Source organism: Anopheles moucheti, chromosome 3, assembly GCF_943734755.1.
Source record: "Anopheles moucheti chromosome 3, idAnoMoucSN_F20_07, whole genome shotgun sequence".
Taxonomy (NCBI): Eukaryota; Metazoa; Arthropoda; class Insecta; order Diptera; family Culicidae; genus Anopheles; species Anopheles moucheti.
Window position 1 is genome coordinate 58,185,461 of NC_069141.1, and position 110,941 is coordinate 58,296,401.

General features: G+C 42.4%; 2 protein-coding genes and 1 non-coding gene across 4 annotated transcripts; 1 reads left to right on the forward strand and 2 right to left on the reverse strand.

Moving 5' to 3' along the window:
• Positions 1-3,181: 3,181 nt before the first annotated feature.
• LOC128305447 (synaptic vesicle membrane protein VAT-1 homolog-like) lies at positions 3,182-71,919 on the reverse strand. Its single transcript, XM_053042897.1, has 9 exons — positions 71,718-71,919; positions 71,282-71,556; positions 49,266-49,642; positions 12,414-12,543; positions 10,378-10,593; positions 6,033-6,178; positions 5,709-5,868; positions 5,093-5,633; positions 3,182-4,987 (listed from the first exon to the last, which is right to left on the reverse strand). Exons 3-9 carry the CDS (start codon positions 49,595-49,597, stop codon positions 4,968-4,970), a joined length of 1,545 nt encoding a protein of 514 aa, XP_052898857.1. The 5' UTR covers positions 49,598-49,642; positions 71,282-71,556; positions 71,718-71,919; the 3' UTR covers positions 3,182-4,967.
• Positions 71,920-79,799: 7,880 nt separating this feature from the next.
• LOC128305446 (retinoblastoma family protein-like) lies at positions 79,800-98,751 on the reverse strand. Of its 2 annotated transcripts, XM_053042895.1 has the most exons (9): positions 97,576-98,751; positions 85,690-85,826; positions 84,188-85,601; positions 83,931-84,108; positions 83,482-83,736; positions 82,786-82,910; positions 82,209-82,709; positions 81,928-82,113; positions 79,800-81,840 (listed from the first exon to the last, which is right to left on the reverse strand). In XM_053042895.1, the coding sequence occupies exons 1-9, from the start codon at positions 97,738-97,740 to the stop codon at positions 81,667-81,669; spliced, it is 3,135 nt and encodes a 1,044-aa protein (XP_052898855.1). In that variant the 5' UTR covers positions 97,741-98,751; the 3' UTR covers positions 79,800-81,666. The 2 variants fall into 2 exon arrangements, with proteins under 2 accessions (XP_052898855.1, XP_052898856.1); XM_053042896.1 differs by lacking the exon at positions 83,482-83,736 and having other exon boundaries at positions 79,801-81,840.
• Positions 98,752-108,118: 9,367 nt separating this feature from the next.
• On the forward strand, positions 108,119-108,191 carry Trnat-ugu (transfer RNA threonine (anticodon UGU)). Its single transcript has one exon. It is a non-coding gene; the product is annotated as a tRNA-Thr (tRNA).
• Positions 108,192-110,941: the final 2,750 nt, after the last annotated feature.

The following is a 110,941-nucleotide window of genomic DNA, read 5'->3' on the forward strand; positions in this document are numbered from 1 at the left end:
TTCAGAGCGTCCATCATCATCACATCGACATCCCTTAGAGTCCCTCCCTGCCACAGAACACCCTCCTCAATGCAGAATAATGATGCTTTCGCGTTATAATGCTCAATCCCAGTCCTACCTTTCAATGGGTATTTTTTTGTTTGTTACGTTTATAACCGGTAGACAACACTTCTATGAAGAACATTTCGATCCATTGGGGTTCCTCTCCACAGGAAAGAGGGATCATCTTGGGTGTTGGATGTTTCGGGGTTTTTTTTGTATGGGAAGCTAATAAGGGGATTGTGGGAATATCATCATCATCTGCTTTTCCCCCCTCTAGACACGCAGCACGAGCTCCCCCATCGGGAAAATATATATTGTGGTTTGTGTATATAAATATGTGTGTATAGATTGTTCTTTCAAATACAATATTGAGGATATTATACCGAATCTGCTGTTGTCCGTTCTTTTGTTTTTTTTTTCTTATCGGGGATCTCTCCATTCGCCCAATCTTCTAAACGCCACGTGTGCTTGACTTTCGATAAAAATCTGCCCACTGCTGCCTCCCTTTTGGGGTTTACTCTTCCTTTTCGGTTTTCCCAAAGAACAAAAAAAACATTCTGTCCCCCGAGAATGCCAGCGCGCCCTGCTGCTACACGCTTCAAACCACCCTCGTGTGTACACACAATACTATACGAATATACATATTTATACTTTGATCATTAGTTGATAGTTCTTCTTTTGTGGATTTTTGTTCGTTAGTTCGTTATTTTGATTCTTTTGTAGGCTCTGTTTGGGTGCGCTTTTTGTTTTTTTTTGTTTTTACTGCTCTCTGCTCACGATCCGTTACACAACTTTACATTTACTCTTTCTGCCTTAAATATCTACTACCTCCGTGGTGCACGATTTTGCGATACAATCCTTGATCCCTTCGCGTTCCCTCTATTTGCGTGCGTTTTGTGTGTTTGATTTTTCCATTTCTTCTGAAGTTTTTGATGATAAAGGGGAGAGAGAGAGAGCAACACACAAGAAGTAATATTTTTGCAGGTTGTTCGTTTACAGTTTCCGGTAACATAGCCAAGTAGTGTTGTGCACATCTTTCCATAACGATCTACTTTCATCCATGGTATATCTAAGAGTAAAGTTCATTTATAATGTTTTTTTTTTGTTTTGCAAAAAGCAGAAAAAAGCTGTTGAAGAAAAATCAAAACGAGCTACTATCCGCCTCCACCGTAGTTGGGGGTCACGACGTGTCACTTCCTCCACGTAAAACTCGCCGGTACAAGTTGTAAAAAGGGGCAAAAGGTTTAGTTCTTATATAAAAAGTGTTCCAAAAACGAATAGCTCCCGGGGTTTCCCGGCAATTCCGGAACTTCCGCTAGGGTCTCTAAAAGACGCCCTCGAAGCAATAATAGAGTCCATTTATCAAAGCTGCCTTTTACGCAAATATTATTCCCTAAACACTTGCCTGTCGTTGTTGCATGTTGATGCTATAGCTACTGTCTCTTCTCTTCTTGGGTCAAAACGCTCGGATATGTGTGTATATTGTGGGAAAGTGAATTCAAACGCTACCTAAGCTATTACCTCTGGCGTGCCAAAACGGGGCCACCACATGTATGCTTTCGTCAAAAAGGTTTGCAGTTAAGAAATGCATTTTTGGTTGCCATTTAAAATATGTTGCAGTCTCTCACAAGCAGTTCAAAATGCAGGCGTGCGCGCCATTGAATTTAATTCGAAAACTACGAGGAGCTGTAACTTTATCTAAAACCATCTAAGTGAAACCCAATCAGCTCATCGGAGGATCGGTTGGTTGAGGATCGTACGATCGTACGCTATTCTTTAAACGCATCCCGCAAAACACGAAGGATTCTCTGAACGTGCCGCTATTTTCCCACCCATCCCTCTGCACAGGAAGGATGTATGGCAGTGTGAGGAAAAAGAGTTCACAACAGTGGAACTGACCACGCGCGTGTCGGGTGGTGAAAGTGATCTTTGTTTCAACGTAGTTTCGCGTTTTTAAAAATCCTTTCCTAATAAAATCACATGAGGTCCTGATGGCGTCTTTCATTGTCCTTTCCATTGTCGGTGGATGTTGTGGGGGGGTTGGTAATGTGTGTGGTTTACAAAAGTTTCTTGAAGTAGAGATCGTTTCGTTCTTCTAAAAGGCGTTTCCGTCCAAAGTTTTCCCAATTTTGGGATGCCACGCTAGGCAACTGTGAGACAAACAGGTGCAAGTACAGCTAGATGCTCTACGCATCGTTTCTATGAAGCCTTCCTCTCTCTCGTTAAAGTCTATTCCGCCCCCGTCAAGATATGACTTTTCTCTCCAAGAAGCTATTCTTCTATTGATGAACATGATTAAAAGCCATTCGTTAGCTCCTTCGGGGCATAAATTCAGCGCGTTTCAAGCGTAGAGTGAAGTAGAATGTGTGCAAAAGATGAGCCCGTTTTCTCTAGTTGAGCCGTAATATTCATTCCTACCTACAATGCCTTTTTTCAGCAGCCTTTAAATGATGGTGCTAAAAAAGCACAATATCACACACCCGCCCCCTCCTCGCTCAATTCCAAATAAGAAGGTTCGAGAAAACGATCATTACCTGAATGGAAAAACTCGAATCATTTACCACAATGATATTGAGGACACTGTAAACAGCGTGATTTAGGCTCAAAAAGCTACAAAATTATTCCGTAAAGACTACCGTTCATCATTGCCCTGCTCTTCCCTCTATGCTATGGCCAATCTTTTTTTGTATGTTCACTTACTTATATTACAGACAGTTGCTATAGCAAAGAATGAATTTAACGGTCTTCTGCACTTTGATCTACATAATACATGCACGCTTTTTGCAGGATAATGTTTTTTTTTTCACTGGCCCTAACGATTCTGCTGAAGCTCAAAGAAACAACAGTGCCAACAGAGTGCATTATGCGCAAGCCAACAAAATAGAGAACCTCCTACAAAACAAGCCCACACAATTAGCGTACGGAGGCGCGTTACATAGTTTTTTATAAGAATCACGTTCAGCACGGTTCCTCATAGTACCGCCCCGATATATGTTCAGTTAGTTCAATTACAGTTTAGTATTAGTAGTAGCATGATGCAACGCAGCTTCGAATGGTGTTAAATACAGTGAAACAAAAACATTAACGCTAGTTCGGAAACATTAAAAGAATAAAATAAAACAGAAACGAAACACAAAAGTGATAAATCTCAGCTTTACAATTATTATCCATTCATAATCCCGTTGTTGTGTTTACGCAAAACAATGACGATTTATAAATGTAAAAATGATATTTATATTCAGTTTTTTTTTGTTTCTTTAATTTATACAAATCAATCAAGGAGCGGGCCTCCCCCCATTACTATACTTGAGACACAATCTTCCTCTCATCGCGCGTTCGTTTGTGTGTATTAGCTTCATCAACGCGTGTCAGTTGCCAAAAACACAAACCCTACCATACATTTACCAAGAATAATTTGGAGATAATTTTTTTTTTAATAAAGAAACAAACATTTGCAAAGAATCTAACGTGCAATGGCTAACAATGTTTGTTTTATCGCTTTTATGTAGACAGTTCCGAAATTTGCTTTCCTACCAATTTACCCGCGCTTGCTGGTTCATCTCGCGCTTCCCTCGCATCTTCTACACGCTTCTCTGCGCCCTGTGTGCTACGGTAAAGTAACTCCACATCTACTTTAATTAATTACATAAAAAAAATATGAAACCGAAACCGGTACCGTGTAAAACGTAAAAATTAATTTTCGATTATTACGCTGCACCGGGTACAGACACACAGAATGGAAGCTTTTGTTTCCGAGACGCAAAACGTATAATATGAAATATTACAATTAGTATTTAAATATTACATAAAAAATGACACATATTAAAAAAGGAAGAAATATCCAATTGATCCACTATCGTATCTCTCTCTCTCTATCTTTCTCGCGCTGTAACTGCATGTATTATATTGTTGTGTATTTTGTGTTGTGGTGAGTGCTTTTGTTTGTGTAATGTGTTGCAATCGCATTCGCATCGTATGTTGTGCAGCAAAAAACTCCGTATGGTTTCCTATTCTTGATTGTTCCCTTGTTTTTGCTGCGCTTTTTCTCTCTTGTTGTCTACTGTTCAATTCATTCTCAAGCTACTATTACTTAGGCCATACCTTCAAAATGTTGCACAAAATCATTCGGTTTTCGTTTCTAAGAATCGTACTACAGTAGTGTGAAATCTTAATTTTGTTGTTCAGTAAGCATTCGGCGGAGACAAAAAAGATTGTTTAATTACGAAACAAAACAAAAAACAGAACGAAACGCATGAGATCAACTTTCACACAAAACCAATTGCATAGCTTTTTTTTTTTGGATGAACACTTTTTGTATCGTGAAGAAAGCAATAACTTCCACTACCGCGATTTACATTTTTGTTCGAAACCTAAACAATGACTTTGAATGGTCTTTCGTTCGTCCGTTCATTTACTGTCGTACAGATTTTGCTCACGTCCACCGCATGATACTGATTTGCTTTATGCAATAGGTCGAATGATCATTACTTATTACTTCCTGCGGACATTTATTGTAGTCGCGCAGCTGTGTTAGCTATAGATTGATGCAGTTTGGTAGTTAATAGATGTTTGCTGTTTGACTTTTCGTATGCTTGCTTGCCATTAGATATATTTATAATATATTTAGTTTGCTGTTTGCTGCTCATATCTCGTTGCAATTCCTGGTGACGACGCTAGTGGGAGAAAGGATAGTGATGATAACACGCGTGGCATACGAGACACCGAATACCACTCGCCCGGCGCACCTATATTATCACCACTTCGGCAGCAAACCACCATTTGCTGGGCAATGTTAGGTGGCGTAAAGGTGTATCAGTGGAAGTAAAAACGGGTAAAATATATTTCAATGATGGGTTGCGGGATAGTTGTGCTTGTTGTTGTTTGCAATGCTTCTAGGTTGTGGCGGATGTACTGCTGCTAACCGTTCAACTCGATTCCTTTTTTTCTGAAAAAGTACACGCGCGGCACCGAGAATATGGATGTTAGTTTACTCAATGATTATTTATCGCTTTTTTTTTGTTGCCACTCCCCGCGCACCACACACACTTACCACTCTCCGTTGCATCCCCATTGGTGGCGGCAACTGCTGCTGGTTCTTCCTTCTTCTCTGCAGCGCCATCTCCGTTCACCTGGGCCGCACCACCTTCCTCCGCATCACCGTTCGTCTTAGCTTCTTCGGCTACATCACCGCCTTCCTTCTTCTCATCACCGCTACCATTCTCGCCCGTCTTCTTATCATCATCCTTGTCCTTCTTGCCACCCTTGTCCTCGCTTGCCTGTTTCTTCGATTTGCTCTTGGCCGGAGTGGCTGGCTTCGGTTTCGGTTCCATCGACGGATCCAGCACCAGTTTACCGATGTTTTTGCGATCGTGCATCTTCTGCATTGCCTCTGCCACGTCCTCAAGCGCCCAGGCCGAATCAACGACCGGCCTTACCTTGCCCTCCTTCCAGAGACCGAAGATCTTGTCCACCGTCGAGCGAACGTACTCGGAACCGTCCTGCTGGTACAGCAGATGGCGCAGATTGAAACCGCCCAAGCTCTTGTTTTCGTCGAACAGCTTGATCGGCGATACCTTATCCACTTGCCACCACTGAAAGGAAGAATTATAAAAATGTTATTGCGGTCCACTTCCTGCACAGTGATATGCGATGGTAGCCACACTTACCGAACGAGCAACGCTGAAGAAGCTCTTGGTCTCACCGGTGACAACGTTCGAGGAACCGTACAGGATGTATTTGCCCATCGGCTTCAGCAGCCCATAACCACGGTTGCATTCCTCACCGCACAGGCAATCCATCACGATGTCCACACCTTCGGTCGTAATCCTACGTTCGGGAGGAAAAAGCGTTCAACCATTAAAAAGGGGTTTTTCTTCTGCTTCCGAACGATACACATTGCACAATTCGAATAAACTACACCGATGGGGATACGCTATCCCCAATCGATCATCACATGACAGAACTGCAAACGAGAGCAACCGTTTACTTACTTCCGGACCTCGTTGACATAGTCGGAACGATCGATCAGATGATCAATCAGACCGGTCGCGGCCAAGGCTTCGTGCTTGGATTTCGAGCAAACACCGAAAATGGTTACATTCGGCACGGTGCGTACCAGCTGTACGATGGCTTGACCCTGAGAAGAAAAGAAGCGTAAAAGATGTTTATTATAAGCTCATTCGATGGTATTCCCATGTATGCATAACCAAAAAATTAAATAGCTAAATTGCAAATAGTAGAATCATATCTTCCCCAACAGCTTCATCCATAGCGCTCTCTAATGCTTCATCGTGCAACATTATTAATGCTTTTTATTGCTACATAAACTTACTCAGCGGGAAAACCAGCACGAATCGTATGAATGTTCGCAACACATTCTTCATCAGTGCGCGTCAATGTTTGCGCCTCCTCCTTCAGGAGGCGGCACATAATTTGATTGTCGTGCTCGTTATACAAATGATAACGACGTGCCACTAGTCGCATCTAGTCAATTTAGAGACCACGGAGGGACACAGATGGAAGACCACCCCGTGTCTTTTTATTGGCATGCTAGACGCTGACGTCTTCCGCAAACTCACAAGGTGTTGCTCAGAAATAGCTCCGAAGACTCGACTGCTCTCGTCAATATCGTTAAGCACTGCATGATGAATCAAATGCTGGACATTGTACTCGCCCCTAACGATGTCCACAGCATTTCCATAAAGCGCATTCAAAGCTGTCTTCCTAAACATTCTCACATTGAAATAAAGATAAACTCAAGACAATCACACGACATGTACCGGGCATCCCGAACAGATCATGTGGTCATTATACCGTCCCGGGACATCATTATAATGTGTTCTCTGATGGGAAGTTTATCTGCGACGGAAACAAGAGTAAACGTTTTATAGCCATGCCAAGGATGATTACATGCTCCATGCCTGTTGCAACAAGTAAACGAGTCCTAACCAACGTAAGGAGAAAAATGCAATATTCGCATACCATAGTGTATCCTCCTATCATCCCACACGATTCAAAGTGCATTGTTTTACTACATTCTACAATTAATATCCTCTAACAAGTTGATTTTTTTTATTTGGAAAACATACACGCACATGAACAATAGTTTCCAAACAGTGTATTACGGAAAAAGTCTATTGACCGCGAATCTACGAAAAATGTTTTCATTATCAAACGTCAGTTGCTTTGCATAAAATCGGGTCCTATTTCTCATTCCCCGACGTTAGGGTCAGTAAACTGATAGTCGTAGAACGAATTCAGCTGAAATTCTTAATCCTGCTCTTTAATAAATTGTAAATACTACATTTCTGACTAAGAGGTAAAGTTTAATCAAGAAAATCAGTAAATCGAAAATAAACATTATTTAGTCATTAACAAGAATAAAAAATAAATAAAGATACTTTAGTTATTAACAAATATGGCAATACATGATTCATAGGTAAAACATATTACTATTCAAAAAATCGGCTAAAAACATTTGTGCTGTTCTACACATCACTCTCTCGTCCACTACCAGCAGTAAACGATTATTTGAGTCAAAAATAGCTTTAAGTCATACCTAAACTGCACACCCTTGCGAATTCGTGTTTGCATCATAAAACTAATCAAACATCAACATTGTACGTGGTATTTGATTTTTTTCGGCGATAAGACTATTGTTGACTAATGATAACATTTCAGCACCCGGTCCCCTTCGTAGGGTGTACCCCCAAACACGCTTGCCGGAAAGCTAATGTACATTTCGAAATCAATCAATCGCATGTTTGCGACCCATTTGTTAAGCTTATGTGTAGCTGACATCATCTACTAGTGCAGCCCGTTCATCAGATGCACATCCGTATGTCCGCACCATTAGTCAGACGCAAAATAGCAAAAACAAAAATGCTATCGAACGGTAGCAGAAAATTAATTGTACAAATTCTCACACAGTCCCAGTCGTACTTTATAAAAGCCTAGTAATTTCTATTAGCCACTGCAAGACACTGTTGTGACAGCAATACTGGTAACTTGCCGATTTTTCCTAGCGATACTCCGTATTCCACTATTACGAATGCTTACAGGGCGCCCGACTGTCTGTCTCGGTCAATTACCGGTTGTCTGCGTACACAAATGTGTCCGTACCGTCCACAGCTGGTTGGAATGTACCTGAAATACGCGTCCCAACCAAAACGGTAACAGCAGGCTGTGTATTCGCCAAACTTTACCGATCATTTATATTGGAACAAGCCAGAAACATCACATCCACTGAGCTCTTGGATGTTCGAGAAAATTTGTAAAGGAATAAAAAAACACGTTACACCTGACCACGTTAAAGGGACCCGTCAGTTAAGGCCCGCTTTACATCTACGGTGTAGGAGGAAATACTGAAAGACACAGTCCCGCCAGAATGCGATCGATATTGCTTGCTCAATAATACATTTATGCTTCTATGCCGGAACACTTAGGGAATAGTGGCGTGTACGCCCCCCCACGGGCAATACGAAGTCCCTTTTACACAGTTTGATGGAGGGCAATTATCCTGCTCTTCGTCCTAACCGTTCCCCAGTACAACAGACACATGTGTGGTAAGAATATCGGCTACCCAAACGAACCCGAACCTTCCGCAACGGCTGGCTTCGAAACCGAGGTTTTCCCTTTGTTTTTATTAGTGCTTTACAAATAACGAATGGAGCCACATGTACAGCTGAACTATGAAACTATTCGGTCATTGTGTTCGTTGTTTTTTTTTCTATTACAAAGTAAATCCAAATAAAAAATGCATATATCATTAAACAATGAGGGAAAACTCATTAAACATAATTTGCTGGTTATTCCCTTAAGGCTAGGCATTTCGCATTCGGTTTTACATTGTTACATTGTTCTTCATCATACCCTCTGTCTCTCTCCATGAGGCCATAAAGGCCTAATTCAATTCAATTGTTATGTTCCAAAGCAAATGCATTCTTTTATCTAATATCCCTTTTCTCGGAGCACTAAGAGACATTCAAACCCGGCAGACAGTGGCGGCTATCGTCGTCGAGGTTCCCGTGGGAACTACCTCTCCATTTCATAACATTAGCGGCGCCAGGACTACTGCCAGCCACAGTGGTCGGTCCCTTATGCACCATGCCGTCGTTCTTGACACAATTCTGGCGGGCTCTACCACTACTACTACTGCTCTAGTACTCGCCATATTGGCACCACGATTCGAACAGTGCAATTTACACCCGGATCGACATATAATTAAAGGAAAGGAAAGGTATCATGAGGGCGTGCAGCACGACGCTTTGGCGCCAACTTTCATGTTCAACCCTTGGCGGTTGGAAAGTGAAACACATCAGGCGTGTCCCCCGCTGATAGTTCATCGTGCAAACACAGTTTGGTGGGTTCCTTTTTCTACCTCTTCAAAATGAATGCACGCAAAATGGCCTGTTGCTCCAATTTTCCAGCATAATCCTTGATCTAATTTTGAGCCTTTATGCGTGATTCATCGCCTGGATCGTATTACAAACGAACACGTCAATGAAGGTAGTAAATGGGTTGTGTTATTTTAGGCACAAGGTAAAGTAAATTACAATACCGGACCCGGTTCCGGTCTTCCGTATGGTTTCGATGCAACCACAGCTAAATAATAAACAAGGCTATGGGCGGGCGAGCCACTACCTGGGCACGTTTGCAAATCCACGAACGATCGTAAAAATAAATAAGGATCGAATCCATCCCTAAATAAAGTGCCATTTACAGCACCAAACGTAAAAAGGACCACTTCTCACCCACTTATTTATCAACCAAAATCGGTTAGTGTACGTTAGTGTGTGTGTAAGCTAACCGGACGGCACGGTCAGATCCTGCATCCGATCGGGATGAAATGCGAATTTAGAAACCGGGTTCGACGGTTTATGTTCTTCCATCCATTTCCACTGCATTAAGCAGCACCGAAAACATATTACAGACGAGAGTGCTGATCCAAATCGTTGCGGGTCCGGGCACGTTTCGTTTGTTTATTATGCGTGTTCCAAACCCACTCACACACACACACTGTTCCGAGAGCGCTCCTGGAGTGATATTGTCCGCTAGCGTTCCTGGACCATTCCCACTGCGCGCATCGTGCTATCTATAGTTCAGCTGACCGACCGGTCCCAGGCAGTTCTGTCAGCAGCTCAATAATCAGAAACGTTCCTAAAATACACGATAAGAAACCATCCGAGCAATAGAAAGGCAACACACCCCAATGCTAACGAACCTCCCCTCTCTCTCCAGATAAAACAGTTTTGCTTAAGGAAACACGAAGATATTCTTCATCTTTCACTCATCCAACCACCTCCGCGCGTCCGCGTGTGTTTTGGCGTCACTTACCACACCGCCACCGACGGAATGCAGCAGCATCGACTTGCCCTCGCGCAACGACACCAGATCGAAGATGAGAATGTAGGCGACCAGATAGTTCATCACGATGGCAGCAGCGTCCTGGAATGTCATCTCCTCCGGAATGTGATAGACGTATTTGGTCGGGACGGCCACCAGCTCGGACCAGGCCCGGAATTCCGGCAGGGCCACGACACGATCGCCAACCTGGAAGTAACGAGAAGAAAAGAGACCGAAAAGGGTTTAAGAATATGCAAGCATAAGAAGGCGAACAGTAAGCGAATAAATGCTCATTGAAGCACGGCAATTGCAATTATTATACAAATTTCAAACGATCCATCTCTCTCTCTTCTCTATCCACTTTGTGGAGGTGAAGTATCCTTAAGAAAACTTTGTCCCCGAGGGATTATTTGAACCGACTTGAAGAAATTTCAAACATCTGCAACTTTTTCTCATCATCTACTTATTGGGACCGGGAGCAATAACTGCACACTAATGCTAAGTACATGTATTATTGATTGGTTGAGGCAACTTAGACCAGAAACGGTCGGCCAACTTTGCCGCCATCGATCAGGAACCCAAAAATAAAGCAAGATGGCGCTTTCGTCTTCGCCATTTTGCCTTTTTTGCGAATAACTTTTCCTTACAACGAGAGATTTTTTATATTTATAGGCGTCGTCCTTAATATTCCAAAGCAAGATCCAAAAATAGCAAACCACCAAAACATAATCAAATGATCAACAAAAAAAACTTCCAAATACTTAGCGACAAAGCTCGAATGTCTGTGGAGGTCAAAAGTATCCCAAACATGTCGGTAAGAATTTCTCGGTTGATGACCATACGGTATATACATGCTAAAGTTGTTTTCCCGGTAGAACTTCAGAAAAAGAAAAACAATGGGAATCTACAATCATGTCCAATGATCGATCGTAATTCATCTGCCAGCAAGTCACTGGAAGAAACAATAGAAATTCAATTCCATCAACTATTCCCACACTGTGGAGCACCAACACCACCAAGCACAAACAAAGCTTTCCGGAAAATCTAAGATACGCTTCGGGACATATGTGTGAGGGCGATGGCACGAAATGTTTGACCAAAGTTACGAGAACCACCCTTGTCCAAAAAAAAAGGTAGAAAATAAAAATCCGTATCTGAACTTTCCGAACATGCGTCTCAGGGGTTGTTGATCTGAAGTTTTCCACTTTCATCGTCCGGAAAGTTGGTACACACCACCGGTTTGGGAAGCACATTCCGAGCGTTCAGGTACCCAGAGAGCCAGGATGTTGATTATAATGATACTTTGGCCAACCGAACCCGGTTCCATTGCTCTTGAAGCCCCAACGACCATGCTGAAGCTGATGATGATGATGATGACGGAAATTCGAACTGATGGGGATGTGAACGTATTCTTTCTCCTGCTTCTCTGCTGAATGTGGAGACGTACGTGATCACAATTCGTAATCAAGTGATTCACTTTCTCTACCCATTCGTGCTTCGTCCTTGTTGGCGCGGTTGAATAATGTGCATGTACTACCGTACTTCCCCTTGGGCTTGGTCTATTTTTCACGTCTCGAAGCTCAACGGCAACGGTAGTTGATTTAACGACCGGCACACGACACGTCCAACAAACCGACCCACCGGATAAACCGAAGAAGTGCATTGGGGAAGAAGGATAATGATAGGTTTGGATTGCCGCACTATCCACCGGGTGTCTAGGAAAGTGAGTTTTATTTTCAAACCTTGATCGATAATACGAGGCGGAACTTTGTATGAAAAATTATTTTAAACAACTAAAAACTTCACCAAAAGAATGCATGATTTTAGTTTTTATAAAAAATGTTTTAACCATTTAAAACTCTTGCCGAACACAAGTGCAAAGACATCTTTTTATGTCACGCACAACGTCTCGAACAAGGAATATGAATCGTCGTAATCGATGTAAACTATAATCCGGTTTTGCCATCAATCAAAATCTACAAAAAAAAAGCGGAGCACAAATTAGAGCATCAAATCACGAAGCTTACCTTGAAACCTTCGACCTCCTCGCCGACAGCTTCAATTTCACCGGCACATTCGAAACCAAGAATGGTTGGAGTTTTCGGTGGCGAATCAATTGCACCGAGTCGGACCATCAAATCCTGGAAGTTCAGTCCACTGGAAGAGAAGAAAACAATGCAAAAATGTACATTAGTAAAGTATTAAATTGATAAATATTAGTATTAGTATAAGAATCATGAACTATTCAACTTAGAAAAACAGAGGATAGAAAAGCTTATTTTAACATTTTGTTTAACACTCAATCAACACGTGTTGTTTTCAACAGTTCAGTTTTCCTGAGTGTCTGATTAAGTTGTTACAAACTCTGCCGAAGTTATTGTAAACATTGTGATAAACTAATAAAATACGATAGAATTCTAGAATTCACAACGTCCACGTCAAGTTCAAATCCTTTACGAGAATTCACAACTTCGGGGAAACCACTTCAGTAAACAGAATTTCCAGCCGGAGCGAAAAGCATGTAGCCCCCTTAGAGAGAAGACTGAAAACTTCTTTATTTTCCTTTTTCCAAGCTTCCCAGCCACATGAAATGTGAAAAACGGCTCCCAAGTTCCTGACAGGGTAAAGAGTTTGTATTTTCCAGCAAGTGTTCCAGCACAATTGGAAACGTACGTTATAGGCACGTACTCCCTCCGCAGACACGACCGTGCGGCAGCGGGCAGAATCACCAATGATTTTCTATTTGTTTCCCAGCATTCATCAACGCTTGTGAACTTGTGGAGGAAAATACACTTGAACGTATTGCTGGCGAAGGAAAGCAATCGGTGCTTCTTTGTAGTGCTAAGGAAAGCATTTGAATGTTCGAACTGTTCGAGACAGCGAGTCTGACCGTGTGACGATGAAGCTAGATAGAGCGAGCGTAAGCAAAGAGGACACTTCACATCGAAAACCGCCCTCCAAAAACCACATGTCAGTCAGCTTCAGGATTGGTGTTGTCGAGATCGCTGGAAAGATGGAAAATGCATCATGGGAGAGAAGAGCAAGGGACAATTACTTCCTAATGAGAAAATCTCTAAATTAAGAAACGATTTTCCATGGTACACCACCAGGGGGAAGGCTGAACGTGAATGTTTTTAGATAAATGCATGCTGCTGTTGCTGCCCCCATGACTGTTTGTTTGGGTCCATTATTCCCCCATTTAAAACAGTGTTTCCTATGTTACGGCACTTGAAGAATTAAGCTACGGACGCGACAAACAAGGCGACCGTGGTGCGTATTTCATTCATTATCGGGGGGGAGAGAGAGAAAAAAAAAATCCCAAAAATTGGAATGACAAGTGTTGCCTGTTCCCCATACTTTATTCTATCCCATATCTAAATTTACAGCCGAACCCTCGCCACACCCTTGCCTTAAAGCTTTGCCGAAACAGTCTCATCAATCGAGCGCTGTCACCGAACGGGTCGTCGTCGTGCTGACACGTACCAGACCCACACCAACCGAGGCTGTTGCTGCCGTGGTTCGAGCGGAGGAAAAGTCTTTTCCTAAACCCGACGGACCGAACCACTTCACATAATCTTTTGAGGTTTATATCTCGTCGGTGCTATATTTTCCTAACAACGATGAAAAGTTTTCGAACCGAAAGGGCCAAAAAGGGTTCAAACTATCTGAGGGCGAGGAGGAAAGAGCTGTACACACCACCCCAACCAGCCAGCTGATAAAGTTGTTCGGTTAAGACGCTAAATTATAGGCAAGTAATTATTCGTGCGATTAGTGTCGGTTAGCGTGCATATCTCACCACATGTTGATCGTGCCGACCCCGCCGAATTTACCGAGTTCTATCTAAATTACCACACATTCTGGTGTCAACAGCATGCTTGAAGCACGTTTGAGATTAAGATTGTAGCGCGAGCGAAGTGTTTTTTCCTTGTTTCGCGGCAATGCATGACTTCTATTTCACAACTTTGACATCTATTATTTGCTTGGCATAATTCAACAGAAAATGTAAACAAATAAATAATGGAAGATAGGATAAATCTTATGAGCGATTTTTCGAAGATCGTAATTTTGATCGTCGATCGAAGATCGTACAACTCAATTGGAAGAGATATGGATTAAAATAAAACAATCATAAGATCATCATTTGCCCTTATTTGGATCACTAATTTAATATTATAAATGTGGGAAAATCAGCACATACTCAGAAAAGGCTTGTAATACGTCTAAGATCTTGGACACTAACGAGTGATATATTCAACTCTTTTGCGACTCTAGAACTCCAAAAAAGCCAATAATACTGATAATGGCGTCTGAAGACCAGCAACTCCGCTACAAATAATCTTAATCACAACTGTTATTGATAGTTGTATTGGGAGGCAAGTCAAACAAGCCCTTTAGTATTCGCCTTCATGAAATACAACCACTTAAAGTCCACTAACCAGTTTGCTTAATCTTCGCGCACAGAGCCAAGCTTTCATTCTGCAGTAACACACTCATTAATTTTCCGTTTCATTTCCATTAGGAACTAAGTAAGACCGGCTACTACACGTGAGAAATGACACAATTATAAAAAAAAACTCGTTCGTTATTTGCCGGTAGACAAGAATTCAACGACAAGGTGCACTGGGTAAGATAAACGATATCGATGAGGCAACTTAACTCCAGAGGGAACACAGAAACACAATTCAACCCTCTACTTTTCTCGCTCCCCCTTTTCGGAGACTCGAACCCCGGTGCGATTCGGAATGAAAAATGTCGCTCAATTATCGCTTTCCCCAAAACACTTGGCTCCTCGGCAGGAGCATGCGGCTGTACCAGAAATACCAGGACGGTGCGTTTTGTGTAATGTACAGCCAGCGCACTTCCGTCGCCTTCAATTTCAATAGTCGTCGCCGGGCAAGGGGCGAAACATGGACCAATTAATAAAATTTCGCTCTTCATTACGTCCTAATAATAGTCGAGTAGAACATGGAAATTACAGCCGGCGGGTGTAACGACACTTAGAGCGGCGTAACTTAGCTTGGCTGGCAATGGAGCGGTATGTTCGTAACATAATTTATTTCATCATCCGGAAGGATGATGTAATTTCTTGTGTTGTATAGCGATGAATAGGTGTTGGCAAAGGGAAAACAATCAATTTATAAAAAAATACTGAAAAACATCATTTGAGCTGTAATGGTAAATGCAAAAACAAACTATTTTCATAAAACAAATATATTATTTTTTTACATTGCTTCACTAGTTGCATGCTTATGGTTGAATTGTCAGATAAAAGTATCGTTATCTTAGATTAGGAGATTAAGAGTAATTTAAAAAAACACGAGTCGATTCGTAAAAGATGTGTGCTGGATGGAATGTGTGTAGATTGATGAAGCTCTAAAGAGCAAGATCCTTTTTTATATTCGTTGGAACGGCCTGGCCGTATTTTACCACATATTCACATTTACCGGATAGTCAGTCCTTGCTACGGGCGATTGGTCTGGATGGGATTTTGGTCCAGTCCGTTCGTGTGAAGATCGCCTCCGCTACCATCATGCCACCGGGCCGCCCCATCCTTTGAAGATTCATAAATGAATGAATGAATCTCCAAAGATTCAGGATGTTACGAATTTTAAGTTTAGAAATTCTGCCATCCAGTCGTTTATTCATATGAAATAACCCAATGACAGCTAGATGTCGATTGTGCAAATAATTCTCTGAACATTTACAAATTATAAGGTTCGTGAATCATAAAGATTCATCAACCATCATTCGTTCGATTCAAAGCTTCATGAATCTGAATCAACACTACTAGAAATGGATTCCTCAAACAAATTTGTCATTAATTTGAGAAAAAGTAATTTCTATTTCCATCTCTAGTGCCTGATTCTCCACACATAGTTCAATTTTTCCAAAAGCCATTAGGTAAAAGGTAAAAAGCTTACTTAAGCTTTAAGCTTAAAAAGACTTCCCCATTACCATCCCATTTTGGACTGGTTTTTTTCCCGAACTTTAGGATGTTAAGGATGAACATCAGGAATTTCGTCCAATAGAATGTTAATCAACGTTTCACACTTCCAGACGATAAGAATGATCTTCAACCTAACCCCTGAGAACAATCTGACCTCAACAAACGCCCGGGAGGATTTCCTTCACCTACTTTTCCCACTCCCCCGCCCGGCACATAGGATCAATCTGCTTGAACCCCCCCCCAACCAGAACCAGGAACCAGGACACTCAAATGTCAGTCACTGGGAAGTTGTTTTCTATCCCAGCACTCGGGGTGTGTGAATGTTTGTGACACAGTTTGGGGACTACTTCGCAGCACAAAAGAACGTTCATTTTGTGATCGAAGCTGTCCACCCCTGAGTACAACATCCGCATCCTAGACACAATCGGCAAATAGAAAAGGTACACATTCCCTCCTGCCACCAACAGGCGCCTCCTCTCGCATTGAAAAGCAGAAAAATGGACCCGAGAAATAAACTTGAACAATAGAGAATTGATAGTCCATCCTTTTCCCCCCATCGCCTCTATGATGTTCCTCCAAAACCAGGAAAATGCCACTGCTGGTGGCATACCGGAGGTGAAAATTTCTTTCACAAACGAAACTACGGAACGGAAATTTGCTAGCGTGACAGGAGGGGGGGCTCTCTCGCTTTTCTCATTAATTGTCCCCTCGCCGGTCGGAAACATTACTTCGAGATACGACCACAACACGCCCCCCCCCCCCCACCATTTTCTGCGCCTCCACCTCCGGAAGGAAACCACCTCCCCCAGAGAGTGGTGACATACCCTCAAACTCTCAACCGTGGAGTAGTAGAATGCTCGCCAAACGGGGAGCGCTACTCCGTTGTTAAGCAATAAGACGTTTACATATTTTGCGGAATTTCTAGAAAACCGGAAATGGATTGCACGGCGGGTGGTGTGGCAGGAATTATATTTACTTTGGGGATTAGGGTCCACACTGCTCGAGATGTGGGAAGGAAAATTCTTCAAGACTCGTTTGCTTCCCTGCAAGACATGAAGGAAAATTGTTGCTTTATTTTTCCGCTGGAGCCTCGGCGACAAAGGAGGAGGGCAACCAATGTAAACAAAACAATAGAGAACGCAGACGAAAATGATGGAATTATGTATTCATCAGTTCCGTAGTGTGTTAATGAAACGACATTGCGACGATGCATACTATTAAAGTAAATCGTAGCCGTAGCGCGATCCCTAAAATTTCCTCCCCCGAAACAAAGTAATGCGCAATTCAACGTTTATGTCGACGGCTAAGTCGACTAAGTCGTTGGAGGAAGAAGGAATAGAAACACAGCAGAACAGGGAGATTATTTCCATAAAGGAATTAAGAATGGCGCCCAGGTGTTTCCGGTTTAGGTAAATGACGAATACACATTCCATTTGATAATGAAAATACTGCGATCGTCGCTACACCTGCGATGGGAATAAGATAACAATTTAGCAATTAAGACAAGTCATTCTTCAAGAAATGCGAAAAGGATATCAATTTTTGTTTATTTTATTTTAGTAAAAGTAGTCGCAGATTTCCTTTATTCATATCAAATCATAAATATCTGGAAGAAACAATATTCTAACTACAACGCGTTACTGAATGATCGATTCACAACCTTCAGCGTATCCTTTTTCCCAATCTTAAACGTGAAACTGCCTTATGTATTCTTGTGCGCTCGATCGTCATCAATTCCCTGCTTACGCACCAAAAAAACGCGATACTATCTCCACAGACAGAGATCAAGCGCATCAATAGTTACGACATTGCTTTATAACGCCTCAAAATTTAAATCCTTCTTGATATTACGTGTGCCAAATTGAGCCCAAAGAGTCCATTACTTCCCTTCATACCCGGGTAGTCCGTAAAGGAAAGGAATGGCTGACAGACAGTGCGCCTCCCTACTGGCAGGCGAAGAAAGAAACACACAGTGCCACCGATTTTTACGACACAATTGGGAAAGCTATAAAAATAAACACTACACATAGAAACCCCCACAATCCGAAGGCAGCCGGGGATTAATCCAGCCGGAAGTTACAGGTGGTCGTAGTCGTTGTTGCGTCTTCGGGGCCGTAGTCGCTTATAAGGTAGCCGGAAACGGGTACCGCCGTCATGAACGAATTTCGAATGATGATAGGCGCGCCACGAACCAAAAAAAAAATGGGACAGTTATGGGCACAAGGAGCTCGTAAAATATCCTAGCAGACAATTCCCATCAACTCCTGGGGGGGTGCTGCATGCGTGTATGTGTGCGTGCAGATCAGTTCACCGATTGGTGTATGCGTCATAAAAAGTGTAATAAAATCGCGTCTCTAGGACTTGTTCGCTCTCCCGGAGATATGCAGAGTACGCGTACGCGGTGGCATAAGAACAGGGAGGACGACACAAACCCATCATTTGAAGGTTAGGTCGTTACGGTTGGGAAGGAACAATTTGATCCGTTTGCAACCGGAGGCTTGCAACCGTGGAGACAACAGCGAGGGCGTTAGAGAAAAGCAGCATTACCAACGTACACAATTTGTCACAGTGAAAGCTCACTAGAGGTTCACAATGTCCTTGGGGGAAGCAGCTGCTAGGCAGATCGTTTTTAAATAAAGGGAGTTTTAATTAATTTTCGCACACCGATAAGAGCCACCCACCACAGCCAATGCTGTTAATTAGCGCGAGGAAAATTTCCTGACGGGAGAACATTGGCAAACAATTTCTCTCAAGCCCGAAGTGCCCGAAAGTATCATTTTGGGGGAGGGCGGATATGGGAAACGGAAATTGCTGGCTGCTGGAAAGAACAAACGGTTTAACTAGAGGCAAGTGGGCAAAACGACCTTACCGCGAGCTAAGAAAATGGAAAAAAACAAGCAACGAAAATGCAGGAAAAACTGACGACAATTTTCTCACTTCTCGGAAGTATCTTGTTCAAAAAAAAAGAAAAAGTGCAACAAACTTCTCTGGCCGTGGGGAAATGATGGGATGCTCAATTTTTGTACCATTCTTTTCCTTTTTACCTTCACCTTGCTGAATGACGTTCACGGCAAAGGCGAAGAAACCCGGAAACGAACTGGAATCGTATTAATGGTACGGTGCAATTAGCGAAAAAGCACGTACCTGTGTTAAAGGCAAGGCCATACCGAAAAAAAACAGCCCATTAAACATGCATCGCCCACACAGAAAATGGATCTCAAAATAGATACATTAGAATCCTTAACAGAAAGAACAGGATGACAAACTAAAATGGACAATTTTTGGGTATTTTTTTCTGAAAATGTCCCTTCTTAAAGCGTAAACTTTTTTGGTTGAATTAATAAGGCAGGAAGCATTCAGGATTCTGAATGTCCTTCTCTTGAAACCGTCGGGGTGACTTTATTTATAAAGTGTCCCCAGTTTGTGCACTGTGCATACAGCCATACATTAAAGAAACATAACTAAACTTCACAAAATATTTTCAAAGATTGCAAGGTCGTTTTGCATTAAATTTGTCCACACTCAACACAATTTTTGTGTATATTTATCAAATACACCACACATTTCAGCTTCTAGTCCTTTTTTTCCTAGACACTCTTAACCCTCTGTTTGATTGATTTCAAAACAAGTTGAATCCCTCGGGGAAATGGTGCCCGGTAATATCGTCGACTCGAGTCAAACCAACACCTCACACACCCAACCCGATCGTTATCCCTAACAACCAGTCAATAATGTCGGTGAACAAGTCATAAGACGGGGGGATAACTTCCACCATATACCCGGGCGTCCGTTGAAAAGAAGGGCGTTTCTCCACAGGAAGGAAGGAACTCGAAGCGGAAGTCTACATTGCACCGCAATATTTGACGACCCTTCAATCAGTTACGGGGGTGCGATACTACTAAACCACTCGTCCTCCCTAGCCCGAGTGCTTCGTGGTTGAGAATGAGAGGGATTCCTCCTTCGTAGATAAACAGGATATCTACTTTGCCTAGGGCATTTCAATTGTGTCGAAGGAGTGAACAAACAACGTAGTACCAATTTTATTCCATCAAATGATGTAAAGCTACCGAAAAGCGGGTAGGATATAGCTTTTATTTATGATAAGAAAAAGAGGCACAAAATTGCCTTTTTGTGGGAGGGAAAAAGAAAGAAATTAAACTTTATTGGAAGAAATAATTTACGGAGGATTTAAGAAAACAATTTTGAAGTCTTTTCTTGTCAACAAGACATTGGTGGTTTGAAATTGGATATATGTTTATAACGAATTTATTAGCTTTGTTTATTCCACGACTGATACAATTCTTTCTTCTTGGCTGTCATTCAATTAGGGGAACTCTCCACATACTTCTTAAAAATTACTTTCCCTTTGCAGACAGCTGGTAACACTGTTTGGCATAAATTTTGCATCACTCCATCAACGTCAACATATTTGCCTATCTCGTACATCATTGGCCAGTTATGTTTGTGCGCTATATGCACAACATTCCTTTCGGAACCAGCCCGCCCGCAACCATTTGAAAAGGAAGGAAGCTGTCAATACTTCCTTTTGCTCAACAACAAACCCGCTGCAGAATGATGCAACAATGTTGCGCGTCCTCATCAGCGTTTCAATCGAATAATCGGTAGATAAACTATTGACCATCACAGAAATCACAATAATAAACGATTTACTATCCTCAACTCCATCAATTATGCGCCTTCTTTTTGTCAACTTGGGTGGTTCATACATTCATAAACAAGACGTTACTTTCTTCGGCAGCGCTCAGTAGATGCTCTCTTTATCATGGAGCCGGCAAGCGGGGGAAAAAAAGATTGAGCATGATTAATTAACTAATTGGTACTTGAACAGCGCAAAACAACAAGATCCCCCCCTCATCTCCTTGATAGATTTAATTCCAAGAGTTTGCAAAGCTAGTTTGATTCGGTCAACCTAATAGGAGTTGATTAAATGCATCAATAAACTAGCGCTCAACAAGCAGCAGCGCACTTCCATCATGTTTCAGAATTAATTTTTAAAAACAATCTACAGTTCCGATGAATAAAACTGACGATGGTGATGACTAAGATGTGAGACGTTAGTGGCTTTGATCTTATCAAACAGTTTCATTCTCTCCGCGCACCCACACAACCGGTGATACAAACGATTACTCGAGGAGACTGAAACATTTTTCTTCATCTTTGACGAGCAGTTCTGCCTTCATCGAATAGTCATCCTGCTTCCAATTCAAGTACAAAATTCCTGCACTGTGGCGCTTAATATCTACAGCAAATGAAAAAAGATGATACAAGAACGAAAAGGTGAAACGAAACAGTGAAGTTATCAGCCATGATTCCCATTCCGTACACTTAATCTTATTGCTGCATTCTACTAATATCACGCGAAGCAATACAGGGTGTATCGTTCTAAAACGGCAAGAATTCTATAGGTACCGATTTTATGCTAACGATATCTTCGTGAACCTCCAACATACTCACAATAGGGAAGGAAGTGCACTTGTCAACGGCATTCACAACCCACACACACCTCGAGATGCACGAGATCTGCCAGTTCGCCATCGTAGTACGTACACAAGCGGTCCACCCAAACGGGCTAGACTCCATTATTTTCCAGACCAATCAGACGACCTTTGCGCCGGGTTGCAGAGTACCCGGAGGATCGGACGAAAAGGGTGTGCACAGTATTTCGCTGTCGATTTCTCGCTTCCGACGAGTTGCTCGAGAGACGGCGCATCCTTCACTAAAAGGCGAACCACCGATTGCACAGAGCAAGTGCACCACCATTTAACGGCATGGCAGCGGGATGATGCAATCCCCTTGGGAGAAACGGTCCTCCTGATTGCTAGATGCCATCATCGTGGGGAGTTTTGTTTGTGTGTGCTATTCGGGTACGTTTTTATTTGTATGAAGCTATCTAATGAACAATATTTTTCATCAGCCACTGTTTGCAGAGAAATGAAAAATGAATTATAAATATTGCACAGAGTTTTGGGACGCCTTTTTTGCGATTTAAATTTGCTTCGTATTGTGCGCATTTTGTTTGAGGAGCACATGGCAGTAACCCCAAATTATTTCAATTTCAAATTAAATATTTATATTAAGTAATTGTTAGTCCAGTTTTCAAAACGAAATTACATTATTATAATTTTTTTATGTATTGATAATCAATACAAATTATCATATTTAGCCGGTTTAGGATCTATCGATCATAGAATTACTAGCACCAGTGTAGCTTTCCGGACGATTAATAGGAAAGGCAGTTTCGCAACATAAAATTAAATTGCTTCCCGGCGACGTGGTAATCCATACTTTTGAAAAAAATAACCCTCGATAGGCATCCAATCTTTGCCATTACGCACCCAACGGTTAGTTGAATATCTAACAAACCTGGCGAGGCTTAAACTTCATCATCCCGACAGCCAACTACCGGAATTGTCTTAACCGCTCGATTCATGTTCCAACAGTTGCCGTGTTTTATGTTCCAGCTGCCTACCGTGGATGAGTTTGGGCGCTTGGGTTTTTATGTGCTCTTTCTCATTTTATACTCTCGCATTACAATTCGACCCCGAACCTCCCCGGAATGGTCTCATTAATTTTTCCTTAACACTTCACCACCCACGTGAGACACAACCCGCCCCCGCGAGCATCTTCCTACTACGCAACGAGCATACTACCTCGGTTTTAACTTTATTGTTTTTTGTTTTATCTTTTTCACGCTATCTGTCCAAACGCTTAAAGACATAAAATTCTATCTCAGTCCATTGCTCATTGCTGGCACTAAAGCGCCGCTGCTAACAAATTCATTGCCAGCAGCTTTTTTCGTCAAGGATGCCAAGGATTGCAAGGACGAATCGGGATACATGGCGTGAAGTGATCGGCAAAAAAAAAATGTACGCTACCACAATCATACAGTGTGCGGAGACATATCGGTCGTTCGTACTCAAACCAACATGGGGAGACGCCTTCAGCACAACACAACAAAACCACAGTTCGTTAAGTTAGTTTTTCTATTACCACCTTTGCCATTTGATGCTAAAACCATGTAGAATGTTTGTACAACTCCCCCCGAACGATTACTATCCATCACCCAGCACACCCTCTGAAACAGAGCAACTCTATTCCTTACACAATAAACTAGACACAGTCGTATCCGTCGTCCCGTTGTTACTTTATCGACCTTGGTGGTTTTTTTTCCTCGCTATTCCATATTTACTACCAGACGAGTCGGATTTTCTTTGCGGTACTTTAACGATTGTTACCGAGACTCCGGTGGATCGCCATTAAAAGGCTACCTACCTTCCAAGACCCTACTAAACCTAACCATTTTTCCACAAACAAGTATACGCGCATGACTTAGTGGTACGGTGGTTGTAAATTAAAAATACAACAGGCACCTGTTTGGTCTATCGATTCTTCCCTTTTTTATCCAATGTACCTCTTTTAACTTCTGAATTATTCGAATTGAATTCGAAGGAAAAAAAAGGGATTTTGATTGAAGAAAATTGTTGAGTTAAAATTCAATTTCATGACGCCTGTTTCCCAGTCTGAGCGAAATATTTAACAGAACATTGCAGCAACATGTAACACTGTTTTCGTTATTCAGAAACATTATGTTTTTAAAAAAAAACTGCTACCATCTAAATTATGTTACATATCGAAACTACGTCGCTTCGCATAAATGTGATGCGCGAAGCAAACATTGTTGGGCACACACGGCGTAACACTGCGTAACATGGTGTGTGTGTTTGCAGCCAACATATTTATTGACGTTGATCGCATTTTAGTTTTCATCAAACAACACTATCCCCTTGCGCGATGCGGCTATAAACAGAATACATTAAACGCACTTTCAATCTTGGCGGCCCCGGGACGCGAAAACCTTTACCGCGCCTCACCACATCGGCCATTATAGTAACGATACCAAAGGCATCATCCATATTACACCGCGATTCTCGCTTTGTGTACCGGACGTCTCGGATGGGGATTTGGAAAAGTCAACATCATAATCACGTCCCTTGAGCGATGTTGCCCTCTCGGGTATTCTGCCGACATTCTGGTCCTCAAACCCTGACCATAAACCCTGACCATCCCTACGCATCTTCTTACACGCCCAAATGATCCATCCCGTCTACACATGTAGAGAGAAAGAGAAAGAGAGCGGAGTGGATGGCAAAAATACGACATGTTCCGTCTACAACTATGCACAGGAGGGCACAGCATTTCGCCCGACTAATAAAAAGCGCTTTAAAATTACCAAGTAAACACCATTAATGCGCGTTCGGTACCGGGAACGCATTGTCCCGGAAATCCTGCTGCTGTGGCGGCTACTTATACGACACCATGAATGACTGGGCTTCCGATGATGTCCGGGTCTCACCGTTCCCGGGGGTTAAATCGGGAAGTGAACACAGCATGCGGGCTGCACACACTGCGGGCCAACAACAAACTAGCAACTACTACAACAGGTCCGCGGCGGCATCGCCAAACCATTTCTTCCTTTGAACTAGTATGTCTCGTGTACGTACGACAGCGTGTGCTCGCGCAATCGTTTTGCAGCGACGTTAAATTGCATTTGTACAACAATGTTGCTAAAGTTGCACTAGATCGTTTTGCCCCCGGGATGGGGTGCAGCTGTTGGAAAAGTACCGTGAGTGTTGTGTGTTTAAGCTGGCCTTAAATCAAGCCCCGAAGCAACGCTCAGAGTAACTAAACCCCACACAGGCAATCTGGAAAGTTTAATTGTTGCAATGATGCAAAGATAATATAACATCATTCCCTACGGGTTATTTTGCTAAACAATAGTTATTTTCTTACACAATTTACACAAACTTTTCACGCAATTCACGATGGTTTCATTGATGCCGTTTAAAACACTTTGCCGTATACGGCCACAGTCTAGCGCGATCGATAACGAACGAACACAGCAGACGAAAGAAATTGACTTCGCTTTTCCAGACTGCTTTTCACCATCAGCCCAAGATGGTTTCATTGCTTTAGACACGCAGGACAACGCTCCACCTACCAAAAAAAAAACCCCTACTCTACCACAGCAGCAGTGGCGGAACATTTTGGCCAAGATTTTCCAGACAACTGCGTCTGCACTCACTACCAGCACTTTTCGCTTTCCTTCCTTACAATATCCTTTCGTTTTCCAATCCCTCTCGAGAGAACAAGCGAAAAACAAGCGCAGCAAAAATCATTTCCTCCCATAGCTTTTACAACGGCGTACATTCCTGCAGACAAACTCACCGCAAATGGAGTTTATAGCTTTTGCCGGCTTTTTCCCGATCTCTCCTACGTCACGGACATTGCTCGTTTGACAACAACCCTTTCACGGCCCGGTGTTCCACACCACAGTGACAGTGAAAACAGCAAAAATTCTCGACCAGTGAAGCACACAGTAACAAAAACGACTCGCACAGAATATCTGCGGAGATGTTTTCTCTTTCGATTTAAGCCTTTCACGGTTGTCTGCTTTGTGGGAATATTTATAGCATATGACAGGGATGCGGCCAAAATAAGGAAGACAGCCATTCAACCGTTAGACCAAAAACTGCTAAGTAACGTCGAAACTAAAATCGATCAGCCAAGGACAAAACCGTCAACTTGTGTATTTTCTATTAACTGACAATAGGAAAAAAAATCGATATTCAGCCAAAAATCGAAAGAATTCATGCTTTACAGTAATTATTTACTTTCCCCGATTGGTAAACCGTTACGAATTGCTATTTCCTTTATCGTAATAAAATAAAAATTACATTCACAACTCAACCCATAACTTAATGCCTTGCTCCCCATGCACCGAAAATCCTTTGCCGCTTTTTCGTGAGCCGGCGTATAGTCGCTGACGAAAAAATGGCCGCACCAGCTAGCAGCCTGGGACGCGTTGAAAAAAACAGGCAAGCCCACCTGGCCGACGAGAATGTCCTTTCCATTTAAATTCCTATTTGAAACGCAAACATCCTATTACCGGTGTGTGCGCGGTACTCGGGCAAACAAAGAAACACCATGCCGGTTCGTTGCGTTCGGGGCTAGGTCCCGCGTATCCAAACAGAAGAAAAAACGTAAGGGCAGTGACCTTTTGACAGCTGAAAAGGGCCCACACGGTACTGATGCGGGAGGGGTTCTCAAACTAGAGCTCGACATTTCACACCGGGACTATCGGCCACATGGGTGCCGCGTGCTGGGTATGACGTCGTTGCTGAAGAGGACCTTTGTTGTTTTTGCCGATTGCTTTGAGTCCTTTTTGTTTTTTGCTCCTACTTGTATTAATTTCAACCGTGTCCTTGATGTTTGTTCATGTCGAAATTTGGTGTAGAAAACTTACCTAAAATAGAAAAAAGAAAAAGCAAAGCATTAGTTGGTATAAATGGGTAATATTATTCAAAAATAAAAGGGCATTACGAAAATTGCTTGCTCCCAAAAAACTCGGTCCTGTGTGGCCTTCTTTATTATTCAATTATAATTCCCTCTATCTCTCAGTCCCTTTTTCCAACATTGTGCCTCAACGATTTCAAATCATTTGTGTATTATTTTCAATTTAGAAACTTGCACGGGTCGCTCTTTTGGTAGCAATAAAACGACGATGCCACCACATGTCACACCGAATGATGATGAATAATCAAATATTGAGCATAAAAACCCCATATGTAACGCGGCTTGTAAACAGAGAAAAAGGGGAACCAATAGATAAGAGAGCAGTTCGTGTTCCCGAGGTGGAACACGTTTTATCTAAATGAATCAAAAACTTCACCTCTTGCTGCTGCGCCCTCGTGCACAACCGACCTCGTAACGTATTTTAAAAGGATTGCCACGCACATGGAAAGAAAACCTCGGAATCTGCTGGAAATTGTCTACGGAAGAGGAAAAATCGATTACGTGCGTCAAATATTCACAGACAGATGACTTCACGCCGATAAGAGCGGCACCACCACCAAGTTCTCGCTCTGTCTGTCCTTCTCCCGTTTCCACATAGGCGCACATTATTGAAGTTGGAAAAATTGCGTGCAAAAAGTATTGGCATTTGAGTTTTCCTTCCATCCTTTGCATCTCGAGGACGGTGTTCACCCACGCAGCAGTCCCACGGTACACTCGATTTGTCACGTTTGCTTCGAACGTGTTCGATCTTTAAAGTTAGTATCCGAGGCGACGGTAGAGGTCCCTTGATAACCTCGCTGCAGCAGAACCCTGGTGACTCGATGTTCTACGACGTATGTGCGTAGTACCAGGGTGGTGCCTCGTCATAAACGTCGGCATCATCAACATCATCATTATGATTTATGGCACCACACTACCGCCGAACGCCACCACACGCTCCAGACACTCATCAGCACGCACAATGTTAAGAGTAAAGCTGCCGTGCGGCAAAATCTTTCAATAGGGCAGAATCGGGGCGCTACGTGTGCCATATCCAAGCCTTGCGACTTATGTGAGCACCATTTTCAGAATGAATTTTCATATAGAAATTCCAAACATTCCTTCTATGAAGAATCTTTGAAGATAACGTGCTTCCCAGGTTAGAGCGGCTTTCCTCCATAGAGCTAAGAAAATTCAGCAAAATGACACAATGTTGTCACAGTGTCAAATCGAGGCAGTGCGCATTCTTCACAATAAAAGGGAAGAATTTAATTTGAAGCTTGGCGAAGCAAACACGAACCTCATCAACAAAGCGTGATGTAATATTTACAAACCAATTCTAAAGCAATTTTTCAAACATCAGGAAGAACAGGCGATTTTCCGAGAAGGAAAATGAACAAATGTGCTTGGAGCTTTTTCACACCTGCATTAATATGTTTATGGTTGGTTGCTCGACGCAAAGATAGCGACAAATATACGCATACCAGGAATTATATTCGCAAACGTAGCATTCCATCAGTATGTCAGTAGGAATGATCGTAGACGAATAACATTGAAGTGTGGTTTATCTTTGAATTATGATAACCGCATGATTTTACATCGATTTAACGTGTAATGAACGTATCTTTGATACGATCGTGTAAAAATATCAATGCGGTTTTGCGGCATAAATCCATCAATCTATCAAATTCGCAAAAAAAAAATAATCACAAGCCCGGCCGGCCATCATAATCATTCTTTTCCAAGAAGCTACCCATTCATGCACACGGTACACACAACAAGGCGCGCTTTAATCCTCTTTAACGGGTCCTAAACAAACATCAGCCACGAAAACGTTACCGCCGCAAGCTGTAACTGTTGGATGCTATTTATCTTCCTTATCGTGTTCCCATTCAGAAATAGCAACATGTTCAAACACACCTGGCTGGAGAATAATCACATTTTTTCACGATATCATCACGAGACACAACCAACTACGGACACCACCGTCGAACACTGTTCATGAGATAACGGCTCGGATAACCGTTTCGCGGAAAGGCAAATCGAAAAATAAACAATTTTCCCAAAAATTCGGTCTATTCCTTTTGGGGAGATATATCGCACAACGATAGAAAAAAATCAGGCCAGACCAATGCATAAAATGCCTATAAAATACAGCCAGATAAATCGGATATACGAAGCATCGACGCCACATCAAGCGTAACCACCATCGTGAATAATACCAAAGCCCATTTTCCAAATCCTTTGCTCTGCTTTTCACGCGTCCTTTCGTCCACCATTCGTCCTTTGCCACGTTCCCCGGGGGTTTGACATTGGCAGAAAATGGAGAACGCAAAGGGCACACACACGTATTTTCCACCGCCGTGCGAGGAATATGTGAACATATCTTATTCACAAAGCCCTCGTCGTCCTTGCCACACACAACACACACACCAGCCGTGGATGAAATGAAGGAAAAAATAATCCTCCGTACGATGGACAGACACATTCTTCTCCCCGCGCACTGTTGAGCGCTTGTGTCGCTGGGTGGACATTAATTCTACTTGTTGCTAGGCGAGGCACACTGGATTGCATATATTTCGTCGTGTTGCTTTGTAGCAGAGAGCAACAACCAACAAAAGAATAATTACCGGCGTGGCAGATCCACACACACACAACCCTCAAAATGGTAACCCCCACGCGCATTTCGGCTAATGCCGATCGTAAGGACGAGGAAGAACCACGCCACAACATGAAGACACCCAATTCAACAGCATTCGTCCGAAAAAACTTAAACCTCTGGGGCAGATTTCGTGTGAAGCCCATGAGAAGGATTAGAAGTTGAGGATTAGGTTTATTTGTCCTTTTCTTTCACGTGTCCTTTACCGATGGCGCGAAAGAAAAGAAATCTAGATCGCGCCCCGACACACAAAAAAACCCCAGAGGGCTAATGCTTATTTTCTCGGTCGGCATTTCATTCGATCACGATCGTCCGATTACACCCCGTGTGATGCGCTATCTCGTGCATCACCGTGCCCCCACCAACCAACCCGCGTCCGTCCGTCCCCGTACGAGTGTCGTCGACCAGTTTAGGGTATAAACAAACGGATTTGGCCTTCACCCCTCACTCAACAACCAGAAACAGTATAGAAGTAAAAAAAAAAACTAGCACATACAAGGATACGACACGCAAAGGCCACAGAAATTCTTAACTCTACATTATTCGGGGCTCGTTCGTAGGTGGAATATTTTTTTGTCCGTCTCTCCTTTTTGGGATCAAGTTTTTTTTCTAAACTTACAGTTTAGCGTTGATTTTAAGGGAGCGCTGAGAGCGGATGTAAAAGCTGTCCTTTATCGGATTTTTTGTTGATCGGACTCTTCTTTGCAGCTAAAGGTCGGCGGTGGTGGTGGTGGTGCCTGTTGAACGCTATCAATCTAAATTAAGCGCATATGTATCGTTTGCCCGCAAGCCGTTTATATTGATCGGTTGGGTCGTGATCCTGCGAACCGGATTTGGGTTAAAGTATTCGTGGAATTGCTGCTTGCTATTGGGCGAATATGATGCATCAGGTATTAAAAAGCATTTTTATTATATTTTTAATTCAATATCAACGAAATTTGATAGTTAGATTGCCAGAAAAAAAAAGACTTTCACGAGATTCGAACATACAACGACGGTGGTGATGATCTTACAATTTGTTGTGTTTTGTATGATATCATACATCGTCGTGTAAAACATCGGTATAGCGCAACACGATAAGAAAAGAAAACTCAATTCCCACGTCAATTCCCTGGGGCACCATCTACGAACTCCAACGGACACAATGTCAACCGGCATCTGGGGTTGGACTGGCCGCCTCCTCCAGACGGTAATTGAATAAAGGTCGAAAATTATATTTCCGGCAGCATACAACGAAATCCGCGCGCACGGCTAACGATAAAAACGTTGCAAAAAGGGAATTAGCCAGCCAGTCAATAGCGCGCGCGAGAAGTTCAAGTGCGAGACTTGCTGCAAAAGCGTACATTGCTCTGCTCTACCCAGCGTCTTCTAGAGAGACGGGTTATATGAGTGACATTCAGCAGTGAAACGTGCACTTGGCACTCCGCGGGTATGGAGCTGTGAATGTGAACCATTTCTTTAATTCTCCCAAGATGCCACAGAGCAAACGGTTCATCTTTTTCATCCACATTGGTTAAAGCTTTCCGCCACCAGCATCATGTGTGTGCGCATGCGCGCCCGGAGACCGCACAACACACACCAGCGGATGTATAATCTTGAGATTTATTAGCTCAAGGGAGCTCAACGAACACAGCGGGAGTTTCCTTTCCCATTGCATCACATACACCCCCACACACACACACTGCAACTCCCAGTACAGAAGCGCAACAGGGGAAAACACAGCGTTAACCTCCGACATGTTCCGGTGACCAAACGCGGGTCATACGTCAAAAGGGGCTACGGAAGCCAAGGCAGCGCGAAAGAATGTGATGCACCGCAACAATGTTCCGACACTGTTGCCTGACATCGGGGCGGTGGTGTGTCATTATTGCCACCCGGATCTCTTTCGAATCCGGACGGTCGGAACAAGCGGACATGGAAGAAATCAATTTAATTCAATTATTTCCATTTTTCTATCGGTTGGCGCGCGTACGTTGCGCTCTACTCGAAACACTCGGCACAATATTGAACCAGAAGGTTCTCCTCAGATTTACAGCAAGTTCCGGCGGAAGCGGGAAACGTCTTGGGCACCTTCTTACACAAAGATCTCCCACATTATGAGAACTACGTCTTTTGTCCTTTCTTTTCCGACAGGAAATAAAAACGTTTGTGCTCTGGGCGATCTCTGTGCTGTATTTTTTTCATCGTGTGTTCAATTTCAAAGAAAGCGGAGTTTGGGAAGAATGGACAGTCTTATCAAAATGTCCGCACCACACGCGCGGGGATTTTTCCCCAGACCGGGGTTTGACACAGCTTCCGTCCCGTTGGGAGCCCAATCTGGACGATGACAGATTTCCGCTCGTACTAAACAATTCGTGTCCCGTCCTGCCCAGTCCTCAAGGGTATCGCTTCCCCTGAAGTGTGCGAGCTGCACATGACACCAATACGGATGGAACTCCAACTCCAAAGGCAGAAGAAAATTCCTTAGCAAAAATAAAAATTGCATTCTCCAACGTATTGCATAGTGGAGTATCAAGTGGACATTCAATAAGCGTGCCAGCATGACAACTTAAGCCAACCAGTTTAGTCTTGTTTTAAGGAAGATAATCGACGACCCGTAGTATCACAGAGAGAACTAACAGGTGGGCTGATAATTGTTTGGCCTATGACAGTAAAACACGTTTTTTTGGCCAAATTATTTTTTTGTATTCAACATACGTCCCTTCAAGGGCGATACACCGATTCTAGCGGTCTTTCAATTTTTCGATACCCTTTTTGTAGTAGTATTTGTCCTTTGCCTCAAAAAAGGCCTCAGTTTCGGCGAACACCTCTTTATCCGACGAAAATTTCTTCTCAGAGGACATCCCTTTGGGATCTGAGAGAAGGAATTAGTCACTGGGAGCCAGATCTGTGGCTGTGGTGGGTGGCGAAGCATTTCGTTGCCTAATTCATGAAGTTTTGCCATTGTTTTCACTGATTTGCGGCCGTTTTTTGGCGATTTCGTCCTTCAAACGCTCCAATTACTTGATTTAGTAGTTGCTGTTAATGGTCTTTGCTCTCTCGAGATAGTCGATGAAGATAATTTCTTGCGAATCCCAAAAACCTAACGCCATAACTTTGCCAGCTGATTGTTGTGTTTTCCCTCGCTTTGGAGCAGGTTCATCGCGTCTAGTCCACCCGGATGACTGTCTATTGGACTTTGGAGTGAAGTGGAGAAGCCAAGACTCATCCATGGTAACATACTGACGCAAAAATTTGGTTTTATTTCGCTTAAACAGCTCCAAATACTGCTCCGAATCATCAAATCGTTGTTGGTTTTGGTCAAACGTGTGCTCGCGCGGCAGCCATTTTGCACAGACCTATCGCATATCCAAATACTCGTAAACGATATGTCCAACACGATCCTTAGACATCTTTAGGGTGTCAGCTATCTCGATCAACTTCACATTATAGGTGCTCTTAATAATTTTGTGATTTTTTTTAATGTTTTCTTCTGTTTCCCACCTCTTTTGGGGCTTCCACTGTGTTCACCGTCCTCAGAGCTAATTTCACCACTTTTAAATTTAGCATATCAATATTTTATGGTAGATTTTGGTAGAGCAGTGTCCAAAGACTCTTCATCAAGCCAATTTTTGACTTCAACTGTATTTTTCCCCGTCAAAATGCAATACTTTATCATCATGCGAAATTCCTTCTTTTCCATGATTATTAAAAACACAAAAGTAGCGTCACACAAAAAGCTCTAGCTCATTAGGTTATGGCCCGAATACTGTCAAATTTGGTCAGAATTCGTTTGAAGGTTGGTACAAACGAAATATGATATGGATAAAAATCTTCTATCGCGATAAATGTGTTAGGCCAAACAATTATCAGCCCACCTGTTATGTGTGGGATTGCTCACAATATTTTCATTTTACTGTTATACTTCCAATATTGAAAGCACTGAAGTCAATTGTAACACGAGATGGAGCGGTTGAATTTTCCCAATTTCCACGGAAACCGTAAAAGTGATAATACTCCGAGTACAATTTGAAAATGTTTTTGAAAATGAATGTCAAGATCTAACAACTTTTGATCATGTTAACGAGCGCTATGCCTACTGATATAAGACTGCTGTTGTTGAAGCAAGACCCAAAAGAAGACATTGCTAAATGAATAAGTGTAAACAGTTGTAATAATATACCGTGAATTACAAGGAATAAAATGACTGGGCGAAAAAAAAAGCTAAGGCCACCAATTATCTTTACAATTATCAGCTAAGGGGGAAAATTATCTTTATCCTATCTTTATAAAAAATATATTAAAGTACACCCGCAAATCTAGCTGCACAACTTATCTGCAGTAATATTTTAAGACATGCAACATCCGGAAATGAATTCCACACCTCAGACGTTGAAGTTTTGCCATCCAAGAACCAGAGACAGTGTAAAAAAAACATTGTGTTGCCTTCCTACATGATAGACCACAGCAAGCAACAAGGTAGCAAAATGAAAATTTAATAAAAACAAATACAATTTTCATCTTCACAATAAAACACAGTAAAGAAGAAAAGAAATATTACGTGTGAAGAGAAAAAAAAACCACGTATAGATCATATTTTCATGCCACCACCGCCAAATGCTTTGAACCATATGAAACGAAAAAAGTCTACTAACGCTGTCGGAAAGTTAAATACCAAAAAGGTTATGTTTTTATCCGCACCCCCCCTTCCCTCCTTACACAAAGACACCTTCAGCGATGTCTTATCCTTTCCGGTAACACCATTGCGTTCTTGCATCGCATTAGCTTTATTACCGTGGCGAACCAATTACGGCAAACTGGCGTGGAAAAAGCCCGACATGCTACTACTCTCGGTTCGTCTACATCGCATCCACACGCACGCACATCGCATTTTCTTTCGTCGCGCAAAGATGGGCGAAAACTTTTCTCCTACAGTGTCGTGTGTGTTGTGTGTGTGTGTGTCGTCTGCCATTTCTTTGGCGTTTGTAGAACTTTCCACAAGCTATTCCGCACGAAAGCACGTCTCGTCTCTCTCACGGCGACCAAGTTGACACATTGGGTAAGAAGTTTGTTGCCTCTTGGACTATCACTGCCAATTTGGTGGTAGAATACAGTACAGTCAGATGACCGCGGCTTGACGACCGACGAGCACCGCGCGTTCTGGTGTCCAGAGACGCAACTGGTCTTAATCTGTCAAGGAATAATAGAAGCAGGGCAGGCCGGCGTGATATCACTCTGGAATGAGGAGGTAAGGCCAACCATAAACCAAAATCATCGCTCACAAAAAGTCGTTATTCTTCGCCAATTCAACTCTTCCAGCGAAAGATAAGCGCGTCATTAACTGACAAAGGGACCTAAGCTATATTCTAGAATACCACCCCATTCCATTGAAATTCGTGACAGGCAGGCTTTAAGGATTTCTGGAGAACACAAAAGATTGGTGTCTTGGTCAAAAAGTCATTAATTCGGACGCATGCAGACGGTGAAGTCATACGGAGGCCACAGTATAATCCATTTTATCACCCCCAAGTGCGCTGATAAGATTGATTGTGGCCAGGCACCGTAATTCTTGGAATTGTTTAAGCTTTTAACTCAACCGATGACAAAGTCTTCACATTCTACGAAAATGCTTATGACCAATATCCTCAAGAAGGTTTAGACCTCCTGGCTTATCTCACTTTCTGTGACGTTAGTTACCCTTAAGCTGGATAGTCAATTCTGCGTACGGAAGATTAGTCCTGATGGGATTTTGGACCGTGCCTGCCGTGTGAAGAACGGCGCCGCTACTAAATCCCGCCCCAATTAATAATTTATATCAACCATGCTGCTGCTAATTATATCAATATGCTAACGATATGAATCATCTCTCCCGTTGAGGTGGCAGTGCAATATTCGTTTAAACGTCGAACTATTTATGACATTCGGAAGCTTTCCGTCATTCTTCACCCTTTTTGAATCATCTTCAATTACAGCGAAAATGATAAACGTGATTCACGGCGGCGCGGTCTCTAATAGCGAACTAGTTTCCCTGAGTGCCCGCGATTTGTTTTACAACGTTGCGCGCCGGCCTAATGATGTTCATTTTACGGTGCACTGCTTGCTGAGAGGGCGTAGCGACACCCGAAAAGCTAGATACTACTACTACTACTACTACTACTACTACTACTACTACTACTTCGACTTACAAATTTCGGCACCCTGATTGAATGCATAATTTAGTTAAGGCCCCATTTTAACACCATCCGCCCGCGCGTAGAGCCCATCCATCCACAAATTACCATCATCCTCGATCTTTACGGCACTAATGATGATCTAATTTTGTTATCATCGTAAAGAGAGCATGGTTTTACGCCACTCACTTACCGGGTGAGGGGGGTGAAAATGGTTAAAGTGGGACTTTAAAAAAATAGTAAACTAAATAGGAATTTAAATTATGAGAGCAATTTTGAAATTGGAACGTTTTAATAAAACAGATAAAAACAAAATAAAAAATAAGAAACTAAAACGCTTTCTCTAATGAAATAGTGCAACTATTCATTAGACAACAAGCGAAAAAAGAACTAGCTAACGATAGTCTCTAGGCTCGAGCAGAATAAATGCTAATTTACGAAACGTCCGCAAACATTCATTAAGCGATGCCCATTCTCATGTTCCTTCTAAAACCTGATAGAGATAAACCATTGCCGACAACTCCGTTCTTCTGCGCCAAAAAACGTTCTTGATAGGAAAAATATCCTGCGGCATCCGCCGTCATAGCCGACTCTACCATTTATTAGCTTCATTCTACGCTCAACTCGCGCAAAGCACCCGAAATGATAAATTTCCATGAATGCGCTATAGTGGCCAAAAATATGTTCGGCAGTGAAAACGTTCCAGAATGCTCCACGTGAAGCGAGTGCTTGCCGTTGTTTTAAATGATGCAATTTTGTGCACGCTTACAAATACTTTAGTCTTTCTCTTATTTCCCTGCCGACTTTGTACAAAATTGAAAAATACACACTGTTCAAAAACAAACAAAAAATAACCTCCCAAATCCTAAAAACAACGGAAACTCATCGCAATTTTCCCCCCTTTTCCTCCGGGGGCATCTCTCGCGGCCCGTACCGTTTGTGGAGCAGAAAAACGAAAAACTTGTTGTATGACGAAGCGTGAAAAATGTTATGCTGCTCTTCATTTTTTTGTGTTTTCTGTTTGGGCATCAGGAGAGACTCTTGTGTCCGGGGTGACGGGGTTTGAAAAGCTTGGGCTAGGCGGCGGCTCTGGGCTATTCGCGCATGGGAGAGAGATGCAGTGAAACGCAACCGACAATCAGCCCCAACTACAACCGCGCGGTCTTTTCTTCCATTGCGCCTCTTTTTTCCACGTGCCAACAAGCAACAAAGACAGACAGACAGAAAATGAAGGATGATTTCACAACATTTCTCTCAAGACGTCCACGACAGACCCGCGTCCCGCGTCAATACACGCGCGGGCAAGTTCGGCAATATTTTTTCCACAACCCCATCAACCCCGGTGGTTTGGTGGCGGCGTGTCCTCTTCTTCCCCCAACTGGTGGTCTGCCACACGGAAAGTGAAAACTAACCTCAAACGATATACAACCCGGGTAAAGCGAGACAGGGGTGTTGGGGGCTGTGGTTATTAGTTATCAAAAATTTCTCTACGAAGCGCTTTTCCAACAGGTGGGCGCGCGCGCTCGGGATTTTCCTTTTTAACCGTGGTTCGTTGCTTTTCGTGCGTAACAACGCATTCGCTAACGAGGAAAAATTCGCTACCACAGGCAAAGGGAACAGTGAAACGTGCACCCGATGTACTCACTCGTCATAGGCAATGAGTGACGGGAAAGTGCAGCGGGCATTATTTTTTTTGTTTTTTCAATCACGTTCAGTTTGTTGCGTGTTTTTTTATTTTACTACGATCGATGAAATATTGAATATACATCAATAGTTCGACAAATCATTCCCATGTTTCCCATTTCGTTGTTTTATACATTACTTGATGCCCGACTGTGTATGTATGACGTGCTGTAATTGATTGAAACCATCGATAATAAAATCCATCCAAAAACTAACTGGCTGGCGTTTTAACAAAATCATTCTCATGTTTTGACAGGTGTCACTTTTGAATTAGTTTTTACGAGATCTTGGCGATCGCCTAACCAACCGCTAATGTCCTCAATAACATTATTATTATAGCTTGGATTTTCATTTTGAGGTTTGACTACGAAAGTTCGAATGACCTCGACTGAGCCCATCACTTCCAATGCACTTCTTTGCATGAAGAGTACGACCAGGTCAGTCTAAAAGTAACAGATATTTGGCGTGGAACTGATGAATTCGAATGCAATAAAACTTTAGGAAAACTTTGTTGTGGCCACATCGCCAATCACTGCAAGTCTTCAAAAGAAATTTATATTTCCCTTTCCACCACGCAAGGAATCTTTTGGTCCGCCACATGGTCGTCAATGCTCAGCATCTTGATGGAAAACTTGAACAACGCAAACCCGCACACCTTCATGTCGTCATTCAGAGTCAAGTGGTTATCAACATCCATCAAGATGTTGCCGGCCACGTCACGCTTTTGTAGGAAATATCTTTTCATCCAACAACTTTAGCATCTCCGTCTAAGGGTTTGCTAAACTGATGCGAATTACCTTGTAGCGGTGTTCACGTGTTCTTTTATTTAATGCGCAAGAAATCAGAGAGTATCGCATTATTGGTGACCCCGACGTAATTTGAACACGCAACGTTCTGATGATACGGCGACGTCGGAGGCATGGATCGACTAAAGCCAACTTATAAAATGGAGGTGATAACATCAAATCCTTCGAAGAAAGTAAAATTCAATCTCCGATCCCCCAGGAGGGGGAGTAGATGTAGCGGTTAAACTCCATCAACCAAACATAGCATATAAACGTAAACGTAACATAACTGTCAGTCAAGCTAAAATTTGACAGTTCAGTGACAGACGGAAATAAATCAGAGTGGACGCACAGCGACATCAACCACAGGCAAAATCACGTGTTCTTTTATTTAATGCGCAAGAAATCAGAGAGTATCACATGAACCTCGACTAACACCTTAACATACACCTGAGTCGAATGCTACTGGTGAATGAAGTGGTCACTTTTTAATCGATCTTCATCTTTAGTCTCAGCAGGTACTTTATAAATAACCTCACAAAATAGGCAGTTACGAAATAGTTGAATTTACTAACGCTATCAAATTTTGTCTGTGGACAATAGAATAACTAGAAAAGATGAAGAACAGCTAGATACGTCACAAAACATCAGAGAACTCGCATAGAAAATTTATAAAATTAGTGCACTGTTTTAATGCAAACTTTAGACCCGTACGTACGTACACACATACGTGAAGCAATTTTCAACCCCGCTATTTCATAAATTCTTAATTTCATCACACATTATCCCCTGAGAACCGGCTGAAAAGCTAGACGTACTTTGCAACTACACCTATTCACCCTCTCATCTCTTCGATTTTCTAAAAGCAATTGAGTTTTGCCTTTCACGCCCTCCTTAAGGACCACAGCAACACGATCGGTCCTCCCCATCGGTCGAAACATAGGAAAATTATTCCTTCATCGGAAGGATCAAGATTCATACAATCGGAACTGCACGCACATCATCAAATAAATTGCTTTTGGATACGGTTACGATACGATTCGAAGCAACCCCCACCAGCAACACATTAAAGGGATACTGGAAAACATTCCAGCACACAGCCAAAGGATTGGCACAAAAACAAAGGTTGGCGCAATTGGGTGAAAATTGGCTGGATGGGGCTGACACCACACCACACCATACATCCTAGGATCAAAAACAACATTTGGGTTTGGGCAGAAGAAATATATTCTCTTTGAATTGTATCCTTTCTGGGGTTGATCTGCTGAACCGAAAACGATATGTTTGCTACAACGTGCGTCCTTTGCGTCAGCTCTGGTCCACAGAAAAAGGTTAACCTCCACAAAAGGGACTGTTGTGTGTGGTTGTCGGTATCCAAATCCCGAGACAAATAAATTGTTCTACATCATTGCCGGTGACGTTTTGTAGCGCTGTAATTCGTTTTTTACGTTGTAAATCCAATTCGAACGGTGTCGGAAATGTGTTGTTGTATAACGCAATCATCACCTCTAAACCTTTAAATTTGAAAATATAGCACATTTGTATCTTACGTACGCTGTACATTCTCTCTCAATGCATATTTTGCCCGAATATTCCAATTTCAAAATTGTTCCGAAAACCCCGCAGTGTTCCGAAACCGCCAGCATCGACATCCGCGAACTGGATAATTTACATTTTATTCTATCAGATTCAGACCCAGACTGACCTTGAACCTGACCGGTCGTCCCATTGGTGGTGAGACTAACGGTAGACATATTTCTCTACCACGCTACCCCCAGCCAGCCAGCCAGCTGGTACACACACGACCGGTGGTGTGTATCTAATAATTTTTCCAACACGTTCCCTCCGAAACTGCCTCGCCAAACGCAACAACACCCAAAAGGACCGAAACCAACAGCACACCACCAGCAAAAAGATGGAAGCAATTTCGTTTGCCGGTCACAGACGATTTGTTCGTTGTTTGGGGCCTCTAACGCATACCGACAGTTTCACACACACCCTTCGAATCGCTCGAGGAAAACTCGGGTTGTACGCTCCCTGGAGATCGATATAATTAAATTACCACGAACGGTTGCGGAAAACCAGCCAGAAGTATGAAAAGGCACAACACATTGTGTGGCTATTGTTTTTCATGCGGCTTTTTCGTTTTTCCTTTTTCTTTGCTGTACCCAAAGTAGTACCACAACACAAACCATAACGTACTTCAGAAGGAGCATGACCTGAGCATGAAGGTAAGAGTTTTCCCCGGCCAGACGAGTAAAAATAATGGGCAAAAAATGAGAAAAGCAGACACAATTGACGGTTAACCTCACTTTGGCCATTTTTACGGTGTCTGCGAAGGTAGAACACGAAATTACAAAGGACCAGAGCTAAGTGATGTCAATAATACATTATGCTTTCCCTATTTTTTGCGGAAGGTTCGCTCCTGCTACATCGTGAAAAAAATAGACCGATTCCGGATCGAGAGAGGTAGAATAGAAATTGTTCCGCGAAGGATAAAACAATTAGTAAAACTTTCTACGCGCTAGAGGAACTCGGGACAGGGACCTCCAAAATGTTGCCAAAAATTAGTTTTTTTATGGCAAAAAAAAGTTCAACCTTTTCCAAAAGATTGCACATAAATCATACCCTTTTTTTGATGTCTAATCTTTGCAGCCACCAAATGTGAATAAAAACAAAAGAGAACGGAAGAAAACAAAAAAAAGGACCAATAATCACCACTGAAATGATTGGGTACAGCACCACATATTGGCAGCAAACTGGATCGTGATAGAGACCATAATCGGGCGCTAAAACCTCTTGGATTCATAAATCAAATGATTTCAATGTCTTTCACTCTTTCACTGCCAATTAGCGAAATATTATAGAATGTAGAGGAGGTGTTTTTGAATGTAGAGGAGGTGTGAGATAACCTCACATTTTTTGTCCAAACTTTCACGGCTATCGACAAGAGTTGCCAACTCATCTCGCCGTTATTGGAATTGTTACTGTTATCGCTGGACATGATGAGCTAGAGTTTTTGTTTATTTTGTTTGCAAATTTTCTAATCGCCTAATTCTAGCGCGCTTTATTATCAAACATTCTGAGGCGCCGGAATTGGTGAGTTAAATGAACTACGAACACAATTTTTGAGAATATTTTAGTTCAAGTCGAAACTAATCACAATCACCTTTCAGCTACTTAAATAAATCAATGTAATTTCTCTTAAATGCGACATAATCTACTCACAGCAGCAGTTGACTTCTATTATCGCAAGGAAATGCGATGTTTGTCAACCGAAAAGCCGCAATCACCGCACACTTTACACGACCCGATATGCCATTATTAATGAAAAAGGAAAGGGAAAAGGATAAAATCATAACGCGGATAGTGTTACATTGGAAACGAATCACCCGACCCGTACTCCTGCCGGCAACCATGAGCATTAGCACGAAGGAGCCAAAGCACACCCATCGTTACGATTATTTATTATCATCCTCATCGGATCAACATCATCACCCCCGATGATGGGCCTTGAACGCGCGAGCAAGGCGACAACGGAACGGAACAGAAAGAAATGTCATCTCACCACCATCCCCCGAGTGAACGTGATACGACCGTTTCCGACCCGGCTCTAATGGTTTGTTCCGCTGGTAAAAAGATCCGGTTAATGATTTTCACACCATGCAGAGCTTCTTGGTGGCGCGCACGGAGAGATTGGGCATTAAAACAGGACAGCGCAACGGCAGGATGTATGTGCTGGAAAAAGAGCCCAAAAGAAAACCACGAAGAAAATCCCAGTGTAACTATCTAGCCACAGTTTGACTGGTAACAAATTTCTGGCCATACGATAGCTCTGCGGGCGTTCCGGATGTTCTGTCCCTGTCCCGGGGGTCGTAGGGATAGAACCGTCGCCACCACATCGATGGCGGTTGGTTTACCATCAATTGTGCGATAAGTAATTAATCAAAAGCATGCCCACGGTTAACCACCGTCAGATGCATTTTCGATGCTTTCGGGGAGGCGGCATATCGCACACGATGAAGAATCACCGGCATTGGTTTGACAAATAATCATCCACTCCCGAGAAAAGTCCACGGAGAATATAGTGGCGTAAAAGGACGGCACACATCGTACCAACCCCGCGCATGGGAGAATGGTCTAGGAATACCCGAACAGACCCTACTCAAATAACGCACACACATAGACCCATGTCTTCGTGAACGAGCTTAGGATCTTTGGAAGGGACAAATGATTGCCACACAGCTTCTTCTTCTGGACAGCTTAGAATGTTCACTTTATGAACCCCAGAAAGGTGATGGATGTAGCAAAAACAAACAACATTGAAATAAAGCATTGAGGCATTGAGGCACAGAGGCGACGATCGGATCTATGAGTAACAGTAGCCTCACATTTCCTAACCATACCACCGTATCTACTCACTCACGAACGTTCTAAACAGTCAGCAGCAGTAGTAGTGTGTACGCTATATTTATCTCCATAATGTGTGGTGCAACGGCAATGCGCTTTTAATTCCAGTTATTTTTGTATGGCCCATGAGTAACTTTCTTATCAAGAACTGAAATGAATCATTAGCAGTACGGCAACAGTGTGTTGAATCTCTGTGACGTTTGATTACGCGGCTTGCATTAACGCTTATCGCATTTCCTCCGCGCTATGTTTGAAGAACAGCAAACACTGCCACTAATCAACTGCTTTTTTCATGAATGTACTTTTTTCCTCACTAAAAGAAAAGAAAAAGAAACAATTAACATGTAACAATCCCAAAGGTCTAGGTCGCGCGCACTGAACCAGTAATTGGAACCATAAGAAGCTGTACTGTGAAAGGAAACCCCCCCCATGACCTCAGTAGTAGTAGTAAGCTCCCTCACTTCGTCGAGTGAAGACTTTAATCTCCATCACATCTTACTGCACCCTTCGCTCTTGATGATGGTAATCCAATCTGGCTGCCCTATCCAGCCAGTCCGTGTGTCGGTGATAATTGATTGATTTGATTCAATTATAGCGGCACCGGGAGATCCATCCTGGTCACGGCACCAACAAACGCCTTAACGAATCAATCCTGTCCTGGATACACGCCAGCATTAGCGGGCCGAACTGCTGCTTTCAAACCAATCTATTGTGCACAGCAGCAGCTCAGTGGGCATGCAGCCGGACACTAATCTGATCCGACGACTTCTGAGCTACGGAAGATGGACAGGGCTTGATGAAGAAAGTATCCCGGCATTTTGTTGGCCCGTGTGCGTGGGCTAGCTTTTGTCCAACGTGTTGATGGTACGACGTAAAGATGTAAAGGTGTCCATTAGATAGCTTGACGTGATGAAGTACATTTTGCGCTGAGCTGAAGAAGCATCACCTTAAAGTCCATGCTTTTGTTGCGTCGTGCATATCTTTTAATTAGTGTCAAATATTTAACCATTATCATAAATTAAGCGTTACAATAAATGAAATTATTCTTAGATTTAATTTCGTCCCAATTTTCAAAGAATTACCCAACCTCAAAAAAAAAGGTTGGCCAATGCGCACCGACCGTGGCAGAATTATTCTGCATTCCTATCATTCCAGAGTGCCGGAAGCAAGTGCACATTCCGGCACCATAACTCATCGCTTTATGCTAACCGTACATGCGTGGAATATTAAAATCACCTCGATGACTATTGATAGCTCACAACCACGAAGGTGATGATGAGCTGTCACCCGTTTGATACCCCGGGACTTCTGGGCGCGTTTCTCAGCACACTCAATCGCAGCAAACAATGTGCTGCTGCTGCTGCTGCTGCTACGTACTGTTCTATTCACGTTCTCAATTACACAATACAAAACGGGCTCCTCACCCTGCCCGTCGGTGATTTATTGCAAATCCAAAGACAAATTCCTCCAGCGCGGTCGAGCACATTATTGTACACAAATCACTTGTGCCGACGACGACTCATCACGTCGCCGCGTGCCATAAGTGTTCGCGATTGTGTCGTGTCCAAGATGCCACTTGCTTCATACAAATCCATAACGGCGCCATTGACACTCGCATAGCGAATCGGGCGACACTACATTGCTGTGCAGCGGAATACTGCTGCTGCAACGCTAATTGCAACTTCGTCACCCCGTCCTCAACGTCATATCGGTGTCTAATCAATGATTCACAACCCCCCTCCTGACTTGCGGGCCACACAGAAGGGCAGTACCTGGAAATAAATAGCACGCTGGAGGGGGTATATGATAAGCGTGGAAATTATTTTTTTATTAACGTGAAATCACCGCTCGTGACGGAATTTATTACCGGAAATAAAGACATCCGATCGTTACTCACAGTCGCGGGAGGTATCCATAGGTTCCTCTACTCTGCGTTACGTTAAAATTTCATTTTCTATCAGTGTCAAAATCAAAACTGACTTTTATGTCCAATTCTGTTAAAAGGAACGATACGATACACACATTTTAGTTTTTGTAATAAATCAATTTTTCACTTTCACCGTCAAACTTTCATCAATGGATCAGTTTGTGGTAAATCTTAATAACAAATACATCAAACACCCACTTCGGAAACACATAAAATGTACAAAATAAACAAAAAAAATTAAGAGCCATAAAATGTGCAATGCGTGACCACAGTGGGATTTTTATGGATTTTGACGACCACTACAAAAAAAAACTCTCGAAGCTCTGTACGTACTCTCCTACTACCTTGTCTATAAATAACAGTTACGTTAATAACTCACAGTTTCAATTACAAAACTGTGCACCTTCACCTTCAGCCGGCGTCCAAAAGCAGTATGGTTGAGTTTCCCCAAGTCAAACACATTCGAAGAGAGGAATCAATTGTCATGGGTACTTCACACGAGATTCACAACGAATGAAATAAGTATGGGGGAGGGGTGGGGATGAAATCTGAAATCAATCTGCTATCCTTGAATCCTTCCTCGCATGTGACACAAGTCATCGTTAAGAATCATGCCGCACGATCGCAAGCTGGGCGAATATTGGAGATTAAAAAAAACTGAAACCATTCCAAAGCACAATAAGCGTCCCCTGTCACTGTGATGCATAACACTTCCTCCAAATAAAGTCAGTCAGATTTCCTGGCACATGCACGGCCCATTGCATCCAATCGTTTGCTTTACGAAGTTCCTCTCTTACTCAAGGATCGCGCCCCCTCTTTGTTCGGGATTCCATTTTTTGTCTTTTATTTTTATTTTTGGTTTCGTTTCATCTGTCAAAAATTGGAAACTCCCCTCCAAAAATGCACCTAACCCATCACACGATGACAGTCACACCACACCGATCACCGATCTGACAGATCTGATCCGTCGCCCTTTGGCGTTTGGAGGAAAGCTATCATTATGATCCCCCTCAACACGGAGCGAGCTGCAATCTTCTGAGAATGCATCGTCTCACCAATTCTCGCGCAATTGCGAAGCGGCCTCAATCGCACACTGCACCAGCGAAATCATCATTCCACTTGTCAACAATCTGGCGAAGGTTGAAAGGCAATATAAATCACTTGATATTGGGAGTCTAGCAACGGATCGATTTACATTTTACCTGTACTGCCAAATAAAGCGTTAATTTGATAATGGTGTGGTTGTTTATTGATAAACTGAAATCCAATATGCATTGCTTGCAACGAGAATACCCCCCCGGAACGATTAACGAATAAAACAAAGGAACGTTTCCATCATGTTGTTGAAATGTGACTGAAATGAAATTCTGTAATTATACACTGCAACGATTCGCGCGCCCCACCTCCAGGAAATCAGTGCCAGTTTTAGTACCACGAAAGATGTGCCAGACATTTCTTCAACGTCCCCAAAACTGTTACTCTCAAATCAAACTTCTTGAACTTCTCCGCTGAAGGAATCCTCTAAGGTGCGCGCTTCAAACATGGCGCACACACGCTTGTGTGTGAAAACGTTCGGAAGTAAAGAAACGCGCACCAACCAAACGGAGGACAAGGAAAACACAAAAAAAGTACAGTTCAAACCTGAAACCTCCGAAAAAACAACGACTTCACATGTGCATTGTAGAGATGAGAATAATCACTCTTTTCAAAGATTTGAAACAGAGTCAAAGAGTGGGTTTAAAGATTTGAAACCTTTACTCACTCTTTTGAGATTCATTAAAAGTATTACACTGCATTAATGTTTTTCCCACTCTTTTGTGCCTATACTCACTCTCACTCTCTGTGCCGACTAGAAACTCACACAGGAGTGAGTATAACTGTTTTTATCACTCTTTGGATTATAATCACTCTGCAAGAGTGAGTAAAAGAGTATTATCACTCTTTTGAAATTGTAAACGCTGATGATGAGAGAGCAAACGTGTTTTGTCACTCTCTTTTGATTTTAATGCCCGCCAGGGGATTTCGGGTTAGTAAGAGAGAGTAAAATGTGTTGTTTCTCTTGTTGGATTGAAACATTAAGTAAAATAGGAAGAGTGTAAAAGAGAGTGACAGTGTTTTATTATTCGTTTTGGAATGAAATCGATGAATAGGAGTAAGTAAAAGTGTTTTATCATTCCTTTTGGATTCAAATAATTCTGTAGGTGGGATTAATTATTCTTTATAAATTTTTAATATGAAAATACGGCATTGCCGTCATAATATAAATTAAATAAAAAAATAAATAAATTTTTAATATAATTTTTTTAATATCAGCATATTTTTTGTGCATGTATTTTTCCGCTAGCTTTGCTAATAAATCCATCAAGATTGATTATTGTAAACCAGAGTAAAAATATAATTTCATTCAAACTGTTTTTTACCAAGGACTGTTAAAATTAATGAAGTATAATTTAATTTTACAAGTATGAATTCCTGGTTAAATTCATAACGATTTGGAATACGACTATTATTTCCGGTTTTCGGTATCAAAGTGAATGAAAAAAAATCTTGCTATCTCTCGGTGCCCATAAATGACCGATTGCATCCTATTGTTTTACAATATACCATTTTAACTTTTTACCATTTTACTTTCTTTATAATAAACCATAATTCATGGAAAATAATTCGTATCTAACATCCATCAATTAATTAATAATTAATCAATTATTAATTAATTATTAATTAATTATTTTCAAATTTTTAATCAAATCCAAAAGGAGTGATAAAACACTTTTACTTACTCCTATTTATCGATGTCATTCCAAAACGTATAATAAAACACTGTCACTCTCTTTTATACTCTTCCTATTTTACTCAATGTTTCAATCCAACAAGAGAAACAACACATTTTACTCTCTCTTACTAACCCGAAATCCCCTGGCGGACATTAAAATCAAAAGAGAGTGACAAAACACGTTTGCTCTCTCATCATCAGCGTTTACAATCTCAAAAGAGTGATAATACTCTTTTACTCACTCTTGCAGAGTGATTATAATCCAAAGAGTGATAAAAACAGTTATACTCACTCCTGTGTGAGTTTCTAGTCGGCACAGAGAGTGAGAGTGAGTATAGGCACAAAAGAGTGGTTTAAGGAGTCATAAAAACTCTTCGTGCTGATTTATACTCTTTCACTCCCTCGAAGGTTTCAAATCACTCACTCACTCTTACTCAGCGTGCACATCTCTAGTGCATTGCACGTGTTGGCGATAGCGGACCCCATTACTAGTTCTGCCTTCGCTAAAAGGGTACCCCATAATACGCCAGAACGTCACGGCGTCTTCTGCTTTCTGCGCTATCAGTTTCTTCAGCCTCGGGACAAGTTTTGGACATGGTCTCTTCTCACCATTCCCGGGAGTTGAGTTTGCCTTTAACCAACGGGCACACAACAACACAACTCGTTTTAACCGCCAACATCCTGTTCAGAATCCTTTCCAATACATAAACCCCCTCTCTTCACACCTCCTTCCCTTCTTCCCATCCTCCTTTCATCCTCCAATATCAGAACACAGCACCACTACACCCGGGGTCCGCGCCGTTGCATGTTCAACTCGGGCTTCTTCTTCTCAATCTGCTCCCTGTATTTACGCGACGACGTAAAACATGAATCATAAATGTTTGCACATAAAAAAAAAACGATGTATCATAAACCAAGCGACGCACATATCATCGGGCCACTTGTTCTTCGGGTGAGGAGAGGTTCGCTTATGCGCGGTACGTTCCCAATCGGAGCGAAACTGAAGCTGAAAGCGGATGCCCCGAAAAGACGCTCGCACATGTGTGTGCCCGGTGTTCCGTGTTTCGAGGGTGTGTTTTTCACTGCTTCAAGATGTGTCGCTCAGTGTGTCGGGCGAAGTGAAGTTTTTCGGAAAACTTTATATCAGGCGTCGCCGGGTGAGGGACCTACAAAACGTCACCTACGAAAACACACAACCTGCGTTTCCAAGTGATAAAAACATGATTTACGATTATGGATTTCTGCTGCGTGTGACAAATTTCCCAGAACCCGGTATCTGATAACTTTATCAGTGACGAAATGGTTATGAATTCTTAGAACGATATTTTCTTCACGATATTGACATTGAAGAATTGAAGAAAAAGAGCTTTGTGCATGAAAAATTGAAGCCTATTTAAGGGCATTTCCACACAGAAACGTCGTTTGATTTATCTGTTGCGATTCTTGAGACATCTCCGCTCACAGCAAAACGTATCATGTTCTCGTTCTTCAAACAGGCAGTTTTACACTGTTACCATTTCTTTTTGTTGTTGTTGAAGATTTCTTAAATATATCGTTTCACCTTCAACAACAACCCTTCAAAGACCTAATGCCGTCCACACAACACAACCATTTCGATCTGAAAAGATCACACATAACTGATCAAGCGTAACAAAACCAGACACGAGAGGGAAGAAACCCTTCGGCTGTAAATTCGACACTCCAAAATCATCAAATTCACGCTTCAACGATGTAGATAGATGGAGAAGATAAGGTGTCCAATTTAGTTCCCCCCCTTCTCCCTCCCCTGCCTCAATAAGACGTGAAAGGGAAGAATTGTCGCACATCATTCTTTTCTTTCGGTTGGATATAATTTTGCAAAGAAGGGACGAGAATGCATACGGAATAAACAAAAAAACAAGAACAAAACTCGCACGGGAAAGATGAATTCACCCGAGAATTGAAGGCTCTCTCTTGTGTCCCAATTTAGGGATGCCCGCCAGAAAACCCACGCCTAACCAACCAACCGGGTGGACCCTATTGGACCGCGTCTAGACCCCGCCGGAGAGATATCTGTGTCTTTCGGTTACGAAAGTTACCAAAAGTATTCTGAAGATATCCTTCCCTCTTCCTTTACCGCAGCCCTTAATTAACGATCTCTACCACTGCTCCCCTCGCTTTGCCCTCGTATTCTCTCGACGGTGACTTACTTACCATGCCTTGACGCGGATCAGCACCTCGCCGGCCTGGGGCGACGGTTCGGGCTTTTTCAGGATCTTCACGTTCTTGAAACCACCGAAACCGGTCAGCACGACAGCGCGCATCTCCTTCGGTGGGTCCTCCTTCTTCTCCTCGGCCTTGGCCTTCTCGTCCGGGGTCGCGGCACCATTGGTCTGTTCTTCGCCCGCAGCGGCAGCCACTTTCGCATCGCCGCCCTCGGCATGACCGTTCTCTGCCGGCGTGACGACTGCCGTCTCGGTCGTGGGCGACGGTGTCTTCGTTTCGGCGGTCTGTGCAACGACTGGTGCTTCTGTCGTTTCAGTCATCTTGCTGATTATGCGTTTGAAAAAAGCGAGGCTCGCGGATGATAGCTGAGGAATAAGAAAAAAAAACACATACAGAAAATTAAGAACGGATCCGGACATTAGGTACACTGTTGTGATCATTGCATCCCTACATTAATTAATGTCTATTCATCAATGGCGACGACGGTGGCTAGTGTGATAAAACAGCGAATGATCCGGGAATATTTAACAGTGCATTTCACAATCAAGGAGTATCTCAAATATGCATTTCAGAGCGAAGCATGAAGCTACTGTGTGAGAGAACATGGAAAATAAAATTTTCTCCTGACGTCTTCCAAGAATATGAACGAAAGCGCATTAAAAAAACTCATTTCCCCCATGTTGCGTTGCGTTGAACTGAATCGGAAGAAGCGGAGAAAAATGAACGTTTTCCCCCATGACAAGAGTCCTAAAGATGCCAAATGGATGCTGCTACTGTGCTGTTACTTCTCAACCTGAGGCCCGCTGCTGTGTGTGTTCCGCCGCCGTATCCACACAACACCCTGCCGAAATTCCTCCCCGGCCGGTGTAAATATTTATAAACGACAAGACAAAGCAAACGATTCCACGCCGTTACCCCTCTCTGTGCAGCAGAACCGGAGAACAGGCACCTGCACCAACTTGCGGGCCCCTCCGCACATGGTAACTGTGTTAAGATGTGTTCCTGCATCCAGTTGGGGAGGGTTCGTCATTCTCGGCGCATTTGGGGTAATGGAGTATTATGGGGGGGGGGGGAGCAGGATACATACATGCGGAACTACTCCAAATGAGACAATCAAAGCGAAGAGAGTGAAAACTATGACCAAGTTTTCACGGTGCTTCCACAAATGCACCCGAACAACAAACCCGAACGGGAGAAGGAAAAAAGCAAAATGGCAGCTCATTAAAAATGATCTCTTGCTTCTTTTCTTTCCTGGCTGGCCCGGAGGAAGACTGTTCCTGGGGAGACGACAGGCAAAGGAAGAAAAAAGCGGTGACTCTGTGTGTACATCATTATCCTCTCCTATTGGAGGTAATGAAACCAAACTCCCAAACTTTTATTTCGCAGGACGACAGACAGGAGGACAAAAATTGGTATTTGAAGTAAAGTGTCGCTATGCGGGGAATACAAGAGAGCAAAAGCGAGCAGATCACTGCTTACGATCACTATCTTTTTGCTTTACATGAGCTGATAGATGGTTTTGTTCCTTTAATGGAGAGTTGCTGCTACCGAAGATATTTATCGCCTCCGATGTTTGTGGTAGGAAAGAAAAATGAGACATCCATTTATATTCATTATAAGTTCTGCGCTACTTACTTTACGGAAAGTAATGTTGTAAACATTACGGAGTTTAATAAATTTTGTAATTCTTTATCTCCTACTGCCAATAGATCAACATTTAATTCAAAGCACGTTTTCTTCATAACATTCTCAATCGATGGTTGTAGTTCAACACAATTAAAGCTTTAAGTTTTTATAATTTGTAACATATTTTTGATCACGCCATGATCTAACGTAAAATATGCTCAGCGTTTCCACACAGCTGTGTGGGAAAATTGATAAAACTAGATTAATTAGTTCCCGATGCCGTCACAACCCAATATCATCAGATTATGGAAGTGAACAAGAGCAAAAAGCGATTGTAAAATGACTACAATGTAACGTAATTAGGTTTCTCCGCCCAAGTCTCACCAAAGAAAAACGCTTTTCCGGACCATGCGGAACCGTACCGAGGGCAGGCGTGCGTACACTTGCCGTACTTGCCGATAATTTAATATTCGCCGCTGAAACTTTCGAAAGCACACAACAAAGTCGACGACAACCGGTCATTACCGTTATGCTTAGGAGACGCAAAGGAGTGGTCTCTAACGTACTAGAACCCAACAACCCGGTGGTCCTGTGCAATTGACGTTGGCGCAGTACCTCCCCTGGAAGCAGTGGAATCTTAGGGGTCCGTTCGCACCGCACATCGTCGTGTCCTAAAAGACAACTTGACAGATTCCTTCACGGCGAAAAGCGCATTCTTCCCTGTCCCTGTTCCTTTGATCACGGCAGCAGCAGCAGCATCCAAAAATGGCAGCTTGTTCAAAAACACCATGCCCCTCTATCCCACAAGCGCACCCCCCAAAAGGGAAACAAGTGGGCATTATGAAGCGGGAGGAGACGGAAAATGACAGCATTTCCGACGAGATTCGGTGGCAGTGTGCCCACACCATGATGATACCGGTCTCGCCATAGGCCATCGGGAACCGAAAATGGTACCATTGCTCGGACCGGGCGCACAAAATGGGGAATGTAATTTGGAGGTAATTGAGCAGGGCAGGTTCAACGGTAACCAGGGATCTCCAGCTCCAGGGCTGATAAGCCATTCCTGCTGCTGGGGAGGAAGTTCGCTAAACCTGGGGCCCTGGGTCCGGGTGCGGGAAGGTTCGTTGGGCCAAAGTCCTGAACGGTTGGGCGTTATTAACGCACCATTTGCCCTCTCCCAAATTATGCAAATTGACTTTACGCATTTCACTTCTTGGTGGAAGACTCTGTTCTTGCCAGACTTTGTGCAGGGAGTGCTTTTTAGGCTTTAAAAGGCACAGAATCGCTGTTACTGATGTTTAGTACAATGCGTACAATTCAATTATTTGGGCAAGTTGGGTGAAGAAGCTGCTGAAACATCTGGAGTTGGAAGGAGCACTTGCTGGGAAGAAGGCTTTCCAAAAGTTGACGAATCAACAGTTTCTCGGAAGATGTTGTACAACAGAGATTGTTGAACTTTCGTCATAATTTTATTTCTGAATCAAGATCTAAGAAGGGAAACATTCAAGCAAATGCCGAAGGTCCTTCCAATTCTTCTATCTGGAGCCATCTGGAGTGATATAAATCCTAACCTTCAAAAACAACAGATATGTCACAGTGACTACTACTCATTCAAGACTCCGTAAGTAACAATAGTCTCCGAGTATAATACTTATTTCCCAGGAACAAGCAGCGGCCACATATAGCTACTAATTGCTCAGATTGAATACAGACACTCCAGTATCCTGACCACATGTCCCATATGACATTGAGAGCACATGTCAGAAGTTGTCGAAAACATTGCCCAATTGATTTCCAGAACACACAAAAAAGGATGTCCGAATGAATGTAGAACTGACTGTAGGCAATCATTTCCTCACCCCTCAAAAACAACTTGAACAATAATGATGAAGTTGTTTTTCCACATTAAACGTCAAACTGAGAAGGAACGCATTCTGCTCCTCTTCATCATTCGGACTGTTTTTCCATGCTCGTGCGTTAAATTCCCACTCGACCAAACTGTCACCATCAGCAATCTCTCTCTCTCACCGGATCTTTCGGATCGTTGTTTTTTCCCATCATTCATCAAACACTTGACAAATCAACAAAATAACCTGTGGACGAAACAAAACAAATATCATCTCCCTCTTCACGTCACAAGACCCAGCTCCACTTTGGGGCTCCCCATACAAACGAAACATCCCTGGGAATGTTTGGGAACGACCATGGCCACAAAGTATTACCTCGAACTTTACGGAACAAACCATGGACCGGCATTCTACCAATGCATTAAGTTCCTTCGGTGCAAGGGATTGCGCGGGGACACATCACCACCCCCATGCACCGTTCGTTTTCGTTTTCAAAGTCAATGTCGATAAGCGAGAGCGCGTGGTGCGTATCGAAAGCTTTTGTTTTTGTTTTGCCCCCCTCCCTCCCCCTTCACAACCTACGCCTCCTCCTCGACACTCCTCCCGCGTGCCACTTCTTTACTCTTTCCAACCCACCTTTTAAAAAATCCATATTACACACATCGGTCACGGTTGAGTTCGGCAATTCGTCAAGTGTAACGCTCGCTCGTGTGCATGCAGCGCGTTTTGCTGGGCCTATATACGGCGGGGCACAGGCACACTAGCGAGTGGGAAAAAGCATTCTCACCCCAAAAACTGAACCAAGGACAAAAAGGAGGGGACGGGGCGAGGGGTGGGGGCTGTACAAATGAAAAAGAAAACAAAAACATCCACTACTAACGGATAAATAGGTTCGTATTTTGTATTGGGCCGAATACGTCGGACACAAAATAAACGCTTTGAAAGGCCCTGAAATGTCTAACTTCGCAATTTCTGACAAAATAATGAACTGTTCCAAAGATTTTGATGCAAAGTTGGAGCAAACTGCAACTCGGGCTAGCGTGTGCAAAATATTCGATGCAAACAGAGAGATAGATAAGGCAAAAATTGCGAACCAAATTCACATGGGGTTTGTTAGACACAAACGGAGAAATGGAATCTCAAGCGAAATATGATGGCTCGGCTTCACTACTATTTGCCACACTTTTCCATTTTCGGATGCAACACTGGGTCAGTAGCGGAACAATGTGTGAGTGTTTGAGAGAAGATGGAAAAAATAAATAAAATTAACTGCCTTAGTTGTAGCAGCAATTACCAATCTTAGCCGAAGGTACCACCACCACTGACTAGAGCCTGATCCAAAAGATGCTCTATGCAGTCGGTGGAAAGCTCCGTAAACATTGTACCGGGGGGACTAGTGATGCTAGTTGGAGGAGCAATGATGATGAAGACGTGGAATGGTATTGGAATGTTGTTAAAGCGAGGTGGAGAGAAAATTTACGGTATGTATGTATTTATTTTCTACCCCTGTTTTCGCTGTAAGTTGCGAGGAAAAACTAAGAAAAAAGGAAATCGACACGCACACACATCATGCTTCACGTAATACACACTACACCATCATCGCACCCGCACCGGGAGGAACGCGAGACGAGACGGGAAGGAAAGAAAGTTGTAAGTGAGGGCGGCGCGGCTTATGTTTTAAATATTTCCATGCAAGCAGCAGCAACATTAACATAAAATGACCGAAAAATTCCTGCACGAAAGAAGCACAACATTCTGGCTTAACAATATTTAAATTAACTGCTTTTATTTACTTTTATGGGTTGAAAGCTTTGCGCCCACTTTCTTTAACAATTTCAGGTGTTAAATTTTCTAAATTACGTCATTTTGTCTCACTGTTTCACAATTTTTTAAATATTTTTATAAAATATTTTTTTAAATTTTTACGGAAGGCTTTTTCCTGTAATCCCTCCCTTTCTAAGGCTAAACGTTGCACGTTGTAAAACATAATCACGTAAAACCGCTATTTCATCTCTACACCACACTCCTCCGCCTTTCCGGTTTTCTCACAAAAAATGGGGAATTTTCAGCACATTACCGATGCTAAACGTGTCCCTCAATATTTTGCTTATCAAAGTTGAATTTTCTATTTTTGGAGAAAATTTCCGATCTATCGCAGCCAACAGCAGGGCGCGATAACGGAAATGGTGACGTATTTTCTTCATTCATGTTTTCCTCTTGACTGTTGTGAGGATTCAAATTGAAATTGATTGAGAACGTGATTGCTTTCCAAAGATCAAAGTTGTATGAAAAATTCATATCGTATTATTTCTACTGTATTTACTAAAATAAATGTGTTCGAGGACACATTATTTCCTCCTCCAAATAAATTATAATTCTATCAGCAAAATAAAATATCATGTTAATAACATAAACAACATAAAAACAATCACTATAACATAACATTTCATGAGAAAAGTAAAACCGCTTCATAATAATGATACTGTCAAACTCAAAACACTCAAAAAACACACACTCCGGCGGGATGAAAACACACGAGAAACACACGAAAATAAAACCGCAACAACACACACTTGAAAACGGCTCGAAACGTGATGATGATTGATACAAAATATGATCGAAATAATTAAGTCATTAATGTTGAGCTCCATTTTGGTGGTGGTGGTGGTTTTGCCTCTGTTTTTTTTTCGCTTTCGGTTCGTTGATAAACGTTGTATCCCAATTAATGGTTCCTCTCCTATCATAATGCGGTGAAAAAAAACAAAGCTAGTGTAGCGTCACGAAGCGTAATAAAAACGGGAACTCAGGCGGGATCAAAGCTGGACCAATCGATGGCAAAAATATAGATTTTCCCCCACATTTTCCCAGGCATATTATATTTAATTGCGATCGAACGTAGCGTAGTTCCTTCTTACTGTTATCTTCAAGCATAACCTCAAGCAAGCAAGATTGATTCTCATCCCCAAATTTTACGAACTTAAGAAGCATCTATCCGTAGAGAAATATGCTTTCTAATTAGATGTCATTCTTACATTTCATTTGATTTTTTTTGCTAAATTCGCACAGCCATGAACAAACAAAAAAACCGCAAATTTCATCCTGGTTTCTGGTTTGGTGGTTTTAGCCAGCCAGCCAACCAAAGATGGGAAAAGAGCAAAGAACAAATAGCAACAACCAACAAGGGAGCAACAAAAAAATACGGTTCACATCAAACATGAGGACACACACACACACTGGACACACAGCGGTTCACAAACAAGAAGGAAAACCCGGCGGTGGCCAAGAGGCGAAGAAGATAAAACCTTAACCCATTCCGCATTAACCAGTAGAAGCTCGCGTTGAGTTCATCATCATTATTATGTAGTGGAATTGAACGAAATGCGGAGAAACAACGGTCGTAACGATGTTGGGAGGTCAACGGAAAACAACAGTCCCACACGAGCAGACGAGAAAATTTAGCCACACCACACCACAGCACCATCATCACACGGGGTTTTTGGCAGACAAGCTAGCAGAAAGGTGATTAAAGGGCACAAACAACAGCAGCGGATGATGATGGGGAGATGGGAAAAATCATGAAAGCATAAAAATCAAAGCTCTTCCACCACACTCTGCCCAAAATGGAAAACACTTCGGCCACGAAAATATTCATCAACCAAACGAGACAAATTTGCACTTGCGGACATGGGAAAAGAATGAAGTTGTCCACAAAACCTCCAAGTCCCGTCCCCCGTGTGTGACAGACCACTTCTAACGGTCAAAGCCATCACCACCGGAACACCTGCCGAAAAGAGAAAAGTATTTATTTACACAAATTTTGCACACCGTCAGACAATTACGCCGGAGGAGACTGGGAAAATGATTACTCCTGGTATAGAACCGTACGGGAAACCGGTGTGTGGTGGTACACAAGGTGAATATGGACCACCGCAGCAACATAAGGGAATTTTCACCCCAAAATGACCAACAGCAGCAACATCATCGCATCAAGACAGGGTGGGAAAGCGGGCGCCGCTGATGGGCGAAGGCAATTTAAATTTTGCAAAATTACCCACATTCGGAAGCAAACGGTTTTTTGGGCTCCATATTCTGCACCCAAGCCCATTCTGTTTGCTATTTTATTGTGATACATGGCGATGCCCTAGTGGGAGAGAACATCAAGAAAGCTGCAGATGTGTGTGCTATAATAAAGGGTGGTTTGGAACGCGATCCACACCATTCAAAAACACGCATGGGCTCGCACCAACCATACACAAAACAAACCTCGAAAAGAAGAAAATAGCACCAAACATCATCTCGCTGCTGTTGGAAAGCAAGTGCGGCGAACGGATGGAAGATTGAAGAGAAGAAGGTTCGATTCGATCGATTAAGAAAATGATGCTTGTTTTGCGAAGGAATGAAAGAAAAAGCGTACTTTCTCGCGCAATAGAAAGATTGTTTGCAATTTGATGAAGTTTTACACACTGCCGGAGCGGTGTATTCCAGAGGGAGTTTGTTCCAGTCTAGATTTGCACAAATGGTTTCAGGATGGTTTTTTTCATTAATAAAAAATGCTCCATTCACAGTATTTGGGGAAACGATCTTGATTTAATAATTCTCTAAATGCAAAATTTACATAATTTATAAGAAGGACCCCCAATAAGTTAGTTAAAAAATGCATTTAAACTGCAATATCCTACACGGATGCATCAGCAAAAACAAAACTCCGTTCCAATGCAAATGCAAAGCAGGAAACCACTTCCCATCCTTAAATCATCCTAAATAAGCGATCCATTATACGCCATTAAGCGGTCAGCGAATGATTCATTAAGAACCAATTAATTTCTGCCTCTTTTACTGCACACAAACGCAACGGCAGAACGCGGAACACGTTTCGCGCCTGTGACAACAAGCGGAGCCAAATTTATTCTCCATTTTCTTTGGTGGTTTTTCGGCGCTCGATGAAGATGGCCGCTCTAGGGAGGCGCGCAGTCGACGGGGTCCAACACACTGCTCCGAAAAGACCAATAAAACATTGCACACGAAAGCGTAGCGCGCCAAAACGGATTGTGATCTTGTGGGGATGGTGTGTGGGGCATAGTGGGCCCCCGAGTGTGGGCACGGCTGTATAGTTGAGAAAGCCCGGCCGTTTTGAAAGGATTCGATAGATGGATGCCAAGCCTCCCCCCGGATATAGAGCAATTCGCAAGCGGCTTGCCACATTGAGTATGGCTTATAAAGCAATGGGATATAATTGTGACAAAATTTATCGTTGCCTGTGTTTTGGACTGTGCGAGGTGGAGTTTGAGTTTATTAACAGGGTGTTAAAACCATCACATTATTTGTAATGAGATTATATTTTATAGAGTTGGTTTGAATAATTTGTACACTGACATCCAGTAATAGGGAGTAAATTTAATATTCGATACTAATTGACTGTCCAATTCCAAGAGACACTAATTACAGGGTTAACAAAGGTAATTACATCTCATGATGGGCCACATTTTATGGCAAACCATTACTTTATAGCAAAATTATAATACACCATTTACCGATTGCTGTTGGCACATCACGCACAAAAACCCTCACAAACAAACCAAAAACAATAACAACACTTGTGCAAAAACCTTAAAATAATTAGCAATTATCAAATGTTAGTATCATATTAACTGTTGCCCATGAGACTTTAAGGTAATTTTCATAATGAATGGAATAAAGCATTTAGCACTCATTAAGGCAGCGAAAAATAAAAAATTAACGATTATAAATTAGGTTTAATTAGTCATTTTAAGTTTGATTTGAGTCATTTTAATAAACCTCTGATGAGCGGATTTTAAAACGATAAAATATAATTTATAGGACTTTTATCTCCTCAAAAAACGCATAATCCACTTTAGCTATAATAGTTAGAGTTCCAACGACTCATAATACATAACCGCTAGCTGGTCCCACCATACTAAACTATAACACTTATTCCTTGTTTTATATCATCCCCAGCGGTGTTCGCTACACACCTGGTAGTTTGTGTGGAAAATTTCCACAAAGACTGTAAATTGTAATTGGTTACAATTAAGTCTAATAAATAATCATTATCCATAGCCTATCGTTCCGTTACTTGCCTTTTATGCATTACAATTAAATGCTGCTTTTACAAAAAAAAATATTGTGCCTTTGATAAACGTCAGATTGATTATCTTGTCTGTCCACCGGTTTGCGAACCATTCCGAACATCAAACAACATTATCGGCTGCCCGATGCACTTCGAACATACCTGCAGCAGCAAGCACCGTTGTAAAGGTGCGAAATTGTACAGATCTGAAGAAATATTTAAACTTCTTCCTTTCCCGCTCGGTCCACGGTCCAATCTACATGGGTTCGGGTAATCCATGGTCACTGCGATCGTGTGCGCGATACTCGCGCGGCCGGATATGTACGCCCCGGCGTGTGGTAACGCAGACGCGCAACAACTGCAACAGAAGCGCGTACCCGACGAGAGCACCCGACAATATGCACCCGGCGGAATGTGTTTTACAGCGGGAAACGATGATAATTGCTGACTTTTATTGTAAAATTTCTTTATTACCGCTATCGGACAGCACTGTTGCACCGTTTGCGCACACGGAGGAGGCTAAACCTATCCCGCCGGGCGATGATGATGCGCGGTGGTTGCGAGCGTGCAGGAAGTTTTCCCTTTCGGACGCTTTACCAGCGATCGGGCCCCCGCAGCTTTGCGCAAAGTGGAGTTTACCCTCAATTACCTCCCACGCCGGTATCCTACCCCACACCCACCACAAAGGGGCGCGCGTGTCTGCGCATCCGCCAACATGACACGAACTGATCCTAATCTAAGAGCAATAATGTGGCGGGAGAGAAAATCGTTCGCCTATGAGATGGTGTGTTGCTGGCGATTTTCTCTAACAAATCGCCGTAATCGTTGGACAAATGTTTTGTGCATTCGTTGTCCGTTCCCTGCCCGGGCAGTGCTCTTGTGTGCTGCTGCTAGAAGCTTTCCGTTATGAAAATTGATTAATACTATTGCCCAAAGTAATGATAATGGAAATGAAGACAAATGGGAAGCGCGCGAAAGGGTGAAAAAGAAAATAAACCCAGCGTCGAAACAATAATGCAACAACCAACCCCACCATGCATCGCAAGGAAAAGGTATTGAAAACATATTTATTTTAACGATTCACACTCTTTCTTATTGTTTAAAATTATTTCAAAATTTTACTAAAACGAATATTTCGTGGTAAAATTTAGTATTTTATTGAAAACAGTCCCATTATTCTGTGGCATTGTGCAAGTTATATATTTCATCACTCACTGTCCCCATTGAAGAAACGTACTCGCAGAAAGATAAAAACGAAAGGAAACCCAGAGAATACGGCATATCGGCCAGCATCTTTTTTGCCAGCAGTTGCCAGCAGTTTCCTGCCGTTGCGACGATGAAATCTTAACTCTATTTCATTCCTTAACTCGAATTTGTGCACATGCTTCTACGTAGTGGCAGCAGCCCTAGGCTTATACACAACTTCAAGCTTCCTTCAAGAAGAAAGGCATCATAGCAAGGGCGACAGAAATTAAAGAAATAATTTATTAAACACAAGACTATATGGTAAAATGGCAACTTTTGCAAAAAATTGCGACAAAAAAAGGCTAAAGGAAACTCGTAAAGGGAAATGCATCATTTGTAGCATCATCCGTTCGCGTTATTTCCTCGGGCTGGGGGCTCGTCCTCCCTGATCTCTTCAGTGCCTTTTCCTTTTCCAGAGAAATCAGGCACATATGCATCCAGCATCCAGCTCCAGCAGCATCTTGACGCTATTTGAGAATTCATTTTGATGCCTTATTCTTTTGAATTTATCCTTCGGATTTGTAACGACATTCAACAAAATTAATGTCAACAAAATGTAAATTCTTTAGACGACTTATTAACAATTAACAATAATTTCACTTATAAATCCACAAAATCACTTTAAAAGTTGCAATTTTAAACTGAACAGTCCCCAAAAATTAAACCCACAATAAACAGTACTTAAACCGGCATTTGTTGCTCCACTTGACTGTGCGTGGTAATATGTCACCGCAGTCACGCTAGTACTTGCCAAATGCGCCCACCAAAGTGCGTCAGACGTTCTTGACAACTGGCGGGTCACTCCTCCCCGCCGTTATGCAGTGAGCGAGAGAGTGAGTGAGTAGTTGTTCCACTTACTTTCACTCGCCTTGCTTCTTGTCTACTACTACCCCAACCAACTTATGATAAAAAGCAATATAATACAATTTATTGCAGTCATTAAAGTGAGAAAAGAAAGGCAAAGAGTAACGCGTACACAATCCGCCGGGAAGCTGGATCCGCACTCCGTACGAGACACACACGGCCCCGCGCGCGGCAAGAACACTGACCGATGGGACGCAATGAACAGACTGTTGGTTTGTTTTGGGGTTGTACTTGCAAAAACTGCCACCGGGAAGGGGGGGAGGTGAACCAAAAACTCAAACCCAACCTCCAACGTTATGTGCGTCTGGACGATATATTAATTTCAATCATCCGTAACCAACTTCCAAGCTCATCCCGTCCGCCGTTTCTTCGTGTGCTGGCTGGCCGGTGCTTCTCTCATGAGAATTGATTTGCCCAAGCATCCGAGAACTAAGCGGCCGGGGAATGGTTTGGAACCGAGTTGTTTCATTTTCTCTTCCCCCCTTAATGCCTTAAATGACCCAAATATTTTGCCATTGAGACACCAGCGACACCAAAAGAAAAAAAAATACACCAATAAATCTTCGAATCGTTCCTTCTTCGTCCGGACAACGCGATGCATGCATCTTTTCACACACAATGCGGACAATTCTTACATATGACTGCATGGATACAACACGCGTTGGGCATCAATGGCAATCGATTGTGATGAAAGCTGTCATCAAAGGGACGAGAGACGTTAAGCTAATGCGGCGTTCATTATTCTGCTGGAGTGGTGTTTATACGCAAAATAATTTATCGACACATAGCATTCCAGCAACGGGTGCGATGTGATCCAACGCCAGGTTCTATTATAATGTCAAATTGCTCCTAATTCATCAGAATTTCTTGGCTAGTGAATTATCCATTCCATTCGATGATCAAGGCAAGAATATGAAAGATATTTAATTGAGCGGATTTTATGCACAAAAAAAGGTTACTATAAGAACAATCATAACTATTTTAGACCAAAAACAACATAATTATTGTATTATATTGGAACAGGCAGATGATATCACAAAAGTGGCACAATTTATTGTAAAAAAAAACCTTGCCCGAGATGATAATAAAATAATACAAATTATAATTTGTCGATATTTTGTGTAGTAACATCGGATATTACATACACAGATTTTAATATTATAACTTTATCAACACACAGTCGCTTTTCTAATATCGACACTGGAACTACATATTTTCGATTTAAAAAAAAAAGAATTACCTACATTATACCTACATGTCACAGAAACTGGTTCGTCTCAACTCACGCCCTTTAAAGCTAAAGGACCAACACACTAATGGAAACCAGATCCAGCAGAAGGTATTTGCTGCACTCAATGCTGCACCTCGCCTCCCTAATGGAAGCGCACACATTATTCCCGAAGGATGATGATTTTCAATTCCATGTTTCGTTCGCTCGCCCAATCAATCTCTCTTCTCATTCTCGGGACCACAAAAGCTCCCCTACTCCCAGCCGCTCTGGACACCTCTGCTGCGGCCGGAGTAATGGTAATCGAAGGATTTCATGCGTAGGTGGTGACCGTCGTCCCGACCGAGGAAAAGCGTAACAGCATCTTCTTCTGCGTCCCACACACACACACACACAAGGTGGTGGTGCTGCTGCTGCCCCAAACCCAACCTCTGACCGTGTGTGGGCGATCCAAAAGGGGGCCCGCTACTCTGCTGCAGACCCTGACAGCAGCGCAGACGCACAACGGAGCGCACAAGCGCTTTTGCACGGGGTTTTAGGATGCGAAAAATGGACGTCGGACGCCGGAACGATCCGCGGCGGCGGTGGCCTTATGTTGGCCTCTCTCGCTTGCCATATGGTAGGGATTTCGGTTGCTTCCTCTACAAAGTACAACAAGGGGGCAGAGGCATGGGGAGCGGGGGCTATACGCTCAACATTGGCGCCACCATCATCAGGCAGGTTCCGGGGCGGTAGTGGCTACAAAGTGAAAGGACACAGCGCCACCATTGGCGTTGGCGTAATTGATGCGAAATTGACCACGAACCAACAATTGGAGCCTGATCAAGGACATGCTTTCAGTCAGGAATTGCGTTTCATCATACGCGAGTGATTTTAATATTGTTTCATATCACGCATGATTTTTTCTCAAAATCAAAACCTCAAATCTCTTTTTTCCCCTCAATTGAAACGCGGAAAAGGGAAAAATTTAGAAATAAAATAGAGCAGACCGGGTGTATTATGAGCACACTTCACTTCGATTGTCACGACTTCCCACGTGCACAACCATTGACCATCTCTACCCCCCCACACATATTAACTTCTTTTCGCTCGCAATTTAAAAAACCCAAACCCCAACCATAATGCGTGAGGAAACACGTACGATTTCCACTTGTCGCCATAAATCTACTTCCCCGCATTTTGTAAGCAAAAAACCCATGAGTTTTCAGAGCACTCCCTCCCCCCTTTGTTCCATCAAACTCCAAGCGACTCCCTCCAAGCGTCCTGGTGTCCTGGACACACATCATTCGCACTCGCAACACAACGCAACGCAACGTCGTGTTGCAACGTACGGCGGTGGCGGGCGCACAACAAAACCAGAAAAGAATGGTGTTGTCCAGGAGAGTTTGATTTATGATGGCAAATGTGAAATGAGATGCAGCTTATGGCGCTGCTCAGGCGCAGCAACTGTTGTCGTCTGCAAGTGCAAACACACACACACAGGGACGTGCTAGGCGACGAGTGCACGGTGTAATGGTATAATGTAAATATCGCATAAATGTTTCCGTTTGTTATTGCAATTTTGGTGTTTCCGTTATGAATGTTAGTGAACAGTTCCTTTCAATAATATTCAGTGAAACTTCAGAAACATTTTCATCGCCAAATTTATTATTTCAATGACTTATATTATCGTTCAATTCATTTAAGCCATGCCCAGCTGTAGCAATCATTCACATTTCAGTACAACTCCTTCAAACTCCCTTTGTCTCTTTGCGCACCAAAAGTTAAATACAAAGTCACGCGTGTATTACAAAAACAGCACAACCGATGCAACCGAAAAACGAATTGCGGAAACCGCACGGTTTTCTCTCTTCTTCTCGTCCACGGCGACCAACAACAACAACCAACAAGTGCACCGGAAGTTACGTTTAGAAATTTGATACGTACGTCTCCACCGTTCCCAAACCAGCGACAAGAACGAATCATTAGGCAACACCAAAACCGAACACCGAACCGAGCAAAACCACTGTGAGAATAAACAGCACAATTTGTAAGTGATCGTCATGCGAAAATGCACACCAACCCAGGGGGGGCTTGGTTGGGTTTTCCATCTTCCATCGCTTCCCGAAACCCAATCTCACGAAGCTAATTAAGCCAATAGCTGCTGCTGATGAGATAAGTGGGTTCACTCTCAATAAAATTAGCTTCTGTTCCGAAATAGCAGCTTTAAACCGTTTAGATTATTACGATAGGTTCCGATTTAGTGTCCGAAGAGAGAAGAGTCATTAACATGATTTTTTAGTGAGGCGAATCATTCAAATCAGGAATCGACTCCCTATCGATTCATGAATCCTTAGAGCAGTCAAAGGATCATGCCCTTTCGGGGGTCTACTAAAGCGGAATGATAGTTGGGTCTATTTTCCAACTGATGACAGTGGAAGGAAAATGGAGAAAGGGGGAGTACATAACGGTCATAGGAGGAGGTCATAAATTTTGAATGATTCATGATTCTTTAAAACAAAGATCCAGATTCATTTTTTTTAATTCATGGACGGCCAGGCCGTATTGCTTACAACTAAGAGTAACTTAATCTATTGTACAATTCACGTTCGTTTGAAGACATTTCCTTCTCCAAACGGATTCAGATTCATTTATTCGGTTCAAAGATTCATTCATTCATGAAATCTTTTGTCTTGAATATTCTTTTCAATATTTTTACAAAAAAAAATTAAACGCATGAAAATTGCTTTCTTGTGTGTCTTCAAGATATTATTCAGTGAAGAAGACTAGAAGATTTCGAATATTCAACAATTCGTTATTATAACAAAAGACTAACAAACTTTTAACAATTATGAATAATTATGCAACACAAATCATGAATAATTAAAAATTGTTTTAATAAATAATTAATTAATTAAACTAGCTGGAAAGTATATTGCGATCAAAAGCATAGATCTTGCTTCCATAAATCTAACAAATTAAGATAGAAATTCGACTCATGATTAATTTACTCATTAAAATAATACACTTCTTGATACTCTTTCTTGATTCTCAATCCATCACATCGATTGTTCCAAACTGCCTTTATTCTTCTTCGCACCTTTTACGACATTTACGAGACCATAGTCGGCAGTAACTTCCGCGTGTAGCCACCGATTACTTAAACGGTTCGCCTCAAATGCACGCTTGCGTACACAGCACACGTGTTGTGACGCCACCTTAGCGAACATTATTGCGTGAAACGCGACATTCGCGCATCCGGAGTGAGCTGAAGCAGCAGTGGTAATAACAATAAAAAACACCCAGTTACCGGTCGCGTGATCTGATCATGTTCTGAAGGGATTCTAATGCTTCGGAAGCGAATAGCCCACTGCTGTGATGCAAAGAAGACAAAATCCGTCCATGGGTAAAGCGCTTTTCGTTGGCCGAGCGCGTGTGGCTGAGGCTCTCATCAGTTTAGTCGTGCAAAAATGAGCAAGAACCTCAAACGTTCCAAAGTTTAAATACATTGGCAAAAAAGGGTTCGTACAAATCAACCGGCAAACGAACGAAGAAATGAATGAAGCGCACAATGGAAACCACGCGAGACGCACACGGGGAATGGGGGGAATAAGACAAATGGTGAAATAAATAATAGAGAAGGAAAAAAAAAGGGAAGTACACGGCGGACCGACCGACTGGCACACACCGGCAACAGCACGCCCAGAACAACGGGCGATGGTGAAATCCGACTATGGTGCGAAAAACGAGAGGAAGTATCGGCCACAATTTTACGGGACAAAACGGTATAGACATTAAAATTAATGCCCGGAAGTTATCTGTTCTTGCGTCGATGTGCGGGATATGCCCCTGGTGGTGGTGGTGGTGTGGTGCGAAAAGGGGAAACACGAACACAAAGTTCGTGTGTTTCATGTCCGCGGAGACCTGCAGCAACAGCGGGGCCCTTTCTTAAGGCGATAGTGCACTCTAGTGGCCCGGAAAAAAAGGTAATTCGAAATAGTTTTTTCTTCACATAACTGTGAATGTATGAAAACATAAAATATTTATGTGTTATGGGACGTTTTCGATTAGAAAATTTTAATGTTTAATCATCATTGGATAACGTTTGCGATCACTTCACCAACCTCTGACGGCAACATACTGATTATCCGACAATCATTGGGTGGTATCAGTGAAATTACAACAAAACTTATATTTTTCACGCTATCTCCAATAAATTTCCTGACACGAACGTAAGTTCTTGCGTTTATGTTAAATTTTTTTATGACATTTTCGGAAACAAATATGTTTTTCCCTATATATATATAACTTACATCAGAATAAAATATTTTCAAATTAAATTATAATTTTAATTACATGACACAACAGACGATAAAGGATATTGTGTAGAATTCCAAAATTTAAAGCGAGTTATTATGGCTATTCAGTTAGTTATTATATACACCAACTGTAAATACAATGAGCTGATCGTTTTTAAAGTTTACTGTAGCTTAACTTTAGAACAGCGAGTCTCTTCAACGTTTGGTAGTGTTTAAAAAAGAAAACACTATGATTTTATTAAGCCAAGAAGGCTTTTTTTTTAATTATGGCACAGTGTCCTACCCCCTGAACTTGGGGGTTTCGACATAAAGTTCGCAACGATGATCGAACGCGAAACTACCATTCGATAGAAGGAGAAGCTGTAACGGAATAATATACGGACGAACCTCGGACCTCACGTTCAAGTGGAACCAGTAGCGAAAAGGGGATCCTTTTCAGATGATTGCGATAAAAAGTTTAGTTAATCTTAGATCATAGCTAAAGCAGAAAAACTGACAAGCATAAAGTAATGTAGCTCGCATTCGCATGTGTCAAACACGTTTGCGCGAATTCATCGTTCGATTGACGGGTTGAATGAGATGATGCGAGAGAGTTCCTTTAATCGCAAGAATAGTTGCACTTATTATCGATGTTTATTGTTATGCCTTAAAAGCAAGATGCCGACAGATATTGCTGCCTGAAACCTAAAACAGACTTCCATGGAGAAAAAACAAGAGGCATTTTAGAATTTCATATCATTAATGTTTGTTTATTTCTACACTCTAGAACAACCCATTGCAACAATGCAGCCCACCACGCCACAGCTCAGCAACAAACTCTCAAACGCATAGAGACATGATTAACTACGGCCTTATCATCCGACAGCACACAATTATCCGCAAACAGTACCGCCAAGCCAAGGGTGCAATCACCAACAAAACAAAGCTCACCGAACGTTTTCGCCCTGTTTTCGTCTGTGTGCCTGTACAAACGCATTGCTGTGGCCGGTACGTTTTAAAAAGAATGGAAAGAACAGTCGAGTACAAAAATGGCACAGTTTGCGCTCGATAAGAACGTCTTGCACAAATTATAGCACATTCCCTCCCTCCCCCCAGGCCCCGAGATAAATAATGCACCAGAAACAAACACGGCTTAAGAGAAGAGGTCATTCTAGAGGGCAATTCTGGTGAGGTGAGGTGTTTTTGGAGCTTTAAAAGTAATCGCGCGGTAAGACAGGATGCAGTATGGGTTCACAACATTTTGCGTGTATGATAAGGTGTATGAAGAAAGTAGAATGCATTTTACCGACCTACAATCCGAACGCACATACACACCTTTGGCTCATTATGCATCCCGAATCGACTGAACCCTAAGTAAGGTCTGGAGCGAAATTGATGCATTGTTTCTATTATTACTTTTTTTGTTTATTTGGTGTGTGCAGCGAATGAGTGAGCTGTTTGCGACCTCTGTGTGTGCGTGAATGTGCACACGCGCGCCATATTTCGCTTTGGTGTGTTGTGTTGTGGTGTTGTTCAGCGAATGGAACGAAATTTGCTTACAGAAAAACAAACCAAGAGCCAAGAGTGTATAAGAAATGAAAACGAAACGAGAAGCAAATCAAACAGAATTGCGAACCACCCCCCAACAGAAGAAAAAAAACAAAGAAAAAAGGTGAGCGCATACAAGTTAAAAGCTGATAGCCGAGAAAGCTCGGAAGGAACACAACAAATTTAGTCAACACCGAACGAACAACAACAAAAAAAGGGCAATATACGTGTATGTTTTTATTTTACTCTGTAAATATAGGCTTTCCTTGCCTTGTCAGTTAATGATAAGTTGAATGATAAGTCTGCAATATGACGCAAATCCTGCAGATAGCGAAGAAATGCATGTAGTAAATTAAAAGCTTATTCTTACTTTCTTACTTATTTACTTACTTACTTACTTGTTAAGCAAATAAGAATAAGCTCATTCTAAAAAACACAAAAAAAATATTTTTGCGAAATAGAAAAAAAACTACCTTTTATGTCGGATGGGATTTTTTTCTATTTGCAGATGAATGCATTAAAAAAAATTATACATCACAAAAGGACACGTTTCATTGAAGTTCATTACAAAATGAGAGACACCTTTCAAATTCAATTCCAAAAAGTAAAACAATAAAAGGTGTTTGAAAAAATATACTATTGGGTATTCTTAGTAAATTTTGAAATTTTCAATTAACGACAAAATGGTGAAATAAAAAGATGGAAAAAGTTATCTTTGGTAACGTTTGAAAATTGAACATGTACGATTTCGCTAGCAGTTGTAGGATTTACTTCTTGCACTGTTACTTCGTGTTTTAATGGAATTAATTAGACATTTTAACCAGAAACGCCTGAAACCTTGAAGAGCCACAGAAACATTTAAATAACATGTTTTCTGTTTATCTTTCCTTAATTAAATAAATGCGAGACTATTACTGTGACATTGTCAGCCAATTTCCTTACAGTGAAGCAATCGTATCTTTATATTAAGCGTAATAACTATGGTAGTAATACCGGTTTAATAGTAAAAAGGTAGTCACGCTCTGGACTCTGTACTTTTCTCTGAACTCTTTGGAAAGAGGGGCACTTTTGAGACAACAGCGTTACCCATATGCTATGTTTCACACCTAACTTTTTCACCGTAAATTTCCTCGAAAACTGTATCTATCCTACAAACTTTCCGTTCCCTTTTTTTGTAAACTAAATTTTCCTTCCACAAGAGCTCTTTCTCCTAACGAAAATGCAAATATTCGCACACACTCGTCGCTCGCCGTTGCTTTAAATTGTCTTCCTCTACAACCCTACAATATCATCAATGAAGCATATAGATGAGCAAAATGATGGTAAAGCGAGGATATGGAAGGTTGTGTGGTGGGCATGATGGTGGAGCGTTCACAGAATGAAATAATTATGACTCACTCATCGCGAACGCACAAAGCCGACGCGAAGATGTGTGCATGCGAGTAGGGCGAGATGGAAAGGGAGTATAGACAGATGGAAGGGAAATTTTCATTCCACATTTGCTTCCATTCGCTTTCTGCATGTTTCTACTTCGATCATAGGCAGCCGCGTCATTTGTTTATCCATCCTTCAGCCCCAACTGCCGCGAGATGCGTCTAAGCCAACTCGCGAACACACACACATGCCCACCCTACACATACGCCTACACATATGGAAACGGAATAGTTGGCGTATGTGCGTGTAAGCACACACACTCGCCAAAGGGTTAAAGGATAGAAGGAAACAAATGTGCACGAGTGGTCCCTTGAACGGCCGCGAAGGACAAACGCGAAACAAAGGGGTTGAAGCGTATATGGGGGAGGGGAAGCGGAAAACGGGTTTAGGTGGAAAGCACGGGGGCGACGCAAGCAGACGTTAACGATTGAAACTGTGTGTTTGAACAATTAAAAAGGCAGAACATGTAGTTTTTGCCTTTTAGTCGCTTTATTAAAAAAAGAAGCCCATCTCCCTCACTCTCTCACATTCGCTCACTCTCTCTCTCTCTCAAACGTAAATCGCGTTCGAAACGCAGCACGAGAATTTGAGGGAAAAAGCCGTTTGCGATCCCTTTTTCAAATTTCTTCTCTCTCTTTCCGCGGTTTATGTTCCGTTCGTTTCGCACGCAAGGCGAATAGAGTGAAGGAGAAACGGAGCAATTGAAAACGAACCGACCGATAAGTGAGCATGTGTGCGTGCATCGATGAAGTGTTTCTCCTCATTTTGAAGTACTGTGACACATTGCGTACGAGGAAGGGTTAAAAAGACGGGCCCGCGTTACGTTCGAAAAGCGATTTGAATCGACGCCATCGGTTTGACCACACCACGCGGCCGGCAAGTAGGGACGATTGTGGCGAATATGGCAGGAAGAAGAAACGAATTGATACACAAGGACAGCACACAACCATCGACGAAGCGGTCGCACAAGAAAGCGACAAAAGAGAAAAGAGAAGAGTGTACGCTTGAAAGGGACCGCGGACGAAGCTTCCCTTCTTTGTTCCACAACCAGTATGAGGCGCACGGTCCCCTGAGAGCATGTTGGCGGCACGTACCAGAGACTGGGAACGCTAATATCGACTCGATCACAAAAGCGCAAAAGTGAAGATAGTTTAACCATATGTGCGTAAAACGCACACAAAAAAACCAAGCGCAGTACGCAGTAAACACACACAGAACAAACGAGAGCAATCTGCCCTTCCTTTTTTTCTTCGATTATGGTCAAAAGCAAGAGTGACATTCTGGATGCAAGTGACGTGCAGTGATGCACAAGAAACACGGCATCACAATATGCGTTCGGATTTATTGCATCTCTTTTGTTTTACCAAAAGAAGGAGTGAGATTTGACTGTGAGCGATGAGAAAGCGTCCATGAGCGGCCGGTGCGTGAGTTGAAAAACACATTCCTTTTTGCTCATGCAAGCGCGAAATGGAGTTATGTGGATGTTTGGAAGTTCATCGAATGAAAGTTTAAAACAAGATGCATTACACATTTCAAATTGCTTTTCTTAACCATTCCACAGTAACCCCAACAGCAATTGTTTCCCCATACAGCTCCATTTAAGCCCGTTTGGTTCACAATGAAACTCATCTCACGCAGACCGGCTTGCTTGGACGTCTCACTTTGTGCACCAGTCACATCAGGACACATATTTTCGTTGCAATATGTTACTCCGTTATTCAACACTGCACACACCAGTTTCTTCCCAATCGAATCACAGTATGCCTTTTTGTGCCTGCATTGTCACACTTTTGTTTTGTTGCCTTTCCAATTCTTTTTGTATGGTCGTCCTTAAATTTAAAACCTACCTGTCGAGACGAGGGATTACTTTATCCTCGGGCGAAGAATAGCTTGCCTTGGTTGCAAGATGGCCAATGAAAATAAGATGGACACTTCGAACGACACGATTTGGAGGTTTTTTGTTCACACTAAACGTTTGGTGGTTCCTTTCTTTCGGGGAAACCGTACACACACTATACACAAAGGATACTTTTCTTCTTTCGTTTTTCGCAAGTGAAGCTACACTCGATCACGCACGATTTGCACTCGCATACACGGGACACGGTTGGTGGGTTGCAATTTCCTTAAAACCAGAAAGAAAGACAGAGAGAGAGAGAAAGAAAGGAAGAAAGAAATGAATTCCTGCACACAAATGAAAAACGGACAGGAATTTTCCAGCAGCACACGGCACACACGCGACGCCCTACACACTGGTGCGGATGAACAAAGAAACGATGATCTTACCGGTTGCGCTGTACGCGGGCCTAATATAGGGGGGATTTGTCGACGAAACAGAGTTGGATTTGATACACGCACGCACCAGAAAACTAGCACACACGATTGGATTAACGGTTACAAACAAGCAACTTCTATCTGCTATCTATATTCCAGGATAAACCGCTTTTACTGCTGGTCGTTGAGAAAATGGCCGGAGACGTACAACGCACAACCGCACGCTTAGGATGTCTAGTGAGAAGTGAGCGATTGCAATGAGCAGAACCACCCAAGGAGCAATTTTTACCTCGCGGCTTACTCCACAAACCGAACCGCTCTCGATAAGCTATCACTCCATCCCTGTCGCACATTGCACTGCATGTTGTGCCTTTCTGCTCTTCTGAGACTGGATGGATGTGTATGTGTGTGCGTGCATGCAGTGGAGTGTTGCAAGGATTTGCGTAGTGTTGTGCTATATCAAGAGTGCATATAGTAGGAAAGTGGTGCAAAATTTTGCTACTTTTAGGACGAAATTCTAGCCTAAGCGGCAATGAAAAGTATATGTGTATGCGATATTTATGATAAATGCGGATCTTCTGACAAATAAAATAAAAATTGCAATCGATGTACTAGAAAAAGTGCATAAAATAAAGCAAAATAAAAAGTGCGTTTCTATTCACATCCCAAAAAAGCACTGGTGGAAGCACAATCCCGTTGTGCGAGATCGCTTCCATCACCGCTGTCGCGAGAGAGAGCCGGCACCCGCACGGCCCCTTCTTGGTTTCTTTCTCCTTCCTTCCTTTCAAATTATTCCTCACTCACCACAAACCAACAGGAGAGCTACAGAGAGAGAGAGCCCCATTTCATTTCAACCGAAGTCTAATCCCACTGTGCACACTGAACCAGAAATGTAACGTATTATGGTCAAGTTAATTTTTTTCCTTAAAATTAATTATTTATTCATACAGCAGTACCATAAAATTCAACAATTAAACAAGCCAATTGTAATATTATTAAAGGTTATCAAAAATGCGTATATGGTATTTCGTAGTTAAAACAAAACAATTGCATAAAAATGTGTGGGCATGATTTAAAATTCAAAAATAGCCCACTGTGCTAAAGCCGATGCTCTCGAGAATCGTGCTTTCTCTCTCTTTCAATCCATGTTGTACCGCGTCGTACTCCCGTTTTCCCTCCCATATGCTTTTCGTTCATGCTGCATATTTCAGTTGCTGCATAAAAATACTAAAAATTATCTTCCATGCAACACAAACTGCTATTCCTATAAGCGTTCTATAAATAGATGGGGTTATTAAAGCTTTGTAAGTATTCCAAGCATGATTTATAAAACGCTTTCCATAGAGGAAAACGGTTTAAATTTCTTTGGAAACTTTAAAGCCTGAGCTACACACTTGTAACTGTGAGAGAATACCATATGTTTGCAATTTTCTACTAAAAATCAATACATTTTATGAACCAACGACCAACGTATGCATTTGAAAAGTCACTTGCAGAAGGCCGGTTATAAGTTTCTAAAGTTAACTAATGCATAGTATTGAAAGTAATTTTTGATAACAAAAATATACTCGCATTAAGCACAACATGACAAAAGTATGCACTTCCTCCACTAAGCGATGCAAAATTTTGCCAAAAAACTGTTTTATAAAAAAAAACTTTACAAAACACCGGTCACATTTCCATTCGCACTAACACAGCCGAGAACTTGCATTTCCTGGTACGCAACAACAAATAAGTATTTTTTTCTATCTATCTCTCTTTCTTTCTTTTATTTTTAAGGGGTAAGTATTTTGTTGAACTTCACACTAATTCTGGATAGAATTTTCACCAGTTCACCTCGCCATAAGCCTTGCGGGGAGCGTGGAAATGGACAGACAAGACACCGCCAACCACACTCCCACCCACCCAGACAGACAGACGTGTGGAGGGTGAGGGTGGAAGTAACCGTAGAGAGAGAGAGAGGAAACACCCACACCCCATTTGCACGACACAAATCCTACCCCTTTCGCTAGGCACCACATCCCTTTTGCCAGTCTGCCCTTAGGGGAGGATGGGAAACCCCACCCGGTGGGTCTTATCTTCGGAGTCGATCGTCCAGACACGTCACTAAAACGCATCCCGCGACATTGCCACCCCGCAACTACACCGCACCATCGTCCTTAAAAATGCCGGCCGAAAAGCCGGAAACTCGCGACGGCGAAGGAGAAGGGCGCGAGTTTGCGCAGTTCGGAACCGCGCGAAGGGGCGCCAACGGATGTACGGCACCAGACCATCGGGAATGTACACGTGGCCAATGTTACGCGTTGGTGTAGGTAAGCGGACACACAGGCTACAGTTTCGTTTTAAATTCTGAATCCGATATCCTGCTTGTGGATGGTATCCACCCAAAAAAGGGGGAGACTTCCAACGTGGTCGTTGGACAGTGTACGTGTAATTCTTCTTCAACACCACACTCAGCTTTAACTGACATTTTTGGTCACTTTTGGCAAATTGGTCTACTGCAAGGCTGAATACCTTGAACATCCTGAAAGGTACAAAAAAGAAAGACAAGCCGAAGTAGTACACCTTCGGGAATTTGGATGCTACAGCAAGAAAATGAAACATGCTTCCATCATCAGGTTGTAGGGGGTTCCTTTTTTTTTTGCTGGCCCCAAAAAATCTTAGACTTGACAAACTTCCTGTCTTCTTCGCCTGAGTAAAACGACCCCTGGTGGCCTATAATATTATCATGCGGCATGAATTATTCATCAGCCCTTGGACTGCTGGACCGGCTGTGCGGAAACCTGGAAGGAGTCACACACCACCGTGCGTTCGTATGTGTGTGCTGAATCGGAAGGATCTCAGTGTAATCAGGGAAGCGCGCCAGAGCATACCGATGTGGTGACTCCCGTTGAAGTTTCTAACCACCATATGTCCTGGGTGTGGCCGGCATTCAGTTGCATTAGTTGTCGCGCGCATCGAAAGGACACCGCACCACTACTGTGCACACGGTGGAAAACTGCAATGACACAGATGAAGAGAATAGTCGTGTGAGAGGGCACGAGACGGGAGAGAGAAGGCTAAGGGATTGAATCGGAATAAATAAAAAAAACAGGAAACAAGTAGGCGATGAAATGGAAAAACACATAAACGTCATGTTGAAGGACGCGTTTGGGGACTCCACATCGCCACCACCACCGGGGGAAAAACGGGAAAAATGTGATTGCAATTTTATGTGCGTATTTGTGCTGTGTTGCTTTTGTTTCGCCCCCATCGATCTAAATGTTGGCCCCCCACTCCATCGCACGGTGCCTTATCGCACTGCCACTGACCGCGGGGCGCGCATGGGGTGTGTTTGTGTACCCAAAAGCAACAAGCCGGCAACAATTTCCATCTCTTCTGTATCGATTTTCCGCGCAATTTCGAAGCCTTCGACGGAAGCAACATGTGCCCGCCCCCACCGGCACCGTGCCCGATTTTCCCACCCTTCGAAGGTTGTGCTTACTCCAGCATGATGTATCGGCATCATCATCATCATCATCAACCGGCATCGTGATATGGTTGGCCGTGCGGTCCACTCGGGCAAATAATCGTTTCCTTCTTTTCCACACTTCTGTACATAAAGTACGTCCACCGGTGTTGCGCTACGTCTAATTTGAGTGGTTTGAATATTTATCACACAAGTGACTTTGACTTTTTGCGCGATGTCTTAGCAAGCCATGAGGAAGTTGCCACGGGATCCGACCCGGGAGTGATCCGTTTTTTCCGCTCGTTTGTCGGAGCATGTTTTTCCAGATTGGAGCCAACCGTAACGGTGACTCACGAATTAATTTCCTCGCAAATCACATGACTCACCGAAAGTCCTAGATATGACACACACTCGTGGTGTCTGCTGGTGAAAAGTTTACAAGATCATTAAAACACAATCGTTTTTAGGCTTTCCATGGCATACTTTTCCTAGGTGATTAAGCCTCTTTAATGATTTGTTGCCACGTTTTAATAAATAATTTTTCATAACAGGACGAGGACAGCTTGCTCTGAGTCCATTGTTGCTCTGAGTCTCTTGCTTTGGTCCATTGTTTTTATTATGGACCAAGATGGTAAGTGCAATAGCGCCCTTCGCTGCTATTTCTTAGGCATCGTGACTGTTGGTGATTAACAGGCTTATCAATATCTGATATATATTATAATTTATTGGAGTATTTTGATTCGCAGGACTTAATGGCGTTCATAGTATTATGATTTCCCAACGATCTGACGAAGCGTAACGTTGACTGATGTTCTAATGCATAATCTAATATACATTACGAAGTCTTCTGGATCTCAGCAGACCGATGAGGCCCGTAGTATGCACAATTCCCCTGTTCAAAGCATCTCCGGATATCGAAGCTGATGTCGTTGTCTAAAGTAACGACTGTCCCAAGATAGCAGAGCTAATCGACCACAACAAGGCTATCGCCGTCAACTGATACGCTGTCTCACAAGTGGGCCCTATCACGGGATGAACCTCCGGCAAGCAGGTATTTCGTCGGCATCACATTGATTCTCAATCCAACTCTTCGCAATGATGTCGTCTTGCCAATGAACATTGACTTTGAATGTTGTCTAGGCCCGCGTTTCGTATGTCACTTTCTAAAGCGATATTGAAGAGCAGACAGGAGAGTCCATCGTCAGCTTGGTAGCTGCCAAAGTAATTTGTAACAAGTGGTGAAAGGATCTGGAACAGGATCTTATAGGCGGCATTGAGGACTGCGATGGCACAAAAATTCGAGAATTCTAGCCGGTCGCCCTGTTTTGTAGACTGGGTGAATTACACCCCGTTTCCACTACTTCTGTAGTTCTCCAAAAACAACATAGAACTTATTTAGTTCCAGTATATATACCTCTGAGACATGGAATTTGTCCAAAACTGACCAAACCCTCTTGACCGCGTTCGGAAGGAAGATGCTCAGTAGGATTTGTGGAAGGATAATGGAGAAGCTGCTACAATGACGAACTCTTTGAGATGTACGGCGAACTTTCTGACGTACAGCGTGTTGACTCGCCAGACTATGGTGAGCTGGTAACATCATGAGAATGATACCGGACGAGGTCGTCCACATAGACAGAGTAGGCGTAGTTGGCCCAAATTGAGATGGAGCGATGGGGATTGATGCGTCCATCATAAATACCGGGATAATGGATTGGCAGACGAAGGGCTCGACCGTGAGCGGTTCAGAGGACTCCTGCAGCAGGCCGAGACTGCGAACATTCATTTATTTGTTCACATTTTTTGTAAAATGTACAGAAAAAAAACTTTAAACGTAACATATTAAAGAAAAAATGTAAAGGAAGTACATTAATTTTTGATTACTTCCACGTTTGGCCCAAAAAACAACCAAGCGGATCTTCCTTTTAGCGTTGAAACATACTTCTTAAGTACCTTTTTACGTAAGACACGTGCCGTCTGCATCGATTCCGGTGCGCAGGGGAAAGAATGCAAACAGTAGAGGGAAGAATGCCGAAGAGGTTAACAAAAAGCTGATCCTTTCCGGTGTGGTGGATGGGCAAGACAAAATTCGGGTCCGTGCGGGGTTCGGGTCAGTTGGTTTTGTCTTTTTGACGATTCCTTCTCTTTGCGCACACACATGCTTTGCAACCTGTCAATCCTCTTGCCACTCCTCTAACGTGCCCACACATTCATGACGCTTGTTTTATCGGAGACCCAGTTTTTTTGCTTCTTTTTAAAGATAAGAAAACGAAATGTTTGATAAGTTTCTATGCATTCTTAATGAACCGGAAACGGTTATGAACATCGTACATCCGTTCCGGTGCATTGAAAAAATAAAACGCTGATAGCGATTGGGTACCGTTCTTAAAGCGTTACTTATCTAAATATCTAAAAAAAAGTAGAACGAATAAACAATTGAGCATGGAACTGCATGGAATGATTGGAATTCCAATATCAATGCAAACAACACACTTCCCTAGAGGGAGATTTTCGTTTCACACCGTGACCATTCCTTGCTGTCACTTTAAATCTTCCTCCATTTCACCGGTACTCCATTTCATTTCCGCTTCGAATGGTTCCGGGGTAGGGTAAACCCCGGAAATGCAACTATCGGCTCACCGGGAGAAACGCCAAACATCAACCTGCAATCGGAAGGAAATTGAATTAAATAATGTTAAAACAAAACCAATAGAGGAAATAATGGAACAGCACAACACGGGGATACATGATTTTGTACTTTACACGATTCCGCCCGGCTATTTCGGCCCGAGCCCGCAGAAACCCGTTCGCTTATGAGTTCCCTTTCCCGGGTTGGATCGGAGTTGAAATGATTTAATACGCATCTCCTCTTCATGCCAAACCCCGTAGGAAGTTTGCTTGCGTTTGCGACCCCAACCCCCCGACGCCCGAGTGACTGAGCTTAAAAGAATGACCTGCTTTTTATCAGCACTCACCCGACCGGAACAGGACCTTTCTGGTATGGATCATGCATATCTATGTTGCAACAATTGTGCAGACCATCGGTCTCGCCATCGTCTGTGACTCATCACCCACAGGCCTGATGGCACTGATGGCGACACTTAATTATGCGGAACGGAATCCGAGAGCAGGCGGGTCTCAACCGTGTGGGGAGCACGCATAGAATGGTCGATATGCAGTGCATTATGCTTGCGAGGCAACAGGCGCAGGCCAATATTTAACCGATCAAACAGCGGAGGTATGGGAAGAAAAGTGCAGCAAGTTCCCTCTCTCGATTGTTTGTTTGTTTGTTTGTTTGTTTTGTTTGTTGGCTCATGTTTGAATGACTCGCGTAGTTTACAGCTATTTACTTGTGTGCAGTTCTTTCTACCTTTGATACATGCGGCGGTTCCCTTCCTTAATAATTGTACAAACATTTGCCCACCACCACGCATACAAACGCCCGCGGAGATTTCAATCCCGTGGGCACGTGCTTTTAAATGTGGCCGCGGACGTGCTTGTGCACCCTATAAGTGTCGTAACAAGAGCGCCTAAATAAAACAAAGCAATAATTGTTCCTTCGGATCAGATCGGTGATTTATGGCCCAACGGTGGCAGTTTGTAACAACAGGAGCACTGTAGTGCTATAAAAAAGGAAGCGAAAAGGATCGATTGTTGTGCTTACGCATATTTGTTTAATTTATCCCTACACAAAACACAGTGGTGTTTATTTTATGCTTACATTCTTACTACATTCCTTAACAAAACACGACAAACCATGGTGTCGAGCGTCATCACCGGGTAAAGCAAAAGAAACATAGTTTAACGCATTCCGTGTATATAATATATATATATTGATCATCGTAAATGTTTAACGTAAATGACTTTTATAACTGTTTTTTTTTAATGTTTAATGAAAGGAAGCTACTGTTAAATGCGCAAAATAAGCGAAACGGTAATGCACACGGTATGAGTGTAAATGCGCTGTGTGGAGAGGTTGTTAACGAAAGCGAAAAATATACATTAAAAATCACAATTAGTCGCTGGTCAACGAGGGTAACACCATCCATGGATGGGAGGATGAAGTTGTAAGTGCCGCCACTAGGTTGTAGTGCCTAAGAGCTTTTAGAAGCAATGAGCAATGAGTTTTGGGAAGTGTGCATGATGATAGCAGTATAGCAGGAAAGTGTTAGCCGTAACGAGTTAGTGTTAATGTTGTTAACTTAAAGGTAAACTTTGCATAATGCGCACCGTACGGGCAAGACGTATATTGCTTTAGGACAGGGTGGCATTGTAATGAAAATCTGGTCCAATGTCTACGACTGGAAAAAAAGGTCGGTATTGTCGGGAGAGTGAAAGAGAGATTTTATGAAATTTGCAACGAATCGAATCTGTGTGCATAGACCAGACAGACCAGTTTAATAGTCAAAAGCTCCGGACTTCTTTCAATTGCCAAAAAGCAAGAACTAGGTAGCAAAACCGGACTGATAACAATCTCAAGCCAGATTGTTCGCATGAGCTAGTAGTTCGTTACGGCAATTGGAAGAAGATATTGGTATACAATAGTCTGAAGTATAACATTCCTTCCGATTCCGATCTCCGGTATCGATCATATCATCAGAAGTTCCTCTAGAACTACGTAAGAGGTCAGCAATTACACCAATTAGTGTAGCCAATCCTTGCTAGGTGTTATTAGCTTGTGAACCTTAAAGAACCTCATTAAAAGGGTAGGACAACTTTCTACAAATTCGTTCGTCGTAATTTCCCTTCAATCTCTCTATCTCTATGATACTACCCAGCTAACGCCCTAACTGCACCTGCGATAATTCTGCCAGCGTCCAGTGTATTCTCATCCTTCTGAATGCATCTATTTTCGGTTATGGGATTGCAAAATTTCGTTCATCTACTAATTCAAATCCAAACAAAGTGTCAAAAGATTGTGTAATACTGTACACGTACATCAGCCGTCCCTCTAACGACTGGGATCGGGGGTATACATATCCGCAGAACGTTTTTGTTTTTGTACGCCGCCAGCCTGGCAAAAACTACTGCAAATCTAGGTTTTTGCGCATTGAGATGCAATGAGGAGATACGCGATTTGTTCACTCAATCTCCGACAGAGACAATCTTCCAGTCGCGCACCTGAATATTGTTGCAAGGTCGGATATCTTCATACACATTTTATAGCCTACCGGTGGAATTAAAGGTACCGGAACAAAACACTATCCAGTCCACGGAGGAGCGCTGCTGTATTTTTCTTTGTGATTGTTAACAAAGCAAAACAAGAATGATCCTCGTAGATTGAACGCGCGGATTGAATCCAGTGTAAGTAGAGGTTGGTTGCTTTAAATAAATAAACATTAGACACTATACACTAAGGGAGGGGGATGGGCATGTTTTTCGTGTGCTATAAAATTATTAAGATTTGCTACTAAAAGTCTATGTTTGGCAAGGGCTAAAAATCGAGCCTCTCACACTTATACATTATACACACTAACACACACACGCACACGCATACATATACATAAACATACATTATACGCATAAGCGCCTGTACACGCAGTACAGGCGCAGAATACGTTTAAAATGGAAAAAAGAAGATCACAATAATGAAAGACACCGAACTTTGAGATCCACCAAAACTTGTCGCCAGTAAGGGTGTTCAGGAAGGATGAGCACATGGGACAGAACCGCACCGCATGGCAGGGCGCTATCAGTGGTAGAGCGCATGAGTGCAGTCAGTACCGTTTCCTAGCTCTCTGTCGCTTACTAATTGTTAACATACAAAAAAGATCAAGTTTGTCATTTAATCTCAAACATAATGCCATCATCTATATGTTAGTCTTAAAACACAAAACAGAAAGCGGATAAAAAACATACTCTAAACAAACTATCGCGTCAGCAAGAATGGTTCGTTTTGATTTTTTGAACAATCTAAGCGGTAAAAAACGCACAGTGGGGTGGAAATGATAAAAAACGATGAAATAATTCAATAAGGGATAGATATTATACAATATAGTTAAAACCATAACCCCAACATTACTCACAAGTAATGTAAGTCGTATTGTTCGAAGCAAAACAAAAAGGTCAGAACCAGATTACACCAACAGGATTTAAAACTTAACATTACACAGTCAACGAATCCTAAATTGCTATGTTCACCACCCATCATTTCTTCGATCAGTTAAAACACACCTATGCACACACAATGCTATCTGCGTGAAGCAGATTGTTCTTTAAAAGGGAAGTGGAACCAATAAATTGCACTACCACCAGGGCTGGTTTTACCTACAGGAGAAGATTTCCTTCTCGGCAGCTTAAAACAAAACATAAGAATAGTCGAAAATCTGTATACACTATGAGTACCGAATTGTCCTAGAAAGTCCGTTATTTGTCCCGTCTTGGTGAAGCTTAAATTCGTACGTTAAAAAAAAAACAGAAATGACGCATCTAACGGAAGGGAGTTGAGGGAGGAAAGGTGTTAATCTGAAACCGGCGATTTTGACGGTCCTGCAAGGGGGGGTTCATCCTGTTCTATTCGATTTCCGACGATTCGTGATCCTGATGCTGTCGATCCTGATGAATTTTATCCAGCCGCCTCATTTTCGGTGGTACCGTTGATTCGAATGCGGATGATTCGGCTCCTTTGCGAACAACCGTATCTCCGGATTTGTCACGAGCCAATGCTGGTATCTTACGGTCGTGTATCTGATTTAGGAGAATTAATATACAAATTAATATATTTCTTCAACAGATTCTACAACACACAACTTCTGCCTCAGACACAGCACGTACCGTCGGGCTTTGCCCAGGGCTCGAAGAGAAGGTGAGCTCGCGAACGTTCGGTGAGTCCTGCAACGAGCAAATCTTGTTTGTGGTCGATACAAACAGATTGATGCCGGAGCTGATCTGGCGTGGTGATTTCTGTATGTTGCGCGTTTGCGATTTGGGCGTTGGCGAGAGGAATAATGATTCCTGCGACTAACGGAAGAGAAAGCAATGAGTGAATCGATTGAAATACATACGTGTAAAACAAAACACGCAAGAAAATAGACGCAACTATATAATACACTTACCACGTCAGTGTTGATATACTGCATAGCAAATTCATACACCTTCAGTACGTAGATATCGTTGTAGAACTTGATTATATCACCGTATACTTCCCGACCGTACTGCACCGAGGTGCCTCCCATCTCCGTCACTGGCAGCCGTTTGTTTTCACCTGTCGGCTCATCATTCCGGCCATTTGTATCATCCCCTTTGTTGCCGCCTTCCCCTGGTGCTGTGTTTTCGTAACGAATGAAGACGCTCCGATAGATGGAGCTGTTTGCCTGTGGCTGACTGAGGTAGCAGTGCATGATCTGCTTGAACGTGTTCGGCAACTTCTTGAGGCGTACCGTCACGAAGATCGCACACATGAGCAGCTGATCCAAGTGGCGATCACGCGGCAAATCCTTCGAGCTTTTCGTGATCGTATACTCGAATATTGTCCAGATCAGTTTCTGGGTCGCTTCCGAATCGATGCCGAGATTCTGGCAGAGATTGCACAGCCGATAGTACGCGACCTGGTACATCTGGGAAGAAGCAGAACAAGAGAGGGACAATCAAACACGGTGTAAGGGATGTATATAATGAATGAACTGGGCGTACCTTGCGAAAGAAAAAGTTCAATCGACGCGTTTCAATAGAAGGCGGATTATTATCGTTGATTCCGCGCTGAGGAGAACTTAGCGATGAGATCGACTTTGAATCATTGCTTCCGTTGATAACATAGCCTGTTTGTGGATAGAAAAAGGAAACTTTAGCGATGTATCCAGAAAATATCGAACACAGTAAAAGTATATGTTATTGTTAATTGCAGATGAATAACACAACAGTGGTGAAGTTCATATATTTGTTACGACATGATATTGCAATGAAAACGTTCAATGAAATCTCTCGTCAATGGTTGCCAGTATGATTGCATTCCAACAGATAATGTGTTACTCCCATCTTAAGGAAAGGCCAACGTCATGCTGTCCTGACATGCGCTAGCTATGTTAACCTCTTATTCTTAATACCAACACGAAGAAAAATGTAGCAGGGATATAGATGGTTAATTAAAGCAGCACCAAGAGTCAAATGCAAGCATTTTAAGATTATACAGTTTTGCTCACTGCAGTCATTCAATGGAGGTGAGTTGATCGCATGGAAACACCTTTGCACACCAGAAGAAACGGTTGTACAGCAGATTAGGCAAAAGACCATAGAAAGCCAAGCGAAAGATGAAATGTTGCAGTGGAATGTGACGGAATGAAGCGGGATGAGTTCAAGATACGGAATGCGTGAGAATATGCGCACACAAACCTGGCACATTGGCCAATTCGGAGGACGCGGCAGATGGTCCGGTGCCTGCACCAGTACCACCTGTAACAGCAGTGCCAGTATTGGACGTTGTTGACGCTGTTGCCGGTGATATTTTTGTTGGCGTTGCGGCAGGATCAACAAACAGCTTTTTTTTCGCCGAATCGGGATGCGGTGTTGGACGCCCGGTTGCTGAAGTTACCATCGATGATGAAGGACCGGCGGCAATGGAACCTGCTATTCCGGATGAGCCGCCGCCTAGAGGACAGGCACAGATAATCGTTATTCGTGATACCGGAATATTGTTCAACCGAGTGAAACGTGATCAACCGATATTTGCCAGTGCCGTTAGCACCAAAAATAGTTCCTTAAGTATTTTTGTATCTTATATGCTATTCGCTAGCCCCCTATGGTTTAGCACCGGAGGATTTTTTTAACTACATTTAACTTACCACGAGCACCGTTCGGTGTGTTGGGTATGGAATCGCTCTTCAGCGGCGTTACTCCCGCTATTTCCGCCCGTAACTCAACATCCTTATTGGATGGAATTTTATAATTTTCCTTCTCCATACAATCCCACAGAATCGAGGAACTCTTCCAACTAATCGAATCCACGATCTGCTCCTCAATCTGCAAAAAAACGGTAAATATTTAATTATCGATATTTCATAACACTGCCAAATGTATTCATTTCATCAAAAAGGCATACCCTGCGGAGATGGTTCACAATGTCGGATGTGAATATATCACTGTTCGCTGATACCGTCACTTCGATGATGCTGAAGAACTGAAACGGTTCCATACCGAACACATCCAGTATCCAGGGGAAATTGTGCTGCTCCTGGCGGAGAAAGAAAATGATTTCTGCCGCACACACGATCAAGGTCTCGTTGAACATATTGTTCGTCGACAGGTCGAAGATCACCTTCGGTACCGTCATCGTTGGTCGTTTTTTCAACTCCCACGGAATAATATTTTCCAGCAGCTGATAATACAGTCCCTCAATCGCATCGAACCGGATTTCGGCTGTCCGCGCATGCCATCTTTCACCTTCAATTAGCTTCTCCACAAACCGATTCCTCATCTGCGCAACGTGCTCCAGCACGGTATCGAGCGGACTAGGGGTACAGTTTTTCATCAGCACTAGAAAATTTCCCCGCGGTTGGCCCCTATGGTGGCCTTGGATTTTTTTCATCAACTGTGTGAGCGTACCGCGCACGAGGAACGGACTGTTCGTTGACAGATCCGATCCGCCACCACCGGTCGCGATGCCGATTCGATTTCCGGTCGGCGCACCTGCCCGGCCCGATTTGATGCTAAGCGGGGTTCGCGGATGGCCTGCAATGCTGTCGCTCCAGCGATTCCTTTGACTCGTCGGTGATGTACGGCTGCTGAGTACAATTCGCTCGTCCAACATGCCACACTTCAAGATGGCACTTTCGTAGCGACGGTTAAGCGATTTATTATTTTCCTCGAAATTGGCCACCGAAACGAGACCCGTGTAGGTTTCGCTGGCCAATTTAACGCCGTACAGGGCCGTGACACTTGTACCTTTCAGCTCATTCGCTTCCAACATTCCCGCCAGGGAGGGCAGGAATATGTTAAGGTTCGTACCGTCCACGCTCTCGTTCGAGGTCGCATACTCTTTGCACAGCTGCTCCCTTAAGTTTACCCTCATCGCTGCTTCGGCCGCAGCAGTCGTACCATCCACCGAGCTGCTGCCACCCTCGCTCAGTACTTTGGGATTGATCAGATCCATGCGCCCTTCGGCAACCAGATTGATATAGATGAGATCGAATACGCACACGCACAGATCCTTGGCGGTGGCGAGATCGTTCCGCTGCTCGCTGTGCTCTTCCTTCACGTTGAGAAACAACACCCAGCAGAACTCGCGCAGCTTATTGTACGAGCATGGGTTCGGTTTCGATTTCTTGCTACGCTTCGGTTCATCCGGTACGATGTTCGCTTCGTTGAAGATGCGCGGAAACATCACGCAGAACACGGTATAGGCCGTGATCGAGACGGAAAAACCGTGCAGCAAATTATCTAGTGTCTTCTGCAGGTGACCGGGCAGCGAACGAATTTCAGCCCAATTTTTCATCGCGGTGAAGAAATCCTGGATGCTGTAATAGAGAGAGAGAGAGAGATTAATGACACGTAAATTTGTTAGGTCAAGGTCATGGTTTTTTGTGGGAAAAGGCTAAATCTTACCTAATATTGCACTGCGTCAGCAACTTTGTAATGTTAACGCCATTACCCTGTACGAAGTGACCCGGATGACCAACAGCTGGAAGCTCCTTAAGACATTCACCGTAAAGAGCGCAGCATATCCAGTGTTTTATGTTTCCCTGTGAAGCGGAAAAGAGCAAGGAAAATATAATGCTTTGTGATATGTTTGATTATGTATGCAAATACGAAATCGTTACACATGCAGTTGCATGTTCCTGAGACTACTACCCCAAAAGAATGAATCATAATCTTCTCTTTGAACCACACCAAAACGATTATGAATGAACAAAAAAAAAATGGTTTCCTCCTCGTACAATAATCTCTTTGATGTGTTGCGTCTTCCACCATGCACTTTCTGTACTCGCCACTCGCGATCGATCTTCATTATGATTATTTAAGCACTTCTGCAAAACCCTCAAACCCATCGCAAGGCTCGCGCGGTGGCCTGATATGTGTGTTTGGTAAATATTCATTAGCCGCTTTTGCGAACTGGCATGGGCTATATACTGGCATGGGTGCTTTGCGACATCTGATCAGCACGGTGGGGACTTTATAGCAATTATCAATTAAGGGTGTTTACGCCCTTTCCATTTTGGAAATAAAAATAATATGAAATGTTGACTAATGATTATGAAGTGAGAATGTAGGTGACCCAATTAACAAGATTCTTGATCGTTAATAAGTTAATTTCCCTATGAAGGTGTTATATTATCGTGAGAGAAACACCTTAATACTTGCTGCAACAAACAAAGTGCAACTGATCGTTTCGAATGCATCAAAATATTCGAAATTATTTCATTACAATTAGATGCATTTTGAAAATAACCTGCCTCGCTTTCTTTCTCTATCTCTCTCTCACTGTCGCCCCCTTTATCGTAAAAGATACAAAAAAGGGCAAAGGACAATACCTCCACCATCCACTCTTCCTGGAATCCTGTCCGGAAACAGCTGTTTTACAACACACTGCCGGCGGAATGTGACCGGCAGCACGAAAATCAAACCCGAAACGTAACATGAAACAAAAACGAACAGAAACGCAAGCTCGTTTCGTTTTTTTTTCCACCGCCCCATTCAATATCCACTGCATATGCTTGCGCATTTTCCCGCGCACAGTATTACACGATATCATTCGCGTAATACAGCTGTTGCGCCGCTTTGTGACGGACGCGGCAACACACACCGGAACACGTCACACCATAAAACCCCGTTCCTGTACGATGATGACCTCCTTCTTTTTTCTTGGTTGGTTCGCGAAATATGGAAGCACACAACGCAACCGTACCATGACGCTGCATCCAAATAGTATTGGAACGGAGTGTAAAGCAGGAATGTGAGAAGTATTTCTTACCATTCTACAAAAAAAAAGCACACAACGCACCACACCAACCTCGTCTACTCTCCGGAGGGTGGCACTTACAGAGTGAGAGAACCCCGAGAGAACCTGGCCCAAAAAACCCATCCAAACGATGAGCACGCGCGCGCGATCGCGATTGATGGTTTGGTTGAAAGTAAGTTCCCTCTGACCGGTTGTCATGAATAACCAAAAAGAAAAATTGCTTAAATAAATAGCTCACGTGGAATGGCGCGCAAACGGTACGATTTGGATCACCATTTGCACTGCTCGTGGTGCAAAAGCTAAACCACACATGAGCAATACAGAGTGCATCGCAGGTACGTCGTGATCGTACAATATACCGGAAGGATCATCCAAAAAGATGCACCAACGAAGGTGCAGCACACGTGCACATATATTGGGAACGTGAACCAGAAAGAGGACCAGTCTTGATTTGGATTCCGACGCGGACAGACGTAGTTTGCTAACCGAATCCCTCGTGCAGATAATTACTTCCATTGTTCCCCAAAGTGCGCAGAAGGAGAAGCAGCGCAGAGAGCAATAAGCATAGAGCGCAGAAGGAGAAGTAGCGTAGAGAGCAATAAGCATAGGAGTGAGACGCTGCTTGCGACTTCCGGTCACGGATTGAAGTGTATTGGTGAGTGGTAGGCATAGCGTGGAGATTTTTGTATTGTGTGAATTCGTGGAAGACATTCATTTACCTGATTGAAACGAAAGAATATATTCAGGGTCCTACCTATGACAGGACCCCCCGCTCCCTCTTGGGATCCTCCCCCTGCCATGAGCAGGAGGGAAAGACAAGTTCCAACATGGTTAGACGGGGAAAGCGGAGAGCTAAAATTTTTAGTTCTCGAAGCTTGTGAGGGTTCGTTGCTACCGCGTAATCCATTCATTATCGGAAAGAGCATTTCAAACGCAACTGGTCCTCTTAAAGAACCAGGTCAGTTTTTGAACAATGGGGAAAAAATCCTCCTTAAAACGCGTAATTCCTCCCAATACATGAAGCTTCAAACACTCTCAGAATTGATCGACGGAACGAAAATTAAAATCACACCCCACACCACGTTAAACTCTGTTCAATGCGTCATTTTCTCTCCCGATCTTAACGAACTTTCGGAACAAGATATCCTGGATAACCTTAAAGATCAGAAAGTCACATTCGTAAAAAGATTTACCCGAACCGTCAACAATGCAAAAGTAAACACCAACTCCTACCTACTGCGTGTAGAAGGAGCCAAAATTCCGGAATATATACGCCTTGGAGTGATACAGATACGCACAAAACCGTTTTACCCTAGACCGATGCTCTGCTATAACTGTGCCAACTTTGGTCACACGAAAATCAGATGCAAAAATGGCCAAGTTTGCTCCAAGTGTAGCATGCCAGCTCACGGGGAATGTTCTAGCGATCTTCGCTGCCTGAACTGCAAGGGTGATCATCACTCTTTCTCCCGAGACTGCCCTGCGTATATCCTCGAAGAAAAGATTATACGGTATAAAACCGACACAAACTGCTCCTACATTCAAGCACGTAGAGCTATTGTGAACGAAACAAATATTCATAGCAAAGTTCAACAAAGAATTACTTACGCACAAGCTACTCAAAACAGCGACAACCAAAACGAAATAATTAAGCAGCTTAAAGAAACAATTGAAACTTCCAACAAAATTAACGAAGAACTCCGCAAAACCATTGCTGAGATGAACAGTAGAATAGTACAACAAGAAAATATAATCAAAAGTCTAATTGCAACACAAAACCAAAGCTCATCGGAAAACGAGAGCAATGATGATATGGAATCGACCGACACCGACAGCGTTGTCACATCTGTGTCAACAACCAAAACCCCCAACCGCAAACGTCAACACAAAGAAAACTCTTCCTCTTCTCTGGATGATACAGAACCATCCAACAACCCTTCCACCCAAATCCCAAATAACCCCCCCTCCGCCAACACCCCTCCCATCCCCTCTTCCAATCCCAACCCCTTGCCTTCACAAACGGGAAAGGCAAAAAGGTCCAAAAGAAAGAAGTAATATCCATCTTCCTTCCACTTAACAACTTGATTTCTCTATTTCTTATCACGCAGTTATAACCTTTTCTCTTAACTTCCATGGGTTCACAAATAATCCCCAATAATAGTTTCCAAACTTTTGGTATTTCATGGAACATCAGAGGAATGAAAAACAATCTGAATGATCTACAGCTTCTTATTACTAAAATCGCTCCTCCGATTATAGCTTTACAAGAAGTGAACAAACCCCCCTCGCTCAATCACTCCCCTTTTAACTTATATAACTGGTCTTTCAAACTATCAAATAACCCATATCACAATGTTGCTATTGGAACCCTAAAAAACATTCCATTCACTCCTCTGAACATTAACTCTGACCTCCCGCTCATAGCAATAAATATCAAAATACCTTTAGATATTACTGTAGTCAGCATTTACATTCCCAACATGCTTACCGATTCAACCGTCACCACAGCTTTCAACAATATCCTTAATCAGCTTTCCCATCCCCTAATTATTTTAGGTGATCTTAACGCTCAACACTCCCAATGGGGTGGACTCCAAGATCATTACCGAGCCAAACATCTCATCAACCTTTTCCCTTTACATGACCTTACTCCTATCCATAACCCCATACCCACACGCATTAATCCTTCCACCGGAACAGGATCTATGATAGATCACTGTATTGTTTCAACTTCCCTTTTATCACAATTTTCGCTTCACATTCACCCAGACCCACATGGCAGCGACCATCGACCTCTACAAATCAATAGTGCCCTTCTCCTCCCCAAAATACAAAATAGGCCACGCTGGAAGTACGAAGAAGCCGACTGGGCCGCTTATCAATCAATTTTTCTCAAAAATCTCAACCCCCTTATTCCTCCTTCTGAACCCTACCTTATCTCCCTCATCAACAAAGCCGCTTTTAAAGCTATCCCCAAAACATCTGGACTACCTGGCAAAAGAAGTGTTCACTGGTGGAACAAAAAAGTCGCAATAGTCATCAAAAATAGACGAAAAGCTCTTAGAGCATTTAGACAAGCCCACAAAAGAAACAATCATCTGTTCATTCCCACCCTTGCAGAAGAATACAGAATAGCCAACCTAATAGCCAAGGAAGAAATTAAAAAAGCCAAACGTGAGTCTTGGCACAAATTTGTTTCGGAGCTTAATCCTTCCATTTCAAATAATGATATGTGGAAAAAAGTCCACATTTTAACTGGCAAAAAACGTTACGAACCACACATCACACTTAAAATAGACAATAATGTATTACCCCCGGAACAAACACCAGAATATTTTGCCGATCACTTTCACAAAATTTCTGCCACCCAAAACTACCCCGAAAACTTTCTCAGACATAAGAACACTACAGAACAAATCAAAATTAAATTCAACAATAGCCCTGACCTGAAATATAACAAACCTTTTTCTTTGGCTGAACTCAACTGGGCCCTTAGCCAATGCAAAGGAAAATCCGCTGGTCCTGACTCCATTGGATACCCCCTCCTAAAAAACCTTCCCTCAGAAGGCATGTCAATCCTCCTGTATATCTACAATAGTATTTGGTCCTCTGGTAAAATTCCCTCACACTGGAAAAATAGTTTCATTATTCCCATACCTAAACCCAACAAAAACAAACACGACATTGACAGCTACCGACCCATCTCCCTACTCAATTGCATTGGAAAGGTTTTAGAGAGAATGGTCAACCGTCGCCTTGCTCTTGTACTTGAAGAAGACAAGCTCCTCAGTTCACACCAACATGCCTTCCGCAGTGGACTAGGCACTGAAACGTATTTCGGCATTTTAGAGGAACATCTCTCTAAGGTCGAAACCAATAAACACCATCTGGACATTGGTATTATCGACCTCGAAAAAGCGTTTGACAGGACCTGGAGGTACAGCATTCTCGAGCAACTGGGCAGATGGGGTTTCGGAGGAAACCTCGTTGCATACCTTCAGGATTTTTTGACCGATCGGACTTTTCAAGTCATAATTGGCAATAACCTATCAAATAGGAAAAATCTGGAAAACGGAGTCCCCCAAGGAGCCATACTCTCCCCTACCCTGTTCCTAATCAGTATTGAGTCCCTCCTTCTTTCCATTCCCAACGAAATTACCACATTATTATACGCTGACGACATTATACTCATCTCAAGCCATAGTTCGATAGCACAATCCAAACTCCTTCTCCAATCCGGTTTGGACAAACTTCTACAATGGTCCAGATGGACCGGATACAATATATCCTACAAAAAATGCAAAACCCTTCATATATGCCAACACCACATCCACAAAAAACCTATTTTCCAATTGAACAAACAGAACATAGCAAACCCATCTTCCGCAACTATTCTTGGAGTTATCTTTGACCGCAATCTCACATTCTCAAACCATATCACTCTTCTTAAGAAATCATTAGCTACGAAAACAAACCTCTTTGTCATGCTTAGCACAGGTTATAGCAGAGCAACGCGCAATATCCTACTCAAAATTTTGAACTCTTGGGTACTCCCCAAAATTCTATACGGTATCGGTATCACTTCCTTGGGCAAAGACAAAATTGTTCAATCCATAGCTCCAGCATATCACACATTAGTCCGATTAGCTTCCGGCGCTTTTAAAACCAGCCCCATTGATTCCATCATTTGTGAAAGTGGACTTCTTCCATTTCACCTTCTGATTACACAAAAAATAGCATCAATAGCAATCCGACTCTTAGAGAAAAATATCCCGGCAAATAACTTCATCTTACGCGCTAGCACCGAGCTTCTCACCCATACAGGAACTACCATCCCGAATATCAAAAGTCTACTTCACCTTTATCATAAGCCATGGAACACTATACCACCACAAATAGACTGGTATTTCAAGAATAAACTGAAAGCCAAATGCAATTCCACACTTGCAAAGCAACACTTCCACCATCTTATAAACACTAAATACAACAAACACACACACATCTATACCGATGGTTCTGTCAGCCAACATTCTGCAGGTTATGGAATTTACTGCACGAATAAAAACATATCACATAAGCTTCCTGATCACACGTCTATCTTCACATCAGAAGCTATAGCCATCTTAACAGCAATTGAGCAATGTGCTCAAACCGACTCACAAAACATCATATTCACTGACAGTGCTAGTGTCCTTCAAGCCATAGAAAACCACTCTTGCCGTGATCCGTACATACAAACCATCCTCCATAAACTTCAAAACTGCACCAATCTAACCCTGTGTTGGATTCCAGGACACTCCGGTATAAGAGGAAATGACAGAGCCGATGAACTGGCAAACAATGGAAGAAATAAAACTCAATGCAGCGAAAATATTCTCACCAAAAGAGATGCGCTAAAACTAATCTCTCTTACAATAAATAACAAATGGGAACAAACATGGAATCATAACAACACTAGATTCCTAAGGCTCATCAAACAGAATATAGCGGCTTGGCCCGATTCTCCACATTGCAAGGAACAACGCGTACTCACGCGTCTTCGTATAGGCCACACAAACCTTACCCACGTACACCGGATCACCAAGTCATCGCCACCACTTTGTCAATATTGCGGAGTATTTATCACCGTACAACATCTTCTAAAAGACTGTCTTGGCTACTCAGATATCCGCTCCTCCTGCAAACTCAGCTACAACATTGACACCATATTATCACCAGACAATGATAAAAAACTCATTAAGTTCCTGAAAATCACCAATCTGTTCCACCAAATCTAACCAAAATCCACTGAAAAGAGACGAAAGAATCCCTCAGGGACCAAAGTCTCTATAAGCCATATAACAACAACAACCAGAAAGAGGACGGTTTTTCTGTACTCTGTTGACCCTTGAAACACCCCAAAATATCCTAATCTACCTTCGTCATGCTTCTTCTTGCTGGTTTAAGATGGCAAAAGGACCTGCTGTACATGGTTCAAATTTCGGGAGTAAAGTTTTACACCGCGGTAGAAAGTGATATTTTTCTACCTCACTCTGGAACTTCATCTCGCTGTTAGACAGTTTTGGGTTGAAAGGCCACCGTGAGGTGAAAGGTTCTCGTTGCAAAGGCATCCCATTACGGATTTTAAAAATAAAAAGGATGCAGGATGAGTTTTTGTTTAACGGTTCTTTAACGTTGGTTGGGAACAAACAAACACAAACGAACGTGTGTAACAGTGCCGCGTAATAAACAAATATCGTTATGGAAAAAAACGCAACACAAAATAAAACATCAATTTTAAGCAGAAAAACTGAATCCGTCTTACTGGCCTAGTAGTGTGCTATCATCTGCTGCAATTGTACTATCATCTGCTACAATTGTGCTATCATCTTCTGCAATTGTACTATCATCTGCTACAATTGTGCTATCATCTGCTGCAATTGTACTGTCATCTGCTGCAATTGTACTATCATCTGCTGCAGCGCATGATCTATTAAAAATGCAGGTAAAAATGGTAAATTTTGTCAGCAGATGAAAAATAAAATGACGGTTAGGTGTTAGGTATGTTTCACTTTTATAATGGTCATCGTCATATCGTCATGATACTGTCATGTCTCTGAAAACTCTTTTGGAGAGTCTGGCCCGCTACAGCTTCAGAATTGTTTCTACTATCTGACCATTTATTCGTGAAAGGTGCGTGTCACTCAATAAACCTCAATAAACCATATAATATGATCGTCACGGTCTTTTGCAACATGTCTTGCAACCTTTGAGCATCAGCTGAATGCGAACTCATTAAATTCTTACTTTTCAGAATTTCTCTTGAGAAGTGGAAAAAACAGAAGATTTCCCCGTGATTTTTACAACAACAAAAAAACAAACATTTTATGTTTCTTCTTAGTTTAAGATAAAATACCTAAGTATTATAAATAATTTGCGTCACGATACAAATGATATAATCCGCTTCAATTCGATCGCGATCGCGATCGCTAACGTATTGTTGACGTATTTCGTTCCATTCCTTTTCCTGTACCTTATTACCCCGATGTTGTTTTCCCCATTCTGGTCTGGAAAGATCATTTTCTTGCTCATTACGGTGAGACGATGTGAAAATGAAATAAGAAAAAAAGCACCATGACATCCACCCATTTTTGGCATGCTTTGGTTGACTGCACGTGGATGAAACAACTGAGAGATGGAATTTTTAGTCTGTTTGCGAAAAGAAATCAGAATTCACAATCACACACACACACACATATTCCTTCCCCCAAACTGCTCCCCGACAGACGTCCAACTAAAAAAAAGCAACCTAAAAGAAGAGACTAGACAATTATTAATAGTGCAACATCATGTTATGGTGGGGGGGTTGTGGGGCTTAAAGGAAAGCATTATAACTACACATTAAGAATCCTGGAGAAGCAACATTAAAATGAGGGTGATTGCAACCGAGCGCCTGGAACCACACACACACGAACGCTCTTCAGGAGAGGAATAAAAAACCACATCACCGAGGGGGCAATGTGCTCAATTTAATGCACCAAATGCCCACCACCACCGCCGCCCGTCGCTCGATCGCGCGCCCACCAGCGGGCTAAGCAATTGTGCGGCACACAGAGGACGCGAAAAACGCAACGAGGGTCACGGTAAAGTTCAGCAGCGCTAGCCTGGTAGTGAAACAGACAACGAAAAGAAGCGATCGATTAGTCGGTCGAAAAATAGACGCGCGCGCATGTTAAGCGGGGCGAACCACACCAAGTGCGAAAGCTGTGCCGCTCTCGCTGCGTACACCAGGAGGCCTTATCTATACAATGCTGGTGCATTTTTCCACTTATTTACACTGCGCGAACGCCGACTCCGTCATTGGGTCGATGCAATCGGAAAGGTAAGATAGAACTAGAAGCCATATGCACACATTTGCCAAGCGGATTGATTGCCCGGCGCATACTGTTATCGTGGTTTTGGTGTGGACAGACCCGGCCGGTCGCAGTAATAATGCAGTACCAACTAACTACCGAGCAGTTACTCTCGCGGAGCAATGTGTCGTCCAAAATGCAGGATGGACAAGCACAGACGATGGATCGGTAATGTTTAACGGCTTCCAATGACCTAGCAACCATTCATTGCTACTTGTGTGCGGTTCTATCTGGAGCAATATGTCCACGCAAAAGATCGTTACCAGAGTTTACTGCTTCTTCGTGAAATTGATCTGTACTCGATCGAGCAGTTACAGTGGAGCACCGATTATCCGTACTCGTCGGAACTCGAAGGTTACCGGATGGATATATGGAAAACCAATAAATTATTTACTATTGTTATAATTGTGATAGCCGCCTAGGTCTGTCACCGAACTCGAAAAAAAAAAATGCACAGACCAAAGTACCGTCGATACCCAAGTTAGACGGATAATGCGTTCCAGAGAACCCGTTGCCGTTTTTGCTGCATGTGATGCGATCCAGACGATGGTCATCTCGGGCCACCCCGAAATAATTTAACGTATGGGTCACATTCCTTTTTGAAGAATTTTCCTTCTCCAAAAAATAAAAGGCCACCTTATCCTTGGTGTAGTCGGCTGTTATTTTAATGGTGCGATAAAACAAAAATGTATTAAATGGTGATATATTAATGTTCAGGTATTAAAATGATTATCTTGTGAGTTGGCTTATCACTGGCACCAGTTGTCGAATGGATCACGGTCGATAGCAAACAATGCCACTAGTCGAGCAATATTTAGTCAAGTTATGATAAATCTTGGTACTTATAATGAAACACGCATAATCGCATGTTCTACATGTCTGTTGGCAGAAATCATTCGGGAAGCAACAAAGCAAACATTTGTTTGCTGATTGACCACGTAAACGTTGTGCAAGGCCTTTTATATATAGAAAAGTGCTGAATTTTTGCAAAAATATAAAAAAAACAATTATTTTTATTGAAAATGTTAAAAACTAGTCACGTGTTGTGCGAGAGACAAAGAGATGCAACTAAGCCGGATGTAATTGTAATGAGAGAGAATGTAATTTGCGGAGAATTACTCTCCCACACGCTCTGCGATGCTTGAGTCGAAGAGAGAAAGAGACGCAACTAATCAAAAATCGAAACAGCAGTACATATTACAGAGGGAGAAAAAATGGAGAGAGCGTCGTTTGTAGAGATTTGTAGAGTAGACCAACAGTACGGCCCACGGTAGGTGGTGAACTCGCACAAAACCGATAGAAATAATGCACCTACTGCGATGAGTGCCACCTAGACGTGTGCAGGTTATTTCGCAAGCACAAAGGAAATGTTTTTCTATTGCTTTTTTTCTAATGTTACGGTGACAACGACTCATCATGACAGCATTGCTACTTTTACTGACTCAAGTAGTCAAACATCGTAGTCGCGAAAGTGCTTTCGACGGCGAGTGTGTATGTCCTCCATAGGTTCCAAAACACATTTTACAGCTGGTAATGTTCACAGCTCACAGAAAAATCCACTTATTCGAATTCGCTTTTCTAAATCATAATTACTGCATTCTCGCTGGAAAGCTGAAAACTTCTATTAAATTCCTGCGGTACTTTCAGATAGCCTAGAGCCAGAATTCCAGAAAGAGAGCGTAAAAAATCATTTCCACGTGCAGCTAAGCTAACAGCGAAAGTTCGACAGGCGAAGAGAAACAATAGCCCATTAGGCAAAGGATCTGTATGATCTGTGATCCAACTGCAAACAAAGGGAGCATGGAGAATCAAGATCGCCATATAAGGGCACAAACGTGAAATTAATAGAACATCAATGAAATACTCTCTGCCTCGCTTGATCGTCGACTTCAAACTCACCGTTTCTACACGTAAAGAGATTATGCAAGATCATTGCAACAAAATCAATTGAAACAAAGAAAAGTCACACCATAGAATGCACTTTGCATACATACATTTTCATTGTTTCATTAGGAAAAGTGTTTTTTTTTTTGCTAGTACGAAAAGGGAGTACATATTATGAAGAAAAAATAGAAAGGGATGCCATGAGATGGAAAATCCCTATCACAAAAACCATATAAGGGGACAAAGCAGTTATTATAGAATTTTACAGCGTTTAGAACGTTACGGGGGCCTCTTTCATCTGTTACATAACATCAAATGAAACAAATTGTTCAAAAGGAAAGACATCAATTCAAATATGTTCGTCATCGGATGCACTTCCTACCGTACGACGATCGACAATAAGCCAATAATGTTTATTATATTAAAGTGTTGATTAAATGACATACAGAGGGGTAGAGTAATGATGACTACACGTACACGTTTTAAAAGAAGTATCCTGTGAGCAACGCACCGTCGTGGTGCACACACCCCTCGATCGTAACAATAAACTTGGATACGAATAATGAAAAACGGACTAAACATTATTCGCTTTGCACCAACAAGGCCTTCCGTCCGGAGGATAAGCGAGCAAAAAAACGATTCAAATGTTCTATTGATATAATTTATCAACGCAAGGCAACACGAATGTTATCAGTCTACCTTTCTTCACTAGTGCTATGCATGTTAACAACAAAATAGAAAATCTCCTACACTCACCGTAAGATCGAACTGTTCGAGAGTTGTCTCGATCGCTTCCCACGATGACTGCTCCGTGTTGGCATCGATGTTAAGCGTACGGCAAATTTCCCTAAGCTTTTCCCGAAGCATTTCCCGCATACCACTCATCGGTGGATTCGGAACCGTTTCCTCGTTTGCCGACATGATGCACAGGTGTGTAATTGCACGTTGATGATGATGATTCGTTTCAAAGTTGTGGAACTTATTCTGCGAGTTCTAATAGTCTAATATTTCTTCTCCTATATCGATAAATGAAATGTTTTTGATGGGTTTGCGAATCAAATGGAAAACGATGTACCGTCGTCCCACGAAATTATGCAGTTCGCGTGTTAATTTTCCGCTGCAATTGTCGCCTACTTGAGCTCGCACACAACAAAGCAGGTTGATCACTCACTGCTACCGAATGACAGCAGCATCCCTCCTAACGCGGCTAGGGAGCAAGCCTAACAACAAACACACTCGAGGGTATTGGTTTTTGCTGCAGCAAACCTCGCACAGTTTAGTAATGTTTAAATGAATTTTCCTGCTGTCTCGTAACTTGCAGCACACTGAAAAGGCACCTTTTGGCTACGGTTGGCGTGATCGTCCCTTCACAGTTGGGGTAAAACACAGTGTGCCGTGCAGTTAGTCCATCGGTGCAGGAGCCCCCAATCTTTCCAAGGGCAAACAACCTAAAGCCGCAGCATGTAGCACAGCAATACGCAAACGATTGGACGCACCTCGGACGGCAATGGACTGCAGTTATTGTTGCACTGTTGAACGGTTGGAGCTGATCTTTCCACTGCGGCTGTTGCCATTCAAATGATTCTGCTGCTCCATCGAAGGCGCGCAAGAAAACTGTCGCCCAAAAGATTGACACCAAAGCGCACCACACACCATGGAAGCGGGAAAAAGGGTGGCCCCTACGTATCGGTACGGTAGCGCGGGCGACCGATTGATGACAGCTTGGGTGCAGGGTGCGGACGTCTATTTGCGAATTGCGCGTCTTTTCGAGGGTGTTTACGCGCCTCGCACAGCAGCGGAATAATTCACACACAGATAATTCCCACCGAAAAGTCGGCAAATGGCGTTCTCACTTAGATTGGAGCAGCGCGTACAGTACGGGGGCGAAATTAGCGAAGCCGGTACAGGGAACAACGAAATCCACCACACTACTTTTCTCCATTTTTCTTTTCACGCGAGAGCGCGAAAGCAAAAGCTTCACAAATGCTTGATCTTTTTTCTGTCTTATTTGGGCGCGCTACCAAACGCAATGACGTTTCTTCAATTGACAGCGGCCAGATACAGCCGAGAGAGACTGCGGCTACACATAGCGGAAACGCTGCGCGGTGAATTTTGACAGTTGACGATTCCCCAATTAACGAAAAGTTTAATGACTGAATGAACACCGTGAATTTGAATGGAATAAACGGTGCTCTAGTTTAGATTGGCCGAATATAATTTTTTTTCACTAGTTTGCTGTTGATTACCCGCCTTCCGAGTATTTTTACAGAATGTTCTCAGGTAGCTTCGTTGAAGAACAACAGAAGGAAGTGGTTTTGCCTGACACTGATCCAGAAGTATTTTTGGTGCTGCTGCGTCTCATTTACGGTGCGGAAGTGGACATCAACAACGAAAACTTTCGTGATGTTTACGACGGAGTGCAGCACTATCTACTCACTGATTTTATGAAACCACTCAGTGATTTTCTAATACGAAAAATCGTAGATCCAGATGCTGTTATGAAAGTTTTCAAACAAAATGATTACTACAACCTCGCACCCGTTCATGAAAGGTGCATACATATCATACAAAACAACCCTTTACGTTATTTGGAGAATCAGGAAACCTTATTGACTCTAGAAAAGAGCTGTTTGGCAAAAATCCTCGCTGCTAGGCAAATCAACTGTACGTTCGAACAGTTGCACAAGGCACTTGGAAAATGGACAGTCTTAAAAATGGGCACCCAATCAACACGACAGAGCTACGAAAGTTGTTACAAGAGAATGGAAGGCAATTCTATTTCCATAAACTACCAATACTTGGTCAGCTACGGCGAACAAACACCGACCAGGTAGCAAACCGATCTACAAAACTTTTACAATTTAAACTTGATTCCAACGAAATCTTATCGTTGTATGGTGTCGGTCTGCACGTCAAATCTCGAACAAAGGCATTCCGTATTAACTTTGTGCTTTACGAAATCAACGGTACAAATAAGGTTCATTTTCGTAGTGGTAATTCTACTTTTTTAAACACAAATATTCGTTCATTAAAAACAGTGGATGTTTCACTTTTACCTAATCGCAAATATGGTATACAAATTAACGTGTCGTCTAGAGAATGTGACCAATTGACGCTGCTCACTGAGCCATATTGTGTGCACGATAACATCAGAATCACTTTTCCTGGACAAGCTCAAGGTAAACAATATCCACCAATCGCATATTTGTGGGCTAAATATTCAAGTTGCGAAATGAAAAGACACCTGGCAAAGTCTAAATGTTGCTATTAGCTATGATATCGTTAAGTAACTTGCTGTATCTTTGGTCATTCTTAAAATTAAGTTGTTAGACCATGCCCTTGAAATCTATAAATATTGTCCATAAGTAAAATAGTATCATTGAATTTTTATTTTATTTTGTTTTAACCTTCCTTGTAATTCATTCAAAAATTATTCAACATTTCCATCCCATTTGCCATACTCTCTGTTGCTTGTTACACCAACATCTTTTTGTAATTTTTCATACCATCTCTCTGGCCAACGGGATCTTCAGAGAATTAAAGATCAGTCAAAAAAAAGAAAGAGTATTTAAAATTACCTTTCAGTTAACCTTTTCCTTTTAAATTTTCCCACCGGTGTTGTTGTTGAAGATAGGCTTCATTGGATTGCCACAAGATTGTTACAAGATGACTAATTTTTTCAATAACCGAGGGACGCTGTGTATCCAATAGTAGTTCACGTAATTTTCAATAATTTAAACATGATTTACAATCAGCTAAAAATCGCAGGAAAATTCATGCCACCAATAAAAATAACGTATTAATACAACAGCGTTATGGTACAAACAAATATGGTATACAAATTAACGTGTCGTCTAGAGAATGTGACCAATTGACGCTGCTCACTGAGCCATATTGTGTGCACGATAACATCAGAATCACTTTTCCTGGACAAGCTCAAGGTAAACAATATCCACCAATCGCATATTTGTGGGCTAAATATTCAAGTTGCGAAATGAAAAGACACCTGGCAAAGTCTAAATGTTGCTATTAGCTATGATATCGTTAAGTAACTTGCTGTATCTTTGGTCATTCTTAAAATTAAGTTGTTAGACCATGCCCTTGAAATCTATAAATATTGTCCATAAGTAAAATAGTATCATTGAATTTTTATTTTATTTTGTTTTAACCTTCCTTGTAATTCATTCAAAAATTATTCAACATTTCCATCCCATTTGCCATACTCTCTGTTGCTTGTTACACCAACATCTTTTTGTAATTTTTCATACCATCTCTCTGGCCAACGGGATCTTCAGAGAATTAAAGATCAGTCAAAAAAAAGAAAGAGTATTTAAAATTACCTTTCAGTTAACCTTTTCCTTTTAAATTTTCCCACCGGTGTTGTTGTTGAAGATAGGCTTCATTGGATTGCCACAAGATTGTTACAAGATGACTAATTTTTTCAATAACCGAGGGACGCTGTGTATCCAATAGTAGTTCACGTAATTTTCAATAATTTAAACATGATTTACAATCAGCTAAAAATCGCAGGAAAATTCATGCCACCAATAAAAATAACGTATTAATACAACAGCTGCATCATGACAACAGCGTACAGTCCCCGAGAAACGCGGTTCCTCTTATAGGCGGATTCGAATGCGCGGTTTTTAAACCCATAATAATCTTTTACCTAATATGCGTTTGTTTCGCACACTATTGTTCCAATATGCCCAATAAACTTGAATTTAACATATTGAAACTGAAGAGGTTTTCCATTTGCCATAATTGTCAATAATGTTTGTCATAATTTTACAGGGCAAATTATCACAGGTTTGTCGTTCATGACTTTCATTGTAACTTTCAGGAAATGTTACTTACCACATTCCATAAAATACAAAAGAAAACGGTGGATTCATCTTGGCAGCACGGTATCCAACCCTGTAAAGTTTACCGCTTCCATCTCACAAACACAACCGTACACGTGTACGCATACCGTTCGGAGATCTGTCAATCTTATTGTTCATTATTGTTTGTCCCTTGCAAACGTGATTTCGTACTGGCTCTTCTCAACCTGTTTGTTTTTTGTCTCTCGTCTCTCGTAGCGCGCGGACGTGCCCGTTTCGCGTGTGATTCGTCGGCTGTTTCATTTCTATGTTCTAAGCTACTTCAAATGTTGCCAATCAAGCATTGAGTGAATGTGTCGCATAACAGCGAGTGAAAAATTGTCTAAACTTATTTAATGTAAGTTTTAGTGTGTACGTGTGTGTTTTTGATAATAGCATCGCTCGCCCTAGGTGGCTCAAGTAAGCGGGAAAAAGGTTACTTCCCCACAGTGATGCAAGGGTGGTTGCGCTAATTCCAGCAACAGCTATTAAAATTCCTACCAGGTGTAACAGTGCTCCTGTTTTGATGAAGGCGAGCAGTTGGTAGATAAAACCATGTAAATGTGGTGTTTTTGAAGTTGTAGGATGGAAACAAAAATGGGCTCCATCAAGGCTGTGGTTCCTACCTCCAAAAAAAAGTGCATCCGTGTACGCATACATAGATGGTAAAAAGGCACAGGCCCCAGTTGTAGCAGAATGTGGTTGTGCACCGTAGAGGTGGCTCCGGTGGCGTGTTTTTTTTTTTGGGTTCTATTTCTTTGCAGTGCACGGTGCGCTGTGCGTGTGTTACAGGTGTGCGGAGCATACGTGTTACTCCGTTGCTAGAGGTGGAATACAATCATAGCAATCGCCGTGTTCCTTCGGGGTAATGTTTCCCAAAAGGTGAAGTAAACGGTAACCAGCAAAAATCGTCGAAAGTTTTGCCCCAAAATTGCGGTTCAAGTTCGGCCTGAAGTGAATAGCGGTTGGAATTTCTGGGGGCTCCCCATCATCTGTGTGCGCGTTTAGCTCCCGTTACCATTTGGAGCAAGAATGAAACGCGACCAGAAGTGAGTCGTCACTAGCAACCGAGCCGGAGTGAGTGAGAACGAAAAGGTGTGCTACTGGGTGACGACCCCCTTCATCCCCCGAACGCTTTTTCTCCCCTTTTTCCCTTTCCTTCCCTTTCGACCAATTTCCAGCCCAAGTGTCGTGGAATCGGAGGAATCTCGGAATCTTGTCGGAATTGAAGGTCTCAAACGAAAGTGTGCGTAGTTGTGTGTCCACGCACACCGCTGTTGTGAAAGGTGTTCGCGCGTGTGTGCGTTCTTTTTTTCGCGAGTGTTGTTTTGTTCTACCGGTGGAGTCCCCACCACCACATCAGTCATCACCCCATGCTCAACGAGTAACGCTCCGGGGTTGATGCTTCCGTTATCGAGTAAAGCGTGCGAGTGAGCCTCAGCCTTTGCCTCATCTCATCTGCTGTGCAAAGTTTCTCATCTCATCTCACACGACTAAATCCATCGATCTCTCCAGGCCGCGGGGTTTGTTTATCCGTTCATTAGCGTGTGTCTTTGCCACCCTGTTTTTTTTTACCTTCCATCACGACCGCAAACGGCCCCTGTCTTGTTCCAAGGGATCCCCCTTGCCCGGTACAATTCTTTCTCCTCGCTCAGAAACGGTAAAAACCACTTTACGCGTGCGACGTCTCGGTTGCGTACGTCATGCTCATGATTCCGCTTCACGACGAGAACGCGAAGTAACATCATCTTCGGTGGAGTTGAGTTATTGCCACTGGAAATTACTTCCCTTTCTAATTTAATGCATTTACTTTAGAAATTTTAAGCACCAGAGCACACATCATCCCGCGTACGGCTCAGTGGTTCTTTGCAGCTGTGCTGTTAACAGGTATGTAAAAACGTGCAATGTTATACCATCAGTAGTGAGTAGGTTGGACAACTCCTTTCAACAGAGCTTCACATTTAAATCTTTTTAGAATATTTAGAAGACTTGCGCATAGCTTTACAGCCCATATTTCTCTTCATTACACTACTCAGAATTCATGCTTTTTTTCCAACCACCGTTTTTGCAATTAACATGTTATAATTATGTAAATTTGTTAACATGATAATCTTTTGTTTTTCGAATACTTTTTTAATACCATCTAAATCAGGATTATCTCACTGAACCGTATTGACAATGAAATTTTTCTGTACTTGAGAATGAATAAGAAGTACTTATGAAATAAATAAGTAAAATAAGTATTTTTTTTTTATTTTCTAATGCAAACTCTATGTAAAAGGGTTGTTCGATAAGGGTTTAATTAACTAGAAATTGATCAACATTATTTACAGCACTACACCTTTATAAATTATAAGAATTAACGGAATACTTTATATAATATAATATAAAATATAAAAAGAATCCAGAGAAAACTGTTAGCTGAGATTTTTTTTAAATTGTGTGAATTGTGTGAATTATGTGAATTGCACCTTGAAGAAGACCATAGTCCCACCAGATAAAAAGATAATGTCCCAACCCTTGCAGATCAGATCGAGATGCAGAAGGTTTGATTTTTTGGATATTTCAGAATTATATAATCATATAATCATCACAAAATAATAATAATAATAATAATAATAATTTTGTCTAAGATAAGTTTCGTACACTGAACAAAACTTCACCTTTACGAAATTAGTCCTGCCTTAGAAACAATTAGCATTAAGCACTTCAACTGATGTCTCTGATATTCAATATTGACGATCAGTTGTTCCGACCGACCAAGTAGAATGCATTTTGATCGAAGGTGAGAAAAGGGTATTACGTATTGCGATTCGTTACACCGCGCTGAACACCGGAGGCGGACGGTGAGTTTAGCCCCATCGATCCACCAAAACAAATGGCGTCCGCGTGATGCTGTTTGGGGGCCGTAATTGCAATCATTATCAGTGTGGTTAGACGGGTTGGCTGTTTGTTGTTAAACGACGAGTTGCAAATCGATCCCAGCGGTCGCTCGCAATAGTAGTGATGGTGTGGCAATTGATGAATAAGCTCGCCCCGTATTGACGTGATAATACAGCGTACTTGTTTGTGAGTGCATTTAGCTCAACCAACAGCAATAATTCCGCTTGGCTATTAGCTAAACAAACTCCATATGCTCCAAATGGTTCCAATGGCAAACACACGGCTCGGTTGTGCGTGTTGGTGAGTTCGTTTATGAGGGCAAATACGTGAATATCAGTTAGCCAATAAAAAAGCAAACACAATGTGCCAGCTGCAGCGAATAGGAAAAAGAAAAACAGCATAAAAACAACACTACACTGATAAGAACTGCTTCCGCCACGTGTAGTAAAACGAAGCAACAGTCATCCCGCCAAGCAAGCGACTCAGCTGGTTATTTAGTCATGCTTTTCGGTGCGATTTAGTGTTCAACCTTCAGCGCCCACACAGCATTATAGTGAGTATTTGTTTACCATTTCACAAAAGCACCCCCAACGGGTAATGTTCTGCAGCTCTTCATTTTATTGGCGCACTGTCGACTAAAATGGAGTGCAATACAACGGCAATTTTGCGTGTATGTGGTCAACGTTATTAACCTTGGGCGCTTTGTTTGGAATTTCGATCCGGCTGCATCTGTCCGTGCTATCACGTTCAAGGTTTATCAGCATTATCGCTTGGGCAGTCAGGAAAAAGCAATCTTTTGGTAGAACAAGAGGTGGTGTAAGTGCTGTTGAGCTACTTAAATACGTACTTTTAATGTGTCATGACCTTCGCCCAAAAGTGGTTTCAAGTGGCGCTTTTGTCGATTGGCCGATTCGGTAAGCGGTGGCAAAGCCGGCAGCTAATGGAGTTGCTTTGAAGTGGGCCCATGTTATCCCATACTTTGTTAAAGATAATTTAATCAAAGTGTTTGATTGATCCTTGGGTGTTTGGGTGTTTTGTAGCTTGTAGAAACTCATAGCGAAATATTAACGACCCTTGGTCAGCTCTTCTACCGAAGGATCAAATGGAATGCCGGGTAAAGATAATTTATATCCCACAACCTTGGCCCGAACTTGCTTTTTTTAAAATAGAAAAAAAGGATCCTTTATCTCACGGCTATGGCGAATCTCCTCAAATCTATCAGCAAAAGAACTAGACAAGGAAAATGCAGTCACCAGTACACTGACGGACCCTTCATCCGGCGAAAACGATGACGACCGGGTGAAGCGTGTTGTTTGTTTTTTTTTCTTAAATCACTCGTTCCGATCCGACATCCTTGTTCTGATACACAATAAATAAAAAAAACAACAACGAAAGAACTAAAAATCCATAAATTTACCCTCGGCAAGCATATCCTTCCGCTAGCTGGATGAAGCTGGATGTGATCCAGAACTGAGACGTGCCATTCGGATCGATATCCTGCTATTTTGCTGGTACGCTTCCGCGGGGGTCGATCATCGTTGGGTTTGATTAAGTTTTACAACCCCGTTGGCCAGTTGCCCTGGGCGGTGGTTTGGTTTACGAGTGCGAGTGACCTTGTGCGGGGGATGATCATAAACACAACGAGGTTCATTGTACGGCAAAAAGGCTTCCCAAGGCCCAAGGCTTTCCCAAAAACCGTTGCCAAGAACGGGCAATTTCGTTTATTATTTATTTTGGTGTTTTCGTAGATGATGGTTCAGCTTGTAGCTTTTCTTTGTGACACCAATGCGTTAAAGATAAGCAATAATAATTTCTACTATGTAATTATCAAATCTAAACCTGTAGCAATTAGTAATGCGCCCGCGAAACTCACAACCTTCTAACCTTCACTTTTTGAAAGAAGATTTATCTATAACGAGCAAATTGCTTGCTTAACGAGTATGTTTGGGTTCTTGGAAACACCCTTTTTGGCTCTTCGTGTCAATTTTGAAATATTGAAGAAACTTTACTTGACTTTTTGACTTTTATATTGTTTAGAATTTGCTCCGAGAACCAGCCATTATTAAAGTTGTTACGTTGACAAATATTTTACAATTCCCCCAGAAAACCTTCTGAAGTTATTGATGCCAAAGGAAAAATATCACCAGTACACATAATTAATTAATTCTCACCTAACTAAAGATGTTCTGAAGGTGTTGAAAACATGGGATATTGTTGCCTCATTTATTGGCCAACGTCATCCTGGAGTTGCAGTGCCTCGACAAGCACAAGGGTGTGTGTAGGGTGTGACAAATACTATTCCTCTGCTTCCACCAATATAAAATAAAACAACGACAAAAGCAACTGACCGTCTGGAAAATAAATGAATTAAAATGATCAAAAATTGTATTAAAAGGGTTTATTTTCTTTTGTTTCGAATCAGCAATAAGCGCATTGGTGTGATTTTTTTTAAAGCATTTTCTTATCTTCTCGTTTGGATAATTCAATTTGATTATCACATTTAATACAAATTTGCACCTCAATCTTTTATATCAAATATCATCCGTAACGACTAATTTCTCTTACATTAACCTTGGATCGAAAATAGTGAAGTTGCTTGCCGAAAATTAGGGTCATTTACTTCAACCTTGCATTGTTGTCTGTAGGATGACTTCAACGGCTTTTTTAATTAAAAATAGTAATATGTCACTTTGTGGGGGGAAAAAACACTTTCTCCACCGAAGAATGCATTCCTTTCTTTCCGTGCTGTGTTGTGTTGGATTCGGTTGGACCTTTTCGCAACTGTGCTTAAGTGGATGTGTGTGACGAAAGATTGTCCTCGTTTGCCGGTGCGTCGATGTGCGTTCCATCAGTCGGTCGGTCGGCTCACAGCAGCAGAACGGCCCGGCCCGGTGCAGATATTTTTCGCACAATATTAATTTTTACCATCGTGTGTTTCACTGTAAAAAGGGGTACATTTTGTGTCAAAGGAATGCTTGCCAAATGGCAAGTCGTCGTCGTCGTCGTGTGGTTTTGCTTGTGCCGAAGTGGTCGCACTGGGACCAGACATAAATTCGGTGCGTGCGTGTGATAGTTTGCAGCTAACAAGTTGTCTCTTATTTCGTTGCCTTGCTGTGGGATCTTTTTTTTTTTCTGTGTCCATTTGGCCAGTGACCCTACGGTGGCCTCGCATCTCGTTAGCGCCGCTGTTCATCGTTCAACAGATGATAGATGGGCGTAGGGGAATTCTAGAGCACGTATACTTTTCGGTAATCGGTCTCGGTTGGGCAGGTTTCGTATTCGCCTACCTTCTACCAGTCGCAATAATACGAAAACACCGAGCTGAATTTCAATTTTTTGTTAGTATAACGACTTTAGTCCACAATTTATAAGCGTTTCTGTGTGCGTGCTATGGTGCCCTAAAACGTGCTAGACACCCCGTGCGATGACGATCTGAAAAAGCACAATCGAAACGATTTTACTGGAGGCTCCAAAGATTGAACAGCTGTTTGTGCTGGAAAATTGTACGAGGTGAGTCGAATCAGTTGGCTGTGAAAAGCCATCCATTTATCAGAGCCTCTTTAGCTCAGTTGGCAGAGCGCTGGTCTTGTAAACCAGCGGTCGTGAGTTCGATTCTCACAGGAGGCAGAGAAGTGTGTTTGAACAACATATTTTTATTTATAAGAATTTTTCGTTTTTACAAATTAAGGATTGTACAATAATGAGAATGTGTATGTGTGTGTGTAGTTGTGTTTTAGTGATGCTAAAAGAGCAATTATATACACAACAGTTTTGTAAAATATGCATTGTATTTCAAGAATAAAGATGCATATTATCTACGATCATTAGATGTAGAGAACGGCACGGTAATTATTAATGTGTTCACGTTAGACCTAAAATTCATGCTTGCTGTTAATCAAATGTAGAGTTCTATTCAAATCAAAGGGCATGGTTTATGTACAAATTTATTATTAATTACCATTTCCATTGCTATTCGTAAATTAACTTACAAATACACCTTTTCCAATTTCGAACTCCATTTGTTTGTCTCATTAACTGATGGTAATACTGTAAGAAGACAGCTGCCGTTTTGTGCAATTTGTTTGCCTTTATTCAACCTACCATGGGAAGTAATTAAAATGCATAATTAAACTGCAGCAGCAGTAGACATCTGCTGTTTTTTTTTAGACTTATTCTAGCACTGTTCCTGCAGTTTATGAATAATTTAAACGTTTTTGGAATTACGGTACTACTCTTCTTGAGGTTCAACTTTGCAAGTCGGTTTGTACTCTCCGCGAGGTGTCGTAGCTATTTTCTTACTTTATTCAAGTTGATGCAACTTACATTGGTTAGACAATTTCTTTGTATAACGGTTTGCCTTTTAAGGCAGCTGCTCGTTCTCACCATCACGGCACCAGGAATGTATTTCTTGCGAATTAACGCCAACGCTAGATAATTATCATTTTGTATGTCAATGCCTTTAGGGTTTAACCAACTTTAGGCGCATAAATCGAAGCCAAAATATTGTTTAAAAGACTTTTCTCTGTTCCAAACACCGATCATATTGATTAGCGATACGATGTGACGGTACTCGATCATAGAAGAAATTGGCTTAATAGCTTAAGGCTTAATGATTCCAGAATTCCGCCTATATTGTATCAGTTTCAAACTGGACGATGTAGGAGTTGACAAGTTTGAAAAAGCACCACCAGGAATTTTGTAGTCTTAATTTTGAAAGGACATATATTTGTTCGTGCATCTTAAGAACTGATACAGGCGTTCAATAAGTTGAAATATACATTTTCGACATCAAATAGTACATCGACATAAATCGACATAAATTCAAGTACATACAGAATCATAGAGTAAGATTCATACAGTAGATATTGTGCATGGTCGCTTTTATTTCCGGGAGATCCAGACAAAGAGGTTAGGTCGATCGTAAAGTTTCCTATTTTGATCGATGGTCAAGAGTTCCGTTTTTCAGGACTAGTAACTGTCTGTGCTGCAGCAGCTACGTAATGTAGAAAATAACGAAGTATAATCTAATGCATTGAAACGCTTTCTTGAATCACTTATAAATATCCCTCTGTTCAAATACAACGTAAAATTCAATCCGGTGTATTATCACACTGAGGTTTTGGAGAAGGTTGTTGCCTAAAGTCTTCGTGCATCTATGCAGATGAGTATTATATGTTCCAACAGAATGACCCACACTGCAAACCTGGTTTCGGACTGACTTCAAATAACAGCTTGGATAAAACTTTGTGGACGCCCTGGTCTCAGGATTTGGATCCTACTGCCTTTGAACAACTGGTTCAAAGTCACAAAAGCTTCATCCATTTAGACACACTTAATCTTAAACTGTATTAAAACTCATTTAGGGTATGTTGTCCGAAGTTTTTGGGATTTTCCTCTATTAACGGGCGGGTCGGTGGTGTATTGGTAGCGGCGCCGTTCATGACACGATAGGATCGATCCAAAATCCCATCCGGACCAATCCCTCCGTACGCAGGACTGACTATACGGCTACGTGTAAATGAAATCAAAGAAAGCCAGAAATGGCAGGCCTTAGACCTCCGGAGTTTGTTGTGCTGATAAAGCAGAAGATTAACTGGCCGTTTTTGTTGAACAGTGTGCGGACCCCTGATTTGCAACGCTGATACTGATGCCTTTTGCTATTTTGCACTACATTTGTCTGAACCTTTTGCTTTGAATGCTCAGGAAGCTTGTTTTGTGTAAATATAATACATCTTTCTGTTTCACTTGCACATCGAACAGAGGTAAATATTGTAATACTGACATGTAAAACGTCCTCCCCAACACATGGTTGGAAAAGAATGGGTGGAAATAATAGCAAATACAGCCGGTAGATGTTCTTCCATATTGTTCTCATTTTTCCGTCTTCAAACGTACCTAGCAGCAAGTTGATTTTTCTGCTTGAAAAACGACCCAGCCGCACTGCTAACCCGTAGTATGTTCACATGAAAAGATATGTTTCGCCAATGTTTCCTTTGCTTGTAACCCACCGACGTGTGGTTCAAAGTCGAAAGTTCCTGGCAAACGGTTGGCAAACATCTGCAGCACACCGTCGACAGGTTTGTGGGACGAAGCATTGCGTTCACGTGGTCGCGGTTGTTTGTTTATGCTTTGTTTCGATTCACCAAGCAAATGAAACTGTAGTAGCTCGGAGCATGTTCAGGGGTTGAGCCAGATCCGGACGCTCGATAGAATTTCGGTGGCGCAAACGAAAAGCAATCCACCCGGCTTCGGCTTCGAGCATCATTCGTCCGGGTCGGGTTACGGTGTTCGAAATCGAAATTAACACGACAGCAACAAAAAAAAAATCCCAAACGATTGCCTGATTGGGCAAAATGAGTGGCAAAAATGAAATGAAC

Coding starts and splice junctions, on each gene's coding strand:
- LOC128305447 (XM_053042897.1), bottom strand. CDS start 49,597: ATGACTGAAACGACAGAAGCACCAGTCGTTGCACAGACCGCCGAAACG. Junction 5,869..6,032: donor TATGTCAACGAGGTCCGGAA/GTAAGTAAACGG, acceptor TCCCGAACGTAG/GATTACGACCGAAGGTGTGG. Junction 5,634..5,708: donor TCTTCAGCGTTGCTCGTTCG/GTAAGTGTGGCT, acceptor TCTTCCTTTCAG/TGGTGGCAAGTGGATAAGGT.
- LOC128305446 (XM_053042895.1), bottom strand. CDS start 97,740: ATGTCGGCAAACGAGGAAACGGTTCCGAATCCACCGATGAGTGGTATG. Junction 82,710..82,785: donor TGAACTTTTTCTTTCGCAAG/GTACGCCCAGTT, acceptor GCTTCTTCCCAG/ATGTACCAGGTCGCGTACTA. Junction 82,114..82,208: donor AGTATATCAACACTGACGTG/GTAAGTGTATTA, acceptor CTCTTCCGTTAG/TCGCAGGAATCATTATTCCT.